The 142,541-nt window shown below is 36.2% G+C and overlaps 12 protein-coding genes across 19 annotated transcripts in view; 8 read left to right on the forward strand and 4 right to left on the reverse strand.

Moving 5' to 3' along the window:
* The first annotated feature begins 9,592 nt into the window (after nt 1-9,592).
* On the forward strand, nt 9,593-25,978 carry LOC135688490 (echinoderm microtubule-associated protein-like 2). 2 transcript variants are annotated; one of them, XM_089113950.1, is made up of 23 exons: nt 9,593-11,104; nt 11,584-11,701; nt 12,142-12,451; nt 12,632-12,859; nt 13,630-13,807; nt 14,134-14,272; nt 14,677-14,826; nt 15,386-15,461; nt 15,936-16,037; nt 16,469-16,567; nt 17,208-17,342; nt 17,695-17,794; nt 17,986-18,026; nt 18,704-18,826; nt 19,466-19,615; nt 19,883-20,014; nt 20,224-20,291; nt 20,495-20,583; nt 20,731-20,828; nt 23,657-23,744; nt 24,109-24,204; nt 24,421-24,548; nt 24,851-25,978. In XM_089113950.1, exons 2-23 carry the CDS (start codon nt 11,607-11,609, stop codon nt 25,382-25,384), a joined length of 3,159 nt encoding a protein of 1,052 aa, XP_088970076.1. In that variant the 5' UTR covers nt 9,593-11,104; nt 11,584-11,606; the 3' UTR covers nt 25,385-25,978. The 2 variants fall into 2 exon arrangements, with proteins under 2 accessions (XP_088970076.1, XP_088970075.1); XM_089113949.1 differs by having other exon boundaries at nt 9,593-11,701.
* A 519-nt stretch (nt 25,979-26,497) lies between these two features.
* On the reverse strand, nt 26,498-29,416 carry LOC135688495 (uncharacterized). Its single transcript, XM_065205362.2, has 3 exons — nt 29,282-29,416; nt 27,422-27,588; nt 26,498-27,045 (listed from the first exon to the last, which is right to left on the reverse strand). The coding sequence occupies exons 1-3, from the start codon at nt 29,385-29,387 to the stop codon at nt 26,665-26,667; spliced, it is 654 nt and encodes a 217-aa protein (XP_065061434.2). The 5' UTR covers nt 29,388-29,416; the 3' UTR covers nt 26,498-26,664.
* A 1-nt stretch (nt 29,417) lies between these two features.
* Nucleotides 29,418-47,678, forward strand: LOC135688488 (ubiquitin carboxyl-terminal hydrolase 5). 3 transcript variants are annotated; one of them, XM_065205354.2, is made up of 28 exons: nt 29,418-29,585; nt 32,329-32,458; nt 33,359-33,412; nt 34,672-34,706; nt 35,030-35,125; nt 36,025-36,119; nt 36,494-36,544; nt 36,710-36,801; nt 36,907-36,999; nt 37,355-37,449; nt 38,481-38,552; nt 38,858-38,925; nt 39,833-39,889; nt 39,987-40,058; nt 40,332-40,410; nt 41,037-41,159; nt 41,537-41,584; nt 41,762-41,867; nt 42,482-42,539; nt 42,848-42,970; nt 44,236-44,324; nt 44,883-44,990; nt 45,468-45,563; nt 45,852-45,899; nt 46,020-46,147; nt 46,492-46,615; nt 46,970-47,054; nt 47,319-47,678. In XM_065205354.2, exons 1-28 carry the CDS (start codon nt 29,487-29,489, stop codon nt 47,413-47,415), a joined length of 2,421 nt encoding a protein of 806 aa, XP_065061426.2. In that variant the 5' UTR covers nt 29,418-29,486; the 3' UTR covers nt 47,416-47,678. The 3 variants fall into 3 exon arrangements, with proteins under 3 accessions (XP_065061426.2, XP_088970077.1, XP_088970078.1); XM_089113951.1 differs by having other exon boundaries at nt 32,329-32,454; nt 33,355-33,412; XM_089113952.1 differs by lacking the exon at nt 29,418-29,585 and having other exon boundaries at nt 32,325-32,454.
* Nucleotides 47,679-47,820: 142 nt separating this feature from the next.
* Nucleotides 47,821-49,748, forward strand: LOC135688492 (uncharacterized). The gene has a single exon (XM_065205359.2). It carries the CDS (start codon nt 48,351-48,353, stop codon nt 49,674-49,676), a length of 1,326 nt encoding a protein of 441 aa, XP_065061431.2. The 5' UTR covers nt 47,821-48,350; the 3' UTR covers nt 49,677-49,748.
* A 346-nt stretch (nt 49,749-50,094) lies between these two features.
* On the reverse strand, nt 50,095-51,489 carry LOC148957901 (uncharacterized). Its single transcript, XM_089113957.1, has one exon. The coding sequence runs from the start codon at nt 51,479-51,481 to the stop codon at nt 50,918-50,920; it is 564 nt and encodes a 187-aa protein (XP_088970083.1). The 5' UTR covers nt 51,482-51,489; the 3' UTR covers nt 50,095-50,917.
* Nucleotides 51,490-61,986: 10,497 nt separating this feature from the next.
* LOC135688489 (high affinity cationic amino acid transporter 1) lies at nt 61,987-76,061 on the forward strand. Of its 2 annotated transcripts, XR_016144905.1 has the most exons (7): nt 61,987-62,166; nt 65,545-66,473; nt 67,268-67,570; nt 67,950-68,285; nt 69,027-69,389; nt 70,238-71,434; nt 71,670-76,061. XR_016144905.1 is itself a non-coding variant. In XM_065205355.2 (6 exons), the coding sequence occupies exons 2-6, from the start codon at nt 65,663-65,665 to the stop codon at nt 70,318-70,320; spliced, it is 1,896 nt and encodes a 631-aa protein (XP_065061427.2). In that variant the 5' UTR covers nt 61,987-62,166; nt 65,545-65,662; the 3' UTR covers nt 70,321-76,061. The 2 variants fall into 2 exon arrangements, 1 of the variants encoding a protein (XP_065061427.2); XM_065205355.2 differs by having other exon boundaries at nt 70,238-76,061.
* A 5,059-nt stretch (nt 76,062-81,120) lies between these two features.
* LOC148957902 (uncharacterized) lies at nt 81,121-83,383 on the reverse strand. Its single transcript, XM_089113953.1, has one exon. The coding sequence runs from the start codon at nt 83,297-83,299 to the stop codon at nt 81,821-81,823; it is 1,479 nt and encodes a 492-aa protein (XP_088970079.1). The 5' UTR covers nt 83,300-83,383; the 3' UTR covers nt 81,121-81,820.
* Nucleotides 83,384-88,443: 5,060 nt separating this feature from the next.
* Nucleotides 88,444-99,957, forward strand: LOC135688164 (ATP-dependent RNA helicase DDX19A). The gene is made up of 9 exons (XM_065204892.2): nt 88,444-88,611; nt 93,421-93,523; nt 94,010-94,154; nt 95,609-95,701; nt 96,263-96,365; nt 97,232-97,352; nt 97,515-97,692; nt 98,110-98,347; nt 99,174-99,957. Exons 1-9 carry the CDS (start codon nt 88,513-88,515, stop codon nt 99,594-99,596), a joined length of 1,503 nt encoding a protein of 500 aa, XP_065060964.2. The 5' UTR covers nt 88,444-88,512; the 3' UTR covers nt 99,597-99,957.
* Nucleotides 99,958-104,536: 4,579 nt separating this feature from the next.
* Nucleotides 104,537-109,230, forward strand: LOC135688448 (uncharacterized). Of its 3 annotated transcripts, XM_065205300.2 has the most exons (4): nt 104,570-104,632; nt 106,153-106,246; nt 107,253-107,371; nt 107,941-109,230. In XM_065205300.2, exons 3-4 carry the CDS (start codon nt 107,298-107,300, stop codon nt 108,785-108,787), a joined length of 921 nt encoding a protein of 306 aa, XP_065061372.2. In that variant the 5' UTR covers nt 104,570-104,632; nt 106,153-106,246; nt 107,253-107,297; the 3' UTR covers nt 108,788-109,230. The 3 variants fall into 3 exon arrangements, with proteins under 3 accessions (XP_065061371.2, XP_065061372.2, XP_088970082.1); XM_065205299.2 differs by lacking the exon at nt 106,153-106,246 and having other exon boundaries at nt 104,537-104,632; XM_089113956.1 differs by lacking the exons at nt 104,570-104,632; nt 106,153-106,246 and adding an exon at nt 106,253-106,492.
* A 3,059-nt stretch (nt 109,231-112,289) lies between these two features.
* Nucleotides 112,290-124,784, forward strand: LOC135688445 (calsyntenin-1). The gene is made up of 11 exons (XM_065205297.2): nt 112,290-112,468; nt 114,145-114,555; nt 116,735-117,021; nt 117,656-117,935; nt 118,407-118,688; nt 119,393-119,730; nt 119,995-120,174; nt 120,918-121,257; nt 121,883-122,154; nt 122,804-123,066; nt 123,380-124,784. Exons 1-11 carry the CDS (start codon nt 112,402-112,404, stop codon nt 123,750-123,752), a joined length of 3,093 nt encoding a protein of 1,030 aa, XP_065061369.2. The 5' UTR covers nt 112,290-112,401; the 3' UTR covers nt 123,753-124,784.
* A 6,083-nt stretch (nt 124,785-130,867) lies between these two features.
* Nucleotides 130,868-141,221, forward strand: LOC135688449 (eukaryotic translation initiation factor 5A-1). Of its 2 annotated transcripts, none has more exons than XM_065205303.2 (4): nt 130,868-131,017; nt 132,244-132,425; nt 133,751-133,855; nt 140,895-141,221. In XM_065205303.2, exons 2-4 carry the CDS (start codon nt 132,252-132,254, stop codon nt 141,090-141,092), a joined length of 477 nt encoding a protein of 158 aa, XP_065061375.2. In that variant the 5' UTR covers nt 130,868-131,017; nt 132,244-132,251; the 3' UTR covers nt 141,093-141,221. The 2 variants fall into 2 exon arrangements, with proteins under 2 accessions (XP_065061375.2, XP_065061376.2); XM_065205304.2 differs by having other exon boundaries at nt 130,872-131,017; nt 132,247-132,425.
* Nucleotides 140,927-142,541, reverse strand: part of LOC135688439 (NAD kinase) — a 9,712-nt gene continuing 8,097 nt past the window's right edge. The window contains exon 11 of the mRNA XM_089113954.1: nt 140,927-142,541. This exon is cut by the window's right edge and continues 1,683 nt beyond it. The gene's annotated coding sequence lies outside the window, so the exon portion shown is untranslated.

The following is a 142,541-nucleotide window of genomic DNA, read 5'->3' on the forward strand; positions in this document are numbered from 1 at the left end:
AAGGGAACGAGGGTTCGGATCCCTTCAAGCTCCCCCTGCCTTACATTGAAGAAGTCAAAAAGCACCACAAAAATTCTACAAAAGTTCCCAGTAATAACCATTGTTTAAGCAGGCGTCCTTTTCATCGGGAACTCTGAATTGTATGATAGTTCCTGTTAAGGCAGGATGACGAACTGCTGAAATTAAATTTAAGCAAGCCCTTTTTTCTGTCATGCGCACTCCATCTCCCCTCTATCTCGACTATCATGGTACAAAGAAACGAAGATTCTCTCTCGGCGGAGGCCGCAAACTTTTTCTATTGTTTATAATTAGGCTTTTGAATACGACTCCTTTGTTCTCCGCAGTCTGAGAGAAAACTATGCCTGTCAGCTTTCTCGCCATGCCTGTGATATTCCTGACTTGAACAGTAAATAGGAGCAACAGAATGACTCTAAACAATTTGATTTCCATAAATACCACTCGTCTTGAAACGATCGATTCTTTTATAAATCAAGTGACGACAGTGTAGGCCTTCCCTGCCTGAAGCAGCAAAAACTTCTTTACCAGCAGAATCATGTCTTTGTTACAGTTAGTTTGATCCACGATCCAAAAATAGTTATTTTTCCTAAGAAAAGCCTCAGTGAATATTCTTTGTGACCACGCACGGCGCGGAAAATCAACAAATTATACCGAAACATAGGGCTCGAAAAGTCTAGGTCCTGCCTTCATGGATGAGCAGGACCCGACGTCCTGCCATTTCTGAAGGGCAGGAGTGCCATTGTTTTCTTCTATTGTGAGGCAGGACCAAAAACAGGGCTACGAGGCGTTTGCCCATTGTTGGACAGGACCAAACATAGGGTCTAGTCCTGCCTACGAGTATTGGGTAGGACTGGCCACAGGGTTAAATTTTCGGCGATATCACTTACGAACAGGATACTCGAAATTCCATTCCAGTCACCCTGTGTCTCAAAATTGAAAAAGGGCACAGCCACGAAGCATAACTGTAGAACAAGACAAGAAATACCCTTGAATCAGGCATATAATTATTTCATAAAATGAATCAATTTTTCTTATTTCAAGAATTTTTATCTTTGGAAATTTGTGTTCCTGCCCAGCAGGACAAGAAGGACCTTTTTATATTGTTTGCTACAGCAACATCTTCCTGTACAGCAACTTACAACAAACTGAAACTCAAATGCCAATTCAAAATTGGCTTTTTGCTAGCTGAAAGAGTTGCCACATATGTGTAAGCTTTGAATATCTCAGAGAAAACTGTTGAATATGTATCAAAGTCTTAAGGAAGTTTTAAGTACCATGCGCAGTATTGTCGGCATCTTTTGTGAGGCATCTAAGCATCGGGTTCATCTTCATCCTCTGAGTTTGCATAAGCCAAATCGTGCACTCCATCACTTATCTATATTTGGAATTGTGAATTACTCTTCTTTCTTCGGGAGGCTTTGGAGAGTGTATCGTTCTTTCTTCATTTCAAGATAAGGGAACTGCCAGGCACCGCGCACCATTCTAAAAGTCTTGAGATTTTCTAGGCCACACCCTTCATAACGCCGGTAAAAGCCTCTTTTAGAAAATACTTACTTTTTCCACTTATTTCTTATAAACAGTCCGTTTCAGAGAAGATATAAATTGCTATAAAAATAGATTTGACAAGTTAAGACACCAAGAAAATGGGTTCTAGCGTTAGAAAACACTTTCTAAAAATTGTCTAACCTATTATCGCAAAAAGGTGGGGGGGGGGAGGGCTATAGCTCCTGCTAGCCCAATGGATGCGCAGTGCCTGGGAACTGCAATTCAAATTCCAGATCTTAGTACACAAAAGAAGCTGAAACGAAAGTAGTTCTACGAGCAAATCATGTAACAAGAAATAAGAAGGAATAGCTAGAATTTGCTCGTATTCCCGGGACTTTGATCTAGTGATGTTTGCATTATCCCAAATTGTCTGTTAACCTGATATCTTTTTTCTCAATTCAAAAACAGGCAGAAATAGAAAAGCATTTGAAATGAGTGACAGTGACTTAATATTAGAACAAAGAAGGTCACTAATTTAGCTTCATCCATTTACTTGCCCTGACTACAACTCAGCATTTTTCATATAGGAAGGGAAGGTTCCTGAAAAATTACTGAGAAGAAACCTTTATTTGCCACAACTGTTGTGTTGTGTTGTGTTGTGTTGTGTTGTGTTGTGTTGTGTTGTGTTGTATTGTATTGTATTGTATTGTATTGTATTGTATTGTATTGTTTGTATTGTATTGTTTGTATTGTTTCTAAAAACTTTCTACAACATGGGCAATGAGAAAATCTTCAAATCTAGAGAAAGATTTGAGCATCAGAGCAAGAGAAGCAGATCACACATCTTTTGGATATTATATCAATAAATCAAGACAGAACGTGATATTGTTAATGAAAATTTGGAAAGAAAAGAAGATTTAAACAATCTTTTGGTGGTACAAAACTTGAAAATGGCTTTGAAAAAAGCAAACATTTAGCACACTAAAGTATTTCGTCTGACACTCTTCAGAGTTTAAAACGTCAGAACATAGACCAAAAACTCTACGCTAGGAAATATATATACCCAGTTGTGGATCGAAATAGGCCAATCAGAAACACGAGAACATGACTGTTGAGGTTGACCAATCAGTGCCGCTTGCCTATTGAGAATGTTACCAATGGAGTCCTAAGGTGAAAACGAACTCCTTTTGTCTACACAGTAGCGGTTTTTTCGTGCTTATGTAGATAGATTCCAAAACTGCAAGGTGGAACGACGATCGGGCTTCACCAATAATCCGAAACATGTCGCCATTATAGTTTTTTGCACGATCTGGCTTTCCAGTAAATGCTGCCCGATAGCAGAATCGCAGGTTTTAGTTTTACTTTTAGATTTGCAAGACCGAGGTGGCTATTCTCTTTGGGACAAGTTTTGTTTCTAATTCTAGGCGGAACATGTTGTTTTATTCTATCCTCCAATCTTTGGGTCCAGAATCACATTGGCACGTAAATTCATATACAACGGAACTTTATTTGTGTGGCAGGAACGCAGTCCTTTTGAATGGACGGAAGGGCCCTTTTCGTACTATAAACAACACGTGGGTTGACTGCAAAGAAACAATTTGTAATGGCCTGTTTTATTTGACTTTCAAAACTTAGGGAACTGTCACCGATCCAGGGTAGTTTTAGATAAAAATGTAGCAAATATGAAACACCGCAATACGCCGAGAATAAACAACAATAAAAACACGTAAATCAGTAAAGGCTAATATTTCGCCCGGGCATACGGGGCTTCATCAGAGCAAAAGTTAACGTGCTAAAAAAAGATAGACCGGGCACTTTTGAGGACTAAATTTTACGTCAGCCGAGAAATTTCCTCTGCATATTTCAAGCAGAGGTACACAAAAGAGGAGATTGAGGATCTCAACGCATTGGTTAAGCTCAGAGGTAAGCTGAGGTCGGCTAGGTTCTCTTTATCCTTTCTCAGTTTATGTTTGACTAATCGGGTTGCACCTAAATTTATCACCGCTCGTCTTTCTGAGTCTGGTGTTAGACACAGCCCAACCATTGAGCGTGCTTTTCTACACGATGAAATTCAGAAAACTAAAACTAATATTCTGAATCTAAAAAGTTTATAAACACTTTAGTTTTTAGATTCAAAATTCAAATTAAATTCAAAACGTTTTCAGATCAGTGGGCCCATTTGAAAAAAATTCGAAGATCATAGGTACTCATTTTGCGAACTTTTTGTAGCAAAAGCTAGATTTTTCTGTAGGTTACAGTTTTTCTCGCGACAATTTAGCCTTTTCATATTCCTTATCGATCACGAATTCACATTTACGACCAAAAGTAACGGCAACTCCCTTCATTTTTCCACGAAAAAGGCAATACAATCAAAAGAAATGACAATAACCAGGGAAAACCTTGTTGCTTGGCATTTACTTTGGCAATAGTTTCGTTTTGTAGCAAAAGCTAGATTTTTCTGTAGGTTACAGTTTTTCTCGCGACAATTTCTTTAAAATCATTTCTTATCGATTACAAAGTTACTTGGCTAATCTAAATTTTTAGACTGAGACCCCGTTTACACTATCCCGTGCAAGTTTGGAACCGTGACAAAACTGTCGCGGTTCGCCCTTCCGTTTACACTAGCACTGTGGAACCGTGACGATTTTGCTCTGCTATCCGGAACAGTTTGGACCCTGCTTTGAAAGCGAACGAATTTTGTACCGTCACGGTTCCGTTTTTGAACGGGACAGTGTAAACACCTATCCGAGACGATTTTGTCACGGATTCACAAAGAGGTCTTTTGTATGGCTGTTTCAGGTAATCGAGGCTTTGATTGTGGCGTAACTACGTTGTCAAATTCTGAAGAAAAGGAAATTCTGAAGAAAAGACGACCACATAAAAGGCTTGTAGTGTTTCCCAGTCCAAGCCTTGATTAGACTTTGCAGTTTTGTAGTCTAAAATAACACTGAAAATTAAAGCCACCTTGTCGTTCGTCCAAGTAAAGTTTTTATCGGCCTTCCATTCCATTTTAACTCTCAATAAAAATTCGATTGTTGACTTCGGCGGCAAAATAAAAGCCTTGGTTGACTAAATACAGCTTCTTCTAAACAATGTTCTGCCTTTAAATTTTGAAGCCATTACACTGTACCGGTACAGTGTAAACGGAACGGCTAAACGAAACAATTTGGAACCGCGACAGTGTAAACACTTGCGAACCGTAACGGTACAAAATTGTCCCGGGACAGTGTAAACGGGGTCTGATTTAATGGTTTGCATCTAAAACTGTGGGCTTTTATTTCTCAATCACTAATTTTTAACTTTATATTAGCATTGCATTGAGTGGCTTCCTCTTTTGGGAAAGTCAATTTAAAGCCAAGTGTAAAATTTTGAAGATTTTTTTCAGTGGTTGTTGGAATGGTTTCTGAAGACATGTTGTGTAGTGCACGTGTTTAGCACAAGTCGCATTTTTATTTATCTTCGGTCAAGGGAGATGTCTTTTTCGGAACCTCTTCTCTGACAATTTTTGTTCAAGGATTGTACCACTCTAGTGCTTGACAATTTTCAAGTGATTTTCATTGCCTAACAAAACAGCTTTTGGATGTATCATTTCCTATCATTAATGGGGAAAACGTGTAAATTTTCCTGGATTCTTCAAACTCTGGTTGCAAAATGTCCTCAACTTTCTAAAGGTTGGTGTCTTTTCGCCCTTTTCTGCTTGTTGCATCTAAATTATGTATTTTATTTTATTCTTCTGTGGTGTGTGAAAATATGTACTTGTATGCAAATGCATTTCCAGATTGAAATTTGCATCAGTTTTAATGGAAATTTTAATCGAGACATACTTAATGCCTATTTTTTAAAGTGTCATCTATGTTATGGCAATAGAACTAGTTACATTTGTTGCTAGAACAACCATGCAACTTTTGTGCTGTCTTTGTTTTGAATATGTCGATCTATCGACGAATCTTTAATCATTCAAAACAATGTGGTGTATTCGTCCTGAAATGTTGCGGGAGCAGTGTTGACATTTGCTGTAACCCCTGTGATTCATCGCGCGCATGGCAAGTACATTTTTCCCCTATGCTGAAGATCATAGGTACTCATTTTGCGAACGAGGCAGGTTGATCTGGAGACACGAGTTTAGGCCACTTCTAGTTGCTCCTTACAGCTTAAAATGTTACTCGCGATGTTTAGAGCTTCATTGTGATGATATTTTTAAAAAAAGGGAAATGCTCTGTGGATTGTAGATTAGTAAATGTGAAATATTTGTGATCAGCCTGCCCGTATTGTTTTCTGACCATCACTCAATTCCAATGCAATCGGCATCCACAACAAACCATGTGCGGTGGAATTGTCGCTATGATGCGAGAAGGCAACCTCTGCTAAAATTGATTGAGAATGCGCAACTAACAGGCCTTTATGACTTTGATTCTTTCCATGCGTGGCTGTACAGAAATATGAGTTATGTTGGTTCTTTCGGAGACAGCATGGATACCCGAAATGGGGCCATTTTCAACCTGGAGTTTTCATTGGACGGAAAAGTTGTTGTGGCTGCTTGTGAAAGATGTAGTTTTATGATTTATGATCCAGCAACAGAAAAACTAATTAAAGAAAAAAGTGGAGCGCATGATGATTGCATAAATTGTATTCATTTTTTAGACTCAAAAACTTTTGTGACTGGATCAGATGACAAGACTATAAAGCTTTGGGATTTAAGAAAATTGAGTCAATCATTTGCTGTGCTAAGGGGACACAGTGGCTGGGTTAAGAATATTGGTTCTGACAAAGATACAGGGTGTCTTATATCATCATCTTTTGATCAGACTGTAAAAGTGTGGAAACTTGATAATTTTGGAAGTGATAGTGAAATAACTTCAAGTAGAACTATAGTGAATGCAAAAAACCTATTAAGAAGCAAGTTGTCTAATTCTTGTTCCAAATTGTTCCTTGCAATGACAAATGGAGCAGGTGTAGTTGCTGTGCATGATTTGGATCTATCAAGAATCAATGATGATTTTGATGGCATAGATATTTGTCACCATGTAACTACTAGCGACTTGAAGAGAGGCACAAACAGAATTGAGAGTATAACACAATTCCCAAACAAGGCATGGTGTGTATATTCTATTGATGTTCACCCATTTGATTGGTGCATTGTATCAAGATATCTCAGTGAAGATGATATGACCGAGTACCTTGCTGTTCATGATATTCAAGATTTCCACCTTGGAGGTAATTTTATTTTCAGAGCAAATCTTTTTTTACTGCACATGCTGCTTTTCAGTTGAAATGCAGTAAATCATGTAGGCTGGCTGGGACAAAGTAGTGTGGCAGGTTTGACAACAATGTAACACTTATGGTGATAATTATGGGCAACCACCAAAGAGATGCACTCTTTTTTCATAAGAAATTTGCTATAATAAATGAGTACTGGGCAACCAGAAAAATTGAGAATATTCAGTGCTCGGAGCAAAGAAAACTTGAAAATAAATGAAATTTAAAAAATTTCTAGAAGACAGAAATTTTGTAAAAGTCAATGATTGGCTAGTTGGCATAAAAATTTAGACATAGAAAATTGATATACACTTCCCAGGTGTGGATCCAGAGAAATTTCTGGCTGGGTTATATTTGAATGCATTTTTTTAGGAACCATATTTTGCCCCTGGGATAGTCTAATACATCCTTAGGTCTCTTAGCCCCCGAAAATACCTACCCTCTTCTCTTCGCCTGATAAGAATGTGCATTGTGACCGTCATATATCAATCAGCAAATTATGTATAGCAGATTTTGAAAGCAAATTTTGCATTGCCAACAAAGGGATTTCAGGGGTGTATTGAAGGGCTCTGAGGGCTCAGCTCCCTTTGTTTAAGTTCAGAGTAAGCTATATCTATTCACAAAGTTTGTCAGTTTTTCAGAAAATACGAAAGTTTGTCAGCAGATATTTTGCATGGTTTAGGTAACTGGTAACTTTTCAAAAATTTATTTAATGAAAAAAATTTATTGATAAAAAATTAACCCCTCCAAAATAGAAAGCCTGGGTATTCCGAGATGGTATATCCTTCATGCTTTGATTTATGATGCTTCTAAAACTGTCAGTGTTCCATAGGCTCCGTGGCAGGATAGACAGTTGGAGGGGGGGGGGGCTTGTCAAAGGAAAATTTAGAAATCACAACAAAAGATTTTGCAAAAAGTAGGGGGGAGGGGTATGCACAGTGTTCATTTCCTTCTCGCATCAAACACACTTTACTTTCCATCTATACTTTCGCTGTCGATCAATACTTCAGACTTCATCTCAAGGCAAAGATAAACATGTGTGCATCAAGCTCAAGATGAAAGCGCTGATCGGTGGATGGAAGACAGAAATGTATACATGTTGCTGTTTCTGTTTTGCTTTCCCAACTGGGAGGAGATTGAAAAAAAAGATGGGGGAGAAAACCATGAATTAAAAAACCAAGCTAGGGCAAAAAGTAGCAATAAAAATGTGACCTAAAGAAAATTTCCAGATTTGCCTGACAGATGCAATGGCAGCCATAAATTTGCCCGACAAAAGCTGTTTTTTTTAAGATTGGGGGGGGGGTGCAGCGCCCCCCTATACCCCCCAGCAGCTTTACCCCTGGCACCACAGCCGCAATAATTGAAAAATGCAAATTTCATGTCAGAGCGATGAAATATCGTTGATATAGAGCAATGATAATGATTAATATTGATAAGGTTAAGAGAGGTGATAATAATTGATAAACATTCTTCTCCCTATATTTGCTAAAACATAAAATGAAGAATTTCTAGAAATCCGAAATTTGAAACCTGTCAACCCAGTCTAGATCCACGCCTGCTACCTCTCCTCTAAGTGCACTATTTTTCAGAAGCAAAGTAATATAAGAGCCATGCCTAAATATTGGCTAGAAGTTAAGAAGAAACTAAAAACAAACATTAGAAATTTCATAAGCATTTGTAAACAATAGAAACATTGATGAGTTTCACTGTTTTTGGTGATGAAAACACTGAATGCTTTTAACACCAAATTTGGAGGTTTTTTCAAAATGCTTTTAAAAGTAGGTATCTACAAAAATTGAGGATTATAAAAATTGATGGAGAGGAGGGCAATTAATCACCCTTCTCCAGCTATCTAAGCGGGTGCTGGTGCACACGTGGGTGATTGCCCGTATTGAACAGCCAGGACTGGTTTTTGAAACCCTAGGTACTAACAAACTAACAAAAATGGAAGTAATGTGAACAGTCAAAGCAAAAAAAACAGGTTTTTTACGTTTACTGTTTTCATTAAACATCAATTGGTTTCATTATGTTTTCACATTTTAAAATGAAACACTCTAAATGTGGAATGAAGCCAATTTGATTAGTCTCTGCTTGTTTAAAAGGTTGAATCTGATATAAAATGAAAATGCTGCTTTGCAGATCTGATAAAACAAACGGCAAACTTCCTGCAGTATAGAATTCTGGTGCAGTATAGGGTTCTTGTGTAAACAGGTCCCCAAATTCAAGATGAAATGACAACAGTATCATGTAAACAGGCAAAAAATTTGTCTCAGAGTCAGAAACTGAATCAAATATGAAATGAAAATATTAGTGTGTAAAGGGCCTAAGAATGTTCCTGTAAAGGTGGTGTAACTTATTGCCTTAATAAGGCCTGCAATTAACTGCACTGCTTGGGAAACTGAAGACATTTTCCTAATCAATGCTAATCAAAGGGACGATATAATGTTATACTCGCCATTCATTGGTAACTCATTAATGATTTCAAATTCATTTTCCATAGGCTGCAAAAATGATTGTACTCATTCTTCTTCATCCATGACACATCATATCAAAGAATCCAAGTCAGCAAAAGGTTACATCAAGGAGGTTTGCTTCAGCTCAGATGGACGACTCATTTGCTCACCTTTTAAAAATGGAGTTAGACTTCTTTCCTTTGATCCAAATTGTAATGAACTTTGCTACTGTGCACCAAAAATGTCAGCAGTACCTCTTAGTGTTGTAAATACAATAATAAGTCATAAAAGGAGTGTCTTGACCTCTGCATTCTCGCCAATATTACCCCTTTTGGTAACTGGGTGCCGTGGTGGAGATGTTCATTTCCATTTTCCTAGATTTTAAGTATTTCTTTTGTATTTATGCCCCCTACAGCCTTTTAACGCCTCTTTTCACGACCCTTTTAACGCCCCATTTTCACTGTAATTGTACACACCTGCCTTCTGCTTTATCCATAAAACTGCTTTGATTGGCTTCACCCTCTAAGTGCAGTTCGCCATGTTTTTAGGAGTCAGAAGGCCCCATACATTATGGTAGTTTTGGTTTATAAGCTGCAATCTTAATTCGACAATGTGCTCATACAAAAAACCATTGAAATGAAGATCTATCTTAAATTTGAATGAGACAGAAGAAAACCAAAATTCTTTGACAGGCATTGCCTAGGCGTAATGATGTTGAATACATACAAACTGAGACCTAAAGCGTTTGCAACATCAAGCAAACATTTCAGATAGACTATTTATTGTTCAACTTGAAAAGGAGGTACAATGAAAACGTTAGACTTTGTTTTGCCCTGCTTTCTGCAATATTCAGAGGTCTATTTTTTGCAGTTATTAGGCTCAAAGCCTTGTCACTAGCGATTTTTTCCGTCATTGACCTTTAGAAAATCTATATATTTAAGCCTTTTCAAATGCTACCTGTCACATTTTATACTTCAGAGCAACACAAACTGTTCCCAAAATCTTCAATTATGATTCTTGTTTTTATTTCTGCAGTCTTGAGCTTATCGTCTAAAAATGAATTGCTATTATAAAAAAATATTTTTCTTCTGGCTTTACTAAAGGTTTTGTTTTCTTTTTTCGGAGACATTTTCGAAAGCAGCGGTGTAGTCATGTTTCTACGCTTTTTCTGAGCACATTTTTGGAATTGTTCTCAGATTTTTCAATCGCGTGCTAAACAAATTTCAGTGCAAGACTAGAGACTTATTAAGGATTTTGTGTGAATATTATTTAAAGAAACGTACTTTAAATTTTCTACTGAATGAAAGAAAATTCTACATTCCTATTCCTCATTAAATATTTATTTGTTTTGGATTTCAATTCCGCATTCGTCGATTTGTTATTAATGGCATTCAGTGCCTGAATTGCAAACTATTGTCTGGCAGGGAAAGGCACAAGCATTTTACATAATTAATGAACAGCCTTTTCAATCCGGGAGGGTAAAAATTCAAATGTTAACCAATAGGAAGCGCCGATTCTTCATTTTTTATTCCCATTATTTCTCCATTTTGCTACAGAGATATAAAATATCTTTGTAAAATGTTGTGCTTGAAAGATTTTACGAATGTGAATTTAAATGATCATGTTTTGCGTTGACTTCTTCGTTATTCCATGTTTCGGTGTTTTTGGCATCAAGCGTCGATTTTGAAAACAATATCCCTCGTTGTGTTAAGCATGGTTCAACTGAGGTAGCCCCCGTTTCGTAGTTTGTTACCAAGTGAGGGTTGTCTAAGCAAAGTCTCGACCACTTGCTCAAAGTGGCCATAGTAACTGGAAATTTAAACATGTAAACTGATAGAATTTTATCTTCAAACATTTGAGACAATCGCTTGTGAAGGCTGAAATCTAGAAAGGTGAGTGTTATCTTTCATTTTCTGAAACGACTTAACGATGATTGAGAAATATTTGCATAATATGAAGCTTGTGAATCAATCCTCAAACAAAGTGAAACGTTTTCCTGCCGAGTCAACAATTACAGTATGACAAACTGTTAACCAGCCCATTTTTCCTTGTGGACTTTAAGTCGATTCGGTAGAAGAGCTTTGGAAAAAGTGTGTTAAGCTTCTGCCATATGCAACCATCTAGTATGTGCACTGCTTAAACTCTTGACTGCCAAATTATATTTCGGGAGCCAAATGTTTTATTCCTAGGTTGAGATATTAAAAGTAGAAGTCTTCATTTTTAAAACGTTTCCTTATGATGACTGTCTTGTAGCATTGATATATCGACAGAATGAGGCATTTTGTCTGCATTCCATTATATTGTTTATTATTTTCTATATTCTTAGAAGCCATTTTGTTGTTGGTAATAATTTTGCGCGCCTGCCTTGCAGCTCTTATAAAGTGGCACAGCACTATGCTTGACAAAAACCCGGCTACGACGGCCTATGCCTACTCTGTTGCCATGAGAACGAACGATAAAGCCAGCAACGAAGCTAGGTCGCAAGACAGGTAAGCAATTTCTGATTGCTTGACACAAACTCATCCATCTGCCTTCCAAAGCACCATTTGATTACAAAATTGACGGTTAAACGCCTTTCTGTTTGTATTTTGTTGACAAAGAGCGTTTATCTAAAGGGTAATATTGCACCCAGACTGGGAATGTGCCCCACCAGGGACAATCATCGTCCTATCTCAATTGTTACAATTGAATAACTGATCTAGTCGAAACATGAATTGTGCCAGGGAAGTTTTGCTTGTCAAAAACAGTGGCCCAATCGTTTCACTCTGCCGAATTGGTACTCCATTTACTCAACATATTTTCCTTGTATTGAGATTCTTTTGTCATTCTGTGTTGTTCCTTCCAACATTTCTTATCTTATTGACTCATTTTCTGAATATTGATCCACCGCATGCCAATGATAAGCTACGTCTAAACGATCGTTTCCTAGCTCAAAGCTACTGGCAAATCGACGAGCAGATAGCCAAAAAGTTGTGACATTCTACAAAGAATCAGACAGTGACCAGCCTGCACTTCGAATCATTATCGATTCCAGAAAATATCTCAACTTGGAGACATTGATTGATGAACTCAGCCGAATCCTCAATTTAAAAGATCGCGAGAAGAGAATTTACAACCAGAATGGGCGACTGCTGCGCTCAGTCGATGACTTCGAAGATGGGGCATCTTATTTCTTCGCTTTCTCAACTGGCGATAAAAGATTTATGCAAGCTCTTTCAGTCGCGGCCGAAAAATCAGAAGTTTGTGAATTTTTAAACCTCTTTTATTTGTAAAATGGGCAGGCATTACTGATGAAGACCCTTGATGATCTATCAATTTGTTTTTTAAAATATCTGTTTATTTAATCAACCTGACATTCATTTGTTTTATTTATGAAACATAATGCTTGCCCTTTTGTTACAAATTCACTTTTTTTGTAGACTTCAAAAAATCCTAGAGAAATTGCTAAAGACAGATGGAAGAAAGTTTTGAAAGAGAAAGCGAGATTGATAAACGTAATAACGAACGAGAACAGTTCAATGCCATGGAAAGTCCTAATCGATGAAACGAAGCTACAAAGTTTCTCTCAGTTGCTACAAGAATTGAATTACATAATTCAGCCCAAAGAAGGAAGAGTGTTTCGGCTGTGCACCAACAAGGGAAGAAGGGTGAGTGGCTCAAAAGATGAGTTTTTACTTTTGCTACATACCCAGAAGTTAGACATGCAAGTTGTTTTGGATGTAATTTGGGCTGGATAATTTAAAGGGAGTTCATTGGGCTATTCATCTGCTTTACAAGCCCGTGTTTTCATCTGCTTTACAAGCCTGTGTTTTCATCTGCTTTACAAGCCCGTGTTTTCATCTGTTTTACAAGCCCGTGTTTTCATCTGTCTTACAAGCCCGTGTTTTCATCTGTCTTACAAGCCTGTGTTTTCATCTGCTTTACAAGCCTGTGTTTTCATCTGCTTTACAAGCCTGTGTTTTCATCTGCTTTACAAGCCTGTGTTTTCATCTGCTTTACAAGCCCGTGTTTTCATCTGCTTTACAAGCCTGTGTTTTCATCTGCTTTACAAGCCTGTGTTTTCATCTGCTTTACAAGCCTGTGTTTTCATCTGCTTTACAAGCCTGTGTTTTCATCTGCTTTACAAGCCTGTGTTTTCATCTGCTTTACAAGCCCGTGTTTTCATCTGTTTTACAAGTCTCCTTACAAAGGATACTTAGAGAAATTGTGAGCGATTGACACGACCATGGCATGACATGAACACTCGATCAGCGACTGAAAGTCTACTCTGTTGCTTATAATTTTTTTAACGTGGATTTCAGCGATGTTATCCTTTTTGATCTTGTTACCTTCACTTCTTTAAGCCCTGCAGATATTGCTGACGTTTTCTACTGCTTTGTTTGAGCTGGTTCAAAACCTCTAGCATATTTGTTTGCAGGTTCGTGGTTTGTCAGAGCTTTTTCATGGTACAGACACGTTTGTGGCGATTGTCAGTTCAACTGGCATGTACAATGAGAGCCAAAGTGAAGCCTCTGGTGATAGCGAGAGCACCAATGGCAACCCAGGCAAAGTTCAGCTACATAAGCCATCTAAGTATGACGTCATCACCGGCAAAGGTTTGCATCTTGTTTGATGTTTTTCTTTACAGATTGGTTGAATCTTATTTCAACAAGAAGTGTGCCTATTACTTGGACATGTTTTATTCATTTACAAATTTATTTCTGGTTATTCATTTTCATGCTCTGCCTTTAATAATCCATTCACAGTTATGTTTGATATAAAGCAAACCCTGTTTTTCTCATTTTTATTTATCAGTTTCTGAGTAGTTTCAAGTGCTCATTTTAATTCCACCCATATCAGGACCGTCGGATATCTCTTTCTAGCCAAGTAGCATACAACCATAGGGATGGATACCACTTAACTTTCTTGCTTCAATTCACAGGGAGTCAGCTTGAGAGAAAGACCATATCGATCAAAGGAAAGTGCTATGTTTTTGATCCACCATCAAATAAGGACGATGAGAATTTAAAAAGAAAGAATTATCTTAAGCCACCAGAGCAGAAATTGCAGCTCAGCTGGATGTATCATTTCATAATACCCTGTCATCTTTTATCAAGTGGATAAAATATTTGTTTCTTCACTATGTATTCACACAAAAACTAAGGTTCAGAAATAGGGCCAGTTATCGATGCGTACATTTGAATCTCTAGATAAAGAGGAAATTTTATGTAGAAATATACAGCTGAATCCCGTTTAAACTGGCCTTGAAGGGGAAGGAGAGGGTAAGGAAATGATCCCCCTTACCCGGGGTTTCGACTTTTGGCTTGAGGTAGAATATCCAACGGGAATTGAAAATCGGTCAGACTTAGTGAAAGTCTGAGTTATCCAGGGTTTGCCTTGACGGGGGTCAACTGTATAATGGAATAGACAGGCAGAAAACAGAGGAGACATAACTATAATTGTCTATCTTAACATTCATATATAGATACGGGTATAATGGTCAAGATTCAAGGGACAACATTTTCATCTTGAAATCAGAAGAAATTATGTATTACGTTGCTTCTGTTGTCATTATTTATGACATTTACCGACAAAAACAACGATACTATGCAGAACACACAATGAAGATCACGTGGTACGAAGTTTTTTTATAGAAGATACGCAGAATAGGCCTATCATTATACCAAGGCCACTTGCAGGGAGAATATTTATTTTCACACTGTCATGTCATCGAGTGATGTCAAATGATAAGTTCTACGTATGTATGCTGACCAGTTTTCCTGCGATACTGGCCACCCGACTTTGCCTCGTACTGGATACGAAAACAAGATCAACGAATAAGGAAATTCCCATTTTGACAGGATTTTTCGACCACCCGTTGCCAAAGACATTTGCCTAAATTATGCTCAATTTTTTACCAAAGTAGCTTTTGGTACTACAAAATTTATAGATAGCACAGAAAGATGGAAAAAAAGTCTTTTGGCGTTTCCTTGCTTTCGTAAAATTTCATTTTTTGCTTATTTTAGCCAAAAAGCATAATATTTTGGCAAGTATGCCGCACCATCAATGTAACATTATAACTCCTTATGCAAAGGTGGCTTATGCTTAGAATTTCTTGATTAGAATTATGTGGCCTATTGCAAATATAATTTGTCTTCATTAATTTATCTCTATGGATTAATGTCCTTTTGCAGCATGGCTTTGCATCCAAATAATTGGTATGTTGCCACTGGGCAGGCAGCTCCTGAAAATTACAATGTCGAAGTTATTGTGAGTTATCAGTTTTGACTTTTTCAGTTGTTCTCACTTCTGTATGATGTATACTATATCACGTAATATGTATTTCTGTATTACGCTATTTGGTGTTTAGAAAAGGACGTTCTAATCCAAGTTGCTACTCCGGGTTCACGCTTAATGCAATCCTCAAGCAACAGTCTGTATACTGTATTAAGTATATTATCAAATGTATACTGTGTTTTTTCATGGCGATATCTCAGCTAACTTCACGATGTTTCGAGTTTTTATTAATTCAAAGATTGGTATTTTACCTACAGGTTTACTTCTTTATCACTCAATAATCATTCTGGTAAATTTTTACTTAAGGCTGGAATAAAAAAAGCCTAGAGAAGGCAACGGACCAAATACTGAGAACTATGAGAAATGGAATATAAAAGGAGAAATGTTGCTAATTGACAATATGTAGATAAGAAACTGCCAGGTTTGACATTTTTAATATTTTTCAAGGATCATATACGAATTTGGAATGCAGAGATGCTGAATACTCTCGCTGTTCTCAGCCTGGATGAGCAGACTCTCTCTGTCACGCGGTTGGCTTTTTCAATCGAGGTCTTTCACATTTTAGTTCGTTATTTAGTTAATTTTAAAATTCATATAGAGCAAATAGGTTTTGTTTCAACAAATGTGACATTCAATTTGATGAATTATGCGAGTTGTTTTTTTTATTTCTAGGTTGATTTGAGCTTTGATAATGAATACGAATTTATGTAAATAAATCAGTCAATCAGTTTATTAAGTAATGGGGAAATAAATAAATAATAATAAATGATAATGAATAAGTATTTATGTAAATAAATAAATTAATCAGTTTATTAATTAATGGGGAAATAAATAAATGAAGTTTTGTGCTAGACCAGACTATCATTCATGCAATATTTTTATGTTACTTTTCACTATCGTCTTTTTTTAGCGTCTGCACGTTTTTTTTCTTCGGAGCCTCCTTTCAAATTTTAGAAATGCGAAAAATTTTGGTTTCCTAGGATTTTGGACGGAAGATTGCATGCATAGATAGCGATGGGCACAATCAAAGAATGATGGTTTGGCAGTGGAATTCGAAGGAAATTCTAGCTAAAAGTCAGGTAAGTTGGGCTACAAAGCACAATGTCTTTTCTATTTTGGAAAATTTCGATAAAACCACACATGCTAAGCATTCTTAGACATTTGGCAATCAAAGAAAGGGCTGATTAGAGGCTTGACCGTGCTTTTCTGATAAAAAGTTTTCTTGAGTCTTTGGATTTGTGGTACCTTATTTTCCTTAATCCACAAATTCATCATCGTGTCCTTACAGAGGCCATTGGTGCACCCATTCTTTAACATCCGTCTTCATGTCTCTCTGTCTTCAGTTCTTCTAATTACCCCAGTCACACTCAGGCCTGTCCAATGTTTAATATCATAATTCCACGTTCTCTTGGATCTTCCGCTTTACTTGTTTCCTTCCACTTGTCCATACAAAATAGTCTTACAGATAGCTTCATATTTTCTGGTTACATGGCCGGACCATTTAAGTTGCCATGTTTTCAGAATATTCAAAAGGCTTTCAATTTTGCCGTACTGTCGTTTGATTTCTTCCCTAACAAACTCATTTGACTTGCGATCTCTCTATGATATTCCAAGAAAACATATATATCAAATGCATCAATTCATTTTTCTGCTTCTTGAAAATAGTCCACGTCTAAAATGTCTTTACCCAAGGTGCATTAATTAGTATAATTTCCTCAGAGCTACGAAGAAGAAGAGCTCTCAATAAAGTTTCACCCTCATTCAAATCGGAGTTTGCTGACTACAGGAAAGAATCATATATTCTACTGGAATTGGAGAGGAAGCCACCTGGAAAAGTATAAGGGACACTTTTTCGTAAGTTTTTGTTTTTCGGTTTTGGACTTGCTCGCTTCGGATCGTAGCAGATCTTAGCAGGTTATAACAGATAATTGCAGATCATATCAGATCATAACAGATCATAGCGGATCGTAGCAGATCATAGCCGATCATAGCAAATCATAGCAGATCATTACCGATCTTTGCAGACCATGGCAGAACATCGCAGAACATTGGAGATAAGTTGCAATGAATAACAACGAATAAAAACCCTTTAGTTGAATATGTTTCCATAAACATGCCGTGTTTGTATTGTTCACACGCACAAATATGGATATATTTCCTTAAAGACTAAATGTTTCTGTTTCCATAATTTTTAGTTTTCTTTTAGACATGTGCAAATCCAGAATACATAAATTGCCTTTCTTACCTCTCAAATGGTGAAGCTGTTGCAGGAGACTCAAATGGAAATTTGCATTTTTGGCCGGAAGGTAGCTTAGCACCTTGTCACTGTTTTGTCTCTACCTCGAGTAACCTGTCATGTAGACACCTCCATTTATGATAATCAAGCATATGTTTTGTACCGCAAGTCCAGGATCTGTTGAGTCATTGATTTCCTCTGAATAAAAAAATGTTACCTTTGCATTTCGACATTTCTGAATGCTGTTTATTTTCATTTTAGGAAGCAGAAAGCACCGTGATGTCATTAAAAATGCACACATGGTACCTTATTTCTGTTTTCGCATAGAACTTCCTTTGAGAATGCGTTGGCTATTTGCCTTTTAAGCTGTCGTATTATGGATCATTTCTTATACCAAATCATCCAAACATTTCAATTATAAGAACTTTTTGCAATTTTTTTTGATAGACGTTGAAAATTACATGAAAAAAGTTTTTTAACAATTTATCCTAACAATATGCATCAAACTGCCATGAAACAATCATTAAATGACATCCACCAATAACGGATGTCTACCAATAACGGACATCTACCAATAACGGACATCTACCAATGATGGACATCTACCAATGATGGACATCTACCAATGATGGACATTTACCAATAACGAAGCATCCATACTAGCATCTCAAAACAAAGTGAGAAACATTTTCACTGAATTTTCTACGTGCAGTCACATGATCAACAGAAAACACACATAGCAGGACAGGTTATAATTCTTGCTTGAGTTAAAAATTCGTACAGCGACTTTCGAGTAATTCCCAGTTCAGTTCAATTTATCAGGTCGGTTATTGAAATGGTGTATTATTTCCTGTTATTTGGTTTTATAGTTTTCTTTTTCTAGCACATGCAGTTTGCGATGGTTTACAGACTGCTGATCATATGATCTACTGGTAGCTAGGTTTTTCATATTTCTGATTTAAAGTCTTCGGTTTTCTAGGGAAGCATCCAAGCGTTGTGCGTCCTCTCACACGATTTGTTGCTTACATATGGAGTCGATGACAAACTCCTGACATTATGGGAAACAAGGGACGGATCTAAGCAGCCAGCGGCAAAAATTAAGGTGTGTTGCACAAAAAATACATGAATGAACTAGGGCAATTTAGACAATCATGTCTGCTTAAGAAAGTTGCTATAGATCTTATATAAACCTTTACATGGCTCTTTATATCTATTTTTTATGGCTGTGTAATATGCTCATAAATTTTGTTGAAAATAGGAATGGCGCAATTGTGACTTATTTTTAAAATGACTCCTCGCTGAAGCAGTCATTTCAAGCCTCATCATTAAGCCATGTAGTACGAGTTACAATTATTTTCGCCAAAATAGTATAGACCCTTGTATGTGGGAGTTCCCTTCCACCTAAACTCACTACCAGCACATGATTTTTGGCTGTAAACGACTTTTTGAAAGTTTTGGAAGCATTGTGTGCCAATATTGTAAACAATGTGATGAGATCAGCAGTCATCACTGCGAACAATTTTTGGAAAGATGACTCCATTTTATTATAAGTTTCGTCCTTTGTCATTACAAGATTTTGACCATTAGCGCCGTTTTTTGATACACAAACAACCATTAGAATTTATAACTCAGGTTTAGGTGGGTTGATTTTTTTACAGAAGGCTTTTTCATCGCCATGCCTATTGAAGCTGTTAACAGCTTTAGAGATTTGTGTTTAAAAGTTTAAATTATAATCTTGCAGATCACAGGGGACCATGGTGACGTTACATCAATAGCTGTTTCACCTAATCATCATGATCACAGTGTTGGCAATACCGATATCTTTGTTGGGACGACCAAGAATCGAATTTTGCAGGGCACACTTAAAACACAGTTCAGGCCAATTATGAAGGTATTTTGCACGTGATTTTTCAATTTCAATAGCGCCTGTTGGTAAAATAGGCAAAAGGACCAGTTTCCAAGAAGTGATTCCCAAATGTCTTTGCTCGGGAAAAACAATTGGAAGAGCATATTTTTTCCGTGTTGATAAACTCTTGTCATATGATGAAAGTAAGGTAAAATAATAGGTTAAGATTTCTTTTGCCTTTAAAAACATCGTTCACTGTCCCTCTTTAACTGATTGCTAAAGTTAGGTAAATGCTTTTGATACCTTTTAAAGGGACATAACAAAGAAACGACGTCACTGGCTGCAAACCCGTGTGACAATTGCATTGTGACAGTTGGATTGGATATGTCTGTTACGTACAGATCCGTTGAAGATAACTCCATAATCTGGGATAGAGAAATTGAGGTATGACAAGTTTTTTTAGAGATGGGTTCCTTCTGAGTTCAAGCTGAAATTTTTGAATAATTATTTTTGAAGAGCTTTTCACTCTCTTTATTATATGCAAATAATGCTTAATGTGTTTTGCAATGGTTTATGTGATAATGCTTAATGTGTTTTCTTGTGATAATTATCTTCATCGTGCATCTTCAAATTTTGATTTTGTACCCTTCTAGTTTCCCGCAACATCTGTTGCCTTCTACCCTTACGGAAATGTTGTTGCTGTTGGCATGGATTCGGGAAGGTAATCATTTGATCAACATCTTTAATTTTGAAAACTTGCTTTTTATATTTTTTATCGATTCGTGTTTGCTTTTGGCCGTATTGACTGTCAGGACAGGTGCATTGAACTATCTTCGGCAAAAACCACATCTTTGGTTTTTCTTTCTTTCTATTGATTGAATCCACTACATAATTCTTAAGGTGGTGTGCCTTTTTCGTCTTAAGGTGGTGTGTTTTGAAATCTGAAGATGGACAACATGTTGCCTCATTTCAATGCGGAAAAAATGCGTTATCTTGCATGTCATATTCTGGAGGTACGAAACTTTAGCAAGCCTGTTTTTGGAAGTTAATATCAGAGTTCTAATCAATCCACTCGGTTTTTACGTCATTTCAAATATTAGTTTACGTTTATCCTTTACTGTACCACTGTGATGTATACTAACATTGTGATATTGCCACAGAGGGAGGCGATATTGCCATTGGAACATCAACTGGAGACATTTATCTTTTTGCTGTGTACGACGAGGGCCACAGTTACAGACTGGTTGCCAGCGTTAAGGTAACTTCTAAGGTCCTACTTGAATTTGGTTAACTATATGTGAACATAAAAAGCATTGAAAAAAGTAAACATTGTGTGTCATACTGAAACTCTTCGTCTGACACTCTTCAGAGTATAAAACGTCAGAAAAAAGATCGAAAAGTTATTCAGAAAATAGAAGTGCCCAGTTTATTTGAAACTGCCATGGATTGGTAACACTTGCGATTCGAGAGTCAGATTAGACAAGCCATAACAAAATGTTTCTTTGCTGTCAATCCTCGTATTGTTTACAGCAATAGGAAAGCCCTTCCATCCATTCAAAAGGATTGCGTTCATACCAACCAAAAAAGTTCCGTTATTTATGAGTTTACGTGCCAGTGTGATTCTGGCTACGTAGGACGCCCAACCCAAAGATTGAGGGATAGGATAAAACAGCATGTGCCTTCCAACATAAGAAACAAAACTGCCCCTCAAAGAGAACAGCCTCCTCGATCTTGTGGGTTTAAAAACACTGTTAAAACAAGTAATTCTGCCATCGGTCAACATCTTTTAGACAACCCAGATTGTGCAAAACTCTATAATGTCAACATGTTTCGAATAATTGGCAGAAATCGATCTACATACAAACGAAAAAGCCGCCATTGTGTAGACAGAAGGAGTTCGTTTTCTCTCTTGGACTCCAGTGGTAATTTTTTTTTAGGCTCGCGGCACTGATTGGTCAACTATACCGGTCTTGTGCTTGCGTTTTTCTGATTGGCCTATTTCGATCCACAACTGGGTATATATTTTCCATCGTGTTCTTTCGTCCTTGGAGACATTAAAAGGAAGTGGGTGATCTGAAAGGTTTTGAATATGTTTTTCTTTATCGCTCAACATGCATAGGTGTAACCATATTCCAAATCTAAATTCAAAAGGTTGTCTTTTTATAAAAAAGTTTTAGAATCTGTCTACATTGTGTAGATACAAAGAGGCTGCTGTCTAAATGTGAAACTACAGATACAGACAGTGGCGAAGCCAAAGGTCCTGCTGGTCCTGCTGAGCAGGATCAAGAATTTCCAAAGATAAGATTTACTGTAAACAATAAACAATTTCTTCTTTGCAAAAAGGAAGTTTCAAATTCTTTTTGATAAACAGTCCCCAGTTCCGCCAGCTGATACAGGCATCCCGTGCTAATCTCAAGGTCCTGTTCTCTTCTACGGCAGCCCTGTATTTCGGTCCTGCTCATAACTATGATACCCTATGTTTGGTCCTGCTTCACAATGGGCTTTTGTGAATTTAGTCCTGCTTCACAATAGTCTAGAACAAAGAGCAATCCTGCTCAATCTCGGGAGCAGGACCTCGTCGAAATGACCATCATAACATTTCGTAAGCAGTTGTGATTTGATTGGTCGAGGGTTCACCTACGTAGGTCAAAGAGCATTGTTTTGAAAACCTTTGGTCCTGCTATTTCTGAGAGCAGGACTGCAAGAATTGCCCTGTGCATTCTCGTTTTGCTATGAGATACTAGCAAGGAGGCCAGTTCAAGTATTATGGCGAGGCGATGTGAATGCAGATTTTCTGCTTGCTTTGGCAATACCAATGATATTATTATTGACAGCAAAACTTGCCTCAGTTGAGCTGCATAAATTTTATTTGTAACAAGACAGAGTCCAAAGTTCGCAAGAAAGAAATGTAAACAACGAGAATTGGCTGTATGAGGCACTCTGATTTCGGCCTTTGTACGATCGTTTGAGGCACGGTATATCGTGGTGGCCTAAATAAAATTTTCTTAGACTTGGACAAGGACGATGAAAGCATAATTGAATTTACTGTTGTGTGATTGAAAGTTTTGAGTTGGAGAATAAACCAATTTCAGCGGAATTTGCATTTTTCTACCTGAATTGTTTTCTCGTCTAATGGTTTATCTAATAAAGTTGTTTTCATTGATAATGCGACACATTATTCGATTGTACCTCTCTTTATCAGCTGCAGAATAATTGTTCTGCAGAATATGTGAACTTGCCCCTACAGACTTTAAACTCTGTTGTTTATTAAAATTATTTTAATAGAGTATCTAGATTGGTCAGGTTTATAAGACCAAAATCTGGAATACCACAAATATATGATATGCAACTTCAAATGCCACCCCTACCCCCTTTTATCGTCAAATTTAGTTATCACCAATTTGAATTTTTACTTCAGCTGTAGAGGCTTACTACAATTTAACATAGATTTGTTTGAAAAGTAAGCACCCTAAAGCACGTCTTTAAGTATGGATTTATTTTTCAAAAGATAGACATCGATTTAAAATTTGCTTTTTACTGAATTTAAGAAAAAATTCATCTGCAAAATAGAATTTTTGTCCATAGGCTTTTCCAATTGAATAAGGGCGTGGCCCAGTCCATATAGCAGGACCAACAATTTTTGGCTAGCTTCGCCACTGGATACAGAAGGAGGTTAGCAGTCAAAAACATGGAACAGACTCTCTGTTCAGCTTCTCGCGCCCATGTGGCCCGCATCTAGATTTAAATTTCGGTTCACCATTTGGTCATTGCCTTATGTTTTTACTCCGCAGGGTGTCAGACTAAAAGTATGCTCACCAAAAAACCTTGTGTTTCTTTTTTGAGCTAATTTGAAAACTCATAATACAGAAAACTTGTTTTGATTTTTTTCTTTGCAATACCTAGATAAAATACTTTTTTATACTTAATTAAACCTCTTGTTGTATTTAAGATCACTGCTATTTTGATACCTTACTTTGTTAAATTTTTCTCTATCTGCATTGCAAAGTTCGCAGAGATGTTTGTTGGATAAATATAAGTTTGAAGAGATATATGTTACATAACTATATAGTTTAATTACTGTTACAGTGCCAGGCCAACAAGATCGTTGCCATTGACTGGGAGAGGAATGGAAGTCATCTTAGAATTTTGAGTGAAGATTGGGACCAGGTGATCTGTAAGTTGTTCAATTCTCTATTCAGTTCATTTTTATTTGAAATGCCAGATCAAAGAAATCTTTAAATGGCAAGGGAAAACAACAGGACTAAGTCATCCTTGACAAAAAAATTTTCACAGAGCAGCTTTTGGGAAAAAACATGGGCAGTTTGTGTTCCATTTCCATCTATGACAAATTAAAAATAAGAGCCATTGAAAGCAATATTCTTGATCAAAGGAAAGGTTACATATGATTGATTTTTTATTCAATATAAGCAGCTTTGATTTTATTCTAATTTTGTATTTAGATTTGATTCTAAACTATTGGGTTCATTAATTTTATTCTAAAGCACACAGTAATTATGTTACTTGTCTTTTTCTTTAAGTGAACACAGAAAAACTGACAGAGACTCAAGATTTACAAATGATTGCTGACATGGATTGGCAAAGCCAGAGTTCAACGCTGAGTTACTCTACAGCCGGTTGGTTTCCTTCATAATTAATGTCGTGCATAATCGTAGATACAGCAGCGTTGGGTGTTAATCGCCTTTTCGTAAAATATAATTATTAAAATATCATACGCCACTGATGTGACCCAATGTCTCATTACTCTCAAATTAGTTCTTCATTGTTCATACTTAGTGTCTAATTGGCCTCGAGCATTTCAATTCTGAAATTTCAAATTTTGTTTTTTTAAGGGATTTGGAAGCCTGGATCTGATCTGAAGTTTCTGTCAGCAGCAACGTCTGTTTCTGGTGAAATTCTGTGTGCTGGAACGGAGTACGGACAGCTTCGAATCTTCAACTTTCCATGTTCTGACACCAAGGTAAACTGTCAACTTTCAAGACTGACTTAAGAAGAAAAACGCTAGGGACTAAGGTCAACTGAAAGCAAACTAATGAATGCGTAATTCATGATTACGCAATCATGAATTACAATCATAATAAATCACAATTGACAAATCATGATAATGACTAGTTATTTCAATTTTTCATAACACATACCATTTCATTTTGATTACTGTACAACTATTTCACTTGTGGTTGTTACAAGAATTTGTTCAAGAATTCTATGGTAAATTAAATAGCATAGATTTTCAGAAGCATGATATCTATATTCTCTTTCCAGATGAAGTACAGAGAGTATTTGACTCATGTTGGCAGTATAACCAAGGTGTGTTTTCTTCCATCCAAATTACATCTTGTTAGTGTAGGAAGGTATGACAATGCTGTAATGCAATGGCGCATAACATTGAGAAACACAGATGACATTGGAATAAAGAGCAGCTACTACAGGGAACGCACAATGGAGGATCAAATCGAAGGCAAATCTTCTAGAGAAAAGTCCTCTAGTTTTGGTCATCGCAGAATCAGAGGCTCCGAGTCTAGACTCAGTGGTCCATTTTCAAGAACAGGATTGCACAGGGCGAAGGGATCTTCTGTTGAAAACATTCCAAATGATTACAACAATGTGCTAAAGAGGATGGACACTGATCAGATGCAAGACTTTCTGCATAGAAGTGGAGTGGGTCTGTCTGAAACAGAATTAGCAGTGAACAAGTCTATGGATTATCTTGAAGATTATGCTGTTATAAGTCCAATCACTAAGGAGCAGAAACAGAAGCGACAAAGGAAGGGATCGTTGCCTCATATAACTAAATAACAAGGTATGGTACATGAACGATGAGATTGTGATCTGTGCATTGAGTCAATATTGAAACAATCAAGACAATGAAAAACCAGACCTTCAGACCTTCAAGCTTTTTTTGATTGATAGAGAAATTCTGCCATACTGCAGAAAAGCAGAGCTGTGACATTGTTCAAAACAATGATATATATTTGATAATAAGATGTTCCAGTGATCTCCCACCATATAATACAAAGAAATAAGAACTTTAGAAGAATTTGCACAATGCACATGAGAATATATGATAATTTAAGAACTACAAAAGTTACAATTTGATGCACAGTGGCAATAGCATTGCCTGCATATTTTCTGTTGAGAGATTTATAAGTTTCATGGGATGGAGAAATGGTATTTAAGAATATTTCAGTTTAGAAAGTATTTAAATGGCACTGAAAGTGGTATATAAACGTGTGAAGAAATTTGGAAAATGATGTATGAAACAGTGCAACAGAGTCGATTGAAATAGGTTTGTTCTATCTGCACTTTGTAATGGTAATCATGAGATGTATATAGTTAGCTGCAAGCAAGTTTCAAAGATATCTTACAGTATGCATAATGATTTTGCTTTGATGACTGATTTATATATGAAATCAAACCTTTTCAAAAATTGATTATTCTCTACATCAGAATAATTCACAAAATGAAATAATTTGATCAACATGTTTCTCTTTCTTGGACTGTTGAAAAAAAACATAAAGAGACAAATTACGGGCATAAACATACACATTTGGATAATCAAAGGGATATGGTTAGGCATCTTGCTCTCAAAGAGGCCTGTTGTGAGTTGTGTAACATGTCTTTTCATGTGAATAAAAAATTCAAATTCTTGAAATTCTCTTCACTAAATGCTCTCTTTGCAAGTGACACTGCTATGAGATAGGGATAGTCTTGTCATGAGCAATGGCAGGCCTTTTGGCACCTCGGGTCCTCTAATGGCACTGGGCAACAGAACAACTGCCTCAGTGCTCTGCCTCAATGCTGCTCTTTGCCCCTTCAGTAGCCTTCCAAAGAGATAAAAAGCAGTATAAAATTATGCTGAGATGAAATTATAGGAAATGTAAGACAATTAGCAATTTAGACAACAGAATGTGAGCCTTTCAATTAATTGTGTCACCAGGATCATCGCTACACCACTTTACTTTACTCACACTTAATAACTACCATATATAGTTTATAACATCCTTCATTATCTAGCTAAAATTTAAACTACAACAATTTAAACTTCATTAACTTTTAACTACAAGGAATACAAAGTTTTATTTCTTGAGCTCCCTTAGGAACCCATCATGCTTTTCGTGGACTTTTTGCCAATGTGGACTTTGCTTTAAACTTCTTAGCCAACAAGATGTATTTGGCCATAGGGCAAAATCAAATTCTATCCACTCAAGCTGTGTGAGAATGGTGCCAACATATAGATCTGCAATGTTGATATCATTGCCACCAAGAAAGTTGGATGCTGGAAGAACATGGTTTTCAATTGTCTCTAAAATTTTTGTTAATTCTTCTGTGCCTTTGTCAATTAATGCATCATTAGCTTCATTGGCAAGATGATACTTTTCAAAGAATTGTGGGTAAACAATTCTGTATCCTACAATTCTGTGCACTTCTGATGATGCCCAAGTAATGAAGGACAAAGCCTGCCAAAAGAAGTAAGATGGGCTTAGAAAATGTAAAGTTTGCATTTCTAATATTTACATTATATTTCTAAATCATGGTTGGAAAGGTTTTTCATACAAATTTCTCATACAACACATTCAAGAGACTGCCAGCCTAAAACCTAATATATTCTGTCAAAAATCAAAAGTCTGTTCTAAGCTAAAGAGCTAAAGAGACCATAAAAACTGTTTCTTATTTTCACTAGATGATAAGAAATGAAATTAAGAAGAAAAAATGGTAGAAAAATGAAATTTAATTAATAAGATGATTTTTCATATAATACATTGACTTTTATGTATTTTTAATTTTCAGAAAAATCCTTCACGCTTTTTCAAAATCAAACTGTAAAAAGTCTACCTTCATTCTATCGGGCATTGAGTTTCCAAAGTCTTTATGGTTGGTATATTTGTAAGCCAAGTATCGCAAAATTGCACAAGCCTCAAAAACAGAGGTTTCACCGTCAACTAATACAGGAACTTCCCCATGAGGGTTTAGTTGAAGAAATTCATCTGTTTTGTGTTCACCTAAAATAAGATGTTCACTAATTTATTTTAACTTATGACCACAAAAGCCAGATTTTTTATTGAGAATCATATTTGTACAAAGCCTTTCAATTTGAATCTGGCCCCTCCATCTTGCTGTTTCTGCTGAGATCTTGTATGTGCATTGCAGTCATTTCATGCAAACCAGTTTACCTGCCATATGCCATGCAAACAAAATCATTAAAATAATACTGATAATGGTGTGCAATTTCAGGCCCCATTGACAGGAGATTGGTTTCCAAAAAGATTCACTTCCATATATGTTCATATCCTTCTCTCTACACAAGACTATTTCCAAACATTTCACTTGCACATTTTGTTCACACGAGACATGAACTCAGCACCAACTGAAGAGGCCTTATCTTGCTTTAGCCTTTTTTCAGGAGAATTTGCCTTCACTATGATAGTTTTCTCAGAAAGATCTAGTTTCCAAAGTTTGCACAAGACCAAAGGAAACTGGTTGCAAACGAGAAAGCTTTTGTGGTGAACTCAAATGCGGATGGTTAGGCAGGTCTTGTGCAGACAGAATGCTTTGGTCAACTCACATGGATACAAATCTTTTTCGAACCATTCTCGTTTCAACAGGGCCTTGAATTTTGGCATGCAACACTACACTGACATTGTGCATGTGTCTCTCATAATCTGCAGACTTGGATAGAAGCTATACTGAAGAGCTTGACAGATGCACAAGAGTAAAATCTCTTAAAAATTTTGCAAGCATACCCTGGCTGAGGCAAAAGGAAAAACAGGATCATAGCAGCGGTTTTCCCCTAAATGATTACAGAGGTAAACTTGGCTTAAAGCAAAGTCATGACTTGGTCCATTTTTGCTGCAATTAATACAATTACAATGTACAAGATTGGAATCTTTGGAAGATGGGCAAGTGAGCTGTATCAAGTTCATGAAAATTGCACATTTGCCAACAGCACAATGTCCGAAAAAAATTTATGCGACAGAGAGCAATTACCAAAAAAATACAATGTAACATTTGGGTATAATACATAATTTGAGATAGACAGAGAAAAACATAATTTGAGATAATAAGTCTACATATAAGATAACCTTTACTGTTAAAGAAGAATCCTGCACACCTGGGTGAGTAATTTTACTATGTAAAAATAGCGTGGCTGTAACTGCAATTGATATTACTTCTGTATAAGGCAAAAATTTCATTATATCAAGATGTAAAAACACACTATACTGCAAAGTTTAGGTATGTGTGGGGAACTCGTCAAATTTTTGCCTCAAATCCTCTCTGCGCACTTTTGCAGATTTAGATCAATCAACGAATTGGCACACAGACTTTTCATGCAAATCCCGTGCACAGCCTTACTATGAGGCTTATAAATGCTATCTAAAAAATTAAATCGCAGCTTTCAGCCTGCTATTTTGCAACATGATTTGTTCCCGCGCAATCGTAGACGGCATAAAATTCTTCCCCGCGCACAAAAGATCATACGTTGATTTCACAGTGATGGAAAAATAGGTACCAGCGTTCTCGATTAAGCTATATACACAAGGGATCGTATCTTTGCAGGTAAATGTCACACTCTTCAAACTGGGTTTACTGGAGATTATTAGATGAATTACAGTCTATGTAAACATTATGGATGGCAAGATGCATTGCTACGTTACGGGCATCGATAATTTTCAGAGAATAGATTTTGAAAGTTACCTGCAAAAAGATCAACTTCGATTATTTCAACTTGAAGCTTATTGCGAAGGCAGTAAAGCCACACTGCACGGCAAGCTGGGGAAACCTTTACAATGTAGAGCTTCATCTTTGCACTTCCAAGAATGTCGATTCCAAGTTACCTTGGCAATCAACGGGAATCGACACCGAGACGAAACTGTAAAAGAGGCTCGATTGATGTCTGAAAATGGCGTCGAGTGAATTTCTGAAGAGTTTGAAGTATTTTATACCAAGAGGTGGTGATAAAGTTTATAAAGATGAATGTTTATTGTGTTATGATTCACCGGTAAAGTATACATTTTTGTGCTGTTTTTTTTGGTAAAATGTCAAGGAATTACCTTAAAGAATTCTGTTGAACGAGGCCATCATTCGATAAAACGCCGTTTGCAAATCGGATAATCTTTTGTTAGGTTTTTTAATTCATGTGCACCAGGTCCAAAAACAGGCAGGATATATGCAGACAGGATTCCAAGGTTTCTCGATCCCAATTAAAATGTTTTTGTGATCGAAGATGCCAATGTTTTATCACTTTAGTCTCAATCAATTTAATGTTTTAAATTCTTAGCCAAAAATTGATCATGAGATTGAAATCTTCATGTTGAAATCAGTCTTTGCTGAACTTTAACTTGCTGTTTAGATGTCAACTGCAAATTATATAGTTTTTAAAATTTTGCTTCGTGTGCATTACATCTCGCTGGAATTTGCTGCCCTAGACTGCAAACTTTGTCACCACATGTGGCAATACATTGCTTATGCACACAAATTTTCAAATTGTGAGCTTTTTTTACATATTGGCCATGCAAAATTCAAAGTTAAAAACATGACCACAAGAACAAAGTGATGACTGTTGTTTTGCTGTTGCAGCGAAAATATTTCATAACTAGCCCCCCTACGAGGCCCGCTACACTGGCACCAATTGCTCTAAGGTAGAATATTAAAGATAAGCCTTGGAAAGACAAGTGTGCCATTCTCATGTGACCTCTCCTCATTTAGGAATCGAGGTTAATTGATGACAAAACAGTAAATAATTGAACAGCACTTTTTTGCAAAACAATAGAGCTTTTTTCAAAATCTTTTGTTATGAGTGGTTATTTTGGGCTTGGCCCCCACTTTTCAACATGTGTCAGAGCCCTTGAAGGAAGATAACAAGCTCTTGTTTTGTGTTGTACTTGATCCATGCCCTCCGCATTCCTTGCAAAATTTGAGGTATGTTAAATTTTTCTACTCTGAAAGTGGTGAATTGCGAATTTTCGGGTGCATTCATAGGCAGCACAACCAGGCATGATTCCCAAACTTACAAAGATTTCTTTACTTTGAATGAATTAATTACTTTTGAAAAAACAGTCAACCTTTTTTGATAAAAAAGTTCTGGAATAAAAGATTTCCTAGAACCCCATCACCAGGAAGCCAACTGTGAGATGCCACAAAATATTGCCTCAAAAAAACAAATTTGGGAATACATATTCTTGTCATCCCATAGAAATACATTGCATATAAATGTACTTCTTTAGACATTGATATCTCATATTTTCCTTGCAAAATCAGATTATAGTAGTGAAGCTTAAAATTTCTCTCTTCCAGCAACTGGTCCAAGTGCAATGCCTCTAAAGCAATGGTTGTCAATTTCTCATGATGCAATGTCACAGCATCACATGATATGTTTCCCGTCAAAATTTAAATAGTTTTTTTGGGGGTCTTACATTTTACAGAAATGTTCAGATAGCTATTACTCACAAGTCCTTTCTAGAAGTTTAAAGCTAATTCATGAAAAAAATCTTTACTTACATGCATGACTTTGCAGCCGACTGGGGGAAAATTTATTGACTCAATATGATATGACAATAACAATGCAGACAATAAAGGCCGTTCAAAACAGAAGAAATATTTTTAGGTTCAAGCAATCATATTTAATTGATGCAAATCAAACAGTTGTTTCAATTGGCAATTCTGTTCATGGCAGGGGCAAGATCACCTCGCCTGCTTCCAACAAAACAACACGCCAAAGTTTTGAGAAATTATATACGTGATTGTTGCTCAAAATATATACGCTAAAATTTTCTATGTGCAACTTTTTGTGGCAGTAGCAAGGGGGGAAAGCGAACCATCAGCAACCACTTCGCAAGTCCTTTTTTTGTTGCAATTTCTAAATAGGGGTTTGAAAGACAGGAAGACATTTTTTATAAAAAGGTTGATCAACACTCTCAAATGCAACCACTCCCAACGACAATCAAAAACAAAAAAACCCAATTGACTAGCAGTTCGCTTGCTTTTGTGCTTCATCAAAGTTATGTATTGACAAAAACAGGAAAATTGGGCTTTTCGATTGGGTTGTGGAATCACATGCCCTTTGTTCCATTGTAACGATCAGTAAATCAAACTGTAGGAATCATTGTAAAGCAGAAAGCTTTCCTGACTGGTTTCTTTTTCAGAAAAGGCTAAATATCTTGAGAAGCAAGGCACCAAATAACGTTCTACCCTATATGTACCAGATCAATGATTCAAAGAGAGAGACACAAAATCCATATATAAATATAAATATAAAAGATGGACCTTGTTTGTTGCTTAAGCATTGACATGTGAAATTTTGAGATTAATTGTGGTAAACATCTATTAAGAATTTTTTCTTTTCCCTCAGAAGCATGGAAATTTTGTTTCACTCTAATGTAAGAATATTGAGCATTCCACATCAAAACATTTCCCCATTTGGTTAAAATAGGTTTCTGTTTACAAATAGCTAATTTTTCTGTAAACAGATCCCATCGTTGGAAAATATTTCCTGTTTCTGTGAAGATTTCAGTCATAGTAGGAGATTGTCCTATGTTTTGATGCATGATTTTGGAAATGAAGATCCATACATCCCAATGATTTTGAACTGAAATGAAACAAAGCTAGAAATAAAAGATTCTTAGTAAACTCATTTTTCCAATTATTTTGAAATGCAACATCAAAAATAAAGCCTACTCCTACTGCAAATTCTTTTAATCCATTAACAATCATTTGAGTGTGCCTGTGGTATTTTTTTCTTCTAGTACTCTGATGGTGGGCTCTTTGTATCCTTGACAACACTTCAGGGATTCTGTCAAGATCATGTGAAGTTATTTGGCATAAAGCATGGGAAAGAAGCTTTCTTGCATTTGAAGAAAGTTAGGAAATCAGTAGGTTTTTAACAGTCATATCAATTTATACTGTCAAAACTACATGCATTGACAAAGTACGCTCTATGACACAACTAGACTATCTAAGTAAGACTGTGTACTATTTTAAATGAAACCATTCCAGGTCTGAAGCCAAGCTGAAGAAATTTCAAAACTCTAAATTTTCAATAATAATCATAGGCACTTTCCTTGTGATGCATTCACAGATTTATTCGGAAATAATTATGTTTATAATGTAAGTTGTTGTTTTCAAGCTGCATTATGCATTGTTTTGTTTTGTTTCTGTGCTTTTTTAGTTTAATTTCAACAAATCATTTACCCATAATTAGTGACATAGATAGGAAATTTGACAGGTGGGCGATAAATTTGAATTTTTTGACAATTACCTATAATAGGTATTTTTATTTTTTCCTATATTTGAACATATAACAACATCAGAATTGAAATAAAGCAAGATATTAAGTCTTATCATTTATTCAAAGTTAAGTGTCATAAATTATACGAATTGAACATTTTTCTGGGCTTCTCTAAAAGAGGCATTTTTAAGTATCATACCTTGTTGAAAGAGTTTGCCAAACTGAATCAGAAGGACGAAAAAAAAATGAAAAAAATTCCTTTTGTTCAGCTTCATAATCTTGCCTCTCAAAATGTAATACATACCGTATTTTCTCAAATAGAAGCCAGCCCTCGAATAAAAGCAGCAGTTTTTGATGAAAAAAAAATTAAAAGCCGCCCTTGAAAAGAAGCTGCAAATTAAGAAATTCTTCAACCATCTATTGAAAAACCAGCCAGATATAGTTAAATGTTTGACCTAATAACCCAAATAAGGATGTTATCATTTTAGCAAAGCTCTATATGTCTCTTTTTTCATTTTTTTCAATTGCTTTTTATTTTTTCAAGGAAGAGATGAGCACTGCTGGAGAACCAGAAGCAAAGAAACCAACAAGGCTAGCTATAGGTAAATTAACCTTGTTTACCCAGTCAGAACTTTTTATGGCTAATTCAAGCCTAATCTTTTCTTAGCTTTGAATAATTGATATTTCAACAAATATTTAATGTGTGTGATTTAGACTTTTTCCTATCTGAAAGTTGCTAGTTCAATAGAGATTTTACGAAAATAAAATGCAACTGTCTTTCTGGAGATCAGTGTCAAACGACTTTTTTGTTTCTCACGCGCATTTTCCCCAGATTTAAAGCTTAGTGCACATCAAAGCCAATGCTGCTATTTGGTCGCTTTGACAGCCAAATTCCTTCCTTCTGGCCTTATTTCAAGGCCCTTGACTTCCGGAAATTGATTCGGCAAAAAATGAGAAGTTGGTTGAAATTTTAGCGCAAGTGACCTCCAAAGCAAAAAAAAGCAAAAATGCAATGCAAAAACTATTTTTCCACAAATAATGCATAACATATTGTCAAAAGAATCTCGAAATCTCCGTTGGCAAAACATGAAACAAAGAAAAAAATAAAAACAAATGTATAACAGACATCGGAAAAAATAAAATGTATGTTACTTTGATTTTCAAACCAATTTTGTCAAGCTACTATTCCACAATGAAATGTGAAACTGTGAAATATTTGCTCGTCAACCATTTCAAGCATATGGCAACCGTGATTAGAATAAGAACATAGTATAAATGTCATAAATGAGCCTTCATACCTATTTTTGCGCCGATTTAAAGCTGGTACGTCAATGAAGATAATTTGGGTTGCAGCTCGTTTTTGTTATCTTTACCTGTTACTGTTTCTATGGAACACAAGGGAAACGAATGAAAGTGAAAAGAGCGAGATGGAAATGAACTAACACTGTCTGTTGGTCTAGGCAAAAGGGAATTTTTCAGTCTTGCAGCAGGACTGCCTTTTCTACCAGCGGAATCTCAACGAAGCAAACTGATTTGCCTTTTCAAAAAGCAATTTAGGCAACTCTGTCAAACGGTTATAACTAGCACATAGAAACACAAAATATGCCAATTTTGCCCTGCTTCTAGAAACAGAACTTTCTATATTTCGTTGAAGAAATGCAGTCCTAGAAAGGTAAAAAACAATGAACAAATACCCGACTTGTGCAATCAATCGCTCGCACTATTCGCTCCATGCGTGTGCCAAAGCATGCCCTTGCGATCGCACGCATAAAATGACGAATAATGCATATTTAAAGATTCTTTGTGACCTTGTTAAAAGTCTGTTATATGAAATTTAAACTTTATTTATTTTTCCTTAAAGGAATTGAAGGTGGATTTGACCCTGAGAAGGATAAGGTATTTGTTTTACATGTTCTCACCTATTTGGTTTTTTCATTATTCAGCTTTATTAATTGGCTAAATGTGTTTTGTTGCCTAAATGAAAACAATTGTCACCAAAAGTCTTTTCACAATGCAGCCGGACAGCACATGGCTCATGGCAATCTATATTAGACTTTAAGCATGGAAAATTTGTAGGAACATCCTTGAGGAGATCCATGCTCCATGTATTCTTTAGTTATACACTTTTTCTCTTTTGAAGGAAACTTTATCTCTTGTAGATTTTCCTGTTCATCAGTAGTTGTCTTTCAACTTGCGTCATGCTAAAATTTATCTTCCAGGCTCAATACGACGATGTCAATTCAGTGCATATCTTGGAAGCTGATGGTACAAGGATTGAAGAGGTTTCCCTTCCGAGTACTGATTTACCCGAAATGGTATGTACATGCTTCCATTAAAGTATTTATGCTCTTAAAGAGAAAAAAGGCATGGTAAGGTTAAGGTAATGAATGTAATGACCGTAAGGTAAGTTGAGTTCAAATAAGGTAAATTAAGAGAGGTAAGGTACGGTAAGGTAAGGAAAGGAAAAGTAAGGTAGGGTAAAGGGAAGTAGGGTAGAGAAGGTAATGATAGGAAGGTAAGTTAAGTCAAAGTAAGATAAGGTAAGGTAAGATAATGCAATGTAAGGTTCAGTAAGTAAAGTCATGACAGTAAGGTAAGGCAAGATAAAGTAAGGAAAAGTAGGTGTTACAGAGCTAATCTCTGTGTGCACTGGTAGCAGAAATAAACAAGAAGAACAACGTCTTACACTTCGAACTCCCATCTAAAAACTAAAACTACATCGTATTCTCTATTCAAAAATACACGCATACAGTTTTATTTTAATTGGTTATAAAGCAGCGGATAATATGAAATTATTTAATTAAGCGGAGGGCTGAACCTGCGTAATCTTGTCTACGATGACTACTAATTAAATTTCCCCAACAGTAAGCTTAGGTAAGGTAAGGTAAGGTAAGGTAAGGTAAGGTAAGGTAAGGTAAGGTAAGGTAAGGTAAGGTAAGGTAAGGTAAGGTAAGGTAATGTAAGGTAAGGTAAGGTAAGGTAAGGTAAGGTAAGGTAAGGTAAGGTAAGGTAAGGTAAGGTAAGGTAAGGTAAGGTAAGGTAAGGTAAGGTATACAGGATAATGGCAATAAGTTAATTTATTGTAAGGTAAGGTAATGACAGTGAAGTGAGGTAAGCTAAGGTAAGGAAGGAAAGGTATGTAAGGTAAGATAGATGAAAAGGTAGCTTTTCAGTTTGTTCAGTCTTAAAGAGACCATGTCAAATTCTTTTGCAGACATTGATGGCAGTCAGTGCAATATTGTCCCATCAAGGTGCTTCAATGCTAGACAACATTGCTGCTTGGGAGGGTGACAAACGAATGGTTTCCAAGTATGTCGAATCTCTCATTTTGCCCTTATAGGATTTATTGATCAAGCCTGGATCCTATATTGATTGTAGGAGTCAATTTTTGCTGTTTTGCTGAAAATTCTTGTGCAATTACTAAAAATTGACTTGAATCAGATAAAAACTGTCCCCCCTGAATTTTTAAGCTGATATTTTGCCAAAAGAAAAATGTGTTTAGCTTTCAAAGAGTACGATAGAGACTTCAAAAAGGAGGATGCTTGCCACTTTTACCTTCTCGGCATTCTCTTTCGCCATATATGATATGCCATCAATTTACATGCCATCAATCATTCTTGTGTAGTCTTTTTGATTATATTGATCAGTCAGTTCTTGTTCATCCATCTTTTTCTTTTCTTCAGACATGCCAATGATCTTCTTCAGTTGGACAATGGAGTCAAGGTTCCACCAAGGTTTTTGTAACTTTTAATAATTTAACTGATTTTGTTGCTGTTTTATTCTTTCCAGAAAAGAAGGATTGATAAAATGAAAGAAAAGTCAAATCTTTCCTTTGCTACTCACAAAGCCTAAGAAATATCCTTCTTATTATGAACAGTAGAATGTTTTTATATTTCTAGTGGCTGGAAATGTTCAAAATGTGATCTAGTAGACAACCTGTGGATGAACTTAACTGATGGAACAATACTTTGTGGTAGAAGGTATTTCGATGGTGTGTATCATTTATCTGTCGTATTTTGTATTGTAGCACAGAAACTCACTTCAATCTAATTCTATAAATGTCGAATATGTGAATGAATAAGTTGTGTTTTCTTAGGTTCTGGTGGCAACAATCATGCGATTGAATATTATGCAGAGACAAAGTACCCATTGGCTGTGAAACTGGGAACCATAACTTCTGATGGAGCTGGTAACCATTGTTTTCTTTCTATTTTCACGGTGGTAAAGTGCAAATTTATAAAGTTGCAAACAAACTCAAATCACAAGCAAGTCACAACTTGAGTTATGTAGCAGTTCTACTGTTGACCCCTTTGATTAGCCTTCACTTCAAGTTTGTTCCATTCGATATAATAACAAGATGTTTCTTGAAATGTAATGTGCGTTTCCTGCGGCTCTTGTTTTGACATGATTTTGATATTCAAAACTCTTTGACGAAAGGTGACAGAATCTATTTCATGAATTTAGTTTTTCGGAAAAGGACAGGCAAGGTTTTTCTGGCCAAAAATGACAGCCTAAACATGTAGTTTGTCCGTATCTTTCCTCAGATGTATTCTCATATGAAGAGGACAACATGGTAGAAGACCCCAAACTCGAGCAACATTTGGCCCATTTTGGAATTAACATATTCAAAATGGAGAAGGTATGTTACACATTCCTTTAGGAAAATATGATATGCAGGCGTTTGTTGACATGGTTATAAACAAATGACCGCGGCCAGGGTATGTAGAAAGAATGGCGCCTCTAATTGGCAGCAAAGCAAACTGCGTTACATACGAGTCTTAGGGATGTGGCTAAATTCACGCACAGTAACCTGTTTGAAAAGAAAGCTCAAGTTGTTAAGCTTAATACGATCAGCCTCAAATTTCTTATTTAGCCTAAACGGTTTGACTTTCAACGATCTAAGACTCCCTGGTTGTTTATTTTCAGTCCCAAGGTTTACTATTCCCTAGTTGTTTGTTTGCATTTACCGATGAATACGAGAGATAACTGCATCAACAGGGCAGCAAAGTCTTTACAATATATTTAGAAAGCAAAATAAGTTTTACTTAATTTTGGTTTGTGCAGACCTGCAGGGAATATGTCTGTTTAATTTCAACTGGTAGGGCGTCCCATGCCTATTTCTACATTGTCATCACTTGCGACGATACGTGTCATCATATAATTTTTTCGTTTTTCAAATAAGTTAAGGATTTAAAATAAACACCTCTTAAAGAAAAGCATTTTTGCCCACTTTTTGATGTTTTGTTAGGCAGTTATAATCTGTATTGGTATTGCGAAGAACCCACAGATGGCTTTCGGAATTCCTTCTAGATACGTCTCATTAATATTCTGACGCTAGTTCATTAAGGGTCTTGTAAAGCATAGTGTTGATTTCAGTATTGATCAAATCCTGAAATGGTTGAAATCCAAGAGTATTTAACAGTGATCTAGTATCAGCATCAACGCGCTATTTGTGATTCTTCTTACTGCTTGATTTTGAAGTCTTTGCAAATGGTTCTTTTCTGTGGAGGTCTTATCATTCCTCTTATAGCTAGAGTCATACCTTTCAAGCAAATGTATATCCCTTGTGCTCGCTAAACGTTTTAGCCTTGGGTTTATCTAGCATGAAATTTATAACATTTATGTATACCTATAAATATACATCCGAAATATTAAACGCTTTTCTTTTAGACTGACAAAACAATGACAGAGCTCGAAATCGAGGCAAACATGAAATTGAAAGCTGAATGGGATAATATTCAGGTAAGATTTTGCTTTATGTGAAACTATTTATTGATGTGCTTTATTGATGCTTCTCAATACCACATGACTCTTCCATGATATAATTGCACGCTTCAAAGTCTATAGCAGATTGGAATTTCGCTCCTGTAGAATTTATGTTAGAGTGAATAATTTGGCACGCTCGTGTCTCATTATTTGACATTTATTGCTTTTGAAAAGGACTATCTGAAATGATTCTTTATTCTTATTATTTTTGATGATCATGAAACAATGATCAAGAACCGTCCAAAAATTATTGACACCGTTTATTGAAATTTTTAATGCAGGAGTCTGGTAGAGATTTGAAGCCGATGCATGGTCCATCGTACACTGGGATGATTAACCTTGGCAACAGGTTTTTTGATTCAACTGCATTTTATTATAACTTACCAAAGTGCTTTTCGGCTCATTCCAGAAGCATTTCAGTTTGCCAGGCTCGTTGAATGTTTATTGTGATTTCCTGGCTCTAACGGAACTTGTTTCTAGTTTTATAGTAAGAGAGCATCTAGTATTAGCAAGGGTTTATACAAGTATTAGGACAAGTACTAGCACATATCAACAGTATATTGAACTGAACAAACCACGTCTCTGTCACAAGACCCAAAAACAACGCAAAGAGGATGTTGCATGATGTTCAAGGTGCTATTCGATGTAAACAAAGTCCAAACTAGGTGACCTGAGATGAACGCAAGTTTCTCTCATGCAAGATCTAAGCACCTCAAATAATCAAAGCACCAATTTTTAATATGATATTTTGTTATTAGAAACCATCTTGTTACTTTTCAATGCTATGTTTCATTTTAAGTTCGCCTAAATTCTTTTTGAAAAGGCATCGTGTTAAGCTAAAAAAATTTCCTTTATGTACTTATAGTATTTCTCATGTGCATCAACTTGTATCTTCCAAAAGTAAATTATTATTAATCATTTTGCCATGGGGAGCAATTGTGTCGTGAGAGTTACGGGAGGCAACTGTCTTTTTTCGCTTAATTGATCAAATAACGTTTTCTGAAAATTTAACAGTATTTCGTTGGAATTTATTAACGTTTTCAAATTTCTTTTCTTAAAAGAGATAAAAGCAAATATTAAGAGTGCTAAAAATAAATCTGAATGTTTAACTATTTTGTCAGTATTTACTGAACTGACTGCACTCTACTGGTCTTAAGCAGTTGCAAACTGATAACCTTAACTTCATGTGTGTTTAATTGTCGGTCTTGCTTTTAATTTTGTCACATTAATATCAAAAATTTTTGTTCCAATTTTAGTTGCTACATGAACTCTGTGATGCAAGTTTTGTTTACTACTCCTGAATTCCAAGCAAGGTGATTTCTGTTCTTTTTCGTTTTCCTTTGTTATCTGTTTTTTTATTATGACTTGATCATTTATTGAACGGTATTTCAATGAATTTTTTTCTTGTAGATATTTTTGCGATGTCGGTGAATGTTTTCTACAGTCAAATCGTCATCCAATTGAAGACATTGAAATCCAAATGTATGTATGCTCTGTTAACATTTTATCGTGAAAACTTTCTTTTTGAAATAATAAATACTGCTTAGAGCAATATAAGTCGTATCATGAGTTGCCTGATGACCACATTAAGCATGAAACTCGGAGTAGCAACTTAGAGCCGTCCTGTTCTATAGAGCAAAAGGGGGGTACATCTCAGCATATACGGCATCGAACACTTTATGACAGACCAATAAGCAGTAATTTTATTTAACTCAAATCGTGTATCGAAAGGTTTTATGATCTTGTGAATTTTAGAAGGAAGTTGGCAAACGGTTTACTGTCTGGCAAGTATTCAGCCCCGGGAGACGATGGAGAGACGGAGAGACCGGGTCAGGTGGGTTGGACTTGTGAGATCATTTGCTTTTCACTTTGCGCAATTTGAGTAGAGTTGACTAAAAAGCTTGTGTAAATTATCTTCCTTGCCCTTATGTCTACAACTATATTGACTGTAAATTGTAAATAACAGCGACATTGCAAGTAAAAGTTACTTTGCTTTATGATCCTCAAACTAGAATACTAAAAATTGAAATTTTTCTCGACTCATATCACGGCTCAATCAGATAAACATATATTTTCGTGGATGTAAATTCTGGCGGTTGTAGACTGCCGCGAAGATACCAAACTTTCCTCTTTATTTATGAAAACCATGTCATATCCTGGCTATAAATCTCTGAAAAATTCACACATTCATGACCCTACGCTGGAGATTACGCAACTTGCTATCGGTGTTATGACTAAATATTGTTTCTGTAATATCAGTCAAATATCACTGCTAAATATCACTCTAATATAATTAAGGCTTTCATCACTGTATCTTTATTATTTTGGTATATGATAAATTTTGTTGAGCATTGTTTCATGAGTAACCTCGAGGCCTTCGCAGTTCTAAAGGAAATAAATGATTGAAAGTGATTCTTTTTTAGCTTGTCGCAAAGTTGTGACTGTTTTTGCTTCTTGCAGGGCATAAGGCCATCAACTTTTAAATCAATTGTGGCCGAAGATCACATTGAATTCAGAACTAATAGACAACAAGATGCTTTTGAATACCTTCTACATTTGCTGACATTGATAAGTAGAAAAGAGGTGCGTTGTTAAAATCTATTTTCCTTTCGCGCGAAGTCTCTTGTTGTAATGATTCTTTTCTTGGTGTGCAAATTCAGAATGAGCTCACTGTCCTTTTACTTTTACTTTATTTTTCATTTTTTTTGTCAATTAACTCAAACAGATGTCTTATAACTGATTTTCTTTATATAACATTACGATTAGGTTCCAAATGTTTCTTCCACTATATTTTTTCGCTCAAAGAAAAAATATTTTCTCGAAGGTGGATGGACCCTGATCAAATTCTGGATTTGTGTTGATTTTTTTAGCAAACACCCAGCTCCAGTTTTGACAATTTAATTGTTTATGGAATTTGATCAAAGCGGTACTTCTAACTGTTAGATCCGTGTCTTTTTTAGCACTCCAGATCATCGAAAACTGACTTAAGAAGTTTGTTTGCCCTAGAGGTATGCCTATTTCTGAATTTGACTTTTTTGCTATTTATATACAGAGTTAATTTTCTTAATTTCCGTCGTCGTCATACATTGGTACAACTTGGGTCACCATCAAATGCCTAAATGTGCAATCTTTTATCATCGCTTCCTCTCCGCTTCATACAAACGCTATTGCCTTTTTCCTTGTAGTTTGAGGATCGGCTGCAATGTTTAGCAAGCAAAAAAGTTTCTTATTCAAAAAGAGAGGATGTGTCACTAATGCTGCGCATTCCGATTGAAAAGGCAACCAATGTTGGTAAGCCTACATTCATATTCGGGAGGGGGTTTCCGCCAAAGAGAATGGGACAGACCCAGATTTAATTAACATTTACTATTGAAATTTGATAACCAAGTGCCCCTTCCACCTCGAAGTTTAAGGTGTGGCCCCCTGACGCTTAAGCATTTTGTGTCTCGATTGTTTCGCCTCTGTATCTGTAATCTGAAACAAATCTTAATTAAAGATTTGAAATAATTAGCTCTGTCTTGCATATGAATTTTGCACTTAAAACGAAGGGTGAGAATTGACGAACCGCTGGAACTGGCACACTAAAAATGCTTTCAATCAGCAAAATGCTGTTATGCTTATACTTACGTAACACGCTTATGCTAGAAATATTGACCTTATTCCGCTACGAATTTAATAACTGTGATTCGCAACCATAATTGTAGCTATTACTGAAGTATCTGCTAAGACCACTGTAAAAAATGCAATTGATTTTCGCATGTAAATGATTTTCAAAATTTTCTAACAGTTTGTGGTTTACGTGAAAAGTTCTGCAACTTTACGTTGTATTTTACGAGTAGAATCCAATAATGTGATATTTCCTTCAAGCTGTTTATTTTGTACTTTGAGTCATTTTTGCTTTTTAGCTGAATACAAAGCTTTTGAAGAAATGCGGAAAGAAAAAGAAGCAAATAAGGAAAAAATGTAAGATTGAGTGTTTTCTTTTTCTTTCTATGAATATCGATGTATTGACCGTTTGACAAGTCCGCCTATACGGCATCGAGAACGTTAAGGCAGTCCGGTAAACCAGTATGTCATTGCATTTGTGTATAAAGGGATATAATTGTATATATACATATGTGTATATATAAGCGGATTATTTGTTTCTACTAGCCAATCTGCGTTCAGATTTTCAGCCATCCAGTAAAACGAGATTCCGTATGTTTGCCTGTGTAGGCCTGAGGGATTTACTGCCTTCAAAATCCTCACTTTCTTCGTTTGTTTTTCTTTAGAGATTCATCTCAAATTGTCCGTTTAAATGTTTCAATGACAGACTGTATAGAATCATTTGCGCAGGCAGAGATACTTGACAGCTTTTGTAGCAGTGCTGTTAAAGAACTCACCCAAGCCTCAAGGTGAGTGACATTCTTTTTTCATTTCATTCTTATTTTTCTCGAAGAGGTTTTGGACTGTTAGCTTTTTACTAGATTGTTGAAATCGTTATTTCACATCAGAGCTTTCGATCCTCATCTGTATGCATTCTCCCATCCTTCAGAAGCACTCAATAAACTGACCTACCTGTGCACCAACACGCCAGAAAACGTTCGTGATTCATGAAATTCCTCTTTTTTATTCGCCGCATTTTTTATTTGAACAAAAACTGACGAAACCCGTACTTCGGACCTTGAAATAATTGCGGTAACGAAAAGATACGCAGGAAATAATTACACCATTCAATTCAGCACTGCTAACTCTATAATAAAATGTAATAAATGGATTTTATGAAGTTTTTTCATTTTTCATGTCAGTGGCACTTAAATATCAGCGCTTAGTGCACTATGCTTTATGTGTACACTACGAATAGGTAAGCGTCCTACAACAATTGCAGTTAGTGTAACTATTCATCCTTTGTAATTCTGTAAAATATTCAGTTAGCAAACACTTTGGTGAATATTTAGTTACTAGCAATATTTGTTCAGTTAGCAAACACTTCGGTGAATATTTAGTTACTAGCAATATTTGTTCAGTTAGCAAACACTTCGGTGAATATTTAGTTACCAGCAATATTTGTTCAGTTAGCAAACACTTCGGTGAATATTTAGTTACTAGCAATATTTGTTCAGTTAGCAAACACTTCGGTGAATATTTAGTTACTAGCAATATTTGTTCAGTTAGCAAACACTTCGGTGAATATTTAGTTACTAGCAATATTTGTTCAGTTAGCAAACACTTTGGTGAATATTTAGTTACTAGCAATATTTGTTCAGTTAGCAAACACTTTGGTGAATATTTAGTTACCAGCAATATTTGTTCAGTTAGCAAACACTTTGGTGAATATTTAGTTACCAGCAATATTTGTTCAGTTAGTAAACACTTTGGTGAATATTTAGTTACCAGCAATATTTGTTCGGGGTATTGGAAGAAAAGCAAACTTCAAAGACTTTGGATTCAAGAGATGGATTTCAAGCTAGGTTCTTCAAGAGCTCAAAAGAGATCTAAGTACAATTTACTGAGTTAAGCTGAAAGCAGGGCGGAACAGCATTCTGATATCATGCGGTTTTTGCTAAACGATTCCATTAGAAGTTCTTAAACTCTGTTTTGGACGGGCAAACTCTTCCATTTGTCAAATAGGCCTCAAATATTCAATTTATTGTCTGATTTTCCGATTGGTTTCCCTTAGAACAACAAGATTTGCCTCTTTCCCTGATTATCTGATAGTGCAGATGCGAAAGTTCACTGTTGACGACAATTGGATTCCGAGAAAATTAGGTTCGTACCCAAGTTCTAATAATTTGAATTGTTCTTTCTTTTAAATTAAATTGTAATCTTCTATGGACTTACAATCACTGCCAAAATTACTTGGAACATCCAACACCTTGCGTTGTGATTTTTATTTTTCATTTGTTTTCCCGAGTACTTCCATCCCCCTTTCCCCCCAAAACAATGTTGAAAGTATAGAAAAATATCATACAACCCACAAGAAAAAGCGTACTCCACAATCCCTTTTTTTCTATAGTAAATCAACGTTTTTCCTAGGGGGAGAGAGGGGGTGGCTGAATTTGCCTTTGAAAACTTTCGTTAGTGTTCCAAGACTTTTGGCAGTGATTGTACGTTTGAAAGCAAAATTTGAAAAACCGCAATCTTGCTCAAAAACAAATTTAATCCTGAAGTTGAATTGAGTTTCCATGTGCAGATTTTCTAGATTATTCAACATTGTGCTCTGCTCTTTACGCTTTTTCCTTTACAGGTCGTTTTTTATTCATAGGAAGTATATATATTATTATTTATGTGCAATCTGCATCTTCTTTCACAGTTTATCCCTTGTAGATGTTTCAGTCGATGTCCCTGATGAACTGGACCTTTCACACCTTAGAGGAACTGGATTGCAACCGGGAGAAGAAGAACTCCCAAAGGCAAGCACGCTGGAACCTGAAGGTGCCTTTCTTATTATTATATTATATTATATTATATTATATTATGTTATATTATATTATATTATATTATATTATATTATATTATATTATATTATATTATATTATATTATATTATATTATATTATATTATATTATATTATATTATATTATATTATATTATATTATATTATATTATATTATATTATATTATATTATATTATATTATATTATATTAATTATATTATATTATATTATATTTTATTATATTATATTATATTATATCGTATTATATTATATCGTATTATATTATATCGTATTATATTTTATCATATTATATTATATTCTATTATATTAATTATTTTATACTATATTATTTTACATTAAACTATTTTATATTATATTATATAATTTTATATTGCTTTTTGAAAATATTGCCATTTATGAAAATATTTGAAAAACATGTCATAGCTTATCCTTATGGAAGTCGCTTATTGTATAGAGCCAAATATTGATGAAAATATGGTTCAGGAGCTTGCTGCAATGGGATTCGTTCTGGAAGGTTGCCGGAAAGCAGTTTATAACACGAAAAATTCAGGTATCCTTTAAATACTTTCAAACCTATGGTATGTTTTAAACTCATTTTTGTTAACAAAGGTCTTCTAAACTTAGCTCGCGTTTGGATTGAAATTTGACCGTTTGGAAAAATATCTTTGAATTAAAATTAATCATAAAGTCAGTCATTCCATTTTGAGTCTAGTTTTTCATCGTTTGAGTGTTGTAAATTTGACACCAACGTACAAAAGTAAATTTATTTGAGAAATTCCCATTGAATTTCCATACTTTTCTCGGCAATTCCTAATGGAATACACACATGCTGTTTCAGGTATAGAGAGCGCGATGGAATGGATCCTTCAGCATATGGATGACGCTGGTAAACTTGCCACTAATTGCATCTTTGTCTTTTATTCAAGTTTCATTGCCTTCTTTATCAGTTGATATTTTGATATGCACTTCGTAGTCTTTGTAATTGACGCATTTTATCTCGTTAAAGATTTCGCCGATAGACTGGAGTTGCCATCAGCCAAAAAGTCGAGTTTCCAGCCAAACGAAGAAGCACTCGGCATGATTCAAAGCATGGGTTTCACGAAGGAACAGGCCACCAAGGCGTTAAAATCTACGGTGAGTCTGTTTTCATACTGAGATTTTCCAGATTTAGTTACTTTGTAGCTCAAACAAGTTCCATTCTTCATCAACAAAATTCAGATTTTCATTCTAAAAGTATTTTGCTTTATCCTAAAGAAGTTTTACGACCAAAACAATAGAAGAACATTCCCTATCCACCATGAATTTTCTTAATTGTATTTGTATGTATCAGTTTGTGAGTTTCAGCAACGCAGCCATTTCCAAAAAAATGCCAAAGAATTGCCTATGCTTCAGTGTAGATTGGCACTTAATACAGAATTGCTCCTGACGAATAGGCGATTTTCTGCAGCCTAGCCATCACTGTTGCTATTTTTATGCAGGACAATAATGTAGAACGAGCCGTGGATTGGATATTTAGTCATCCGGATGAGCTGAACGCTGAAGAAATGGAAGTTGACGATGACAGTAGGTCAGCAGGGCCTAAATTCTCAGATGGACCTGGAAGTAAGTTACTTCCTTCGGGATTTTCTCTCCCTATTAAATTCGATGCTTTCAGTTCTTGTCGATCCCTTCTCTTTAAATTTTGTCGTCATTCTCTAACTCAGTGCCCTACAAGTGAGAAACTGGTAAAAGCAATTGGACGCTCTATCACCGATAATTGACATCAATTTTTGATGAACGGACATAGTCGTTGAAAGCGCCCAAAATTATGAAACAGAAGGTCATTCTAAGAGAGCATTTTTGAAATATGAAAAATTCAAAATAACGAAAAACATCAATGCTTATTTTCCCCTAAGCCTCGGATTCTTTCAAGTTCCTTCTTGCCTCCATTACATGTCCTCTCTTCTCCTATTTTAGAATATCGCCTATTTGCATTCATAAGCCACATGGGAACTTCAACCTCCTGCGGCCATTATGTCTGCCATATTTACAAGGAAGGAAGGTAAAGTTATTTTTCTCTTTTTTATTTCATATCAATGTCATGACGCTTGTTTTGCCGACAGTTTATAATCGAAGTCATTTTCCCATTTTTTACACCTATTCGCTCTCCTAACAATTTGTCTGTTTTGCGAAAGATTCATTAGATTAAGATCTTTTTTGACTTAAAGCTAACATATTCTTTGCTTGATATTCGGCTATATCCTGCCATTGCAGATTCAATACACTCAGTCATTTTACCATCCATTTCTTTCACCTTTATTCCTAGATGGATTATCTATAATGATCGTAAGGTTGCAGTCTCCGAGAAGCCACCCAGAGACCTAGCTTATATTTACTTCTACAAGAGAGCTGAGACATCATGACGTCACAAACACCCTAGCAGCAACATGAGATAAATTGGCCTTGTGCTCACATTGCCAGATACAGCATTCTCCAGAGCGACTGTTTTGCTGCAAAACTTTTTGGAAATTTTCCTTAAGTTTTAAGATTTCAGCTCAATGACGATATCAGTATTTTCCACTTCACGTCTAGAGTTTTTCTAATTTTGTTTTAAAACGTAATATCCTTTCTTAATATCCCTTCATAAATTATGAAAAATTGAAAAAACGTTACTTGAAGAAGAGAACCATTTTGAGTTTTTGCTCGATTTTTGTTTTTTGCCGCAACACATTGGTAAGATATGTGAACTTCCTCATCCGTGATCATCGCGATCACAAGCTCAAGCTGATTAAAGTGATTTTGAATCAAGTGCAGCTAAAAATATATGTTATTTCTTCAACTGAAGATATTGGCCTGGCTTTATCAGTTTCGTGAAATAAAAATTAAGCCAGGTCAAGTTTAGTCCACATGCTACAAAGAAACTGAGGAATGTAGGACATATTTTAAACAATTATAATCTTTATATAAATATCTGCTGGTAAAGCACGGGTTGGTTGCGACAACCAAGATAGATCAAAATTGCTTCACTTAGAGTTTAAAACATCGGGAGTGTCCTAAGCATGAACGGACAGGCGCGGATCGAAACTGACGTGAGAGGAATAGTGTATTAAAACTGGATGCCTAAGTGGAGGCTTTTCTCCGAAAGCTGAGGTCCAATCGTGATGCCAGGGTGTTCCAGTGAGGTGTACAGATGTATTGTAATCATTTTTGTTTTCCGATGTTTCTCAACCCGAGGTTATATCAATCGTGAACGAGGTCATCGCGTGCATCTTACGAACTTCATGGCCTATGGCCGGAGACGAAACAGGAATCGAAGATCTTTGTATTTTGTTGTGGAAAAAGTTTCGTGAACAGAAGCATGAGTCTGTGGAATAGATCAAAACCTTTTATTTGCTCTAATTTGACTTTCAATCGATCTTTGGCCTACGCAAATTTTCGCAAAGAATTAGTGAATGTCACTGGACCTAAGTTTTTCTCCAAATATGGCAATTGTCTCGTGGTTTCCAGAAACGATGCCAACCCAGCGTCTAGTGTGGAACTGCCAATCAAGCGATACTCGCGGGATGTTTTCTGTCGTCGCATGTACCATACGAATCAATTTGAACGATATTTAAATCAATCACCAGATAGCTCCCGAGTCGTGATTGGAGATGAATTTTATAAAGATCAAGTTGATAATCGCTTTATTGTGTTGGGTAAAAGTGTTTTACGGGGTGTCTTGACAGAACACTTTCTAAAGACCTACCCATATGTTAGTGCATTGAATATCGTTAACTTAGTTACACACGTGACGATGGAGATTTTGCCACTTAAATTGTCTACAAATGCTGCTTCAAATGAGAGCATTTATAGAAAAAGGGCCAATATGTATCTAGAAATTGGTCGCTATTTTGAAGAAGAAGGGAAGGACTTTATTTTTGAGAAATTAATTTCCCTTCTATCTGAAGAATTTACAAAATTAGAGATTAAAACATATAGCAAACTGGCACACCCAGGAGTTTTGTTGAAGGAAATAGCTGCGAAACTTGACTTACAGCTTGAAGTGAGGCAAGCAGGTATAAAAAAAGTGGCTGTTTATGTCAACGAATCATTAGCTGCAGAATCAACAGCATCTAGTTTAGAAAAAGCCGAATACGCTGCTTGTTTGGAAGTTATCAAGAAGCACTACATGAATGAGATTGCCAATGTTGATCCAGGAGATGCTGATAATTTGCTTGCAAAAGATTTCAAAGGAAAATTGGATGGACAAAGAGTTGTTGAATTGACCAAAGAAACTGATGAAACCTTTGGGTTGTTTCTCAAAGGTGGTGAGAAAGCAAAAATTCAAACAAAGAAATTTTGGGAATACCACTTCATTGAACCAGTGTTTATAAACAAGATTGTTGAGGGCAGTCCAGCTTCCATGAGTGGTCGTTTGCAAGAAGGTGATGTCATATTGGCTGTTGGGGATTTCACTCTAAAAGGTGTCCATTTGAAAAATGCTGTATCCATGATCAACGAAGAGGACACTGTCACCCTAACAGTTAAATTTGATCCTCAGATCAAAATAAGAAACAAAATAAAAACAGAGTTTATTGAAAGGGAAAAGAAAGCCTTCAAAGAGACATTAAAATCTGATGAGTGGAGAAAATGGCACGAAGCTAATGCTGAAAAGAACCCACAAAAGTATCTTAAAGTGACTTGAAAATGTTTGTTCTAAACCACAGTTTTGTTGCATCCTTCTTCACTGTGACCTATAAGATATTTCTTAATTATGCTCATGTCTTCTTTGCTAATGATTTATTCTCATCCTTTCGTAATATACAAAAGTACTTTATAGGTTTGATATGACATGAGTGTTTTGGTAATTTTGGTAAGGTAAAATATTTTGCAGTATTGCAACCATTTTGGCTTCAAGCTGTTAAACACTGTTGCTCACCAAGTATATTTGACATTTTTGGCAACCATTGTTTCTATCTTTGTGCCTATCAGTTTCTATCTCTGAACAGCATCCAGTTGTCAATATGATAGACCCCATCTCAAAATGCTGAGAGGGCCTGGGTTTTCACTGTGGAATTTAGAAAGATTTTGATTATGTTCTGAAATTTTTTTACCTCTTTTCAACATAAGATCTATATGATCTTTTGCATATCAATAACTCACCATTGTCATTGTAGTGGATCTGGTTGCTCTTCATTCCCCAGACTTCATCTTTTTTTGGATATATTAAAAGTAAAGTGTATAATTTGCCACATTATTTTTTGCACTTCCATTCCCCTTATGGTATCATTGTGTGTATTATGATTATTGTAAATTCTTGTGAGCAAAGCAATAAAGTGATTTGAAGTAGTCATTATGCAGTTGAACTGTATGGATGATCATTTGCACCCTTGGACTCCATTTGCTTTTTTTTGCATAGATCAGCAGCACTGATTGGGCTATTTTGATCCACAGCTGGGAGTATGTATTTCTTAGCTTTGGGGCTTTTGATCTATGTTCTCAGGTTTTAGACTCCTAAGAGTGTCAGACAAAAATATTTAGAATGTTTGGAAACATTTGCTTTTTGCAGCCATTTTTAACAAAAAAATAGTTAAATGAATTCAGCAAAATTTGAAGATGGCACAAAATAGCTGTTGAAATTGCAATTTTGGTACAATAAAAACACATCCATAAGGCTTCTCCTCTGTCAACAAAGTGCAATCTGATTTACCAAATCCCTTATGTACATCCCTGCAAATTTTTCGTTTATTTAAAGTACTATTATCAGGACCCTAATGATAACAGTATATATTGTACTGATAAGTTATCCTGTTAAAACATTCGATTATTATTATTATTATGGCTAATTAAGTGATTCACAGACACCTAGATGTTAATTGGTCCGGATAATATAGGAGGGAGCAGTCAGCAACAAGCTGACAAAGGTCCCATTCTGTCATCTCAAGTTTACATAGACAATGTCTGTCTCAAAATCCTGGCTGTCCCTAGCAGTGCTGTCTTTTGTATCACCTGTAACTTTACATCAATTCCGATCTTTTCCATGTGCTCTTCAAAACAATATGATATACACCCTAATGCCCCAATCACAACAGGGATGACTGTCACCTTCTTCATATTCCACAGATTTCCGATTTGCTCCTTTAATGGTTGATATTTCTCAATTTTTTCTTGTTCTTTACCTTTTACCCTATTATCACCAGGAATGGCAATATCGATTATCTTCACATCCTTTTTTTCCTTGTCAACGACAACAATGTCTGGCCTTCTAGCTTCAACAACCCTATCACATTGAATCATAAAATCCCACAGTAGCTTAAACTTGTGATTCTCTAAAACTCCTTCAGGTTTCTGTTCATACCATTTTGTGGCTCTTTCAAATCCGCACTTTTCCGCTAACAACCAATGAATATACCTTGCCACATTGTCATGTCGTCTTTTATATTCTGTCTGTGCCAGTTTAGCACATTCGCTCACCAGATGGCTAACTGTTTCTCCCTTGTCACCGCACATTCTACATAAAGGCGTATCATTATTATTATTATTATTATTATTATTATTATTATTATTATTATTATTATTATTATTATTTTCAAATCTTCGCCCAACGAAAACATCAAATCCCTATGGATGAACACCAATTATGGACCTAATATACAGTTCGACGCATACAAGAACACTAAGGCGGTACTGAAATGTGTAAGGGATGAACACACTGAAAAGCTCAAAACTCAGTTAACATCTCAAGGCTTCATCATTTCATTCCTGCTTGAGCATTCATATACAAAGTTAACCTCACTCTGGTCTGCAGCTCAAAGTAAACTTCCAAAAAACATCTTCAACTTTACGATAAGGTATCTCAACAACACACTTGCCACAAGGAACAACCTCTGCTTATGGAAAATTAGCTCTTCTCCAGATTGCTCATTCTGCCTTCAGCCTGAATCACTTCTTCATGTCGTAGCTGGATGTAACAAATACCTTGAGCAAGGGCGTTTTACTTGGAGGCACGACTCTGCCCTGCACTTCATTGCATCGTCATTTCAATGTATCCGAGATGTATTCATTTATGCTGACATTCCCGCTTATTTATCACCATGTATCATAACTGGCGATTCGTTCCGTCCCGACATGCTAATCAAAACTGCTTCTAACTGTCTGTATGTCATCGAATTAACTGTTGGGTTCGAGACTAACCTGGACAATAACGCTTCGCGTAAAGCTGAGAAGTACCGTTCCCTTCTAAAGGAACTACGCCCTAAGTTCAAAAAAGTAAACTTTGTTAATCTATCTATCAGCTGTCTCGGTATCTTTGGTAACTCCTGTGATTCTTTCATCGATATGTGTGATGAACTAAAACTTGACTACCAACACCGTAATTTTATAATTAAAAAACTGTCAGCAATAATTATACGCACATCCTATTATATATTCTGTATGCGCAATAAGACTTGGACAAACCCTGAACTGCTCTCCTTCTAAAGATTCTTTGCACTCATATGATTTATTTAAATGTTATAACTTTTGTAAAATTAGTAAACTTGTCACCAGGCTAGCCGATAGTAACTACCTGTAAAGTGAGGTTACTGTTGTAAGTAGAAGAATATAAAATAAAAAATGTTTTCATTATTACCCCAGAGCACTGGTTTCAGTTTGCAGACGATGCTGCAGTCATTACAAATGGGGAGAAAGAAAACCAGCTACTCTTAAACTGCTTTACAAGATGGTGTCAATGGTCTAACATGATTATAAGAGTAGACAAATGCACAACCTTTGGTATTAAAAAATTCTCAACACGCTCCCTACAATATCAGCCAAAGCTCTTCATCAATAATGAAATGGTCCCTCCTGTCATAACTGGAGAGTCTTTTAAGTATCTTGGGCGTCACTTCGACTTTAATATGAGCAACCAAGAACATATGTCTAAGCTCAGCTCCATCTTCACAGAACTCCTAACGCAAATTGATTCTTTACCTCTCCATCCAAAGAATAAGCTGCTTCTTTATAACAGCTATCTTCTCTCACAAGTTTCGTGGCACCTCACAGTAGCCGATCTATCAAAAACCTGGATCGTCGAAAACCTTGATAATCAAGTTTCTGCATTTATCCGCCGTTGGCTCGATTTACCCATAAGTGCTACTTTAAGTGGCATTATTCTGTCAAAAAACCAGTTCGGTCTTAACTTGATTCTTCCTTCTGTTAAATTCATGCAGTGTCAAACTGTTTGTCGTAATGCACTGAAATCCTCTCCCAACAAAAACATCCAATCTTTGTGGAAAAATACCAGCCAGAGCATGAACATCCAATATGATGTTTACAGGAATACTAGAGAAGTATTGAAGGCTGTTAGATCAGAACATAAAGAGCGCCTTCAAAACCATCTTGTATCTCAAGGTACCGTTCTTTCCTTCATCTTTGACCACTCTCTTCCTATAGCCTCTAAAATATGGACCACGGTTCAAAGCAACATGCCCAAGAACATTTACAGTTTTACTATCAAATATCTTAGCAACTCCCTTGCCACGCGAAAAAACCTATCTAAATGGAACATTACTCAGTCGTCCGATTGCTCTTTTTGCCATATGCCAGAAACGTTACTTCACATTGTTGCAGGCTGCAAAACATACCTCGAAGACGGCCGTTACACATGGCGCCATAACTCTGCATTGAACTTCCTAGCACAATCTTTAAAAGCTATACCTAATTGCTCTCTTTACGCTGATCTTTCAGGTTATCTCTCACCCTCTATCATAACAGGAGACTCTTTCCGTCCTGATCTACTTCTAGTCACTTCTGACCTTCGACTATTCATACTCGAGCTTACAGTAGGATACGAAACTAACTTGGATGTTAATGCTAACCGCAAAAGAGAGAAATACTCGAATCTCATTCACAGCCTAAGCTCAGCCTATTCCTCTATCATGTTTGTTAATCTTTCTATCAGTTCCCTAGGTATCTTTGGTCTCTCTTGCTCCTCTTTCATCGACATGTGCAACGCTCTAGATATCAGCGAGAATCATCTCCGCTTCATGATCTCCAAACTATCCAACTTAACTATCCGTACCACCTATTACATTTTCTGCCGCAGAAATAAATCTTGGAATAATCCTGAACTTCTTCAATTCTAACGATCTCGGCTACTGACGACTTCTAAAACAAACAATGACGAACATACTTTTTCCTTTTTTTTTTGTTAATTTCTTTTGTTTGTGCTTGTAATAGTCTTTTTCTTTGTAAACCCAGGCTAGCCAATTGCAAATTACCTTTGTAATAGTGAAATTTGTAATTGTAGTTTTAATTGAATTGAAAATGAAAAGTTTCCATTTATTTTATGATAATTTATCTGCAAGGGAGATTTTAGCAAATGGAAAAAGTCCTTAAAGTCATCACTGGAATAATCGTGAAAAGCGGGAAATTTCAACAACAAAGCTTCAATGGCAAGTCATGGAACTTAAATCTTTGCAAATATTGTTTACATATTTTAAAAACGCTACCAAAGGAACCGTCTCTTGGTGGTAACAGAGATGACCCCAATGGTGTTTCCACTTGGGTCACCCCATATTGTTCCAGTTAGAAAAGCAGTTGTCTTATGTCAATAAAACAATACAACCATTCTTTTCACTCATACAAGGTGTGTTCACGGATGATACGGTTTCCAGGAGTAAATTGACAGATCTTTGGCTGCACAAAAGAAAGACAAGTTATAAAGAACGATTGTATATGGCCAAACAAAACGTTGAAAATGTTGTGAAAATATTACCCAATGGAAAATCAGCAAGGCTGGATGGGATTGTGTATGAGAACATAAAGAGAGAATTTAGTTCAATTAAAACTGACATTGTGGGCATATTTAATACAAGTTTAAAAAATAGAAAAGTACTCTCCGAATGGAAACATGATATAGTGCAAAGATTTCCGAAAAAGAATTATAGCCGCGAAGACTTGACGACACTTCGTGATATATCTTTATCATGTTATTTACAAATTATTTTCGCGTTGCATCATAAACAGAATTCTGCCCTTCATTGAGCCACAAATTAAATTTTGGCAAAGGGCTTTTCTTAAAGGAAGAAATAGGCAAGATTTAATTTTTTGCCTGAAGACAGCGTTGGATGACTTTAGACAAATAAGCACAAAACTCCATATTCTATTTATTGACTTTGCAGATGCGTTTGGCAGTATCAAGCATAAAGAAATTACAACAACATTGCGTGAATAGATTATTGAGCACATATATCATCGTTCCAGTTTTCAAGTTATTTGCGGTAACAATCTGACTCAGAAAATTTACATCACAAGGGGCACAAAAACAGGTGACCCATTGAGCGTTATGATTTTTCTAGTGATAGTGGATAAAGTACTAAAACCAGCATTCAATCATGCCCTGATTGGTATGAATATAGAAAATGAAAGAAACATTAGGCCAATTCCAATGCAAGCATATGCAGACGACATTGCAATGGTAACATATGATTTAAAACTACTTGAAGAGATGGTAATAAAATGTGAACCACTCTTTGATCAAGCTGGTTTGAAAGTAAAGGCATCTAAGTGTGCGTTATTTTATGAGCGAAGGTCAGGTAACAATTGGTAAAAGGGAAAAGGTGACAAAAAGCCAGCCATTAAAGTTCAAGGAGAAACAATAGCAACGTACAAGAGGTCCGAATCGTATAAATATCTTGGCAAATCATTTACCATAGCAGGCGAAGACGAAAAACAAGTTTAGGATTTCATCAAAGAATTCAAAGATATAATTGGTAAAATCAAGGAATGTACGCTCTCTATTCCTTCAAAACTCAGTGCTTTCAATAACATGGCTTTAGCAAAGATTTCACACCACTTTGAAAACACAAAGGTGGAAAAAACAGTTTGAAGAACTGGATGCAAAAATTACGAAAACCGTTAAAGAAATGTTTGATTTATATCCCAAGAGCAGTGACAAGATATTTTTCATAAACCGACTACTTGGGGGGCTGGGGATAAAGAGACCATCAAACGTATATAGGGCAACACGTTTATCTAATTTGATGAAAATGCTGAATCACGTTGAGGAGAACATATGGTATCTGGCAAGAAAATCTTTGGAATTAGACATGAAATTACGTGGTGTTAGACAGACAGATAGCGAAACTAATTTTTTGGGTTATGCATTAGATGCCAACCGAAGACTAGCAAAGACAAAAACACATGGAGGGAACTCTGATTGGCCAGATCTACTTTTTCATGCTAACAAGTTTGATGGATCAGTTATCTTCAAGGATGGTTTTGCTGTGGTTGTCGTTAATGGCAAGGAGTTGAATGGGAAAGATTTGAAAAGAGAAATTGAGGGGGAATTGGAGAAACAGGATATCATTAAAAGCTGTGAGCTCCGCATTCAAGGAAGTTTTATAGGAATTGAGAATATAGACAGAAAAATTTCGCATCAAATTTATTATGGATAGAAACTCTCTGATAGTTTAGTCAAGTTTATTCTACGTGCACGTATGAATCAAATTCCTTGTAATCAGCTAATTCATATGTGGAATAAGGATCGCGATAAAAGATGTTCAATGTGTAATGAAAGGACTGAATCAATGGCACACTTAATGAATTCCTGCAGAAAGTATAAAGATTTATACTCGCGAAGGCACGATCGGGTCGTAGAATTCTTATGCCAAAAAATCCAAAAAAAGAATTCAACATCAACGTTATTTGTCAACAAAATGGTAGAAACAGCTTTTCCACATATTAAAAATGCATTTCGACAGCTAAACCAAAGGAAGCCTGATATACTAGAGATAAAAATTAACAAGAGAGAATGTGAAATTGTTGAAGTCACTGTCTGCTTTGATTTGTATTTGGATACATCCTACCGAAAAAAAGAAAATAAGTATCAACCACTGATAAACTTAATGAATAAAAATGGAATTGCAACAAGAATCAGTGCCATGTGTTTTGGATCACTTGGGACCGTACATAAGGATGTGAGGGGAAACTTGAAAAGGCTAGGTCTATCAGGGGAAGAGGCAAAAGAAACAATGAAGTGGTGCAGTGTATCAAACATGATTTGTGGTAGCATTGTATGGCGAAATAGGTGTAAAAAAGTTCATGGACAGTAGGACTGCTACTTTCTGGTGATGTGCAAGGAACATATTTGGCTATAAGACATCTACAGTTTGTTCTTAACTTGTCAAATCATATCCGATATTATTATTATTATTATTATTATAATTATTATTATGTTAGGTTTCTCCCCACATGATCAGAACGACCGTATGTTTCAACCAGTCCATTGGTTTCAATTCGCAGACGATGCTGCCGTTATCACCAGCAATGAGAAAGAAAACCAACTTCTACTGAATTGTTTCACTCGCTGGTGCCAATGGGCTAACATGATCATACGTGTCGATAAATGCATCACTTTTGGAATAAAGAAATTTTCCACACGTTCTCTTCAGTATCAACCTAAGCTTTTCATAAACAATGAATCTATCCCACCTGTCTCGAATGGAAATTCTTTTAAGTACCTCGGTCGTCATTTTGACTTTGAAATGACAAACCAAGAACATAAATCTGATCTTTTATCATCACTGTCCAACATGCTCAAACAAATTGATTCCCAGCCTCTACATGCAAAAAATAAGTTGCTTCTTTATCACAACTTTGTTCTTTCTAAAATCTCTTGGAACCTTACTGTAGCAGATCTTTCAAAGACGTGGGTTGTCGAGAATCTTGACAACCTTGTATCCAAATACATCCGCCAGTGGCTCGACCTCCCAATAAGTGCTACCTTGAGTAGCATTATTCTTTCTAAAAACCAGTTTGGACTCAGCCTAACTTTACCATCCGCCAAATTCCTACAGTGTCAAACTATTTTACGCAACGCATTGAAATCTTCACCAAACGATAACATTCGCTCTTTATGGAAAAATACCAGCAGTAGCACAAATATACAATATGATATATATAGGAACACGAAAGAAGCATTAAAGGCTGTCCAGCAAGAACATAAAGATCGTCTGCAAAACATTCTAACTTCCCAAGGATCTTTATTGTCACATCTTTTTAACCAGGATCTTCCACAAATAAACAAACTTTGGTCCAAGGTGCAAAGTAGCATGCCTCAGAATATTTTCAATTTCACCATAAGGTACCTGAACAATACCCTTGCTACACAGAAAAACTTGAAAAAGTGGAACTTGAGCCAGACTTCTGATTGTTCTTTCTGTTTTCTGCCAGAAACCCTCCTTCACGTTGTTGCTGGCTGCAAAACATACTTGGAACAAGGCCGATACACCTGGCGTCATAACTCTATCTTAAACTTTCTAGCTACGTCTCTTAAAGCTGTTAATGAATCTACCATCTACGCTGATATACCTGGCTATCTTTCACCATCAATCATAACTGGAGAAAACCTTCGCCCAGATCTTCTCTTGAAGACTAACAACAATTACCTATACATCTTAGAGCTTACTGTTGGTTTTGAATCCAATCTTGACACAAATGCAACAAGAAAACACAGCAAGTATGCTCCTCTCCTATCTGACTTACAGCGAAAGTTCAAATGTGTCTCTTTTGTGAATCTTTCTATGAGCTCTCTTGGCATCTTTGGCAATTCCTGCATCTCTTTCTTCAAAATGTGTGACTCTCTCTCCATCGATCAACAACAAAAACGGTATCTCATCTCTAAACTTTCCAACATTGCCATTCGTACTACGTACTACATATTTTGTTGCAAAAATAAACCATGGACAAATCCGGAATTACATCCGTTTTAATTTTGGTTGTTTTATTTTTCTCAGTTTTTCCTTTTACCTTACGATTGTTATAGTTTTTTCTTGTAAAACCAGGCTAGCCAATTGCAAATTACCTTGTAATAGTGAGATTTGTAATTGTAGTTTAAGTTGAATTGAAAATGAAATGTTTCCATTATTATTATTAAAGCAACGAAGCCACTAGCAGCATTGGGTTTCTAGATGACGTCAATTTGGATGAATTTTTCGAAATTAAACCCGGTGTTCGTCTCCCAAATTCGAAAAACGAATGGTCCATTGCAAACGAATATTTCAAATCTACTTTATCAAATCTCCCATTGGAACCGTGCACCATCAACGAAGCAATAACCTCAATGAATAACTCAATTTATAACTATTTTAAAGAAACTTGTGGTACCATCGACATTATTTCCAACGATCTGGTCGCGAAATATCAAGATCGAAAAGCCAAGGAACTTAAAAAGGACTTAAAATTGCTGAAGATGAACAATGCTACTCTTTTAGAAATTAAATACGTCTCTCATCTTTTGCGTCACAAGATCAACGGCCGTTCTATGATTTCTAACACTACTCATATTGCTGATCATGATAAGTTCATCTCAAAAAATTTCTGGGGTTACGTTAAACGCATCCTCAAGACCAGTTCATCCATTCTCCCAACATTTCCTAATGATATATGCACTCAGTACTTTCTAAAAGCTCTTTCCTCTCTTTCACCTACGCAATGTTTTTCAATACCATCTTGGATACCCACTTTTCAAGAGCCTGATCACCCTTTTCCGTCGGAGCCTCCTTCATATCAGCAAATTACAACAATAATTCGCCGAATGAAGTCTTCTGCTTCTCCTTGCCCCTTAGATAAGATCTCTATCATTGTCTTCAAACATTGTCCTTATCTACGTAGTAAACTTACTGAAATTTTCCGTGTTATATGGCTTTCCGGAGATATTCCAAATGAATGGAAAAAGGCATGCACTATCTTAATCCACAAAAAGGATAGCGTGGAAGATCCATCTAATTTCAGGCCCATAACACTTGAGTCAGTACCACTAAAAATATTTACTTCTTGCTTGCGTGACTTCATGTTTGATTTTCTTAAAATAAATGGCTATATTGAACATCAAATTCAAAAAGGCTTCACGTCTAACATCTCTGGCACTCTTGAACATACTTCAATGATGGCTCACATTATCGACAAAGCACGTACAAAACAGCGCTCGCTGGTTGTCACTCTTCTTGATCTCAAAAATGCCTTTGGCGAAGTACATCATAATTTGATACCCACTATACTGTCTTATCATCATATCCCTGACAACATACAGCTTCTTATCTCTAGCCTTTACACCGATTTTAAAACCTCTATCATCACAAGCCACTATAATACTCCTGCTATTCCAGTCCGTCGTGGTGTGCTTCAAGGCGACTGCCTCAGTCCCCTACTATTTAATCTATGCTTCAACACATTCATACAGTACATAAAAGCTGAGAAATACAAACAGTTAGGGTTTTCCCTACCTGATCAGAACGACCGTATGTTTCAACCAGTCCATTGGTTTCAATTCGCAGACGATGCTGCCGTTATCACCAGCAATGAGAAAGAAAACCAACTTCTACTGAATTGTTTCACTCGCTGGTGCCAATGGGCTAACATGATCATACGTGTCGATAAATGCATCACTTTTGGAATAAAGAAATTTTCCACACGTTCTCTTCAGTATCAACCTAAGCTTTTCATAAACAACAAACCTATCCCATCTGTCTCGAATGGAAACTCTTTCAAGTACCTCGGTCGTCATTTTGACTTTGAAATGACAAACCAAGAACATAAATCTGACCTTTTATCATCACTGTCAAACATGCTTAAACAAATCGATTCCCAGCCTCTTCATGCAAAAAATAAGCTACGTCTTTATCACAACTTCGTTCTTTCTAAAATTTCCTGGAACCTTACTGTAGCAGATCTTTCAAAGACGTGGGTTGTCGAGAATCTTGACAACCTTGTATCCAAATACATCCGCCAGTGGCTCGACCTCCCAATAAGTGCTACCTTGAGTAACATTATTCTTTCTAAAAACCAGTTTGGACTCAGCCTAACTTTACCATCCACCAAATTCCTACAGTGTCAAACAGTTTTACGAAACGCATTGAAATCTTCACCAAACGATAACATTCGCTCTTTATGGAAAAATACCAGCAGTGGCACAAATATACAATATGATATATATAGGAACACCAAAGAAGCATTAAAGGCTGTCCAGCATGAGCATAAAGATCGTCTGCAAAACATCCTAACCTCCCAAGGATCTTTATTATCACATCTCTTTAACCAGAATCTTCCACAAATAAACAAACTTTGGTCCAAGGTGCAAAGTAGCATGCCTCAGAATATTTTCAATTTCACCATAAGGTACCTGAACAATACCCTTGCCACACAGAAAAACCTGAAAAAATGGAACTTGAGCCAGACCTCTGACTGTTCTTTCTGTTTTCTGCCAGAAACACTCCTTCATGTTGTTGCTGGCTGCAAAACATATCTGGAACAAGGCCGATACACCTGGCGACATAACTCTATCCTAAACTTTCTAGCTACGTCACTAAAAGCTGTCAATGAATCTACCATCTACGCTGATATACCTGGCTTTCTTTCACCATCAATCATAACTGGAGAAAACCTTCGCCCTGATCTTCTCTTGAGGACTAACAACAATTACCTCTACATTTTAGAGCTAACTGTTGGCTTCGAATCCAATCTTGAGACAAATGCTACAAGAAAACAAAGCAAGTATGCTCCTCTCTAATCTGGTTTACAGCGGCAGTTCAAATGTGTCTCCTTTGTTAATCTTTCTATGAGCTCTCTTGGCATCTTCGGCAATTCCTGCAATTCATTCTTCAAAATGTGTGACTCTCTCTCCATCGATCAGCAACAAAAACGGTATCTCATTTCTAAACTTTCCAACATTGCCATCCGTACTACGTACTACATATTTTGTTGCAAAAAGAAGCCATGGACAAATCCGGAATTACATCCTTTTTAACTTTAGTTGTTTTATTTTATTTTTCTCAGTTTTTCCTTTTACCTTACGATTGTTATAGTTTTTTCTTGTAAAACCAGGCTAGCCAATTACAAATTACCTTGTAATAGTGAGATTTGTAATTGTAGTTTTAATTGAATTGAAAATGAAAAGTTTCCATTATTATTATTATTAAAAAAAATGAGCCTTTGGAAAGATGAGAGTGGCATTGCCCATATGTTAGGGACGCAAGGTCGTAGCCGCGATATAGTGAATCTGTGGCTTTTGGCTGTTCGTCTCTGTTCATGTCATGAATGTGGTTAATAGACCTTGAAGCCAAGCATTTGCTTGTTCGCAAAGTCTTGATCAACCCTGATAAAGAGTTACAATTAGCAATGGCCGTTGGTGCAAGACGTGGCTTCCGGTAATACAGGTAATTGTAATATATTATGCTTTCAACTTATGTGAATACGTGAATTGCTTAAAGTGTCTTCAAAATAAAGCGACGCTACATTTACCGGCGTACGAAAGTTTAAATTTATACTATAAACTGTAGTGAAAAGCGGCGAAGGTCGAGTGTTGCAGTTCTTCCTATTTTGTCAATTGCCTTAGATTATTTAACCTGTTTGGGTGACAAAATATACGTATGCAATTATTAATGGAGCTTTTGGGATGTTTCTAGCTACAGTAAACATTGAAACCGACTGTTGCCTGCCTGTTCTTGTGTACGAAGAATCAAATGAACACAATAGGATAAGCAGTGTCTTAGCTTTATCATAAAGGAAAGAACAAGGCTTTCCGTCCGCACGCACAATATGGCCAGTGTTATTACTGTAAAAGTTTATTATTTCTAGAACAGTGTAAATTTATAATTAGGTTACAACGCAACAAAACATTTTACCTTGGTGATTCCAAGCTGAGGTAAATACAGTTCATGGTTTGAATCTCAAAACTTGGTTGTTATGGCAACTGCACGTTGCTTTGCTAGTTAGGGAAAACTTCCCAGAACAACTATCTAAACGATAAAAGAGGGCAATTTTTCCTTTATTTTAATATTTGGATAACATGCTAATCTGAAATGAATTATTATATAGCTTTTGTTTCTTCAATATGTTTTTATCAATACATTATATTTATTGTCTACACAATCTCTTATTATTAGCATTATATCGTGATATGATATCCTCTGATTCATTCTGTATAGGTAGCATGATCATTTTTCACATGGTAATAAATCTTATTTGTCACAATCGTAATACCTTGTCATTCTAATTCGATATATAACCGTGTTTCCATTTGGCCTTACGTCGTGAAAAGTGCTAAGAGAGCATAGAGATGCAGACCTAACAAAGCAAGAAACGATCGCACGTTAAGAAAGTTCTGAAGCAAATTAAACAACTTTACAAGACAATCAATCTCACCACCTTTTCCCCTTGTTTACACTCATTTCCTTAGATAACCGCTTATAAAGAATGTTTAGCAGCATTTTTCTGACCATGGATGTGAAGAAGTAGGCCATCTAAAACTCAAGAAAATGCTGTCCTTTTGTTTCTTCGAGATTTTGGTGTTTTATTCAAAAGAAACTAAATTCGAAAGGACCTTAAATTCGAGAGAAGATTTATTTGAAATACCCGTCGCAATTCCTTTACCCGTTCTTCATCCTTTGACTCTCCGAGGCTCTGGCACCCAGGGTATATTTGAAATAATCTTAATTCGAAGAACCTTTATTTGAAAAAATCTTAATTCGAAAGTTGATGAATACGAAAGGACGGGTATTCCGATTTCAATTTTTTATTTTTTTTAGAAAAACAATAAGGGAGTTTTTTCTCTCCATTCAAGATTGAAATTTAAATTAGCGCTAGAGACTCCCTTAATCGAAATGTTGCCAAACTATTTTGCAAGAGACGAATGCACTTAATCAAGCTTGCTTTGCCATGGTTTTTTTTAGTTTCAGATTGTGAAATATGTTTTTAAAATTTTAATTATAGTGCTATGATTGAACAGAGCAAGCCCTCGTTCGGATTGCCAGGCGGCCTTATCAGTGCTAATGACTCATTTTCATCTTGTAAACAGCCGTCTCTTTTACAGTACTCTTATTGATAGCAGTATTTTACTGGTACTGAAGAAGAGGTATCCTTATAAACATGCGCTACTATCATATTCTTTATGTTGCTTTCTTGGCATTGAATATTCTAAAACATTCAACGGTTGATCGTCTAGGTTCCAATATCCCGACAACTTTTTTCAGTGTCTTTCGTTTCAAAACAAGGCAGATTTTTGAACCAATTGTATCTTGGTAGACACTCCAATCTCCTTATTACCCTTTTTATTATCACTATCATTGTCAATATTATTGTTTATGGAATGTTTTCAGTCAGTTGATATTTGTTGCTCTTCTTAATTAGCCATTTGACTAACGAACACATTTTGCCAATAAAACAATGATTTTTAAATTCAGTGATGTTTATTTTGTCAGTGTCATTATATTTTGGTGCTTTATTGTTAAAAAAATCTATGAGATCCAACAGACTGCACAAACCACTCTTTCCTAAGTCAATTATATTTCTTGAATGGTTACATTCTGATAGCAATGGTTACCGTTCCTTGGAAATCATAAAGTTTTATGAAATAGAAATTGATATTTTTAACTTTCTTCAACAAGACTTCGCACACTGGGATGTTGCTACTAATGTGACGTCGTATGTTTAGAAAAATGAGGACAGAAGGCACTAAGGGAGAACTGGAAGATCTGCTTGCATGTTGATTTATTCTTGTCTGTAAATGGTCGGTTGAATAGAATAATACACTCCCTTGTTTTATCTTATCTCATTTTGGCGACAAATCTATGATTCCTTTCAAGGCCTATTTTAGTGTATTTTTCCTACATTTTGTGGTCTTGGAAATCCAAAATTGTGGAATGGAGTTTTTCATGTTAGCTATGATGAGTATATGGTAATTCGAGCAGCTCTCGCAAGGACCGTAGCAGCTTAGCCACATTCTGCAGATGTTGAATGTTTGATGAGCACATACAACAAAATAAAAACAAATGACAGTGACTCCCTGTCTCCACAAACGATGTTCAGTTATCTGTATGTGTCTCAAAACATGCCAAGCATATCAGAATTTGACCCTACTTCAGCTGCTTTATTTTGGATAAACAAAAAGCAACGATGGGAACATTCGGTATCGAAAGCAAAGGAGCAAGAATGGTTCCTTAAAGTATTTCCTGAGGCAGATGATGCCTACAAAGAGAGAAGGATTAGAAAAAATAAAAAAGGCAAACCTGATGTCGATTTCTGAAACCTGAAATGATTTAAACTGATCAGCTTACTCTAAGGCCCCCCATGAATGGACTCCCCCATCATTCATTTTTCAAAAATCTAATAGCCCCCTGCTCTTATTAGAACCCCCCGCTTTTCAAAGTTTTTGGCTTAGCGTGTCCTTCAATACTGAGATAAGTATGAATTTTAGAGCTTCTAGCAATGTTAACCTTTAACTACTGTTACTGTCGGACTCCATAAAGAATAAGCTATAATAGAAACATATTTGTAATCGTCTTATATTGAATATTTTTGTTTTAAACGAATTAAGAAAAACCCTTTCTACAGCAATGGTCGATATTTTGAAATTCCATGCTTCATATACAGCCTTCTTTTCTTAAACTGTGGTCTTGGAAAATTTCCATAAAGTAGGCCCTGATTCGTATGCAATGCCACTTGGAAAACGTCAATCAATTGATAAAATACAACATGATGAAATGCCAAAAACAATAAAAAAATTTTATTGTTTTAATATGAATTTTGATTTTTAGGAGATTTTGATACTCATTACAACAAGAAGAAATGTTCTGGAATTTTTGAGCAGGATCTGAAGTTGACATTCTTTGTCTACGTTAACGCTCAAAGAAAGACTTTGCTTACACTTTAAAGATGGCTACAGTTAGTGGAGTTATTCGGCGTTTTTGGCTAGCAGTCAGTAGGAAGAGAGGCCTGTCCATAAATGCTTTGCAAGCATCGTCCTTAGAAAGAAAGCTGAATATAATGCATTTGATTATCATTGGTGTTGCTGCCACCCTCAGTGTGTCGATTTATATTTTGCTAGGACAGGCTGCTCGAAACATGGCTGGCCCAGCAGTCATATTATCTTTGACAATAGACGCTTTAGCCGCTTTAATGTCCGGCCTTTGCTACGCAGAATTAGCCGCGCGGATTCCAATCGCTGGTTCCGCTTATACTTACACGAATGCTACGATGGGAGAAGCACTGGGATTTCTCGTTGGATGGAATTTACTGTTCGAATATGCGATTGGAACTGCGCTATTTGCGCGAGGGTTTACGGGATATTTAAACTCAATACTTCACGGGCAGCTTAATGAGCTTCTCAAATCGATTAATATTGAGGTGAGATTTGTAGATTTTGAGACGCATCTTGATGTTACGGCTGCGCTGCTTTGTATCCTGTTAACAATAATCATGGTGTTTGGATGGGAACCAACGAATGTTGTTATTACTGTCACCGTCATCGGAAGCACGTCAATTATACTCATGATTGTAGTTCTGGGCCTAGTTTATGGCAGTATGTCCAACTGGGTTCCATTTCTGCCGTACGGTGTAATTGGAGTTATCAAAGGTGCCTCAGCCTGCTTCTATGCCTTTGTTGGTTATGACGTCATTGCTATGTCAGCGGAGGAAACTGCCAATCCTCGTGTCACCATTCCTTTGGCCATAATGATAACTATTGGCAAGTGTTTTTGATAACATTTTTATCTCGCTCTTACTCAGTTTCAAGCTGTCTTAATATTTTGGTTATATGTTCATTTTAATCTTCTTGCAGATCTATTTAGATTTCGATTCACTGCCATTGATTGAAAACAAATTTCCACCTTTATCTGGCTGTTCCTGGAGTGCCATCTTCAATTAGCTACCCAGGAGCGCAGTAGCCGGTGCAGGGGGCTTTTGTCTCTCCCAACAGCACCAAATATGTCAGAAGATTTCGAACACTTTCCTAGCTTTAATAGAAACAAGCATAGATACTATCTATAGACATAAGGCGCTTCTACTTGCTTCTTTCGCTTCTACTTGCGTCTTTCGCTTCTACTTGCTTCTTTATGAAAGATATATCTTTATAATGTAATCCATTTGCTGATGATATTTCAAATCCAGTCTTACAACATTTTCAATATTTCAACATCTTTGGTCATTAAGAGGCATTGCAATCGCAATTACAAAAAGGAGGCAGGTAATATCGAATGCACTTAAAAATAATGCTTGTAGTCTACGTATTGTAATTTCAAAGAATTCTGAAGCTTAGTCATGTTAAATACGTTTTTGAACAAATGCGTAATCCTTTGCAAGAAAAGAAGTTGAAACTTAAAATTTTTAAACCGAAAACCTAAAAAATTCTGAAGAGCTTTTCCAGTTAGGTTTTAAATTTCTTAAGGTAGCGGTACCAAACTGACATCATTCTAAACAAGACCAAATGTCTTTCTCTTCTTAAAAAATCGGTTTTAGTAACTTGATTCAGTTCCATTGCAGGCATTTGCTTTTTCTTCTTCGTTGCGGTGGCAGTTGCCTTGACATTGCTTGTACCGTACAATTTACTGACTGTTGATGCAACAATAGTCACAGCTTTCCAAAGGCATGGACTCTACTTCTTTGGTTACGTTATTTTCATCAGCATGAGCCTTGGGGCTGTCGGAGGCATCACAGCAACGCTCATTCCGCTGCCTAGACTAGTTTATGCCATGTCTAAGGATGGCCTGCTGTTTGGTATACTAGGCGATGTAAGCAGTAGAAATATGCCAGTAAATGCAAGTATTGTTACTGGCATCTTAACAGGTAACCGCCGACTCTTTTTTACTATACAAACCGCAGTTTTGCTTTTTTAAAAAGCTGTTTAAAACACCAACCGCTTTAATATATATATATGCTTGCAAATGAAATTATTTTAAGATGTTGTTTGAGGGTAATGGGTAATGTGATTCTTTCAAAATCCCAAAGTAGCGGTACCAGATCATACACATTTTCTGTCTTCCATAGAAAATAATAAAAGTTCCGCCATGGAGAAAGTTGCTGCACGTCAAGGTTGGCAAGTGCCTACTTCCAGGGGAGATCTTCTTGAAATAGATTTTCCTTATTCCAAATTTGTTGTATTTTTTATATAGAATTCACTGGTGTTCTCAAAGTATTTCAAATTCAGTAAACTACTTTCTTCCAGCGGCAGTTGCTCTTTGTTTTGATACGGGAAACCTGGTAAAAATGACGTCAATGGGTACCCTTGTTGCCTACAGCTCTGTGTCTCTGTGTGTTATTTTGCTGAGATATCGCGTGAGCCACGTGAATGTTATATTGCCGGACGAAAAAGGTGATTCACTTAGAAGTGATCAAGTGGAAACGGAAAATCTAGAAAAAGATCCCAAAGGAAGTAACGATGGAAGCGAAAACAGTTTTCATATAGAGAAAGGCGAAAAGGAAAAAGAATCTGAAGCTGACCAAATGAAAGGTGACAATATGAAAGACATAGAGCCAACGACAAACAAAATCACTGCTTCCGGTAACTTCTTAAATATAATATTTTATTATTATTGTGCATAATGCCTTAATATTTCTTCACAACAAAAGAGTCTATGATGATGAAATGCATTTCAATATTATATTATATTATATTATATTATATTATATTATATTATATTATATTATATTATATTATATTATATTATATTATATTATATTATATTATATTATATTATATTATATTATATTATATTATATTATATTATATTATATTATATTATATTATATTATATTATATTATATTATATTATATTATATTATATTATATTATATTATATTATATTATATTATATTATATTATATTATATTATATTATATTATATTATATTATATTATATTATATTATATTATATTATATTATATTATATTATATTATATTATATTATATTATATTATATTATATTATATTATATTATATTATATTATATTATATTATATTATATTATATTATATTATATTATATTATATTATATTATATTATATTATATTATATTATATTATATTATATTATATTATATTATATTATATTATATTATATTATATTATATTATATTATATTATATTATATTATATTATATTATATTATATTATATTATATTATATTATATTATATTATATTATATTATATTATATTATATTATATTATATTATATTATATTATATTATATTATATTATATTATATTATATTATATTATATTATATTGATTTTATTTGTTTCAGAAAGCAACCCACAGGACCTGTTTACGATAGAACGACATCCAACTGATAAGAGCGAGCTAATTGTGAACCTTGGTTGCTTTTGTTTGGTTGTTCAGCTCACAGCAATATGTAGCATCATTGTTTATGCCTTTAACAAGATTTTCCTTTATGACATACCGGTTATCATTGGCCTTTGCATATTGGCTGCATCAACTATTTTCAATTTGTTGCTGATTTCAGTGCAACCAGAGAATAAAGCGGCGCTCTTCTTCAGAGTTCCAGTTGTGCCTTGGCTTCCTGCATTGTCGCTGTTCATTAATATTTATCTTATAATGCTGCTAGATAGGGGTTCGTGGATCAGATTTGGAATCTGGCTCTTTCTGGGTATGTATCAATGGTCTGGCTCAATGTTGACCACGACAGTTAACATTGTTATGATCCTTATTTGTTATGCTCTGCATCAGCAACGAAAGTTTATAATAGTAAAGAAAGATTATATGGTTAGAAAGTTTTTAATAGTAAAGAAAGATTATATGGTAAGAAAGTTTATAATAGTAAAGAAAGATTTCAATAACTCCGCATTCTTTACCATCAGCTCAAGCCATCCTTACTAAACAAAAGAACATGCAATATCTCTAAGCTTATAGTACGTTACTAAAATACTTGAAAATGAAGCAATTGACGAGTTTGTTATTACTTGACGAGTAAAAGAAGATTTCAAAGATATTGTTTATATAACTCTTTTCATTAGCTGACTTTAGATTTCGAAACTAATGAGCGATCGTAAAGCCTGAAAATATCATCCATTAATTTTCAAGCTGAAAGGACAACTTTTCGCTATTCAATTTTTCAACGCATCAATGAGTGTACTTAGAGTCATGGGAAATTCACTTAACTCTTTAGTAGCTACCCTTGAAGATTTTTGCTTCGATTTATTTGTGCAAAAAATGATAAAAAGCAATCAAAATCGCCATCAGATGCACTTATTATCGCATCTGTGTAGCGAACAAGCGATTGACAAATCAAGATTGATGAATTTTAGACTTGACATTATTGTGTAACGTAGAATTTAACAAACTAGCCAGTTGTACGCTACCTAACAAAAGGTAGGTGTAGAGCTGTAAAGGTAGTTTGTATTATGAATCAAAATGAAGTTTTGAAATTTTGTTTGTATAGTTACCATAATAACTTACTTTTGTCAATTAATAGAATGATTCTTTCCTCTTCCGCAGGATTTATTGTGTACTTTGGGTATGGAATTCGCCATAGTAAAGCTGAAAGCCATATGCAATGTGAATATTCAAGACTTAACTGAAGAAAAGTGACATATCTGATGTTGACTTGCGTCTAATCATTTTGAAAACCCAACGCAGTGGTTTGTACATTCTTTTTTTGATGAAATGTGAAATAGAAAAGTCTTAGTAATAACAATTCGTAATAAACGTATATGATAGAGCATAACAAGGAAGAAAATGGCTTCTAAATAATCACTAGAAGCGTAAATGTTTTTTAATATACAAGACATTTTCATGTCAAAGAATTTTCGACCCTTAATGTATAGCCCCTGGTACAAGCAACCTGAATTTATAACTGCAATACCGGCCATGCACCCGATTCTGATAGCGTGGTACAGTAGGTAGCGTCAAACTCTGTATTAGTGTGTCATGCTTTTTATTGCGGTGTGATAGTTACAACTAACATGTGCTGGAAAGTGGGCCTTGTGTGCCAGGGAAATGCTAACATGTGCGAGAGAAATGCTTACATTCAACAAAGTCTTCAGTCTTTCATGTGATCTGAGTACAATGGTCAACTATGAATACAGTAAGGAAGCTACTAGAATTTTCCGGTCTGAAATGTTTCGGAGATTTTCTGTTTACAAACATTTGAACTCCAAAAATATAACGCACACAGGATTTTCAAATTTGAGACACTCTCAAATTTTTTGTTCTTGTTAGTGTCCTTGACCCTTCTGAAGAACTTCTTATTTTTCAGAACAAGTGTCGACCATTTCATAAGTAGTGGCACAATTTGTAAACAAATTGTTTCTTTTAATTGAGAAGTTTTGGTTTATCTTTATTACATTGGACGATATGGTTTGTGTGACAGAAAACGCAGTTGCAAACACAAGGATTCTTTATGGTTACAATTTTGCTATAATTTTGCTGGTTCCGTGCTGTCAAGGAGGGGGGGGGGACTTAGACAGCTGAATAACATCAAGCAGAAAATATTTCAATTTGCTGTAAGGAAAATTCCACAAGAAAACACTTCTTGCAAGTGGAACATGTTCGGAATGAATGCTTACTGCAACTTTTGGCATCAGTTTGCTTTTCAAGTATTGATCTTACATTTTTCTATGATCATAGAAAAACAAATTTGCGTTTTTCGATAGTATTGCCAGTGCACTGACGAAAACCTTAGGGATCTGACGCGTAAAGGAGACAAACTAAGGAAGTTTTTAGTCAAAAGTAAATCACCAATTCTTATAGATATAAAAAGTTGTGCAATAAAGTCAACGCCATTAACATTCAGTCAAAGGAGCATCATCACTGAAATAAATGAGTATGACAATAAATAAACTTCAAAAAAGAGATCAAAGTTAAGAAACATTGCTTTTCTCAAAGTAACATTCTTTTGTTACAAAACTTAGAAATGTCTTTGAAAAAGGCAAATATTTTTAGTCATACTTAAGCTTTTCGTCTGCACTCTTCAAAGTATAAAACGTCAGAGCATAGATCGAAAACTCTACGCTAGGAAAAATATTTAGTTCCTAGGTATATATATTTCCTGGTCTATATTGTTTAACACAATGGAAAGGCACTTTGACTGGGAAGAGCAATTGCCCTCCCCCCGAGTTATTATGTTGAATAGGCCCCCCAGGCTGTCTCTACTAACGTCTTCAAGGTAATCTGACTGTTTTTCAGAGATATCAAAACTTACAAATGCATCACAACGTGACGCCAGAATAGCTAGAATATCAAATCAGGAAGAGCTGCTTTGATACACCATACAGATAACTTCTTGAAATTGTAAGTGTACTTATCCCTATAAATCTTATATGGGTGTGAAAAATGGACTGATATGAACAAAAAGATCTTAAAAACCCTTGAAAATATACAAAAAGATGCGATAACCCTAACCACTTCAATACCAAAATCAACATCCTATCAAGGCTCACTATATGAATGTGGACTTAAGCCAATGGTTTATCGAATAAAACTAAGAAGACTTTTGTACCTACATAAACTGATAAACATGAAAGAAACACGTTTAACAAAACAAGTATACCAAGAACAAAAGCAGCTTAACCTAAGAAATGGTTGGTATTATGAAATAATGAATGACTTGATCGAACTAAATTTACGATACTCAGAAAAACAAATTTCAGATCTATCAAGGAAAGATTGGAAAAAAATAGTAAAAAGCAAAATCATAAAGAAAATAGAGCTGCAAGTTAAGAATAGCGATAAAACAAAGATGAGGTTCATTAAGAAAGGCAATTTTGGAATAAAAGAATATATAAAACATAAAAAGGGACCAACGTTACTAAAATTGAAACTAAACATGACCGATTTAAAAGCTAATTACAAAGAAAAGTATGATAATATAGGTTGCAGAAGGTGTGGATTACATGAAGAAAACTTAGAACATTTATGGCAATGCGAAAAATTCAAAAGACACCTTCCAGGAATGGAACAAATTCTAAAAAGCAAAGCAAAAGGCCTGATAGAAATCGAGAGATTGGTTGAACTTTTTCAAACTTAAGTGAAAATTAGCCTGTGGTACTATACTGCACATGACGTCTTTCCTGGCAATTCTGTGTTTGTGGTATAGTAACTGCTCCGAAACGTAGATTTGGCGAGATATATTATTTTTTTTATTATTAAAAAGGAGGTTTGGAACTTTGAAGACTGTGGAAGTATTCATTTGCAATGAATATAAGATTACGGTCTTAATGATTTTACTCCACAATCTTATTTACGAGAAACTCAGAATGCTCTCCGCGTAGCATACGAAATACTGACACTCGTGTCCGTTAGCTGACTTTTCTTTAAAAGAAGCAAAACTATGGAATAACCTTCTTGCTTTAATCTAAGATGGCATCCTCTCTGAATAATTTAAAAAACTGTCCTTTTTATTTTCGTTTCCAGGGATGGTGCCAAGAAATTGAAAGTGGGTGGCTGGGTGGTCGAGTTGACAGAATTTGACTAAAAAGTCAACTTCTGAAAAGCGCAACAATATGAACATGGGTGTATAGTATGCTGCACAGTGGCGGCCTGGCAGGGGGTGCCGGGGGGACCAGGGCCCCCCCAGCTGACTTTTTCATAGGGGCACCAAAGTTTGTATAGGGTGCCGTAAAAAGTTTGATACGGCCGACTTGTTTGGTTATTAGGTCTCTAGGAGGTCAGCAGAGACAAAGAAGTCGCCTTAAAATTCAAAACTTTGTTGGGGTGCACGCCCTCATAACCCCCTAGAACAGTCTTACTTCAGGGCAGGTCTTTGGGCCCCGTAAGTACTGTATTACCCAGACAAAAAATTTGTACTGTTCGCATGGGTGCAAAAGTTAATCAATATTTTTAAAGGAGTGTCAGGAAGCTTATTGTTAAATTTGTTTGTGTGAAGGGCAGATCATTCATGGGGCACACAGAAATACTCTGAAGACAGTCTGTGTTTAGGGTATTTCAATTTGCGTTTACGTAACAAAAAGTTAGTCATGGGCGTTCCCTACAAGTAAAATTGACGTTCTTTGTTGGTAAAAGGGCCTTCTCTAGTTGCAAAAGGACGTGGTCTAAAATTATTTGATGAAGGATTTGCCATTGATGAAGGCTGAAACTCCAGAAAATTTTCCTCCTTAGGTGGCTGCTCCAACTGCAATGTCTCCTTTTCATGTGGGAGACTTATCTTTATGGCTTCTACAGAGAGGCATGCCCCATTTTAGATGCTGTAATACAAGTTTAAGACCAAGAAATATTGGTTTGTTAAAACCCAGAAAACTTGATAGGTTGATAGGTAAAACAGCGTTGGAATCTCTTCATTGCCGTTGCAAATAACAAGAAGATGGTTTATGATTAATCTGGAACCGTGGAGGCTATGGGGGGTTTAGCCTCCCACCACATCCCAATAATTTCAAAAATGTACTTAAAACCATATAAAAATCACCCTGCTCTTGGGTTTTAACATTTTTAGGCCCCCGAAAACGTTTTAGTCCCCTCAATCTGTTATATGGTCTATGGTACTTTTGATTAATCCATCAAGAGACCAAACTTTCTGCCAGTATCATCTCTCCTGATCCTTCAATCCTTTCTCTAACAACCATGGTCAAAGTTCCCTAAAGAAATGCTTGCTTTTCAAATAAAAGCCAAATAATACGATTGCTGAAAGGATGAAAAAAATCATGAAAATGTGAAATATCCTTTAAAGGACACATCCTTGTAACAACATTCTCAAAACAACAGAAAATTATCTGAGGTTGTAACTCTAGTCTCACAGGTGACAACTAGAGGGTTTTGCTTTAAAACACAAAACCCACAATGCAAAAACATGCAATCAATTATATCATGAAATATTATCAAACAATATAGAATAACAGTTCTCAAAATATTGGTGGGATCTAGAAATGTCTTTTCATATTATGCCTGGATATAAATGTTTGTGTAAGAGCTAGTGAAAAATTGTGTAAACTTGAAAAACTAATTTAAAAGATCTGACTAGGGAGGGTCTTTGAACTACAAGAATTAATAAGTAATTTGCAACTAAAAGAAGGATTTACTCCTGACACAGTACTGCAGCTCAATAATTGTTTCATATTAAAATCACATCATACAGTTTGCAATATTTTACTCCTTGCGATCTATTTCCTTCTGAAGTCTTTTTCAGCAAAAAATAGCAGATAAAAGCCACAGGTGACAAATGCCTTTATCCTATAGGTCTTTGAGTTTTTTCTTCTGTGAGATTGAATGTTTCAAACTTTGCCTTCTTGGTGATGCTTTCTTACCTTCAACTAATTTTGATCGCCTTGAACCTGGGTTTCTCCATTTTTTGCCTTTATCTTCATCATAACCAGCATTAGTCCTTGATTCAAGTGCACCTAATTTATCTTCGAATTTGGCAATCATTATTTCATTCTCTAAATTGCAGTCTATCACCCCTTCCACAGAGTTTTCTTTCACTTGATTTTCTAGTTTTTTGTAGAAGTTTAGTTCACTTTGAAAGCTTGAGTTAAATTCTTGAAATTCTTTGTCGAAGTGTTTTGAGCTATCCTTGATATAAAAATAGTTATCAATCTTTGGGTCAAAATCCTTCATGGTCAAAATCTTTTCTTCTTTCAACTTATGTGATTTGAAATTAGCCTGGCTTTCCCAAACATTAACAACCAAATCAAAGCAATTTTTTGTGAAGGTTGATGCTGAGCTTGAAGTGTAGCCTTTGCTATCCATACTGGCTGCTAAAAGTTTATCTTTAGCAATATATAGATTTTTAACATAGCAATTCAGTTGTCTTAAGGAAGTGTTTTGCAGAAGACTGTCAATCTTTGGCAAAATAAATTGGTTGATTGACGATAAAATAATGTTCAGCTGGTCATCGATATATATTGATTTAAATTGCAAAACCTTGTAGAACTCTGTCTCAACTGCAACATAAAAACCAGGATCGAGAGGTTGAAAAAGTGAGGACCTCTTTAAAACAGTCTTGTCCTGCTTTAAAATTTTAACCATGTCATGTAAGCTAAAACTTAAATCTTTGTTCTTGCATTCATCAAGCCTTGTTGACAATGAATTGTGAATTGTTGTTACAAAACCTGACATTATTGCAAATTGAAAACCAAATGCTAGTGATGAAAATGCCACTTCGAATTCATGTTCTAGCTGGTTCATGTCTGATTCTGTTAAGTTTGACAGTGAATGAAATGCTTCCAAACTCTCATTTTTCATACCTCCAATACCCTTTTCAATTTTTCTTTGGGTTAGTTCGTAAGCAAACTTTGCAACATCTGAAACAGTTAATATCTCATCTTTTATTTTGCACAATATCTCAATTTTCAGTTGATCTTGTGCTTTTTTGAAATCCTTGAGCTTTGTTGATAGTTCTTTCCCCAATTCTAAAATATTTTCTTCATCCATTACCTCATTGTTTTGTAATGATTCAAATAGTTGTTCTTCACATTTTTTCAAGAGCTGAGTAACCTTTTTCTCATTTAACTTCTGAAAATCTGCAAAAATATCCAAACTTTCTGTCTGAAGAATAATTTTATAATTAGTAAAAGTTTTCAAATCATTTATGATTGAATCAATTTGTGAAACAACAAACTTGGAAACTGCTTTCCTATTTGAATGGTCCATTTTTCTTATTTCCTCTGATCTCTGTCCCAATCTCAGCATTTCTAGCTCTATAAAAGCTTGTTTTGATTGACTTTCTATGTCCTTTCTAACTTTGTCTACCAATGTAAAAAGGTCTTTTTCATAATCCTGACAAAAACTTTCAAGACTATGATACACATTTTCCACATATTTGTCTAAAATTTGCTTGCTAATATCAGAGTGTTTGTTATTTTTTTCAAGCACAGTCTCCGCTGCCTCGTGTATGACATTTATTCTGTAACGGGTAACTTCTAAATGAAACCATTTGTCCATAATTGCATTTGCTAATCCATACTCTCTAACAGTGAACATTTCTTTGACTATTTCCTTACAGTCGTGATCCAACAACTCTCTCTGGACAACCATCATGTACTTACTGAGTTTTTTCCCATTGAAAATTGTAGCTTGTGACTCTTCCTCTTGTGAAATCATTGAATTAATTTCTTTTTCCAGCTTTGCAAGGACAAAATGTAGTTTATTGGTATAACCAACAAGGTCACTAGTCTTTACAGGCTCATCAAGTAACTGTTCATACCTTGCAACCATTTGTAATTTCTCCATTTCATTTATTCTCTTCTCTTCAAACAAGATGCCCAACATTAAATGAAGTAACACTGAAAATGCCTCTCTGTGAAAAGATAAAATTTGTTCAAAACATGTTTGCATGAAATCAAAACAGTGATTTATAACAGTTGGGGGTAAAGAATTTTGTGAGCTTGTGAAAAGAGTTGCTAATGTATCCAACAGATCGCCCCCTGCAAGTTTCAAGTCTGAATGATGCACATCTTCTATCATTAAAGTAATGCGAGAATGACTTCTCTCTTCTGTCAAATCAACCTTGTCAGTAATTACTTCCTTGGCTGAGGATAAATAATTGGTATGCAAGGGTTGAGTTTCAAACGAGTTGTTGTCTACATCTGACAATTGCACCGTGCTTCTTGCAGATTGCATTCTCAAAACTTTCTTTCGAGTTGTATTTCGCTCACGTTCACGCTCAACAGACAATTGCTTCATTACGTACTTCACAAAGATGATCACCAAAATGGCTGATACAATAAAACAGAGAATGAACCCCAAAACCACATAATCATTAGCAACAGCGATTGTGTGTTGATCTTCTGCAATGACGACATCGAAACAAGTGTCTGCAGACATGTTTATGAAAAGGGATCCTTCAAAACTTTGATAAGATACAATCCACAAGTGTCAATAATTTATCTTTCCAGATGAATCAGCCATTAATGTTTTGCTGTCATTATGTCCATATTAGCATTAAAAGTTTTTAACTGTAAATATCCCAATTGAAAATCAAGGTTCGTGCAGCATTCCAAGTCCAGCTTACAACCCGTCAGTCGCTAATAAATACGTCGAGAAGAGAACTCGGCTCTGTCGGTATCAAAGGCAACAACATAAATAATAACAGCTCACACCACAGGGGAACAAGAATATAATTGTGTAAGAGGTAAGAAGGTTCGTGCCGCAAGATAGGCTGTCCGCTCGTGCCGTGCCGCAGGATAGGCGGCCAGGTCGAAAACGCGGAACACGCGGAACACGCGGAACACGCGGAAAAGTGAAATTTTGCTTTAAGCTTCTGGAATGAAAATACATAAACAAAGCAACAGAGCTCTTTCAAGAATTGAAATATAAGATCTTATTTTCAATTGAAAGAGAATTCCGCGTTTTCCGCGTTTTCGATTTCGAATGAGGGTGAAAATCGAAAACGCGGAAAATGCGGAAAACGCGGAAAACGCGGAAAACGCGGAAAACGCGGAAACCTTTAATAACCAATTATATTTGCTAATTTGATGACAAGAGAGGTATATAATGAGTTTTTAAGCCTTTTGTAGGAAAACCCCTTGGAAAATCGGCTGGAACCGATTTCCGCGTTTTCCGCGTTTTCGCTTTTCACCCTCGTTCGAAATCGAAAACGCGGAAAACGCGGAAATCGGTTCCAGCTGATTTTCCAAGGGGTTTTCCTACACAATCTTGTCTGTGCTTGATAAGAAAACAAATCGGGGACATTTCATCATTATCTTACTGGTCGAACCGGTGAAAATGGTGGAAGATTGAGATTGTGCCAACGTAAGAGATGTTTAAGACAAGCTGCGTTGTTGCTCTTGCAGCCACAAAATCTGTGTTAAACTTAATCAAAGGCTTAATAACTCATTATAAACCTGTCTTGCCATCAAATTAGCAAATATAATTGACTATTAAAGATTTCCGCGTTTTCCGCGTTTTCGATCGTTCGAAATCGAAAACGCGGAAAACGCGGTATTCTCATTCCTTTAAAACAAGGTCCTATATCTCAATTCTTGAAAGAGATTTGTTGCTTTGTTTATGTCTTTCCATTCTAGAAGCTTCAAGCAAATTTTCACTTTTCCGCGTGTTCCGCGTGTTCCGCGTGTTCCGCGCTTTCCGCGTTTTCTATGCAATCAAACGCTTTTGAGAGATCCATTAGCAAGGCACCAACCACCCCTTTTTTATCTAGGGAATTCTTGCAGATATCCATTAATCTCAACAGCGCATGCTGTGTGTTGAAACCTTTCCGAAAACCACATAAGTAGGGAACTAGGAACGTATCCGCGAAGTCGACCATCTGAGCATATAGAAGCCGTTCAAAGACCTTTGATAATGCGGATAGAACGGTGATAGGTCGATAGTTTCGTTTTTCTGTAGTTTTGTCACTTTTGAATAGTGGAGTTATGTCTCCTAATTTAAGATCTTCAGGAAACGTTTTCTGGAGCAATGAATTATTGAAAATTGTCGTCAGTAATGGTGCAAAAATGTCTTCGTTTTCTTTCAGTATCCGCGGAGGAATACTTTCAATTGTAGACGCTTTTTTTGTATTTAGTCTCAATAATTCATCATTGACTGCCTGCATTGTAATTGGTTTGAATTCGAAGAATGTGCCATGGTTTACCTTATCCTTAATCTTGCGGATGCTGGGATGATGTTTATATTTTTCAACAGCAATTTCAACAGGATCCAGCAAATGGTCTGTCGAATTGAGAATGCATTCACCAGGGGCAATGTCAATTGTCTTCGTGATATTTGTAAAAAATTCATTAAGGATCTCAGCTATTTCACTGTCATTCGTAATAAACTTTTCATTTTCGATAAGCGTAATACTTGAAGAGGTTTGTACCTTGTCAGTAAAAAGTGGTTTTACAGTTTTCCAGAACTTTTTATTGTCAGTGACAGAATTTATATCAAGGTTACCATAATATGACGTTTTTGCTTGTCGCAGAATTTTCACACACCTATTTCTTTGCTTTTTAAAAGCGTTCCAGTTTTCAGAAGTATTATGCCTGTTTAATCTGTTACGTAACTGTGAACGGAGCATAATTGCCTTTCTTAAAGTTTTCGTCATGAAGGGTGCATCATTTGCGCGTAAATATTTCTGTTTTAGAGGTACATGGTTATTCAGAACTTCTTCGACTACAGAATTAAAATTTTCATATTCAGAGTATGCTTCGCTGCTCTTAGCTAGATTGCTTCTAAGGTCACTGCGAAACTTTATAGGATCAAATTTACTGTAGTCTCGGTATGTCACAATCCTAGGACCTTTTTTTACAAAACCACTCTTTAACACTGTTAGTATCATTAGATGAAAATTAGACAATCCCACTTCTATTGTCGTAGTGTTTTGAAAACCAGAGGTTTTATTCGTTAGAAACATATCAATGGAAGAGGGATTGTCAGCAGATTTATAACAAGTGGGACTTTTTATTAGATTTTTTAATCCATAGATATCCATGAAATTGCTAATTTCATAATTTTTCTCTTCCGAATTTAAATCTCCAATAATGACGAAGTTTTCGTATCGAGGTGTAAGTTGGTCAAGCACTTTGTACATCTCTGCGAAGAAAAATTTTTCACATTGAGAAGGGGGGCGGTAGGTACTGATCAATGCCCATGTTTTCTTGCCCACATTAATTTCAGTTAATACACATTCAATTGAATTGGCGATGTTCACCAGTTTAATTTCATTTGCTGGAACTTTTTCTCTGATATAAACCAGAATCCCACCACCGTTTGTATTTCTATCATAACGGAAGGGTTTTTTGAAACCATCAATTAAAAACTGATTAGTAGGAAAGGATTCGTCTAATTTGGTTTCAGAAACTGCGAGGATGTCAACATTTTTTGCAATCAGGGTTTTGAGATCCTCTATTTTGTTTCGGATTGAGTTTATATTTAGATGTGCCACAATTAGGCCTCTCTTGTTTTTGTTCCTAATAGTTGATAGATTGGCAAGGGGGTTAATATCTTCGGTATCAGAACTAGCAATTTCATTGGTATTTTGATTTTCTAAATTAGGACAAATGTACTTAGCTGTATGAGTCCCATCATCACGTCACTGAGCTTTGAGATATTTAATAAGGTTATTGGCAAGAAGGACTGTGCCCATTCTATTGAGGTGCAAAGCACTTCCATTTAGGTGCTTAGTTGTATCGATGTTTTGATGCTCGATGAGATCTAAACTATTTTCTCCGCACAGGGTTTTCAATTTTTCGTTTACAGTTTTTGCTTTTGTATTTAACGTTGAATCGTCACCTCGAGATATAATAGCTGATACAACAACTTCATTTGCTCCGTTTCTTAAATCAGCTGCCAGATCACAGATTTCAGATGCAATTTCATCAGCTGGCTTGTTTGTTCCCAGCGAGTTGGTCCCAACATGAAGAACGACAATGTCTGGGTTTTTTTTCATTGGTGGTTTTGAGTAATCTGCCATGTAATCTGGTATTGAAAACCAGAGGTTTTATTCGTTAGAAACATATCAATGGAAGAGGGATTGTCAGCAGATTTATAACAAGTGGGACTTTTTATTAGATTTTTTAATCCATAGATATCCATGAAATTGCTAATTTCATAATTTTTCTCTTCCGAATTTAAATCTCCAATAATGACGAAGTTTTCGTATCGAGGTGTAAGTTGGTCAAGCACTTTGTACATCTCTGCGAAGAAAAATTTTTCACATTGAGAAGGGGGGCGGTAGGTACTGATCAATGCCCATGTTTTCTTGCCCACATTAATTTCAGTTAATACACATTCAATTGAATTGGCGATGTTCACCAGTTTAATTTCATTTGCTGGAACTTTTTCTCTGATATAAACCAGAATCCCACCACCGTTTGTATTTCTATCATAACGGAAGGGTTTTTTGAAACCATCAATTAAAAACTGATTAGTAGGAAAGGATTCGTCTAATTTGGTTTCAGAAACTGCGAGGATGTCAACATTTTTTGCAATCAGGGTTTTGAGATCCTCTATTTTGTTTCGGATTGAGTTTATATTTAGATGTGCCACAATTAGGCCTCTCTTGTTTTTGTTCCTAATAGTTGATAGATTGGCAAGGGGGTTAATATCTTCGGTATCAGAACTAGCAATTTCATTGGTATTTTGATTTTCTAAATTAGGACAAATGTACTTAGCTGTATGAGTCCCATCATCACGTCACTGAGCTTTGAGATATTTAATAAGGTTATTGGCAAGAAGGACTGTGCCCATTCTATTGAGGTGCAAAGCACTTCCATTTAGGTGCTTAGTTGTATCGATGTTTTGATGCTCGATGAGATCTAAACTATTTTCTCCGCACAGGGTTTTCAATTTTTCGTTTACAGTTTTTGCTTTTGTATTTAACGTTGAATCGTCACCTCGAGATATAATAGCTGATACAACAACTTCATTTGCTCCGTTTCTTAAATCAGCTGCCAGATCACAGATTTCAGATGCAATTTCATCAGCTGGCTTGTTTGTTCCCAGCGAGTTGGTCCCAACATGAAGAACGACAATGTCTGGGTTTTTTTTCATTGGTGGTTTTGAGTAATCTGCCATGTCTTCAACATTTGCTCCGCTGAAAGATTTGACATAGACATTCTGCCCATTTCGCAGAGATCCTTTCAATTTTCTCCCATCCAAGTGCTTAAGTATGGAGTCGCCAATAATAAGGATATTCTTCTTGTTCCTTTTGTTCTCCGCTCTGCTTTGGATTTTCTTTGTTGTCCTTCTCTCTTTTGCTGTTTGCACTTCGCTGGCTTCCGTACTGCGAGTTTGAGTATGGTTTTTGGATGTTTCCAAATCGCTTGACTCATCATCGCTTGACAGAAGGGCAAAGCGATTTTGCCACGCTAAGGGATTTCTGTTTGCAGATTTTGCAACGTCCTTTGATACTTGGGAATATGCAACTTTTGGTGTTTTAACTTTGTACCTGGGCCTTTGGGATATCTTGTCATGCCCATAAATATCTTTGGCTTGTTTTCTTTCAGTTTCTGCCTTCTTTGTCAGGCTCCTTGTTATTATTGGACTCACATGTGCTTCACTTTTTCCTGCCAATTTCTGTATTCCGCTGGGAGAAGGTCTCATTTCGTTGTCAAGACAGCTTTTGCTTCCATCAAGTGTTTTGACTTCAAATCTAGGCCCTTCCAACAGACCTTCAATAATTTTCTGTTTGTCAAACAGCTGCTGCTCCAAAGAGATAATGCGGTCTTGAAGACATTTTAGCAACGCTTCCCTATCACTTTCAGAAGGGTCTATACTTGGTCTATTAGCAGTTTGGGCCTTTAATAGTAGAATTTCTCCATGTGAGAATCTTTTGAATTCCTCGAGTTCTGCTTGGATCCTCTTAAAGTCGCCGACGTTTACATAACCCTTCGACTTTGGCCATTCAGAATCTCTTTCGGAGGTTGGGTTAAAATCTTCATTCTCAGTGTCTATATTTTCCTGGTCTTTGATACGATAGGAAACTTTGTTGTGGGACATGGTAGTGTATAATTTCCCCTCGTTTACCGCTTGATCCAAGATGGCGACTGTCTTTGTTTTGTCCCAACCATGTTTCGACAAGCAGAAGCTAGCGATTGAATCCATATGTCTTCCTTTGCTTGTACTCCTTAGAATTTCTGTAGCTTCCATAACAGTTTCAATGTCTGTTGCCATTTGAAATATGAGTGAATTTGCAGTGAAAAGAGTATTTCTTAGAGCGCATAAAAGCCACGTCCTACCAGCTTCGTCCTCCGAACCTCAGAATTGTTTATAAAGACAGTCATGCTGACTACGAAGCATTGCTGACTTTGGATAATGCAGTATCAATTCACCAACGCAATCTACAGTACTTGATGATAGAAATATACAAAACCAAACATAACCTGAACCCTAGTTTCATGAGTGAGATTTTTGAAACAAGAAATGTACATTATGATTTGCGAACTAAAAATAATCTTTGCATTCCAAAAGCCAGGACAACTTCTTATGGTATAGAAACTGTGAGATATTTAGGTCAAAAACTGTGGCAAACATTACCTCACAGTATAAGAGAGTCCCAATCATTGGCAACATTTAAAAAAGAATTAAGAGCACACCCTATAGAATGCGACTGTAGATTGTGTAAAAAATTTATTGCTGGGTTAGGTTTTATTTAGAACATTATACCTTAAACCTTTTTAATATTGTATCATATATTTTTATTTCATACTAACTCTTATTAGATAGTTGGCCTTAATTAGCTTCTTTATAGCTATCAACCGTTCATTTAGTACGCCAACTTTAAACAAATTATTTATTATTATTATATATTATTATTATTATATATTTTCGACCTGGCCCTGTTCGCCGGATTCTATGAATCTTGCAGTGAGTATAAATACGAAGATAAAACTCAGAAAAAAGCAAAACGGCGACGAAAATCCAATGTAATCCAAATGAATACTTATTAAGAATTTAAATGCTCCCTTCCCTCTTTGGCTGCAAAAAAAAGACTTTCCTCTTTCCTGCAGAAGAACCTACCAAAGATACTGGAACAGTCAGGGCCTAAAATAAGCGTGGATCCACTGTGGATCTGACTCACTTTGTGGAGTTATAAATTAAAATTGTGGAACTGTTATTGTAAAAAGTGTGGATTTGAAAATAGTGCATGTTCTTAACAGTGGAGCATAAAATACAAATCAAAACGCCTAAGATAGAATTAGGAACATTTTCTCAATTCGAAGTGAATGCCCAATCCCAGCCTTATGTCTTGCACTTATTTTTTAAAAGAAAATTGCGATAAGAAATAAGCAATGGACAGTAAAGAAGAATTAAGAAACTTCAGAACTCGAAAGCTTCAGTACATGCGGAGAAAATTCAATTGCGCTTTAGGATATTGTTGTGTGCTATTTTGAAGTAAGATGGACTCTGTATACAGCTTTAACTTCAAGACATCATCTCAATTTAGTTTGCTTTTATGACTTGCTTCAAAAAAGACACTAAGCCTAAGTACCAAGACCGAGATTATGATTTCCTGCCCGTCATGTATTTTAGGGTTTATGTGATACCTTTCAGTAGATGTGAGAGAAAGTTATAAAGCAATTCAACTAGGGTGTTTTAAATTGAAAAAGCATTGGCAAGACTTTTCTCAAGGCTATAGCAGCTGAACGATAATAAGCCTCTCGACGTTAGCTGGGATGGGAAGAACATTTAGTTGGGGATGTTACATAATAGTCCTCCCTAACTGTTTTCCAATAATAGGTTAGAAAATGTTTTGAAGGTTTACGCTAACGAACCCATTAGTAGCAGTTCTGCTGGGAACCCGTTCTTGTTCTTTTTCGTGGTGCTTTATCTTGTGCGGTCAGAGATAAATTTGCATTTTATCTAACTCGGTTTGTATTTTTACATTAATTGAAATCTTTTCTGAATCGTTATGTTCATAAATAAGGACTGGAAGAAGCAAGTAATTTCTGAAAGGGGTGTTGTGTGTCCTGATCTAGCATAACATTATGGTTTTAGCATAACATTGGCCAAAAATCGTCATTTAGCATAAGGACTAGCATAATTTGGATATTTTTCAAAAAAATCATTTTTAAATTGATCCGTTGTCTATCGTTGTCAAATTGGAGTAAATTGGGAGTAAATTGGGACTTTTCACTTTCAGGATTTTGCCAGATGTTTGGAATAGTTGGCGGCCAAATTCAGTCTGCTAAACGCAGTATACAAAAAGCTAATTTTTTTCTAATTGTGGGGAGTGATAGCGTAATCACAATTTTCTTTGTAGGTTGCAAAAGTTTGCACTTGCTTTTATCTTAAATTGTCTGTTATCTTTTGCTTTGTTTCATCATTCATCATTTGCAATTTTGAAATTCTTTTAAAAGTTTGGAATAATATTTGTGGAAAATTGTTTGTTTCCTTTGCATTTCGTTGTTTTTTTGCAACATGCGGCCAGAATTCAGCCAAATTTTGCTTCTTCGGCCAAATCAATTTGTGACGGTCAAAGGAATTTGAAAAACTGCCAAAATGCAGAAATTTGGCCATCAAAACCATTGATCTAAATTGCTAATTTGCTCATTTTTGTTTATGAAGAATGAGTACACTGGGTTTGAGTAGATGAGTCACTGATCAGTGAAATGAGTGATCAAAAAGGCCAAATAGCAACTTTCGCCAATTTGATATTCTGAGTACGTGTTGGCTTCTTTCTCGAGCAGGGTTGACTTGATTTGAAATTTAGCATAATTTTTTGCAAATCTAGTACAATCTTGTGAAAAATTTGGCATAATTCCAAAATTGAGATCTGGTAACACTGGCTGGTGCGTTGTGTTTGCATTACAAACAAGATCATGTTTTCAAACTGCGCGAAAAGAGAATAAAAAGAGACAAGCACAATTTTTACATCAGTGAGAGAATAGATTATTTGCCATCTGTAACAAGGTTCTCGTTCATATATCAAAACTTTTTGAAGAACAGATTTGATGACAGAGACAGAATTTGATGGGTTGAATGCAATTAAGAGCTTTTCATAAGCAAAAGAGATTTAAGCAAGCTTCACCCAGCTTTTGTCCCGGACAAAATATTTCATTCAATCATGCATTGAAATTTGAGAAATAAATGATCAAGATCACAGAGATCTGAGACTTGTTCTCAGAGGAATTCTACCAGACGAGACTATGGCTCGGATTCGCGCAGCAAACCCTAATTCTGCTGATGTAGAGAGGCTGATTCCCACCTACAAAAAGATAGAAGCAGATGGGGAAAGCAGAATTGCTCCAGAAAAACTTAACAAATATATAGATAAAGCAAATGATCTTGCAAGTTCTGAGTTCCATGAACAGCTGCAAAGATACGAGAAAGGAAAGAAAAAACAACTTTGACGGAGATCCGAACAAACCATGTAAATGGGTTTTCTTTCGATAACTTTTTTGCTTACAAGTTAAGACATCATTATACGTTGCTAATTTTCTTATTAACCCAATCCATATATTGTAAAGAATCAGCTTTTGCTTCTTATACTTCATTCATTTAAAAATTTGCTCAATTATGACATGCTATTTGCACTATGGTGGCAGTTTCTATATTTGCCATGCCCATGATGCCAATCCCGGCAAATCACCACGCCTTATTCTTATAAAAAAATGTGCGTCTATAAAAATTTGCTATTCTAGGCCTTTGTTAATGCTGTTAAGTAGTCAGTTTCTATTTTTGCTATTGTTTTCTGCAACATTTTGTGCAGGAACCTACCCTGGGTACAAGATTCACTCTACAGAAAGCAAGAGAGATATTTTCATAGAGTGAGTCTGGTACCCAGTGTAGCAAGAACCCCACTTGTTATTTTGATAACACTTCCCCCCTGGACAGAAACTTTACTGATAATATTCAATTGAAATTCTAAAATGTAGAAAAAAGGGGCAGAAAATCAATGTTCAGCAATATTTGAAAGCTCATTTGAAAGCTCAATAGTGAGCCTAGTTTTTCGTTTACTCTAAGTTTACCTCGCCAAGTCTTTCTTTCACTATTCTTTTAAGGTGTTCTATGTTTTTTTGCATTCAAATGAGAAATCTGAGTGAATCACATTACTTATTACTTGAACTCACTGAAGTATGAATGTAAGGTTCTGGCATCAAATAAAATGGTGGAAAAACTACCACAATGTTTGCCAATTTGTTTAAAGCCTCCCAGCCCGAAATTTGCTCCGGCGTCCTTCCAGTTTTCTCACTTGATTCATTCGTTCTCTTGATGTTCTTAAAGCGTCCTAGGAATAGAATCATCTTGTGGCAAGCCCATTCTTGCCTCTACAATTTCCAGATAATTGTTTTAAATTTTTATCAATATGATATTAGTGAAATATAAGCCTATACATTCATTGTCCATCCTTCTAGAGAAATCTTACCCATTCTTGCATTAACTTTATCCTTTCAGCCGCATTAAAAATACTACTCGAGCATTTAGATGGATGTGCCCAAATTAAAAATTTCGTTGATAAGCTTGGTCTTCACACTGTCTGTGTATGCTGCACGTGTTTATTCACCTTTTCTTTGGTCCTGTTTAATGTAACTAATGAAAATGTTTCTTCTAAGAAAATTGAGGGTGGGTCCTCATTTGTTTGTAGGTTATGGCCCCCACTTTTTGCAAAACAATAGAGCTTTATTCAAAATATTTTGTCATGGCTGTTAAATTTGCTCTTGGCCCTCTCCTTGAAACTTACGTCAGAGCCCATGCGATTGGTCTACTAAAAATCCATGAAATTATTATGGCCTGCCAAGATTCAATCTATCTTTTTCCTTACCAGTCTCGGAGGGGGCGGGGGGGGGGGGACTAAGCCTGATTTTGGACAGGACGTGCCAATTGGTTAAAACACTTGGACCTATAATTCCGCACATGTCTGAAAAAATAAGACACATAATTCCGCAAATTTGATGAAAACTATACCATATTTTCACAAAGCAAATAATGTTTTCAAGCACAACAAAATCACCTAACAAATTTTGCATGTTCTTTGCTCCAAAATCTCAATACTACACATAATTCATAATTCTATTTCTAATTGGACATTCATTTTGTTAATGCTAAATCCGCACATATTTCCAAAACTGATACCGATTATTCCGCAGTTTTCAGAAAAAGGTAGCCCTTAAATAAAGGCACTCCCCGTACCTTCATGCATGATAAGATACCGCCCCCGAGCTTACCAGTATCCAGTATTAGAAATTTCTTGAATTTTTGAAAAATGCGTGTACTGCGATAAATTGGCTGCTGTTAGGGGAGGGGGTCTTACTGAAATTTTGAGGCGCTAAAAGGTCCCCGATCTCCTGCGCCGTTATATGGTTGTTCTCCAGAAGGAGGCAGAATTTCAGTGCTTAGATTCTAAGCACATGTAAACCAGATTGAACTACTTCGAAGCAACCAAAATGGAGGGCGATTGGTTGGCGATGGTAAAAGAGCAAGAACAACATGCATTAAAGAAGAAACCACAAAATGCGGAAAGTGCCACTGGTTTGGAAGCCAAGGTAACTTGTTTTATGGAGTACCTATTAGAGAGCTCCTCCTTAGACAATTATACCTAAATACATATGAGCATGGTTTTCAGATGCAGTTTTATTGACTGCTCCTGAAACCCATGCTCATTCTTTGTTCTGTACAGTATTGTGCCTTTTTTCACTTTCTTCTGTGTCGGGCGTAGATTTATTTTGTAGTTGTCTGATTTAGTTGATTGTCATGTATTTTGATTGTTTTAGTTAATTAAGGTTATTCGATTGCATATATTTGTATTATGTATTTAGTTATAATTGTCAATGGAAACTGAACTGAACTGAACCTGTTGAGAGAGTGAGCAAAATATATGTTTTTAAATGATTAACAGAATTGTTACTTAGTTATCCAGGTTACAAAATGTTCAAAACAAAGAATGCAGTCTGGTTTGACTAGTTGCAGTCTTTATGTTTTGAAATTCCATGACATATTCATCGAAATTGTTTTCATTGTAAAAATAGTTTTGAAAATTTGTGATCTAAGAATTATTTCTTATGTTGTTTTTGATCACTTTATGTTCTAGGCCAACCTTGATTACAATTTGCATCACATGTAAAATAGCAAATTGAAATCCCCATTTTCAATGACATTATTTTTCTTTGATAGAGTTACTTTATCTTTCATAATTCAAGATTTTGCCCTGTATCCATATTGGTGTGGCTCAAGAATCAATATGTATTCTTCTCAAAGTTTGAATTACTTTCAAAATAACATATATAAATTTTCGGAAAAAGCTTTGCCATTTGAAAATGAAGCAGATGTATCAGACCCAATTATCAATAAAACAGTAAAAATTACATCAAGTTTCAACCAGAAAATTTTTATTTCTGATTTTAGTTGTATCAAATATTTCAAAGACCCGTATTATAGAAAAATGTGCAGACCCGAAAGAGATTTGCAGACACTCATTTCAACAACTTTCCAATAAGATATACTGGCAATGAAGTAAATCTATCATATTCTTGCCTGATGTTAACATTAACCAAGGGTCTGGAGATGACCTTGCACCAACTGATGCTATAATTCTTGTCTAGAGAATAGCTACCATAGTGAAAAATCTTTGGAGGATCCTGTATAGGATCTTCGCAGGATCCTGTTTAAGTATCCTACAGGATTCTGTTTAAGTTTCCAGATTTTCCACTTGTATATACATATAAATTAATTTTTGACTCTGTTTCTTTCTTTTTTGTTTCATAATAATAGTAGTAATAAAAACACAAATATTTAGACACAATGACCTGTCAGCATGATAACAATTTTGTTATCTTAAGAGTCCTGGTATGAAAGAAAAGTAAATGGCTGTCAAGCCTGGCCGTTTGAGAAGAGCCATAAAGAAGGCTGTATATGAAGCATGGAATTTCAAAATATCGACCGTTGCTGTAAAACAAAAATATTCAACATAACACAATTACAAATATGTTTCTATTATAGCTTATTCTTTATGGAGTCCGACAGTAACAGTAGTTAAAGGTTAACATTGCTAGAAGCTCTAAAATTCATACTTATCTCAATATTGAAGGACACGCTAAGCCAAAAAATTTGAAAAGCGGGGGAGCTCCAATAAGAGCAGGGGGCTATTAGATTTTTGAAAAATGAATGATGGGGGAGTCCATTCATGGGGGGCCTTAGAGTAAGCTGATCAGTTTAAATCATTTCAGGTTTCAGAAAGCGACATCAGGTTTGCCTTTTTTATTTTTTCTAATCCTTCTCTCTTTGTAGGCATCATCTGCCTCAGGAAATACTTTAAGGAACCATTCTTGCTCCTTTGCTTTCGATACCGAATGTTCCCATCGTTGCTTTTTGTTTATCCAAAATAAAGCAGCTGAAGTAGGGTCAAATTCTGATATGCTTGGCATGTTTTGAGACACATACAGATAACTGAACATCGTTTGTGGAGACAGGGAGTCACTGTCATTTGTTTTTATTTTGTTGTATGTGCTCATCAAACATTCAACATCTGCAGAATGTGGCTAAGCTGCTACGGTCCTTGCAAGGGGTGTTGGAATTACCATGTATACATCATCATTGAAAGAGGACCACATAATCTGCAGAATCTGAGCTGGCCCACGATTCTGTAGCTTCTCAAAGGATGCTATTTCCTTATATTCGTAAAAGAAATCTCGCATGTGGCAGATCAGGGCAAATATGTTCATGGCCATTTCTCAAGCTGTCATCACTGATATCACTTGTAAATAAACGCAGTGGGTGGAGTGCAGTTGAACAATCACATTCTTCTTGAAATCTCTCATTCAGATAATTAATAATGGACTGAATAAGTTCGCAACGTATTGCTTCCATGGCTCGCTTGTCAAAGATGTATCTGTTGTGCCTTGCTGTGCCTCTTTTTTGATAATAAGGTCATCCCCATAGAATATGGTACCATCTTCAGTGGTGCTCACATTGGACTGAAACTCTTCTTCCCAGCCACCAATCAGATATTTTTCTAAGAGCTCACTAAATCTTTGCACAGCATTTTCTTTTTTGACTCTGATATCCATGATTGTTATTGAGTCATCTTCAAAACACTTTTGGAATCTTCTGTAGATGTACAGGACGTCAGCAGTAACACAAGTCAGATGTTGTCAAGCCATTTTGATCTGATTCCTCTTGCCTCAGTGTCATTGCTATATTCTTTAAGAAGAAGTATAAAGGCACGCCAATTTTCAAGATAACTTCAAACATGCTACTTGTGAACTCTGTCCATCCCACTTCAAAGTATTTTGAAGATCGAACAGTTTTAAACTGGTTTTTTCAGCTAGGGTTTCAAGTTCCTTTGTGCAAAACGCTGATAGATGGAAATATGTACAAAGTCTGGCAACATTTTTAGCAAGCTAACTTTTTACCACATTTCACCTCAATTACATCTCGGCAGACTGCTTTCCATGCCAGATTCATTCTGTGAGCTGCACACCAAATCTTTATTAAAGGTAACTTTGAGGCAGATGCATCTCTTTGGTCTTGGCTCAGTTTCCAAAAACCTCTATGCTGGCCAGTATTCATGTTTTCTCCATGAACTGAGCCATCTGTACGTTATGACACAGCCAAAACACTATCAAATCGATCTTTTATTATGAGGCTATCAGATTCAACAATGCAATCTAGAAGGTCTGCATGGTGAGTTAGATTAAGATATCTGAAACTACCTGCTGCTGACTCAAATTTGCCTGTTTACCCGTTTGCACTGTATTTGATTGCTTTTTGATGTGCAATCTCCCTCAAAAGCCAAGACGAAGATCCCCTTTTTCAATCATTAAAGACAGTTGCCATCATTGAACCAATCTTCTTTACTAACACGGAACTTTGTCTTGAGGTGGATCCCTCTAAGGTGTTGGGATCTTGCAAAAGTTCTCCTTTCTCTAACCTGGTTTTTTTTCTGCTTTGACTGCTTCAAGGTGCAGCGTAGATTGCAGGTGATTATCAATATATTTCTGCCTAATTTCTGAACCATCCTCACTACAGATTGGAGGTAAGTGATTAGATTCTTTGTGAATCTGAATGATATTATGGTGTTTGAAACAAACTTGACATCTAATTTCTTTTCTTCCCATAGTACCTTCCCATAGTTGAGTCTTCTTTGTCTTATTTCTTGATGAGGTGATATCTAAGGCACCTTGTTTGACATATGTTGATTCTTCGAGACCTTGTTGTTGTTGAACTTCGGGACTTCTTTGCTTTCAGGCACATTACTGCTGCAGCTTTCCTCATCTTTTTTATTGTTTATCCTCTTGCTGTTAGTGCTTTTGGTGAAATAGTTCTCAATTCTTGGTTTCTTTTTAACAGAATAAAATTGTTCACTCAAGATTAGAAAAAGCAGCGATTCAAAGCAAAACTTCAATTTAAAAAGACTCTGATATTATTTTCTTGCTGAATGAGAAATTAACCAAAGAAAGAAAGCCCTGTAAAGTCAAAACAAAGCTGAAACCAATTAAATTTTGATTTCAGATGTGACATTTTACAAACCGTTCAAAAATTTGTGCAATTTTATTTTTTACAGCTTTGCTTAACTTTACAGGGGTTTCATTCTTGCTATAGATGATATAGAGAATTGATAAAAAAAATAATGACAATAGCCCCTGTGCAATTATTGAACAGAGTAAAAGTCTCCCCAATTTAGGCTACTTTTATGCAGTCATATCTCCAGTTTAGGAGCATAATTCTAAACTGCGCATGATGAAAATCTAGAATGACCCTTAGATATTGAAAAAATCATAGACTTATTTTGCCTTGAGATTTTTTCGCTTGCAGCAGTTCAAAGCTTTTAGTGCACTTTCATGCAGCTTGGTGGCTGTTTGGCTGCCATTGTTGTTATTTTTGCTAGATTCAGGGGTCTTTTACAAGCTCTGATTGTCTTTTACACCATTTGAGAGCAAAAAGCTGATTGGCTATAACATTTTTCACTCTTGCTGGACCAGATTTTTCTGGACCAAGGAACTTGCGCTACGATCCATGGAAGTTTTGTACTGTTCTGTTATGTTATAAAGTTTTAAAAACTCTATCAACAGAAAAACATATTTATAACAAAAATATACCTAAAATGGAAAAACCCATTTCACAATTTTGAATTTCCAAGACCACATTCTGGATTTCCAAGGCCACAAAATGTGGGAAAAACCACACTAAAATAGTCCCTGGACCAGGGCTTGGCATATCCACATTTTTAGGGGTAGAACTTTCTTTAGGATCTGGCCTGCTGGATCTTATTTCTCAGGTTGCTCTATAAATTTTTCAGTTTCTGTAATATTTTTTCTTCAATTTTTGGTTACATTCTGAATGCATTTTGTTGTTAGGTCAACAGTTTAAATGTAGCAGATGAGAAGAAATCAGCTACTGGTCAACAAGATTCCAAAGAGGAAGCCAGTCAAGCTAAAAAAAATGGAGCAGATAGTGAAGGTATGGCTTGTTAATTAAAATAAAAGCCAGTTTATCTCTAGCAGCATTGTTTGTTTGCCGCAGATATGAAATGACATAAAATCTAATCAGCGAAGGGCCTGGATGTTGACTGGTTTTAGCAATGTAATTGAATATTTTAGCAATGAGTTGATATATGACTTTTTTAGGTATTTGATTTTGATTTTGCCAATGCCAGGACTTTTGTTATTTTTAATGCTGTGGGAGGCATTTGATACTTCCCGGCAGTAAAAGGTGTTTTCATCTTTTCTGGTAGTATCCTTGGAAATGGTTTCGCATCTTGCATTTCCGCAAAAAAACACCTCGCAAAAATTCATCCAATGGACTATGTACCAACAAAAAAGAAAAGATACTAAAATCTATGACACAAAAACTAATGGAAATTTTAAAACCAGATCACAAACCAGTAGATTTATGTCTAGCTACAGATAATATTTTGATACATAATGATGGTATCATTGTTTTTAGAAAAGGAAGTGTCTGTGGCAGAGGCGTCTTTGATGACAAAAGTATTGCGAACTCATTTGACAAATGTTAAGAGTGAGGTGGAAGTGTTGCAGAGAGACCCAAATTCACCACTATATTCTGCAAAAACTTTTGAGGAGCTGGATTTGTAAGTTACTTATTTTTTCATGTTGAAATACTTAGCAACACAAGCTGCAAACCTAAATCCTTGCCCAAACACTTTTGGAAATCAGCCAAACAATGTCATTTTTCACGCCTGTTTTCACCCAACAGATGAAAAAGGGGATGGTGGTAAGCTTCCCATTTCTTTCTTTTTGTCATGGGTAGGCCAAGCAAAGAAAGTAGCTACTGCCTGTGTAATTCTGGCACTAGGAAAGTTTTTCAAGAATGAGCCTTGAAACAATGTAGTGAAAGTAAGTCCTGAAACTGAGTCCAAAAGAGGCTAGAATAAAAGAAGCCAAGTATGCAGTGACGGCAGAAAAGTAAAAATATATGCAAAGGAATGGGGAATTCAGAGGCACAGAATAAGAATAACCTGTTCATCTGTGAATAGATTATATTGGAGAGGTCTGTGATGGTTTGAGTCACTGTGACTTGTTTAATTTGAACCAGATGTCATAACATAACATGGAGACATTTGAGAAAAAAGGTTTTAGGGCCTTGCCAAGAAAGCAAAAGAAAAACGTATCCTTTAAGGCTGAAATATTTGAACAGGTCCAACTTGCATTGGTGCAAGGGAAACTATAACTGATGGCCCAATTTACAAAATCAGTAGTTTGTTATCCTTTAGGTGAAATGGACATAAAAAGGGTCGTGTATTTCACCTTTAAGGCTGGCTCTTTAGAAGATTGTTGTTGATTTTAATAGTTGTACTGCAATCCAATGCAAATATGAATTTGCTAATTAGCAATTTAAAGGGTGTGTAGCAGGAGTAGAGCTGCCTGGAATTGTAAGAGATACACTATGTGATTTTTTTAAAACTGTTCTAGCAAGAATTTTAGCAAATACCCAAATATTACGATATCATTCAGAAAGTGAGACATATGGCACATCTGATAATTCTCCATTCATCTGATAAAAATTTAAATTAGAATTTAAGAAAAAAGTACCACAGGGGATATATATTGCCCCTGCATTCTGCAGTAACTTTCTGTGCTTGAGTCCTGTTGAGCCTTGTATAAGACAATCCTTTCTCTCAAAAGTATAATGATCTAACTGTGAAGGACCTGATGATAACACAGATGACCATTTGTCAATCTGGGTTCTGCTGCTAGTATCAATATTGTATCAGTATCAATATTTGCCCAGAAATATCTTTTTTCCTGAACATCCATCCTCATTGTTATACACCCACTCAATAAGTCACAGTCGCAGTTTTGACACCATAATCAATGTAGTTCAGCATGCTGTACAGCCAATCAATAATAAATTCAACTTTCATATAGAAAGTATTATTTTAATTATTTTTTGTATTCTAAATCAGTGCTGCATGGAGACCTGCAATCAGACATCTTGTTTATTTTTTATTGAAGACAAATTTGAATGGCATAATGCATTACATTGATGTTTCATCTTTCTCATGACAATTTATATTTATTTTAGAAATGATGATTTGTTGAAAGGTGTATATGATATGGGGTTCAACAAACCATCAAAGATCCAGGAGACTGCCCTTCCCATGCTTCTTGCATATCCGTGAGTCTTCACTTTTGTCCTTCCTTATCTGATAATTGTAAAGAAGATTTTTTATATGCTTAAAATTACAATGTTATTGTGCTTGCATCAGTATTTTGGTATTGCAAAATTGGAGCACGAGGAAGGCTTTAACTTTCGTTCATCTGAGCAACTCCAGTTGCAAGTCCATTATTTTTATTTTTGTCTCTGGGTTGTCAATTGTACCATTTAACACCCGGCTCAACTTCTTATAATCTCTGTTGCTAGACATCTTGCAGATATTAATGTTTGCATTTGTAAGACACAGAGGCAAGAAAATTATTCATCCTTTTCCAGCTAGACAGCCTAAACCTTTCTAAAATAAAGCAATGAAAAGATGGCCAGAACAAGGTGTGAGAACTGTTATTCTTTTGATTTCAACATTCCTCAACATTATTGTCCATGCGATCTCCACTTGTCTTGATTCTGGTACGTCAACCAACCTTCCCCGTAACCCCAGCTTCAATGTCTTTCTTGAAATACCTTTCTGTTAGTTTCAAAGATTTGCATTATTTCATAACCTGCTCTACTTTGGAACTGCAGGCCAAGTAATATGATTGCCCAGTCCCAAAGTGGCACAGGAAAGACAGCAGCATTTGTTTTGTCAATGCTTTCAAGAGTTGATGTCAGTAAACCGTATCCTCAGGTAACAGTTGTGTTGCTTATTTCAAAGTATTTTGCATGAATCCATCATCCTGCAGGAAAGACCTTTATGGCCTTGGTCCTTTATGACTGGTATCTTTTAATTAGAAGAAGCCTTCTATGACAGACGCCCGCAACGGCCTTGTGTGAGGTCACTGATCAGTTTGAAGGCTGTTAGTAGTTTTATGTAGTTATATATTAGTAGTCAAAGGCAATGCGATTCTCGCAGTAAAAGAACAACTACCCGCAAGGCATGCTGATTGCTCAAGAGCCTTTCAAATCATTATTCCATTTAATTTTGGCAAAGCCGTAGCAAGTTTTGATAGGGCAGCTACAGACTTCAACATCAGCCACAGTGTGTCACCATCAAGTATTTCCATTAAGAATTCTTACGTCTGCGATGTTGTATGATCTAGAAAATTTGAACCAGTTTAACCCTTATTATATTACTGTAGTCAATTGCAATATAAGGGAGATGAGTGTTTCCATTAAAAATCATTCGATTGGTGGTATCTGTTGCAGACAACCTTACGGCTCTTTCGGCAAGCTGTGGCTGCTTTGAAACATGTTTGTAATCACATTAAAAACTAACCGGGAAATTCCCTTTTTGATAAAGAATTGGTAAATTTATTAAAGAGGTTTATAAGTTAGTTTATTGAAGAGGTTTCTCAAGTAAGTAGATAGTAAAATATTTTTGTATGGAAATCATATGGTGTCATTGTTTTAAATTTAACTGGAGGAAATAATGAAGATGTGTAATCTGGTACAGCTTGTTTTCCCACCGCCGCCCAATGTGACAAGGGCGATGCAGTTTAGAGTTTCTTTCCAATGTTGCAGCTATAACATACTGACGTGAAATGTCTTTTTTAGGCTCTTCTGCTATCGCCAACCTTTGAATTAGCACGACAAACTGGATCTGTCTTGTCAAGGATGGGCAAGTACTTAATGGAAAAAGGATTGAAAGTGGATTATGCTTTAAAAGGCCAACGAGGTGTGAATATTCAAAAACATTTAAGGTATTATTACCTGCCTAAAATAACTCGTATAATAAGTTAGGATAATACTGGTCTAAAGTGTTTTTTATGCTTAAAGTATATACATTCTCGCTTGACCATTTAGCTTTTCGTAACACATTTGTACCTTTCTAATGCAGTGCCAAGAGGGGAAAAGTCGCAGTGCCAAGTGGTAATTGGAACACCCGGCACAGTACTTGATTGGCTGCTCAAGTATCGTCGCTTTGACGCCAAGAAAATATCAATATTTGTACTCGATGAAGCGGATGTCATGATATCAACACAGGGACATCAGGATCAATCGATTCGAATTAGGAGGTGAGGTACAGGACCAATTCTAAATGTTTAAATGTCAAGCAGGTAACATGTCGCGAACTGATAGAACTAGCCCTAATTGATGTGCAAGAGTTTTCAAAATTGCAACATTCTCGAGCTAAATAGCATTTAAAACTTTTAAAACTATGAAATGGGAAGTTTATCTTCAATTTGTTTAGAAATGTTCGCGTGGATTGATTCATCTCAAGGTTCTAACGCTTGGCGTCCAGACATTTTTCATTTCTTTGGTATTTCTTGTTCATATTTCAATGTTTTGTTTACTAATGTCGCTAGATATTTTCTGGATATTTTCAACCTTGGCTTGAATATACTAGCAAGAGCCATCTGCCTAATCCCTAGAATTGGTTTGGTCATAGAATTCCTTTGCTGTTGCAGGTAACATTACACTTTGTGTTTCAGAAACTTGGGTAAAGACTGCCAGTTGCTACTGTTTTCTGCAACTTACGATCAAGAAGTGATGAATTTCGCCAGCTCGATCGTCCAGAATCCTGTGGTAATACGACTCCGCAGAGAAGAGGAAAGTCTCGACAACATCAAGCAGTTTTATGTCAATTGTGAAAGCGAGGAGAAGAAATACGAGGCTTTGGCCAATTTATATGGGGTTTTGACGATTGGACAATCCATGGTGTTTTGCCACGTAAGTCTTTTGTGTCCTTTCCAACTATGGGCAATATCACCAAATCGAGTTCACTCGACGCTCAATTTATAGGCTATGCCGTCACTTTCTTCTGAGAAAATCCCCAATGGAGTTTTTTGTATGATCGTTTTCCTCTGTTTTTATTGTCAGATAAAGATTCTCTAGTTATTACCAATAACGTACGCGTTTCCTTGGAAGATGACTTTGCATTACATGGCATAGCATAATACTTGTCTGTGATTATTTTTTTGTGAATAAAACAGTGCCATAAAGAAACACTCGCATTCAACCCATTGATCTACTGCTGTCGTTTTTCCATTGGTACTTTGCTTAGTTACAAGCATTGTCTAGTGTAAAGTGGGGTCTTTTTAAAGATTGCCTAAAGACTGTATCTTAACCAGCAGAGTTGTAAGCTATAATTCCAGGATTTCATGGTATAAAATGGCAAGATGTTTTTTCGCATTGCGAAATCTATCTTGCATGTTTACTGTGTAGAAAGTTGAAGCTTAAAACTATCGGCTTCCCTGACCATGCATGCCAACATGTTTCTTTTTGTATATTAAGAGATACCGAGTAAGGTTACCATCCCCCATGGCTGAGGCGTTCAGCTGATTTAAAATTTCCATTGTGATATATTTTTAAATAGAGGAAAATTTTTGAAAATACAAATTTGTGTTTTTAGAAGGTGTTGGAGCTAAAAAAGAAGATGACACGTGTTCCACAGTTGGTCCTGCATCGATCGACTAGTTGGTAATGCCACTTATTGCTGTAGATATCTTTCGAATTTTATGTGTAAATCGCAATCATTGTACCAACTTTTTCCTAGACGAAACGATCGGCTTCGTGGTTGGCTGGAAAAATGACAAAAGACGGCCATGCTGTTGGTTTGCTTACAGGAGAACTTGAGATTGAGCAGCGACTGGCGACCCTTAACCGTTTTCGTGATGGAAAAGAAAAGTTGCTAATAACGACCAACGTTTGTGCTAGAGGGATCGATGTAGAGCAAGTGACAATTGTTGTCAATTATGACATACCAGTGAACCAATCAAACAGGCCTGATTTTGAGACATACTTGCATAGAATTGGAAGGACAGGTCGCTTTGGGAAGAAGGGACTTGCAATTAATTTTGTTGATGGAACGAGGTCGATGAATATGGTGAAGCAGATTTCTGAACACTTTAAAAAACCCATCAACAGACTTGTAACAGATGATTTAGATGAGCTAGAGAAACTAGAATCGTTTGCCTAATAACCTTGAACGGTGTCATGCATGACACTACTACACACTGGTAACTAGCAAATGATGATTTCTTGCAACACTCTTGTCTTTAAGATCATTAGTGTAGTACTTTCTAAGATTAGTAGCTTGTCAAAATATTGAAGATATTACGAGCTCTCTTTGTCAATATGGGAATCGCACAGTTTCCACTATTATAGCGTATCTTATTGGGGCATTTTATGTTATATATATTATGTTTAAATTTGATTGTTTTTCAGCATCTTGCTTTTGGGTGTTTTTCATGCTGTAGTGAATATTCGTTAATTTTAAGCATTTTCCTTTCTCAGTTTTCAATTCAGAAGCCATTTTTGGAAAATAGAAACTAGAACTAGCCCTTGTGTTTTTTATGGAAGTGATCGAAAACTTTTGAGGTTTTAAAGTACTGAGTTAAATTTTTTTATGAAACTGTCATTGTGGCAATTTTATCAAAAATAGAATCAGTGATACCTGTACGAACCACAGTACACATCTCTTTTGGGAAATTTCGATAGATAAGATAAGTTATAACTCACTGTATTTCGGTTTTCTCATTATTTATCAAGAAAATAACAGCCACTGTAAAGCTAGGATGGAGCAAGTGGCGGACTGGCTCAAAATTTTTAATCGGCCATGAAAAACTTAGGGGGGCCCAGGTGGGTGTGGTCTGAAAATTGGGGCGTGGTCAATTCAAAAAATGTTTAATAAAAATCGATCAATTTCTAAGCAACAAAACATATGTAGCAGGAATAGCAAAGTTGAGCTGTTGATGACAAATGGGTGCAGAGTACTCTAATTGAAATTTAACATTGAATAAAGAAAATTCGTGCTGATTTGGATTTCAGTAATTTTTGCGCAAGATACCTTCTCGTAGAAAGCAAAATTTAAAATGATAAGACAACTAACCTCCAAGGATGATAAGTTTAAAATGAAAGAATATCTGAGGTGTGAGGAAGCCTCATCCCTGCTGAAGCTTAAACTAAAGATGTCAGACCTTATAGCAAACTACAAAGGAAAGTACACTTATTCGCTTTGCAGAGGGTGTGGCTCCCATGAGGAATACATTGAACGCCTTTTGAATTGTCCAAATTTCTATCGAATACCGAAAATGGAGAAGACTTGTTTAGCGACAAATAAAGCCAAAGTTCTCAAAAGAAACAAGAAAACACTACAAATATTTCTGAAACCAAGGGATCTACTCAAATTTCAGACTTAATACGTGCTTAAAATTTTATACAGATATTTTTTTACAAAACTTTAAGGTTTATCATTTCGAAAGCCATTTCGATCAAATGCTATCAGAAGTTACTTTTTTTTAATTTGCATTCCAAGAATCCAGTGATCAGTCCTGTCCCTCTTTTGCAACAACATTGGCTTCTTTTCTGAGAACCATTTGCTACTCAAAGTTTATTCGTCCATTATGTGCAATTTGGCATATTCTTGTCATTTTCTTGACATCTTTTTTATGTCAATTTTTATTTCAATGAGGCAATAGCTTTTCCCGTTAATGTTTAACACTAAGCAGTCAAGCGCAAGCAAAAACTAGATTATTCGGCCTTGAAGTCCCTCTTGGAGTATCATTCGCATTGCATTATCTTAATGCCCTGGCTTGAGAAAATAAATAATTAACGTTGAGTTTGTTTTAAAGTCAACTACTGAATCACAACTGCTTTCTTTGTTGTCACTGTCAAAAATTAAGGAGAACTCTACAACTAATTATGTGCATCTACGCTAAACCTGGATCCATGAAAAATCAAAATTCCAGAAAATTCCATCACATTAAATGTTCCAATTCCCTATTTACCTCCCATAACTTACACAAATCATACTTTTTTTGGGGCCCTTTTTGCCAAATTTTAGAGGGGGCCCACGGGCCGGTGGGCCAGTCCGCCACTGGTTGGAGCTAAGACTCTTATAATGAACACAGAAAATAGTTTTACAACAAAGAAACATTTTGTAATGGCCTCTTTAATATAACTTTCAAATCGAATGGTAAGGAAATGACGGTAGTAGATCAAGATGGTTTTAAATAAACTTGTCACTTTTATGGACCAAACTATAATGTCTGCATGTTTCGGAAAATCTGCAGAGCCTGGTCGTCGCTCCATGTAGCAGTTTTAAATTCGAAGTACAGTTTTAGATACTTCAGTATAATTTGAATAATTTTGTATTCTCAAAGTCATTTTGTCGGAAAAAGTAAACAAATTTCTTTCAAGAAAAAGGGTCTGTGATTTTTTCTAGACAATTCACATCAAATAATTTGGTAGCCCATAGATGTATACTTCCTTTGCTTTCTTAATAAACATTTACAGTATATGAAGATTTAATTCGTGCAAGACCATCCATTGATATGTTTTATTAGGTCAACAAAAGCCATAACATTTCATTTTTATCTAAAAATATTAGAATTTTCATAGATATGACCCTAATTACGTTGAACCAAAATCCACAGGTAAAACTGCATAAGCAAAAGTTTTGCCACAAAGACTTTTAAGGGATACGATGATAAATTTGTCCTTTGTTCTCCCTAGTTTAGAGTTGGTTTGTACACTCCCCTCACGAAAGTACCAGAACAGTTCGAAGATCGATGGCGCTTTCAGACAAAAACAAAATTAGGCTGGCGAAAACGACTTTTTAAATTAGTGATTATAATTTTTTGAGAAACCCTTCCAAAATAAACCAGAACACCAAAATGCTGCAAAACTTCTGCGCTTGTTATCTGTTATCATTTTTTGTTAAAATGAGAAGCCTTTGCGCTACAAAAAATCTACCGGCTATTCATGCAGTTATTGGCTGCGAGACAACACCGGTAATGTTTGGTGTAAGGAAAGCTAACATTTTAAAAAGCTTTAGGGAGTTCTGGAAAGGAAAAATTGCTCGAGGGAGTTACGATGAGACAGGTAATCTGCAAAGACATTCTCGCGAAATCGATCGAATTTGTTCAAAAATAATCATACAAAGGGGAATGTGACGAAACACTTGTGCAGATAAGAATAAGAATTCGCAAGGCAATGAAAAACAGGTAATCAGAAGCTCTACAACCAGATCCATACTGGTCGACACAAGCATTTACAAAACGGTAACATTACCAAAAGTAAGAGAAATTGCCTTTAAGCTTTGGTTAGACATACGATGAAAAGAATGATCTGGCCTACAGATGGTATTAGCGTGGTGTAAAAGAACAAAATTTCTTTATATATTCTAATTTTGAACATACATTTGATAAATAAATAAGAAATGGCACTAAGAGGATATACAGAGAAAAACGTTCTTAACGGCTTGATGAGAAAATATCCGATCGTCAACGTTAAAAAATCTGTGAATATCTGCAGAAAATACTGGAGTCAGCCAACTAATTCCCAAAATCTTTTTCACACAAATTATTTTCGTCTTTTACAGGGCCCCGCACACCCTCCGCTAAAAAACTGCAAGATCTGCAGCGCTCTAGTGATGAAATCGAAGAAAATTCCGTAACCAATGAAGACCAGGGCGTGGGAAATAACGGTGATCAGCTTGAAGCAGACGACGATGAGTGGAACTACAATTTCTTTGGAAGTTCCAGCAAAGGAGACAGTGATGAAGGATGAATGGATTCCATATCATTTTCTATACAACGAAATTTTAATTTTGAATGACTTTTTTAACTAGCTAAAGATTTTTAGGCATACTTTCACGTGTTATTCAATTACCTTTAAAGGAAGATGAAGTCATAAAATGATGATGACGTCACGAAAGAACGTTTAAAAGTAAGTATAATAGTAATTCAATACATATTTCAAAAGCACTGAACGTGTGCTATTCGAATATCGAACATATTTGACAATGATAGTTGCGAGAAAACAATTAAAAAGGTTCAATATGAATTTTCTCCAAGTTGATGACGTCATCAAAAAATTTGACTTCCGCTCAAGATATTTTTCATTTCATCTCAGATTTGAAATTTGCTTAGTTAATTTAGTGCCAAAATGCAAGAAAAGTTGAGGTCAAGTCCTTGGCTGATTTTTAAAGAATTTTTATTATTTTTTTGATGACGTCATCAAAAACAGTAACTTTCGGTGATAATTTTTTTTGGCCCATCTTGGATTTGGAATCTCCATGGTCGATTTAGTAAGAATGTGAAATAAAATTTGAGATTAGGCAGTTTGCTAGTTTTTTCTACAAAATTCCCTTTCTATTTTTAGACTTCTTGTTTTTCAATTTTTTTGCATATCTCGAAAGCAGCAGTCTTTGAGCATCCAATGATGCTAGCAATTTAATGATTGTTTTTTCCCATCATTGTGATAAAACATTATTTCTAGACACTGCTCAGAGATTAATTCTTTTGTTTCGGTCGCTATCATCTTGAAGAAAGGAAAAACCCTCACATAGTTACATATCGATAAGATTATTTTTTCAACGAATAAAAAACTTCAAGAAAAAGATCGAGTAAATTGATAAAAGTGTTTTCATGAAAGCTGACTTTGAAATTTGTAACCAAACAGCAGATTCACAACTGAATTCGAAACTGTCCGGATGCTTTCGTGAAGGGAGTGCATAAGTTATCTCAGCGACGAATTTGATGTTTTTGAATCGTTTTCAAAAAATTATTTACACGTCAGTTATTTGCAACAGTCATATGTAATTACAAATTTATTAAGACGAATAATTTATCGAAATTTCTCTCTTCACGATAGTTTGCCTATTCAAAGGTTCCTGTTTGATAGAGGCTCTTTTAAATTGTACCACCTGAAATATGCCAAACCTATCTTATAGGTAGGGCTATTGAGTAATTATATTTTATGTTACTTCCCGCTGTAAACATTTTGATAGACATTTTTGTATGTTGAGATGAGACAAAAATACAATACGAGTATGTATAAAACTTCTTTCATATGCGCCTTGCGCCCACAAACACACCAATTCATCAAAAGGGAACCTCGACTGCACATACCAGAACGAAGCCTGTTGTCATAGAAACAGCAGACATCTTTGATTTCGTTTAAGGCCTGTGTTTTGAAAAAATTGGGAAGTGCATGGCTTTATCTGAATAGGTATGTTATCCAAAAGCGGTTTCCTTCTAAATGTAGTGTTATTCTGTAGTTATTTTGTGTCTTTCTGAGCATCGTCGAACTGTCTTTTCTGAGCGGTGTAGTGATTTGTTAAATTTTATTATGGGAGATACATTTTTAGCCATTCTAGAGGGCTTGATTTCAAAAATTTTCTTCCGCGTCGGACCCAACCATGGTGGGTCCTCCTTTGTCACTAAACTTGATCCTTAGCCCAACCCCAGATTCAATATTGTGGCCGCCACCTCTGTCAGATTCAATGGTGCGATTCAATGCTCGAAACTTTCAAGTTGTTGAAACAACTACTATTTAATAACTACTAAAGAATAACAAACTTTAACCATGTTTGTATATCATACATCATATATGCGATTACACGCTTATAAGCCAATTCAAAATAGCTTGATATTTTACCGAACCACGATCGAGAAGGTCAAATGTTAGGATAACATAACTTTTCCATACATATTCGCATTTTAGTCAAACTTTATTTATGAAATTTTGCATTCAAGTTGCAAAAATCGATTTCCCTTCTAGAAACACATGCTTTATATAACCACGGTATTCTGTGACGATATATAGATAGGGCGCAAAAATCGACTTGGCCACCCCAGGGAAAACATAGCCACCCCGCCACTGTTCCCATCCATTCCATCCATCCACTGCTGCTTAATTCCACTAATCCAGTGGTGGTGCCAGAAATCTTCCGACAGAGGGGTTGGAGCTTCCGACAGGGGGGCTAAAATGACTAAAATAAGCAGTTTTCGTACGTTTTTTTGTCAAATTTGCTCCGACAATAACCTAAAATTTCCTCCGTTGGGGGGCTAGATGCTTCCAATGGAGGGGCTGTAGCCCCCCCTAGCCCTCCCCTGGCGCCACCACTGCACTAATCTATAGCGAAATGGGGACATTTAGACCCCGTTTACACTATGTCGGTACCATGCCGGTATGGTTTGACGCCGGCATGAAACCATATGCCGGTATGGGTAAATCCAGAAATCCTTCGTTTTCTTGCGCCCTGTTTACACTATACCGGTATGATATCATATCGCTTGAGAAAAAACAATAGCCGATATGTTAATCATTGCCCCATTGTGACCTTGTCCAATTGTGTGCTTGCACATGACTGCCAAAAAGTCGTGTAAACAAAGAAATGAAACTCAATGTGAAATTAAATGTGAATCATAACAAAAAAGGAAGAAGGATACGAGAAAATAAAACAGACACTATGGCATTCTCCAAAATTTCTTCCATTATCTTCAGAATCGCTTAGGTTTTCGATTTTAATTAGCTTTCTGTCTTTTTTTCTGAGAATTGTTGAGTAATCAATTCACTTGAACACCTTTCATAGTGAGCAATTGTTTACAAGATGAGTGGTAAGTTATTTCGTTCAAGAGGAGCAATAATTTTGATTTGACCACAAGAGATCACCAACTTGTTTGCTGTTTTCTATCAATTGACGCGCTTTTCTAAATGAAAAATAAACTAATTTTTGATATTTTTAGCCCCATGTTGAAAGTGGCATGAAATGATATTGGTACCATGCTGGTATGACCCGTTTACATGATGTCGCTACTACACTGGCATGAAGCCATACCGGTATGGCTATGTACATGGTTTTAATTCAGATTAACACCTTTTCATATTGGTATGGTACCAGTATCATGTAAACAGATGTCCTAAAAACAAAGGATATCATGCCGTTGTCATTTCATGCGGCTGTGGTACCGACATTGTGTAAGCTTTGAATTTCTGCACAAAGCCGTCAACACGGTTGTGTTATTGCCAAAAAGAAGTGGCAGCTAAAGAATTGTTGTGAAGGGTTCCAAAGAAATCTCAAAAGGTGTTGGTATTATTGCTAAACTCAGGCATTATGTTCCTAGAAATATACTCATCAATATTTCATATTTCATTTATACATCTGCATAATAATTATGCTCTCATAAATTGGGGAGGTATCTTTAAAAGTACCCATAGCAAGCCTTTGTTTCGACAGTTTGATCTCCACAATTTCGAAGAATGTTACAAAATTGGATTAGCAAAATTCATATTTGATGTCACCCAGAAAAAGTGGATTCAAAATTGACTCTTGTTTGAAAATTAGTTCTCAAAAGTGGATTCAGGAAAGAATTGGTGATTTCTAAATTAATGAGCATCTGAGTTCTTTTGAATTGTAAGTAAGTTAGTAATCATGTAACCTGTAATCAAAAGCTTGAATAATGTATTAAATCGATTTTAATTAAATTGAATTGAACAGATTTATTAACCTTTTTATATCATTGGAAATAATACACTAGCATCTTTTAAGAGAAATCCACTTTAGATACCTAGGTTTATTATTAGCTGTTATTTGTATGTGTTTATTGCTGTTTGTTCTCGGTAAGTTGCTGTGTTCCTTATTTTCTACATTGATGGAAATAGCCCATTGCATTTAGCCAGGTGTTCTAACATAAACCAGCTCCAAAATTGTATACTGCCAGGTGATTCTTCACTACATGCTTTTTAAAAAGTTGCAGCTTTTCATTGCAATTGGTACAAAAAAGGATATTTGCACCAAAAGTCTATGTGCAAACAGAAACAGACTATGCATGCTATATTTTTTCAGGCAACAGAGAAGATGCAGAATTTTATCTGGCTGCATTAATTTTCAATGGCCAAGCAAGATTCAAAGCAGAAATTTACCCCTACTCCACCAACATCAGCAAGACCACTTTCTAGTAGAAGGTAGCTAATATAGTATTGATTTTCAAGGCGTTGGTTTAAGTACAAGTCTATCTTACCAGAAACGTTTGAATTTAAAATTATGTGCTCCATTATTCAGAAAAAGCACAAAATATTTCCTCTTTTCCCCTGGAAGCCTCTAATAGGAAGGTGATGCAAGTGTAGTTTCAATTCTATTTTATAATTTTCTATTTAACACAATATTATGCCACATAAACATTTACAATTGATGTTTACTTTGCCATTTTTAAGGGAATATTTATATTTTGCTGTTCAAGGATTTCAAACATTTTCATCAGACCTGTTTAAGTTTCTTTATTAAAGTTTTGCCTCTTTAGCTTTCATTTCCATCAGTATTTAGATTTGATCTCTAGAACCCATTTCTATTTCTTATAAATTCTTTCCCTTTTCCTTCCTTCCCTTTTCTAAACTCAGCACCACTTTATCAAATCATAGTGTACAGAATTTAATGTTTCTATGTGTCAAAGAGGTTTAATACTATAATGTTATCAAATAACATAATCTTTTCAATATTGTATTGCTAATGTCTTTTTGCTATTTGTGTACTTCAGGGTCGTCAGGAGGTCTTTAAGGTCATCTTCTTTGAATAATGATCAGAAGGGGACTGGACTGAGCAGCACAGAAATTGACAGAGACACATCAATCGTATCTTCCTCAGGGAGAAAGTCTTCATTTTCAAATTATGGTGTTCTTCCTCCTATTGACAGCTCGATCGACAGTGATCATAAGTCTTGTAAAAAACTCAATGAAGGAAGAAAAAACACAAACTCAAAGATGACTGGCAGCCATGACTGTCATTGTGATTCACGAAACCAGAAAATTGCTAATCATGGACCTGATACCTTTGGAATAAGACCAAATTTTGGTGCTGATGAAACTAAAAAACAAAAGCAAGACCACCAATTGTCTGAACAGATAATAATAAAAAGCACTAAGGACATCAACAATTTTCATTCCTCCACCAGGAAATCCATTGACACGACAAACAAAGTCAATAAAGACAGGAGGCTTTACCGCAAGGGCGATATTTTTAAAAGTTCGTCAAGTATTGAATTTTCTTCCAGTTCTGGTAAAAGAAGAGAGATTCCGGGCAATCCCTTGTTTACTGCCTCTGCCGAAGCAGACAAGACAAAAAATGATAGATTATTATTGGCATTTAGAACCCCTTCTGGAGAGAGACTGGAGAGGTATTTCAGTCCAACAGATCGCATTGGCGATGTCCTTGCTTTTTTAGGAAACACGATCGAAACCCAAAGTAATGACGAAAATGTACAGAATCTAGAACTGTTTACTAACGATGTCCCGAAAAGGAAGTTAGATGATTTAGAAGTAACTCTTAGTGAATGCAGGCTTTCAAATCGGACTGTTCTCAATGTATTGATATTGGAAGATTCGTAATAAAGATAAAATATTGAATCGGTCTGTCTCAGTGAGATGACTAATATTCTATTCACCTCATAAGTCTATCTATGTATAGCTATAAGGACAAGGGTCGTGCACTCAAGGTTGTAATTGGGCCAAAATGTTTTATTCAATTAAGAATTGCACCACTTGGGTAACAAAGAAGCCAATTTTGGGAACACTGTCGACGTTTTATTGGAGACTGAGGAAAGCTTGTTTTTCAGCTTGTTCACTGAAGGTCTGCAATTTCGAGGGAGTGGTTTGGAAATAAACACAACTGGCTTTGTAATGCTTTGTTACTGCCGCGAGTATTGGCACAGATCTGTGGTATTTGATCTCCACTGCATAAAAGCAATAATGTTTAACAAGGGCCATGAACTTAAGATAGTATTAAAACTAATATGAACAAGTAAAATAAATAGTAACAATAGATCTAAAAATAAACACAATACAATACCTAATCTCTTCCAAACTTACTTTACCCTCCCCACGCAATTTTCAATACCCTTTGACCTACAAACAAGCTGATAAGCTGTAGGGAAAGGTCTAAATAAAGAGCGTCATTTAAGCTGCAGTTTCCCTTAATCATTCCACTCGATGTACACTAATGCTGTTTCAAAAAATGTCTTTGTGGAACATTGTTCCATTTGTTAATGTTTTCCTTTGATGTCGTTTGTTTAAGGCATATTCAAAAGGATTATAGAATAGGATAAAATTAGCATGAAACTATTGAATTTTTATACGAATAATTCTTTGAAATAGCTTTAACCTATCTATGTTACTTTTTTGTAGAGCTATTTGTATGACCTTATCTTAGGGTTTTATTGTTGTTTTTTTAAACAAAGGCAGTAATGTAAATTTGCAATAAACCAAAAAGCTCATAATCTTGAGAATGTGTGTTGTTACCATTTACATTTCTGCTTTCCTGGTGAAATAATCTTCCCATAATCATTGTAATTTCTCCATAAAAAGAATTAAAAGAATTGTCCCTGTAAATTTCAAATCTGCTCACTGTGTCGGTGACTGCACAATCCTTTGACCATAGCTTCTTTTTTTCTAATTCTTATTTCTGGAAAATCATTGAGGATGGGCTTCATTTCGTTGTTTTTTGCTGTCATAGATCTTTTCCAAACCCAGGCATTCAGTTCTATCTGCCATTCTCTTTATAGTCAGACCGAGCTCCTCCAAGTAATTTTCATTTTCATGTTGTAAGCCATCCTCTTTTCCAGTGGCCTTTTGCATCCAAACTTCTCTTGAATATTATTATTGTAATTTCCTGGCGGTTTTTCATCGATTGTAATGAAAGCTCTTGCCACACATTATTCAAGCGGCTGGTTCTCATGGATCATAAATGAAAACGATTATAGAGAAGTAAACATAGAGAAGTAAGACGAAAACGATGCAGCGAGATAGAATACGAAGAGTTTCACCAGCCTTTAGCATAATGTCGTGTGGCAGACAATAAATCACTTTGTGCATAGTAAGCTCAATGCTGAAGTTTATTAAGCTCTTGTCGTGACGTAACATCGCTTTCTACCAATGCAACCAGCATCGTTACTATAAGAGTAATTGCAGGCATAGGCTTACCGGAGAGGATGCTTCTCAATGGTATAATACCTCACTTGGTTGGAATAGAACCCCCTGTCTACGGCGTCTAAAGCGAATATCATTCAACATGAATTCTCATTCAGAACAGGGCCTCGTTAGCCTAAATCGCTCATTCGGAGAAGGAATAGCAAAGGACCCAACATTGGTCATTGGGAAACATCTGTTTACACAATACACATAACCTTCCAAAATATCTGTTTCAATCGATTATCACAAAAGATTAGGGTAAAATTCAACACGACCAAGACACCAATAGCTTTAGGAAAGTCGATGTGCGGTCGACGTAAAGACCTCCTTGCACGCTGTCACAATCATTCTCACCCTTGCCTTCTAAACAATTAAAAAATTTGAAGAAGTTTTGAAGATAGGCAGGTTTGTAGACAGAGTCCGATGGAATCTACACCCATTTATTTTCTAAATTATTAGAGGGCTGGACACAAAACATCACTGGGGGCTTACACTAGGTGGTATGAAATATTATAGCTTAGCCTCATGAATAATGAAAGGGTTGGGCAAATAACGAGGAGTGTGGTTTGTAGGCAGTCGTTTCTGTGTTTGGAAATCCCTTTGACGTCTTTCAATCATAAAAGGTTTACGTTTCGAAGCCTTTTTCTGGCCAAGGTGATACTAAGTGAATTATAAAGCAAGCTGACCTGCCTCTTTCGTTTTACAATGTTTGGCGTTAATAATTGATAACTGACAATGAGAGTTTGTCAACAAATAATGACAAGTGTTTCATGGAGTCGAGGTCACAAAGAAGTGGTAAGGCCATTTTCATGATACGATACGGTGAAACAGGGGGTAAGTGCGTCATTTGCCATGCAAGACCCGTCCGTAGATCCTGTACGTGTTTCGTTTCGATTGCTTTTCTCGCATTTTCTGAAAACGTTCCTAAGGCCTCCGACGAAAGAGGGTCGAGAGGGCCTTGGCCCCCCACTTTTTTGCAAAACAATATAGCTTTTTTCAAAATCTTTCGTTATTGGTGTTGAATTTTGCTTTGCCACCCCCCCCCCCCACTTTCCAACCTGTATCGGAGCCCATGTTTCCAAGTCCATCAAGGGAAGTTTTTAAAAAGAAATAACCGGGAAAATGTTTATGATCCAAAGTTGAAGATCGTGCATGGCATTTTACTGCTGATGCATTCGCTCCGTATCTTATCAGTGTGTTAGCTTCAGTCTTACCTGCTTATCCCCGTCGCGACGGGAGTTTTCCCGGCACAATCTCATCTAATCGTAAGTTGCGGTTGAATGGAAATAAGTTGTCAATGTTTGATAGCCAGACTCACCCTTTTGTTGGGTGAGGTGATGTGAGTGTGAGCGTGAGTGTGAGGTGAACATCTAACCTAAGCTTTGGAATAAGAGGTATCTTGAAAGGGGGAACATCAGATAGAGTTATTCGGTCTTGGAGAATCTTGTCAAAAATGAAGGAAGAGGGAAGGGGGGGGGGGCTGACTAAAAGTGAGGCGAGGAAGACTTTTTAGATCTGATATGAGAATAAATCCAATAATGAAAGAATCCGCAACCATATTTATCCCACTGAAACTTTTCTATTTGATTTGCAAAATCTTGCAAGTTTCTTATCCTCTAACTTTTTTTCTAACTTTTTACTTTGTATTCTAGAGACAATAATTTTTAAGATATGTACCCTATCATGAAAGGGATAAACGGGTCTCTTAAGCCCCCAGCTCTTCCTCCTTCCCAATGAAGAATTTCTTTATCTGCCTAAAGAACTATTGAGCAATTTAAAACCTTTATCTCCTTCGCTGCTCTTGTTTGGAAAGATCAGAAGTAGAGAGGCGCCTGTAATAATAAAAATATGAATATTTTCTGAAAACTTTTTCTGAAAACGTTTTGTGATGACCCCCGTCTCCATCCGTCCATTGATTTGCATACAGATAATATTCTTAAAATCCACAGGATGATGTAAAAGGCCGAAGGAAACCTCAGAAGACCTCGAAATCTAGCCGTAGCCAGCTTTAATTTTCTGTGAAATACGCGTAGGCAATGATGGATACACAGAGTTCAATGTTTCTGGGCATTTTACTGTTCAATGTAGCGTTTGTAATGGCCGGTAAGTAGACAGAAAGTGAGCGTATTTGAGTTGTGTTCGGCAACAAAACTTTTTCTTTTGGCCAGTAAGGGTCATATGGAAGATTAACCCTTTTCATGAGCGTAGCCATTCGCTGTTATTCCTTAATACATTTCCGGTAAACTATGCTTTTTGTTTGTCAAGGTTTGTAATTTATCTCGCCAGTAGGCAATTCGAGACAATTTGAGATCATGCTTTCAAAGATTGTTACAAAAACAAGTTATGTGTAATACTGCGGCGGACATGAACAATCCGGAGAGCTACCATGTTTTGCTTGATGTCATGTTTCTAGGAGAGCGTTCCCTGACCCTAGGCGACCTGTGATTCGTTGATGTAGTCGAAAAAACTCCTTGACGTGTATGACACTAGGTTAATCGGATTATCCGAACCGGATCCTTCACCTTCGCCTAATACTGCGTCGCCAGTTATGGAGAATCGTTTACTTGAAATAAACTCAAAACCTTAAACATAAGCCGTGTTAATCCAATATGGATAAATGATTCTCGTTGTGTAGACTTTGTGCCTTGAATGTTTGTGTAAAATTTCACGACGAAGATCAAGGTCAGTCTGGAATGCGCTTGTTTATTTTTGTGATCAGAGGACCTCACCTCCATATTTACAGGATAGAAGTTTGACTAAAACGAGTAGAGAAGAACTGGAAATATAGGGCGGCGCTGCCCGATATTTAAAGCTCAATTTAATGATTAATGGAAAGCATCTTGTTTAACTGTTGAAACGCCATGTTGGCTTTTGCTGAGAGTCATGCATGTTTGAAATTTTTCCTGGCATTGTTTGGCCTCTCTGCTTGCGAACAATTGAATGTTTACCAGTAGGCCAAAAGATCAACTATTTATCATCAACATACAGTTCTTCAAACACCGAGACCATTTTTTCAAAACTTTCGAAGCCATTGTTTGCTATATTATGATTTTTTTATTTATCCTTGGTGTGGCTTTTTCATCTCAAGTAAGTGTTTTGACTTATTTAACTCAAACACCAATGTAATATAATGTATATTGGCTGAAACGATATTTATAAAGTAAGTGACAAAAGTCTTTTTTCCAAAATAAAGCAACATGTTAACAGCACATTTTTACATGCTTCAATGTGCGAGTTGTGAATTACAGGCCATTAAGCCAAGACTGTATTGGAATTCAATTTACATTAAAAGGGTGTACCTTAAAACACAACACTTTAAGATACCATCTTTGCCTTAAAAATGATCTTTTGAAAATGCATATGCCCATTTTTTAGCCCTATAGCTTCATACTCATAACATCTTTATAAAGCTGTGAGAATTTGATTAAATTAAATTAAATTTGGTAAGAGTCGACACCAGTGAATGACATTGTCCCTAGTGCAGATTGTTCTGTTACTAGCCCCTTTTGTCCAGATTCGTTTTCAGATTTCATGCATAGATTTATAACAATTTCACACAATGATTGAGCATGCTAAAGAAAGTTTTCCAACAAGTCAATATTGTGTAAAAATTGTTTCCTAAAGAGGTTGTTTAAAGCTTTTCATTAACTTGCCATTACAATTGTAGCACCATTTAGCAGTTTTACCACTGAAGTCTCAATTTTAAGCACTTTTGTAGCAATTTTAAGCAGTCTTTTATTGTGAAGCTTTGACCTTATGTTTTTTGAATTTTTTTCTAGATTTTGAATTTTCATTTGGGGAAGAGATCTACGCACATGTAATCAAGTCAACTTCAAAGCCGAACACCCCTCTCTTTCACATTAAAGCCCCACACTGTAAATATGGGCAACTACAATACAAAATACTTGAAAAAGGCCATCCATTCAAAGTATCTCCACATAACGGGAGCATTTACTTGCCCCATGCACTCAACCCAAACAGTCCAACAACATTTATTTTCAATGTGCAAGCTGAAGATGCAAATGCATTGTGTTCAGCAACTGCCCAACTGCAAGTTTTTGTTGTCCATGTTAATGAACACAAGCCAATTATGTCAGCTGCAAAGTATTATTGTTATGTTAATGAAAATGAAAGAAGTGTCGAGGTCAGGCCTAGAATTAGAGCAATTGATAGGGATGAAGGCCAAGCAGGTTAGTCACTTCTGTTTCTACTCTTATTAAAGGGCTGAAAGCTCTTTCGCATTTAGTAAGCTGGTTCATACCCGCAACATATTGAAGTTTCAACTTGTGATATGGAAAGGGTATTTCAGCTTTTGTTGTGTGGATCACCAAAAGCCAAATATTAACTATACAAAAGTCTTATCCTTTTTCACCTTTTTTGCAATCCCTTCAAGCTAAGCTGATTTTCCATTTGATTGCATTTTATGTTGCCATTCTTGGCATACCATTGATTTTTCAGCTATGAAGTGAAAAGCTCTCCACAATTGCAATGCTTGAAATGAAAACATATCAAGTATTGGATCTGTCTAGGTCAGCTTTCTTAAACCACAGTACCTGCTTTTTCCATTGACAAACAGCTAGAAAAAACATTTAAGCAGATCTTAGAAATTTGTTTTATAAGACAGTCTGAGAATAGTAAGGAATTCAGGATATTGTTGTATTTTCTGGTTCTATTTGCTTCTACCTAGCATCCGTATGTAGTTTTTAGGACACTGAGAGGCTTATGCTTATCAAGCAGTGTTCTGATCCTTCCTTTCGATGAGACCACACCTTGTGATTCCCCATGCCTGGAATAACAGGGAACCTAACCACTGAGCTGGCAACTCTCTTCACTCTGGGTAAAAGTTTGGTCATGCCAGGAACAACGAACCTAACCACTGAACCATCCTCACACATCCTTGCAGGACTGGAGAGGGCAGTCAAACGATCATTTCCAATTTTTATAGAGATCAAAACCATGTCGTCTCCTAACTGATGAGTTTCATTAAAATATTATACTAGTCTCCATTTACCTTGACAACAGATGGAGAAAATAAACTTTCAGAGACACTGCATTTACCAGTCTCAATTCAGTGCCACATTCCAAAATGTGATGAGAATAGTTCTCAGTTTTTGTCTGAGTTCAGGGACCAGGGCATGCAGTGGACTTCAGCAAAAGCTTTTGCTAAATATTTGATAATTACAATGCTCAGCTCCTTATTTCTAAAAAATATCTCCAAGTTCTGTATTCTTCTCTTTATAAATAAATCTGAATAAGTTTTGGCAAAAACTTAAATGTTTGGTTTCCTTTGCTTTAAGCCATAGGTTTGCCAATATGATGAGTTCTTTTTTGTGCAGGAATCACCATTTGCACCACTCTAGTCATCTTATTTTACAGGGGTGGCAGAAAATATTTTGAAGTGGGATGGGGGAGTGTAAAGTCTTTATAGACATTAACAGGTGTCGAAAAAAGTGATGGTTCGTAGCTCTTAACCCTGCTGTCCCTGTTTTGCAAATTTGATTGCAAATCTGCAGCTCAAGTATTTATTCTGAAAATTAGGAATAATCAAAAGGAGATGGTAAGAAAATTGGGAACAAAAAAGATGGTAATCATTAAGTTTGCCAAAACTGAAGCTATTTATGAAGGAATTCATGTATGCCATATCTAGACACAGTTCTTTTGTCTTGCCCTCTTTCCAACCCAACTGCAAGGCTAAGGTTTTTACTCATGTTACCCCAATGATTTTAACCTTTCCACCTCTCTCAGTTTCCCTACCTTACAGCTGTTTGAAGAGCAGCCTTTCAGCCAGTACCTTTTCTCCATTTCTGGATGCTTCTGGTTATTAATGTCTACATTTGTCTATCAGACTTCCCAAACTTGATATTCTATTTGGAGATGTAATAGGAGGACCTTCCATTTTGTGGTCTGATACTTAAAAATTCTGATATTTAGAGTTGTTATGAAATAAAGTACATTTTGATACATTTGAGTTTTCACCAGTTATTAATGTAAGAAGGATGCATGAAAAAAAGGCAAATGTTTTCTTCATACTTTAATAAGAGCCATTCAAATTTTTGTTCTGACATGACAATTTATATCTGATATTTTGATTATTTGTCTGAAATTTTGTTGGCAAAAATGCTACAGTGCCCTATTTTGTGACATTATGTTAGAGAAAAAGACTGATTTCTATGTCTGTATAATCAAAGGCTTATGTTGTTGCACTAACAATGGCCAACAAGAAAATAATGGCCACCCAAGTTCTTCAACATTTGAGTAACCTTTGAGCTGCGAAACACATTCTGTTTGATTTTTAATGGATATGTCAGTCTGTTTCTTATTCACTGTCAGTCTTATTTGCAAATACATATACATCCTTATCATTTTCAGGGAAGATAAGAGATTTAAGAATCCGCGAAAAGGGTATCCCATTTAAAGTTGTACTAGAAGAAAACGGATATGCTAAGTTAGTTGCCACTGAAGACTTGGATGCAGAAAGTGTCTCAGAATATCGCTTTAGTATTTATGCAGTAGATAATGGAACACGAGCAAGGAAATCTGAAAGATCAAGAGTCTACTGTGAAGTTGTTGATGTAAATGAATTTGCACCCATATTTAAGCACCCATTTTATGACATTGAAGTTGAAAAGGGGACAATTTATAAAAATCTAATCCAGGTAAATTTTACTAATTTTCGACAAGTTTTTAAATTTATTCTTGAATTCAGTTATTTTAGTTATAATTTGACATTGTGAGCCATGTTTTGATGTTGGCATACCTATTGAGTCAAGTATCCCCAGCACTATAGATTGCTGTAGTAATGAACAATTTTTGAAACATAAATACCAAACGTAGGCATTTTTTGCACAAGTATTTCTTAAAAATAAACTGCATCTCTATACTCACAATATTAAGTATCCAATATTATCTTTAGTTTTCCATTTATCTATCATTATCATTTATTGCTAGTCGGTTTTATATATGTCAGAAACTTGCATTTTCAAGTGGGCCCCGAATGCATTATTTCTACAGCCCATCAGTATTGTGTCTTAAAGGTACTATGTCCGGTTAGTTAACCGTTCAGTGTATGCTCTGCGGGCATTTATGATTGAGAAAACTTTGACAATTCCCCTCGATTCTTTGTCGATCGAATGCGTAAAAACGGGCCTATTGAATTGGTTCAACCAATGGGAAATTTGAATGACCATCAAAATGCGTTGGGACATTGTGCCTTTAATTTGATTGAATTGTCTTTGATTTTCTCACCATGTCAATGAATTACTAGTCTCATTGCATCATCTTTCATTTTAGCTGGAGGCTGTTGACCAAGATATCAGCAGCAAAAATGGAAAAGTTTGTAATTATGTAATTGTAGAACGTGATGTACCGTTTAGCATTGGCAGCAATGGTGTTTTGTCGTTGCAAGAGGAACTGGCATCAAGTTTCCCAAGCAATTTTCTCTTTCACGTACGGGCCACAGACTGCGCAAGTAAAATCTCTGATGATGATGCTGTTGTGAGAGTGAAAGTAAAGAATCAAACAAGAACTGTAACACAGAGCTTGTCAGGTCACAAGGGAGACTGCAAAATTGGTATGGACACAACTTATTTGATTTCCATGATCGCATAGTCCTACTCAAGCGAAATTACAAGAGTGCATTATATTGATGACACCTTTGGCACGTTGAAGTTATCTTCAGTCACCCCTGTTTCTTCTTCTTAAGCTTATTCTTAACCGATTCCATTCACCCTCCAGGACTCAGCAGTAACAACGTTAGAGTGTTACTGTAATGGAAAAGCACTTAATCGTGTTGCATCTTGCTTGAAATTGTAAAATCTTTCATTATCATTGCCAGTAATCAGTTGTTCAGGAAACAAATAACAATGAAGGATAAGGTTTCATTTAATATCAATATGGGCTTGCATTACATATCATTTTATATAAATAGGTATCTGCATTATTCTCTAGTAAATGAGATTTGCGTTCCCTTTGGGTGCATATCTCTTCATACTTCTTCTTAGTGCGCCTTTGAATTCAATTTACTTTATTAATCTTATTGAAGGCGTGGCGATGAAAGAAATTGCAACACTGCAGTACCCTTCATGTACAAACGAACTTCCCCTTGTTTCTAACGTCCACATAACTGAATGTGGCGATCTAAAAGAACATAAGATCTCTGTGAGTGCTGTTCTCGACACGTCATCTGTGCAGAAAGGCTGTGAAAGGTCACACGACCCGGTCACGAGTATTTACTCACAATGCGGCTTCAATGAAGTCATCGAGCTGCTGCCTAACACAGGTCCGAGTTGGATGGAAGACACTGCCACTGAAGAAACTATTCAAGGTTTTCATTCAGTTCGCCTTTATGTCTTGTCTTTGTTAATTCTTATTACGCCAAATGGTCCTGCCTAATTAAGAATACCTAATTTTTTGCCGAACCTCAATATTCTAAATTTTTTTAATTTTGAGCGTAAGATTATTCTTAAAATATTCTTAAACGACACAAGGTGCAATTGAGTCTCATTATAGTGTTAATAGCTACAAGGCCTGATATGTCTATTCTAAAACATATAGCGTGAAACTCGCATTTGATTTGCTTTCTCAAATACAACTCAGATAAACAAAAACTTTAATTGTTGATTAAGCTTTAGCCTTGCATTATTCTTAAATTATTCGTAACTTTCAGCAATTTTGAGCCTTAATATTCCTATAAACTATATTCTTATATAAAAAACAAAACTAGTCTACTGTTTTAAGTCAAGGTATGTATATGTGAGACATAATACCGCTTCTGCTGTTTGCGCAAGAAAGTAGATTTGCGCCGTCAGAGTGTATTTTATATCTATTTGTATGTATGATATTTGGCAGCCTCGTATTATTAGAAAACTAAACTCCTCTTGACTTTCCCATCCCAAAGCCACATCAGCATGGCGATTTTGGCCATTAGCAGCCTCGTAGAATGCAGTTTGTTTGTATCCAAGTCCTTCTCCTGGGTAGCAACTCACACTGAATTTGAATATTGAGTATATTCTCCACTGCGCTTTTCAGGTCAAACCAATCATGTGTTTGATGGCACTTCGGCAACCCGTTTGCCAAAAGGCTTGCTGGGGGAAAACTGGCATGATAGTTTCACAATAGCAGCTTGGATTCTGGTAAAAACTTCAGCAAAACCCCAGTTTGTTTTGTCTTTATCTGACGGAATGCAGCTTGGCTATAACTACATTGGACTGTACGTCGTTAACAAGCATAATGACGATCGCTCTCGTGTTGGTTTTGTGTTGAGCAAAAGCAATGGAAAATGCCGCCTTCACGAAGAGTGGGTCGTTGATGTTAGCAATTTGAAATGGAGGCATGTTGCTGTTGTTGTTGATCATTGCAATCTTCAGGTAAAGAGCTTTTAGCACTTGTCTTGTTCCTCTGGTTTGCAACCCCTATACCCTACCAACTCATAAATTTTAACTGTTGTCCACGTTTAGCACTTTTATTAATCTCGAAATTTGTCCGCTAGGGGCTTATTTATAAGGGATGTTTTAGGCGGGCTAATTCGACTTTGTTTTTTCTATCCATTAAATTGAAAGGATTGCATAGCCAAACTACATTTATTTGATTATCCTTATTTTATTTTTATCCCTTCTCAAAACTATTCACAGCTTCAAGTTGATGGTAGGCCTGTCGAGCCAGTTGGAGAGGCTGAAACCCTGCAAGTCCAGCAAGCGCATATCCAACCCAAGTACGTTATTGGAGGACGATGGGTGGGGACGAAAGAGAAGTACACCGACTTTTTTAGAGGAAAAATTAGTCACATGGTTTTTACCAAGAAGCTTGTCAAGGTATTAACTCCATCGTAAATCTCTGTTAATGATTAAAAATGGTCCTTAATGATTTCAAGCCTTGTGAAAATGTTTGGGAAGGGCATTCAAGGCGAAATTCCCATGTAGCTAGAGTGCTTGACAGTCTTAAAGGTTGCGGTGTTAAATTCAGGTACGAGCTATTGTGAACCCAAAAACTTATGGATACCCAGTGGCAACACAGAAAAGGCTAAATCTAGCGTTGATAAGAGCCGACCCACCCACCCCATCATGCCTTTGGCCCAGGCAAGCTTTTCGCCATAACAGGCAGCAGTTTGAATTTAAATTGATAGGATCGTGGCTTGAAAAAATAGCCTTGTTTATTTAAATTGATCAATGTCTTTGAATTATTCAGCAAAGAAAATAGTTATTATACGACCTTTGTAATGAAAAAGGAAAACACAAGGGAAGTGTCTGCCAAAAACCGAAGGAGTGTTCTGCTTGGCGGTCTGTCCTCCATTTTTTCAGTTGCAACCAACAATGTTCAGCCTGACCCAATACAATGCCGTCTGACTACTGAAAACCTCACAACTAACGAAAACTAACGCTGACGTTGGGAAAAGTAGAAAATAGCGGGAAATTGAAATGCCAGGAGAATCAGTAACGCCATTAGTCAACCATTCAATCATTTGTTTTGGTTTAGGAAGTCTCTTCGATCAATTTTCTGTTGCACTTTCTATTTCTATCGCCTGTTTTACCAAGTTTTCTTCTACAATCCTTTGCAGAATTTCAACTGCATTTTGAAGTGCAAAGAGAATATCGACCTGCGATTGCAGTTGCCAAGTGGGTTTCAACTTGAGCGGGTGTCAGACAAAATGTCGCTGAGCATCTCGGGAAGGGGTACTCTCACGTCTCTACGCAAGATTCTTAAGAGTGTTGTTTATGTTAACAAGGTGCCCTACCCCAATCCCGCAACGCGTCACATTCACATTGAAGCAACTGTTGATGACGTCATGCTGCCACGTGTCACCGTGGACGTCGAAGTTCCAAAGCATGTTGGGCCTTCCATCAAATTAGCAGGCAAATGTGACAACAGTGTCAAAACATATGGATCGATTGAATCAGGTAGTGATACGAGTTTGGGCTTGAAGCGTCGTATTTTCTATCTGTAGACGAAATTATGTTCAGCTGCTTAAATATGAAAACTTTCTATTGTTAAAAATGTTATGTTGTATCAGAGATCCAATGTTTTTTCTTTAAGTATAGACTTCCAATTTAAGAATTTTAGGCAGAGAAAGGAGCGGATAAAGGTATACATTCCCTTTTTACAAGAACCAGTAAATTTAAGCCCTAGCTGACTGTTCTTAATTTTTTCGAAAATCTGAGGCGGGATTGTTCTTAATTTGTTCTTAAATCACTCGGGTGTAAGCAGTGCAATTGCTAGCTTTTTCACTCCAGGGAGGTGTTCAGGCCTCATTTGCCAACAAAATGAGTGAGACCACCTTCATTTGCCGACAAGTTTGAATATTCACCGAAAAGGCACTCACACATGGCTAAACATCTTCGTTTTTTAGATGAAGCGTTGTTTAAAGTTGCATTTATAGTAGCTCAGCCTCGGCTTGTTCTTAATTTGTTTTTAAGTTTTGACCATTTTTGAGGCTCGTATACTTATAAAAGTGTTCTTATAGAAAGAAAAAAGTGTATGTTATAACTAGCTTACTGATCAACTTAATTGTGTTGCTTTTTTTAGGATTGCGTGTTTGTCCAGATATTGATATCAATATGGATGGCTGTCTAAGATTTCTAGACGAGGGCCTCGTGGTAATCAACTCGGATATCATTGGCACTGGAAATCTTTCCGTCCCACAACCAGTTCTAAAGAGATTTGGCCTTACGGCATCCTTCTCTGTCAACGTCCTCAGAATTTCAGGTGTTGCCCGCTACACAGATTATGTTGAAGTTCTGAGGAATGTGTTCTTTGTCCCATCTTTGGTATCGACACAAAAGTCAATGGAAGTAAAGGTAAAGACATTTTATTCAAGCACAGAGTAAACCATTGTTCGTTGTAGAACTCGGTCCATTGTAGGAGTCTGTCCGTTGTAGAACTCTGCGCGTTGTAAAACTCTGTTGGTTGTGAGCCTCTGTTCGTTTCAGAGCTCCGTTTGTTGTAGAACTCACTTCGCTTGAATTAAGGTTTGGAGAAAGGATCACAGTTTATCAATTATAGGACTAACCTAGGAGAATTAACAACCCTCAATAGATTGTTCTATTTATCGTTTTATATATCGTATATATCGCTTTTGTTGATACACTGATGTATATATGCAAGGGCTGAGTTGTAAAAATTTTCTTCGAGCTGCCCTAAGATTGTTTTAAACCTTTGATCCGATAATGAAACGAAACAACAATTGCTAAGAGCCAGAAGGAAGATGTGTTAGATGTGCTGTCCGCCGGATTCGGCGATCTTGCAATGAGTAAAAATACGAAGAATAATAAGGAACAAAGCAACACGACGACGAGAATCCAATTCGATGAAATAGAATTGTTAGAATAGAAAGATAAATTAAATTTGATAAATACAAATATTTCGCCCGGCATACAGGGCTTCAAATGCAATATTAGCTTGATAGTCATCCGGTGCGTGATTATAAACAGCATCCATTTTATTTAGATGGAAGTCTCAGCAGAGAATGGCCGCTTTTCTTCCAATGAATTGGTTGTCGGCATAGAAATCAAGCAGGAGAACAGCCAAAGTGCAACTGACAGCCCCTTTGTATTCTACTTGCATTCGAAGGCTGACGAGTCTGCTGGCAGTCTGGTGATGGACAAGATCAAAAGCTCCAGCAATGGCGGAGGCATCGTTGTCATCACTGTCATCCTTAGTTTGACGGTTGTTGTGGCCGTAGCTGGATTTGTCATTGTCAAAGTTCATAGGTATGTTCCGCTTTTTTGTTTTGTTTTCTTCTGCGCCTGTTTTCAGTCCTCAAGAAATGTCTGCAGTGCGTTGTCTTCTTTCTGTTTTCTTTTCAATGTCCTTCCTTGTTTCATTTTTTTTGTAGATTGTTACTGGCAATAATTTTCGTATAAATAATGATGGGAATAAGTTAACCTAGTGTTATATACCACGCCAACCTTAAAGAAGTTTGTTTTACTATCATACTATTTACTATCTATCATTTTTTGCTAAACCTGAGGATCACGTGGGTTTAATAATCATTCATTTCGCTACAATTGTTTGGATTTTCAGAAAAAATCGCGATGAAGACATTGTCGAGAGTGACTTTCGAACAGCAGAGTTGCTTTGGGACAATGAGGGCCTGCCCGCCACAATGAACATCACATTGAATCCATTGTTGCGGCTGCGCAACGAATGTAGTCTCTCCGAAGGAGATTTCTCGGAAGACTCGCATAATTGTTATGAAGAAAGTTCTGAGGGAAGTCTTTACTGGAGCGAATCAGAGGAAGATAATGGAAGCGAATGTGGAGCAGAAAACACCTTGGAGTGGGACTCATCTTATCAGGAGGATTTCGGGGAGGTCTGCGATGATCACCGGGGGGAAAGCGCTACTGAAACTCAGTCCAAGGCCGTTGCTAGTTGTGACGGAGTGACGTCATTATGAAATTCGCACATAATTGTTTTATGAATTTACTGTTCTCTTATTGTTTTTGCAAATCAGATTTGTTTACTTTTTACGGTAAGTATTTACGACCACATTTTATCTGTATTTATTTCGACATGTTAGTCTTGCTTTGATATTTGTAAAATGTTGTAAACGTAGCATTGTCAATCAATTGTTAGTCTTAATCAGGTTCCATGGCAGAATCGAAGAATTAATCGATATCACTGAGACAGAAAGTCACGTTATCGCAAAATTTAGGCCACGAATTTTCTGTGGGCTCATACCTTCATCGCCTTTATTGCTATTAATAATTAAGAGTTTTGCGAACTCCTCTCCTTATATCGTAAACTGTGATGAAGCACTGAATCGAATAACAACATCCCCATTTTTGCTAGTTCCATCCAGAAAACTTACTACCAAACCATTAGAATGTTAGCTTTAAAATTGATAATTTTTGATACGGCTAGTATTGTCTGCCTCTTATATCCATTCACGAAACATCAGCTCGCTTAATTCAACGTACGTTTTCCTATCTTTATAACGTAAAGCCCCGTTATTAGGAGCCAAGTAAGTGGTAATGTTATGAAGAGTATGCATATCTTGAAGTATGAAATTCGCGTGGAATCTTTCTGTATTGTAAGATAGTTTTGTAATATAGTGTCGTGTATTGTCTTCGGACCTTTCAGACTAAGCATAAGATGGACTGAATTGTTCGAATCTTCGTTATTGATTTAGAAGATGTAAAACCACTAATCTATAATATATTGTATAGCCTTATCATATACTAAACAGGCAAACTGTATGCATAAAGTTTTAGAAATCTTAATAAGAATTTCGCCAGCTTTTTCGTGTGAATGCTAAATACATTTAACAAATTTTCAAATCACTTACGCTAAGAGAGACGTTATTTATTTTATTTATTTTCCGTTTTCCTTACATAAATGTTTGTTTATTTATATGTTTGCATTAACTAAGTTACAAACGTGTATAGCTGCATAGCTATTCTTTGTGTGAATTAAATCTATGCGCCTATTATATTACCTTTATTGCATTTCTCCTTATTTGTTCCATGGTCAGGATTTGGATGGGTAGCTCTGTTTAGTGGCGAGAGTGGTGTCTCGATCGTTGTGACTAAGGTAGCCATCGCAGGGGCCATCGCCCTCGATAATTTAATTGGTCCCTTGTTTGGCACACGAATTTTTCTCGATAAAGTGTTTGTTTCAAATAGAATATTGTTTTTTTGTAGGTATTATATAAATGCATTTCGGAATGACGTGTCTCTGCCTTGCCAAAAGTAGGGCACTGGTCCAAGTAGCCCACTAATTCATCCATTCGTACCATGCGGTCCATAGACTGTTTTTAGTAGTGACCATTCAGTATTTTTTTCTAGAAAGACATCTACACAATGATTGTCATTCTCAATTTATAACTGGAGAGGATGAAGTTAGATCCATGATTATGCATTGCATCTGGCCTTCAACAGTCTTAAAATTTCTTCAAAGTTGCTAGTACAGTTCAAAACTCGATAAAATTGGAAGGAGATTAAAGACAAGTAGATGCGTTAATTTTATAATTTAAAATTTCCAATGAGTGGCAATAAATGAGAGGAAAAGGATTGAATTGCCATCTCCCCTTTGCAGAAACTGAAGGAGGCCAGCAATCACGACCCATTCTACTCAGAGAATATTTAAAATGGAATGTAAACTAAAGACGAGTTAGTGATGAGCAATGGGGCAGCGTCATGTTTTAGATTTTCATCACTATGAAGCATGGCCTAAAAAGTTATCTACAAGATAGATCAGCTGATCGGCTACCAAAAACGAAAATTTCTGAAAGGAGCATCTAAAAGAACTCATTTTCTAAAATTTTACAAATGAATATGCTGCGTACTGAATTTTATGGTTTTCAATTTTTTACAGAAATTTGTCTATTTTACCATTGCAGATAGCAACAATTGGTAAAGAAGCGGCAACGACTGGCGAAGAGACTGCGAAGGAGGTGGTTCTATTACGAAAAGTTAAAACAAGATGCAGGTTACTATGTCACATCATATAGAGGCCCTTTTTGCCGCGAAGGAGGATTGCAACACAACATGCAAGTTGAACATGAAAGTCTTATAGGCAGGACATTCCTCTCAACCATCGACCGCATTGCCTAACCTTTGTTTTCTCGGCTGATTATGCAACTATATGGTATAACGAATAATTTAAGCCCTTACAACATTTTCAAAAATTCATCGAAGTCACGTTACCGATGACGTCAAAAAAGTTATGTTTCCTACATTGAAAATCATTGTAACTTCTTAAGTATACGTCTGACTTCAATATAATTGCTAGATTCGGGCTCGCCTGAAGGGAAGCTTTCCAATGATATATACACATCAGTATTTTAACGATGTCAGCAATTTTCAATGATGACGTCATCACTTTCAAAATGGCCGTCGACCAGCGAGCTGGCTCTGATTTTGCTTAGGCACAATTTGGCATTATCGCAATTTGACATCATGCATGATTTTGCTTGACACTTTCGTATAACGGAGAAGAAGCTGCTCCTTCGCCATTCACAGTTTTCATTATTATTCTTTTAATTTTATTAACTAAACCTAAAATAATTGTTTCAGAAGACCAGACCTGAAGCCGTCGGTACGAAACCGAGCTTTGCACAAAGGCCAAGGGCTTATATTATTGGCATTGCCAGGAGGCAGGAGGAAACAGTTATTATATGGTTTATTACCTTAAAGCCTTTGTTCAATACCCCTGACAGAGCTAGATAGCTTGCCAATCACTCATAAGGTGCCTGTCTATCCAGTATGCAAGGAATATACCTTGATTCTTTCTTAGACATGATCTTGACATATTTCATGTTTTTGTTCATGTGGATGAAATGGGGAAGGCAAAGATAAACCAAATTATGTGAACAAATGCTGACTTGTATAGTCAGATCAAGGTGCAGATGGGTTGCTTTCATCAACTCATGGGTTCGCCAACGTCTTTTCCAAAAAACACACACAGTCAATGCCCATAAGCAATGGCAGATTGATGCAAAAAACTGTTGATTCTTGAAAATCGTCAAAAAACTGAAAAATGTCTTGAAATCGCTTAGCTGGAGGATTTGTCTGCTTTGTTGAGCATGGTAGCAGCTGTGCAGAAAAGCAACGCTAAGTTACTTTTGCAAGCAGTGCGAAATATGATTCTGCTTACATTTGCACTGAATCACATCAACTATGCCCGCTACTGTACATACCAACATCTGCTTCTCCATTGCACTTCAATCATTACAGGGTGAGAGTGAACAAACTGCAGCATTCCAAGATTGAAACAAATAAGGATTTGGCGGAAATTTCAAAACAAATTCTCTGAGATTCATTGCTATTTACACACAGAGCTATTTAATCAAGAAGCTAAAGGGACTGAAGGTCCATACAGGCCTGGCTTCAGCAAACGTTAATGCGGTTAACACTTGAATTGCTACGTCCCACATTCATAGCAAGTTTAGAGAGGCTCTGAAGCAATACTTTTTCGTAAAGTCATCATGAATTCACTCCAGGTGGGAGTACTCAAGTACAGCATTCCAGGTGGGACAAAGCTCCTTCAGAAGCATAATGATAGCCTTATGGAACTCTTCGAAGCTATGGCACCAATCGTTTTTCTGTTGCACCTGCAAAATCGACTTTAACTGGTGAATAATTAGATCAATAAAGTTCTACTGACCTCCTTGCAGCGTCGATCATAGAATAAGAGAATATGCATCGCTTCACAAATGATCGCCTGATTAATTGCAGCGTTGAATTCTTCACGCCGATCAAGAAAACAATGCTGAAGACAGATCTGGAAAAAGTTAAGGGGACACCTGCAGCAATTACCGTGGTCAAGGAATACAAAAACAGGCCTTCAACTACTCATTTTGAAGGCAGAAAGTCTGCAAGAGGCATTTACTCATCCCATGACAACCGTTCCTTTTTCAATTGCTATCGCTACAGCTGGTTTAACTTTGTGTCAGTCAGACAAAATAACTTTGCAACGACTCTTGCTCGAAGAGTGGCAATGGATCAAAGACATGCCTCCGAAGTCTGCCGTTTGGATAGTAGACGGAGTGGCAGCAGTTCGCTCCATCAAGCCGATGCCAACTTACCGAGCGCGGATGCACAGCCTTATCAAATTTGTTGCTTCTAAAGCTGGGCATAAGTTGGTGAACCTGGGCCAAGAGGTCAGGATATAAATGCCACGAGCTCCTGTATCGAAATTAGAAGTAAATTGATTTTATATGACTGATTTCTGAAGGAAGACACATTGGGCTTTTGCTTTTCTCCATGTAAAACGCAAATGGTTCCCATTTCGGAAGAGATGTTTGCCTTAATCTACAGGCTTTACATGCTTTATCTGGGTGTAATTCTAAATCCTATTTCCGCAACGTAGGAAAGGTAAGGTTGCTGAAGACAGTCATCAGGAGCCCGCGATACCTTGAACTGCTTGACAGCCTTGGAGAAGAAAAAGTGGTTAATGATAGCGATATAGAAGATTTTCAGAAGTTTGTTCAAATGGTAATGTATTCTGGCAAGGCCAAGAGAAGCTATGTGGAAACAAGACTAAAAATGTATAACAATATGAAAATAACATTAAACTCCTTCCTGATTCAAATTCCTAGAAGATAGCTTAATGCTGGTTGCGTTGCGTAGAACCATCCGTCAAGACTTTCTTTCGAGAGTTATGGCTGGAAGGGTCTTCTGAAAAGTCTTCCTTGAAATCTTTGCTTCACGTACCCCTGCTGCCTCCTTCTTTGAAGTCAAGACGGAAAAATAAGAGCCGACATTTTAAGAAAGCGTTGGGGCAGATGTCGAAAATGGCAGTGAAAATCTCCCTGCTCCAAAGAAATGCTAGAGATGCATAGAGGTACCGAAATAGGCCCGTAGTGTCGACGAAATCGGTGCTTGTAACGAATACAAGGAAGCAACAGGCCAAGTAGACTCTGACCTAAGTAGCACTGAACTTTCTGATGAACTAGAGAGTGAACGGGAAGTTTATGACTTCAGTTCGTCAAAGGATTCTGGCGGTAAATGGATTTGAGGCGAATATATAGCGTAAATCCTCGAATTAGCCCCCTGGGGGCTTATTTATTTCTTATATTTTGGGATGGGGGCTTATTCGAAGGGGGGGGGGGGGCTTATACGAGGGGGTTATAAAATTATTGTAGACATTAAGAAGACATTAGTAAAAGACGTTGTTTATTTTAATAGGAATTTCTTTATAAGCATTTAATTAATTACTACCAAACGTATGAATTTGTTGTGGAAATTCAATAAAATGCCGTAGGCAACCTCAGATGGCAAAAATCATCAAATTGAGAGGTCCTATTCAAGAATTTTTGGTAGCAGTGGGGGCTTATTCGAGGGGGGGGGGGCTTATTGAGAATTGGTAGTTCTAGGATGTAGGCTTATTCGAGGAGGGAGGCTTTTTTGAGGGGGGCGGGTGGGGCAATTCGAGGATTTACGGTATGTAGCTTGAAACGTTAAATTGAGTGATGCAGAATAATTACCTGACAAAACATTGCCACAAAACGATCCAGAAATGCGTTTGATTAGATCAGAGCTTTTGTCTTAAAATGTACTGTTCGACGGCCATTTTGAAAGTGATGACGTCATCATTGAAAATGCTGACATCGTTAAAATACTGATGTGTATATATCATTGGAAAGCTTTCCTTCAGGCGAGCCTGAATCTAGCGGTTATATTGAAGTCAGACGTATACTTAAGAAGTTACAATGATTTTTAGTGTAGGAAACATAACCTTTTTGACGTCATCGGTAACGTGACTTCGATGAATTTTTGAAAATGTTGTAAGGGCTTAAATTATTCGTTATACCATATAGTTGCATGATCAGCCGAGAAAACAAAGGTTAGGCAATGCGGTCGATGGTTGAGAGGAATGCCCTGCCTATTAAGAAAACAGTGAATAACTCAAAGCACTTTCATCTTTCACTTGCTGTTATTGGGCCTTGCTCCTGATTTATGTAAACTCAGATGCTTAATTTTGTATATATGAAAATGCCATAAGAAAAAACACTTTCGATCTATTAATACGCAAATTGATGAGATCTTATAATACTCGAAAGTATTACAATTTTCATAAAAACGCCCGTAGTCAACAAAGATTGAGAACAATTGACTCCGAGACAAGACCTCCCTTTGACTGACTTTGGATAGGACAAGGGTTTTTGTACAATTTTATTCAAAATCATATCTTCATAAATGTAACAATAATTCATATTTTCCAATATATTGCTCTATGATCGCTTCTTTAGGGCTAGTATGCATTTTACAAGACATGGCGGCTTAATCGAGAAACAACCGAAAGATCCCTATTTTATAATGATTTTAGTTAACGAATAATAACACATTAAGGGGCAAATGAAAAGACTACAATAAAGACGAAGACAAGAGATTGACGAAGAGACTGCTTAAGACAATGAAAATATCAACATTTTGGAGTAAAATATCGCTCAAAGTGCTTTGATTTACCTGTACTTTGGCATGATATCCTAGACATCATGTCAAAATTGCAAATTAAAGGGCTTCATCAGAGTCATCATAATCGCCCCGGCAGCACAGTCTGATAAAGCCCTGTATGCCGGGGTGAAATGCAGTTATGCTTTGTTTATGAATAAAGTTGAATGGAAAAGTTAGTGCTTCTCTCCTAAAACACTGAATGTTCCAATCAACTAAATTTTCAATCAACTAGGTTCATATCTGGGAAACCAAGCGAGTCTGCGCCAGGGGCGGATCTAGAGCAAATTTGAAGGAGGGGCAGTTGGTAGTGGGGGCACTGAAAATTTTTCAAAAATTGGTGACGAGATTACGCTGTATACAACAATTTCAGACCCATTTTCAGAATAAACAACATAACTTTGAAGTAATCCTTGAAGCAAATTAAGCTTTCGGTCTCAGAAACTTTATCACCTGATTCTCATTCTTCAAAAGGGGCGCACAATTTCCAAAAAAGGGGCGCCAGACTTGCTTCAACTTGCCCCAATTCCCCCCCCCCCTAAATCCGCCACTGGTCTGCGCGCAGGCTAGGAGGCTCCGGCAAGCTCTCCCTCTTGTGCCATTTCGTAACGCCCTGAGTTCATTCCCATAATGCTATTGTCCACGCCTAGTGCCCATTCCTCGGCACATGCTGACCGATCATTCTTTTCCTTTCGTATCCACGTTTTCTACTGTCAGCCTTTAAAGGCAAAGAATATCCACTGATATTTCAAATTCAGTCGAAAAGGTAAGCGAATCAACTGCTATCTATAACATTTAGTTTTTATGTACGGAGACAAGATTCTTATGTTTCTAGAGCCTGACGGTCATTGATTTGATCATCGCTCGACGAATGCTAGGCCAGGCCATCCGCCAGTTCATCGCCCATAAAATAAACTATATTGAAGTACATGAAGGACCCATGATGTGACCTGAAGAATTATGATGAATAAAGCTAGGAATATTTAGAGTTGAATTGTTTGTTATCTATAACATTCTATTTCGATCTTTTAAAAATTATGGATTTTAACCGGTGAATATCATAAGATTTGTTGTCAAAAAGTCAGATGCAACATAGTTGAAGAGGCAAAGCTGGTATGTTGTTGTAACGTTGGGGTAAGTTCTTATCCCAAAGTTGAATTTGTTTATCACCCTTAACTGTGAATGTTTATTATAAGTCGTTAGTAAGAGTAGTCTTTCTTCCTTTATTTAACATTTTTTGTTATTGTAGCCTGAATGGAAAACAATGTGAATTTCTGTTTAAAATCAATATATATTGAATAGATCCTAACTATAAATTAAATCTATAAATAAATTAAATTTTCAAAATCTGGGAAGATAATTAGTGAAAATAACTTTATGGATGTTTTCCTGCAGGCTTCGTCATAATCAATATCTAAATATGTGATTAGATTCACTCCCATCCTTGGTGGCTTTTTATAGTGTTAATCATTATAAAATTTACATTAAAAAGATAATATCAGAAAGTTGTTTTTAGGCATTAGATGGAATCTGTTTGCATATTTTTTTTATTTTTCTTATTGATAACCATTTCTTTCATGTTGGCTACAATAATTAATGTCATAATCCAATTAATGTCAATTTGCTTTCTACCTGGCATCCGAAGGAATAGAGTAAAAGAGCATGCAATAAAGTATCATCGAGTATATATTAAAGTGAGCAATGTAATAAAGTAATGTTGAAAGTAAGATATCGAAGTATCATTATATTTTGTTAACAGAAGGTCATGGCTGACACTTGCTAATTTTTTTGAAAGATCCACGAAAACTGTTCCTGCAAGCCAATTTATCAATTAAATGTTTACAGCACTGTAAAATGTTCAGAATTAGATGCAGATTGTTATTTTCTTGTCTAAGTCCACCTGTGATTAATGAGACAGTTGATCGTGCATTAGTCTCATATGAAGATGGTCTCATGGTGTATTCTCTTCTGATAACTATCTGATCTTTTCAGCAGCAGTCATGGCTGATGTTCTTGAAGAAGGAGATTTTGAGTCAGCTGAGTCTGGGGCCTCATCAACCTTCCCACAGCAGTGCTCTGCTTTGAGAAAGAATGGATATGTTGTTATCAAGAACCGTCCTTGCAAAATTGTTGAGATGTCAACATCAAAGACAGGAAAACATGGTCATGCCAAAGTATGTACATATATATTACAGTCTTTGTTGTTTAATGTTCCTATAGCACATGCAGATGACCTTTGGAAATAATAAGTCTCTTAACTCCCTAACTGAAGCTGCCACTGACTGGAAATGAGGTAGTCATCCTGAACACTCAGAAATTCTGCTTTCTCCCTTTTTGCGCAGATCCATTGTCTTGTTTCACTATGGTTCATTTCACTTGCTTTCATCAAAATGGCCACAAGCAAAGGTAGCAACATGAAACTGCACACTTTTATATCATATGGAAAGTAGTAATTACAATGTTGTGCTTTCATAAACCCTCTATGAGTAACTTGAACAAGTGGCATCCAAATAATACCCCAGGTGCCACTTGTGGAAATGCCATTAAGTCTGACACTGACCAGATAGTCCCTGGCAGAAGGCTTCCATGCAATTTTAAGAGCTGTGTAAGGGGGAGAAGTTGTGATAGTTCTCGCCTAGTTTGTTGTCAGTTTTCACTACTGTATAAGCATTGATGGCTTTAAAAAGAAACAAAGAATGAATAACTCGACAAAGCAAATAAATAACCTTGCAGTACAGTCAGATAAACAAGCTGTTCTCTATATATTTCAGTCCTTAGACAATTAACTGTATATAACTGTATGCAACTAACTGTATGTATCCTTAAGATCAAATGAAACTATTGAATAACAAAAACACAAATTTGAAATCATTTGTGCTTCTTCTTAAAGCATCTGGCCACAGAACAGGAAATAGGCAGAAGGGTAACTCTCCTCGGTTCCTTTGTTGTTTTTGAAGTCTGAGTCAACAATATAATTCCTTAATTCCCCTTTAACCTTGATTTCATTAGACGAACTTAGCCATGACAAATTATCATTCATTAATCAGATATAAACGAATTATGATATATAATTGAATTTGTTCACTATCATGGGGCATTTCATCTCAAATAAAGTTGTCTACTTTCATTCTTTTTTAATTTCCCCGACAGATACATGCTAAGCCTCGTATAAGTTAACGCATGCGCAAGTTTTTTCAGACTTCACCTGATAGGCAGGAGTTCCCCTTCTGCCTAATTCCTATTCTGTGGTCTGGTTTCTGGCTGCTTTATTGTGTTTAGAAGACGATAAGAATGAAACAATACGGGACCTACTCTGATCTGATTTCCAAATTAATGATTTCCATCAGAAAGAAAACAACAGAATGAAAAGATTTCCCATTTCTAAGGAAACAACAAATTTATATGGATAATAAATTTAGAATGAATAATGCTTAGCACACTTCAAAGGTAAGGATTTCATAGAACCATGCTTACTTTGTTTTACTATGTTTTTTTCTAGGTGCATCTTGTTGGAATTGATATTTTCACTGGGAAAAAGTATGAAGATATCTGCCCATCAACTCATAACATGAATGTGCCTCATGTGAAACGTAAAGACTACCAGGTAAAAATTTTATTTTTATAAATTATATCATTCTAATATGCACTATTAAGATTGTATATATATATATATATATATATAACACATATTTGTGGTTTTCTATCACATAAAGACTTAACCTTTTCTCTTTCAGATGTGTCTGCACTGCCTTGCCTTGTTTTTCCAACTCACTTTCTTCCAGGTACTCAAAGTCTACCTCAAACTTTCACTTTCCTCTTCTAGCAGGCCTGAAGCCTTGGAGCCTTTTCTGTCTAGCAGGCCTGAAGCCTTGGAGCCAGTCTAGCTCTTTTCTGTATCACGCATAAACCACATGGCATTATCACAGTCCATGTTTGAAGACATTTGAAGTGTGACATGTATATTTTTTACAAGTGTGACAAACTACCTGTGTAAATGACCTCATGAGGTGATCACCCATCTAAAAATATTTGTTTGAGGAAAAGTACTCCAGGTTGGACAGTTGGTATTTGGGTATCAACTGCTCACAAGTGACTAGTCTTGGTTTTCTAAATGCCTGCTTTCCACCAATTTTTAAACATTTGAACAGGCCTGGCCGTTTGTATTTTTATAGGTGAGCTGTGAATCGCTCCCCTCATTTGCCGAGGCGAGCTAAATCAGTACAGGCTTTCGTGTGAAAAATATAGCAGGCGTGCTAACCACCGCACCCCTGAAAACATCCAGGCGTGTGATGGCGTGTGACATTTTTTCACAAAACTGTTTGGTAATTATGATAGTTCTATGGAGAAATTGCCAACAAGACAATGATGACAGCAATAATTTGATGAAATTCACTTCGCTGAATTCTTACCATGACTACTTACATTATAGCAACTGAGCAATTTTCTAAACAAGTATAAACTGAGCTTATTTAATATATCAACAAAAAACGGCACTACAAGTTCAGAAATATGTTTGCCATGTCGTAAGCAGGTTTCATCCGTGGGAACGAAATTCATATTGGGGGGCTTCCCATTGTTTCCCTTCTCATTCAGTACACTGTAATAAAGGAAACATACCACAGTTTGACAATTATTGGGGGGGGTCCAGCCCCCCGGTTCCGACAGGCCTATCGAGTCATTGATGCTGTGGCGTTCATCTGGTTCTAATGGCCGTTTTTGCGTGTAAACCCTTGCCCCGAGAGCCCTCTGTTATCAAGCATGACAGCTATTATATGAACCTCACTGGCCAGATGTGTAAAAAATAATGATGGCCCATTTTTCATTAAACCAAATGTCGCTAAAATCTAGATTTAAAGCATAGCGAAATCCGCAAATAATCTGCTATTTTTTATCGCATCATTGGCAAATCGGCCAATTTTTATAGCATAATCGGCTGCTTTCGCTAAAATTGCGATCGAAATGAAAATCTTGTTCAAAACATTAAATGTTCCTCTTAAAGTTCGGGGACAAAAATGTCTGTTACAGTCTTCTGTGTTTGAATTTTTTCAATGAAATGCCATTTAGCCTTGAAAAGGTGCAAACGTTCGCACATATCTCTTCTCCTTTTTGCATCATTAAAAGTGCATGTTTGCCAATGTATGTTTTGTCGCTGACAATGATGATTCCACCGAGAAATAGCGATAAATACACAGGGAATAAGTAGACCAAAATAACGGTGAAAAGTTGTGGAAAAGTTCGTCATATTGAGGAAAATTAAAATGAAGGGACTACAATTAGGCTCGTTAATATACGAAAATTCCTTACATACGGGATTAGTTATACCGAGAGAAGTTGTGCGGAGGCAGAAATCAAGGGGCCAGATATCTCTTGTCATGCCGGAAAATTAATTATACTTGTAGCCAGGTCAGGTTTCATAATATCGGGATTCCACTGTAGATTAGTCCTATGGTTATTTCAAAATTGTTTATTTAGTCTGCAATCCTGATAAGATGTTAAGCCTTTTTGAAGTGGCATGAAGCAATTGTACCAAGGAAGGATAAATATATTAACTCATCTCAAAAACCCACAAAACCAATAATTATGAATTTTGTTCCGATAATAAAAGAAGGCGTGCGATGTTTTGCACTCCTGGAAAGCGTTAGGCGTGCGCCAGGGCGTGCGCGTGCGACCGCACGCCTTTCCGACGAAAGCCTGCAGTAACACAAAGAATGTACTTCAAAGACAATCGACAGATGACTTAATAGGCCCCTTAAGTATCTGTCGGTTGCCTTATTGTAATAGCCTCAGTCAGGAGTGTGATGTTTTACTTCTTTCAATTTTTATTTGCTTTAACCGTGACTTAGGCACCCCCTTTACTTGAACATAGATGGAAAACTCTACGCTAAAATACCCAGTTTTGGATCGAAATAGGCCAATCAGAAAACGCGCACACATGACTGTTGAGGTTGTCCAATCAGTGCCGCTTTCGTATTGAAAATGTTACCAACGGAGTCCTAAGGTGAAAACAAACTCACTTATGTCTACACAGAAGCGGTCGGTCGGTCATGTTTATATAGTAGATAGATTCACAAACAGGTAGATGGAACGATGATCAGGCTTTGCCATTAATGCCAAACATGTCGCCGTTATAGTTTTTCATGCAATCTGGGTTTTTCAGTAAATGCTGCTGGATAGTGGAATTCCATGTTTTGGTTGTCGTTTTTGATCTGCAAGACAGAGTACCTTGTTCTCTTTGAGGGATAGTTTTGTTTCTATTGCTGGGAGGGACCTGCTGTCTTATTATATCCTCTATCTACAATTCCTACCAATTTCTTCGACTTTCCTTCCAAAAATATTCCTGTTTTCTTAAGATTGAAAGGTTCTAATCGCTACAAACGTACCTTGCGCTTAACTATCCTTTTCCGAATAGATCGAAGTTTATGCCTATCATAACAAGAAAGCCCAACAAGCAAAAAGTTAATTGCAAAAAATGTAATGACGGGAGAAATCGCTGTTACAAAAATAAACCAATTAACCCTTGTGCGTTTTCATAATTCTCTGAATAGGAAATTTTAGGGGAGCGATTCTCCTTTCATGTTCTGTTTAGGAGAGCAATTCATAGCTCGCCTCAGGTTGCGAGGAGAGCATGGAGGCAAGCGCGAGCTATGGCTCGCCTCAAACAGCCAGGCCTGATTTGAAGTAACATGTATAACAAAGCAATGATGCTTTGTTTTCACTAGCGACTTTACCTTTCACTCAGGAACACCCATATTTATAAAGGTACTATCTTTCTCCTAAATGCTCTTTTGAGTGAGATCTTTTCTGGATGGTTAATGGATAGCCCATGCCAGTAGTTTGCAAAAAGGTGCATTTTCAGAGAGTGAGACTTTGCTAAATGTTTAGTGTTGTTCTCCTTCTGGTGCTGTTTCTTACCAGAAAGCATGTCCAAGTCACGTTTAAAGTTTCGGAAAGGAATACGAATAACTGTCTGTAAGGGCAAATTGTTCAAATTGTTGAAAATTTTCTTGTTGATAGATTTGAGATACTGAGAAGATCATGTTAAAGTACTTCTAAGATAAAAAAATAACAACATGTTTTTTTGTTTGAAACCAATGTGAAATTTTTCGCTGATTTCGATGAATTAAATTATTTCCAAAGATAGAATGTGAATATGCTGTTAAAAGTCTCGGAAAGTGTCACAACACAGAAAAGAGCCAATAACAAAGTATGCCTCCAGTGACATCAGGAGGTGTTGATGATGTTGCTCAGGGAACATGAAAATACAATAGGCCTAATGAACTAGCACGATAAGGGCCCATCTGGCTAGAGTTGGAATGTAGCAAAAGAGAGTGTTGTATATTAGGCGAAAGCAAATTTCACGGCAAGGAATGTTTAGACCTAACACAACCAGGAAATAATAGTGTTTATTTCAACATGTTTTGAACCAGAGTTAGAAAGCTGTCGTCTCAACAAACTGTCTGCTGCGGTGATTTGATTTGGCCTAGCCACACAGAAACGATTATGATCATGCTTTAGAGCTCAAAGAGGTCAAAGAGTTAACTGGCTTTTATGAATTAACTTTCTCTATGCACATATATTTAATCTAGCTTCGTTATTTACTTGATATTCTTACCAAACAAGAAATTGTAGAAATTCGTTATTGTAGAAATTGTTGTCAACTCCACCTCTTCAGCTGTTTGTTTGGTTCAAACATGTGACTCTAGGCCCCCAATTACGTCACAGATTCTTTGCTTCCTTAACAGCTTAGGCCAAACTTTGAACAGCAATAGCAATATCATGAGATGCAATATAGCAATTCCAAAAAAGAATTGATTCCAGATTGGTATAATATATCTTTAAATTAAAGTTATTTTTTGACCTTAGAAGCACTTTAAAACCAGAAACCTTTGAATGATCAAACCTTCTGACAAAATAGAAAAGTACGATAAAATTCATTGGATAGTATTTTTATTTTTACTTATAAATGTTAATAATTTAATATGGCACAAAACCTATGATTCAAAAATATGATTCAGTCATGGATGCATATCATTGTTGGCTTTTGTCCACAGTTGTTTTCTTAGTTTTTCATTTCATAGCCTTTATCATTAATCATAAGTATCTGTCTTCTACATGGTTATTGCTTTCTATATCAATTTCTAAACCAGCAATTTGGCTTATATTGCTTATATATAAAAAGGGAAATGCTGTCATCAGTAGTCAAACTTTCTATAATAGTTTCCCAACTGTGGTTCCTATAAATAACATCCTTTTCCCCTGATGTATGATATGAAGGTTGTGGTGTATGATATATCAGGCCTGGCCGTTTGTACTTTTGCAGGTGAGCTGTCAATCGCTCGCCTCATTTGCTCAGGCGAGCTAAATCCAAAACATATATAATTTACTCAAAATGGTCTATAGGTCAAGCATAACGCTATAAATCAATGCAACCGTAAGTTTTATGGATCCAAGCAAAGTTTTGATATTGTCCACAATATTACATGCAACATACAAATTATGTCAAAAAATGTCAATAATTTGACTCCACATAAAAAAGTCACTGTCATTGGACTCTCTGTCTGTCTCAGATTGATCTGAATCTTCAAAGTTTTTACCTTCAAATTGCCTGCCTTTATCAAGGCATATCTTTTTGCTGGATGGCTCTCCTCTCCTTCAATTCCTGCTGCTGATAATTATGTTTTCCGTCTCTTCTCAAGATAAATGTCGACAGAACGTGCCAAGATGTCTTTTTCTTTTTCTGTCCACACTTTGTCATTCCCTTTAACTTTCATTAGATTCTCCATGGTTTCGTGAGTCATGCACAGCTGACGATCGTTAAGTTATAGGGTCAAAACACTAAATGCCCTTTCAGAGGCAGAGTTTGATCCTGCAATGGTTATCAACAACTTGATAACAAGGCACAAGTTGGGAAACTGAAACGTCTCAAAACTCAAAACTTGCCGCCAAAGAACTTTTGGCTCTGCAAAAAATTCCACCAGTTGTTGTCGGGCAAGAAGCTTGAATCTCTTCCATTCAGCAAAAACATGTTCTGTGCTGATTCCAACTTCCAAAAGCCGAATAGCGAATCTATCAAGAATGATTTTGACGCTCTTCACACCATAGTCTACATTGTCTTCCCAGTACTGTGGGTCATAGATTTGCATAGCATGGTAGAGTTTGTTGCCTCTAGTACATCTATGTAGCTAGCCATTTTGCAAAAGCACTCATATGACTGCAACGTTTCTAGTAAGCCTTTAATTTTTGCTCTGAAACCATTGAAAGGCATCTTTGCCACATGTGAAACCTTGAAATGATCCTTGGTAATGTGTGATGATGATGGCATGCCGTAACCCCTTTCCCCAATGTTGGGTTTTCTTTTGCTCCAATGTATAAAATATCGAAGATAAGATTTCATCATCAGAGGGAGGTTGTATCATTGCCAACAGTTACACCTTAGAAATGTTCGTTATTCGGTAAACCTGGGAGAATTAAACTAATTTGTTAGATTTATGCTTGCAGGAAGCAGCATGTGTATTAAGTATATTCAAAGCTTGGAAATGGGGAAATGAGATATGGGAAAATAATATCAAAACAAAATTATATTTACCATCAAAATGGCGCTGAATGTTTGACTTTTTCACCACATTTGTTCCTTTAATATACGATTCTACTACAGCTCTGGCACTTCCTTTGCACAAAGGATTTGAAAGGATTGACTCTTTGTGTTTTGCGCAAATCTTGCACCACACAAAAGTAACCATTTTTCTCTTACCAATTTCTTCGATTTTTTTACCAAGAACATGCCTGTTTTCGTACAAATGTTCTCAGCTCTACAAATGTACCTTTAGATTCACTATCCATTTCCAAAAAGACTGAAGTTATGACTCAAATACCAACGTTAAGTTTACTGCCAATTATCAGTTAACTTTATTGACGATTCCCGACTTCCTGCCAATGCAATAAAAGCGCCCCAACGGGACAATAAATTTTAACAAATTATGTGAAGACAGAAGAAATCGTTTTTAAAAAGATATACCAATTTGTAAATCTGAGGGGAGCTATTTTTTCTTCATGATCATTTCAGGTGAGCAATTAACAGCTCCTCTCGGACAGCAAGGGGAGCTATCGCTCACCTCAAACCGCCAGGTCTGATATATGTATAATGTATGATATTAAAGGCATTGAGTCATGGCAAATAGGCTTTCTTTTGAGAGGTGCATTTAGTTACATCATTGAGATGGTGGAGCAAAGAAAACACACTTCAAATTTTCACATTTAGATATATTACTGAATGAATGATACAAAGTTTAATAGAACTGCTGATTAATTGAACTACTGATTATTTATATTGTCTGTTACATGGTTGCATTAAGCCGAAAAAGCCCTATCTCGGAAATGATCTGTGGATCGGATCAGATTGTGTTGGTCTGGTCTGTTCTGTTCAATTAAGATTGGAATGCACATTGACATTTATCTCCAAGGGATCCTTGCCTTATAACAATTTCAATGAAATTGCTATAAAAATAACATCAAAATAACATCATCATATACTGCGCTTAGAAAAAATAACAGCATTAAAAACAACATTGTGAAGTTGTCATTTTTATTGTTCTTTTCATTGTCATTTTATTGTTGTTATCATTGTCATTTTTCTTATCTCAAAGTTGGTAAACATTGAAGATGATGGTTATTTGTCATTAATGGATGATAATGGGGACCAGAAAGAAGATGTCAGAGTACCAGAAAATGATTGTGGCAAGGAAATACAGTCAAAATTTGATTTGGGTGAATCAATTCTTGTTACCATTCTAACTTCAATGGGTGAAGAAGCAGCTGTTGGTACAAAACCAATGAATTCATGAACTTGGAAATATCTCAGAAAGATCCAGTCTAGTATTTGTTTCCCTTACAGACCCAGAAATATAAGCCAGAAAATTGTCATTTAGCACCTTTTTATTGACAAAGAAGTGATGAAATCTGATATAACTGAATTTTTTTGTTTTGGTGCTTGTCTTCTTTTATGCCATGTTTTGTCAGTCACATTTCTTATTGGATCAGCAGTAACTGTCTATTATATTTATCTATGTTGTAGTTAAACTATATTTAAGTTATATTTTACTGTTTTAACAAGAGGAACATTTACTCAAGCTTCAAATATATATCAACTGTTAATGAAAATTACTATGTATCTGTCTGTCATGAAGTGCACAATGTAGGCAGAGCTGTAAATTCTCTCAAAACCACTTAGAACTGTCCTGTTCTATACAAGTAGCTTTAACTAACTCTGATATAGAAATGTCTTGATGTCTTTGCTTTTAAGCTAATGGAATTTAATGTCTGGTAATGCTGAATTTTTATGGGATTTAGTGCTATGATTATGGACTATGTCAGCTTGGTGTTCAGCCTTTTATTCAAAGGAATTAACTAAAAATATGGATGGTTAACTTGCAGCACCGTAAATAACAAAGGCATTCGGTTATTTAACAACCTTTTGTCGTTTGCTTGTACACTGAAAATGGAATTTGCAAGAAGTATGTCAATTTTATTGTAATAGTATCTCATCTTATGCAGCATATAGAGGAAGGAAAAAACAGTTCCCTTCCAAATAGCATTGTTTTGTGAATTTTCTCCAGGGCGGGTGACAAATAATTTCTATTACATTATCATTTTATCAATAGTGGATCATGAAAAAACTTTTCACTCTATCTTTGAGAGAATTTATGTATAAATGTTGCTTACATTTGAAAATCTAAACAGTGGATTTATTTTGAAATTCAAATTCTCTAGACTTAATCTGTAATTTTTTTCAATAGGCCCTTTTTCTTGAAAGTTCCATGAGTTGAATACAAGAAGTCCTTAAACGTATTTGCTACTAAAAAAATAGGATTTTTGAGATTCCAGTTACAAGCGTCTGATGTATTCAACTTGAAGATCTTTATTTAATTTTTCTGCTGTCCAATGCTAACATGACCTGTCAAGTAATTCAAAGTAACTTCCAAAAAATGAATTACTTCAATCAGATGTTTTCCTATGTGTCAATTTTTCTCAATTTAGTCAATAGTTATTTTAAAATTCCACTTCATACAAATGCAATTAAAGTAGCCACAAGATCCAAATCACAACAACAACAAAAGGACAGTTTTGATGAAATAATGACTACTTTATAGGAAGGATTTTTATGCAGGGAATTTCTTTAAGAGCTCTCACAATATGTAAATTAATTGAGGAGGGAGCACCTATTTGGCAAAACCAAAACGTTTTAAAATTTAAAATAGGAAAGTTCTAAGTAACACAACTTGAGGATATGCTAA

Source organism: Rhopilema esculentum, chromosome 19 (assembly GCF_057945365.1).
Source record: "Rhopilema esculentum isolate cy_ngs chromosome 19, ASM5794536v1, whole genome shotgun sequence".
In the NCBI taxonomy this organism is placed as follows: Eukaryota; Metazoa; Cnidaria; class Scyphozoa; order Rhizostomeae; family Rhizostomatidae; genus Rhopilema; species Rhopilema esculentum.

Excerpts from the sequence above, each read along its gene's own strand:
- LOC135688492 (XM_065205359.2), top strand. The coding sequence starts at position 48,351 with ATGAGTCTGTGGAATAGATCAAAACCTTTTATTTGCTCTAATTTGACT.
- LOC148957901 (XM_089113957.1), bottom strand. The coding sequence starts at position 51,481 with ATGTGCGGTGACAAGGGAGAAACAGTTAGCCATCTGGTGAGCGAATGT.
- LOC135688448 (XM_065205299.2), top strand. The coding sequence starts at position 107,298 with ATGGCCAAGCAAGATTCAAAGCAGAAATTTACCCCTACTCCACCAACA. Across the intron at positions 107,372-107,940 it reads AGACCACTTTCTAGTAGAAG|GGTCGTCAGGAGGTCTTTAA; the intron begins GTAGCTAATATA and ends TGTGTACTTCAG.
- LOC135688164 (XM_065204892.2), top strand. The coding sequence starts at position 88,513 with ATGGAGGGCGATTGGTTGGCGATGGTAAAAGAGCAAGAACAACATGCA. Across the intron at positions 97,353-97,514 it reads TGCTTTAAAAGGCCAACGAG|TGCCAAGAGGGGAAAAGTCG; the intron begins GTGTGAATATTC and ends TTTCTAATGCAG. Across the intron at positions 97,693-98,109 it reads CAATCGATTCGAATTAGGAG|AAACTTGGGTAAAGACTGCC; the intron begins GTGAGGTACAGG and ends TTTGTGTTTCAG.
- LOC135688449 (XM_065205303.2), top strand. The coding sequence starts at position 132,252 with ATGGCTGATGTTCTTGAAGAAGGAGATTTTGAGTCAGCTGAGTCTGGG. Across the intron at positions 132,426-133,750 it reads GAAAACATGGTCATGCCAAA|GTGCATCTTGTTGGAATTGA; the intron begins GTATGTACATAT and ends GTTTTTTTCTAG. Across the intron at positions 133,856-140,894 it reads TGAAACGTAAAGACTACCAG|TTGGTAAACATTGAAGATGA; the intron begins GTAAAAATTTTA and ends CTTATCTCAAAG.
- LOC135688495 (XM_065205362.2), bottom strand. The coding sequence starts at position 29,387 with ATGAAGCTCTACATTGTAAAGGTTTCCCCAGCTTGCCGTGCAGTGTGG. Across the intron at positions 27,589-29,281 it reads CGAAGTTGATCTTTTTGCAG|GTGAACACAAAACAGATGAA; the intron begins GTAACTTTCAAA and ends ATCTTATTTTAG. Across the intron at positions 27,046-27,421 it reads CAATGCCCGATAGAATGAAG|GCTTTGTCCTTCATTACTTG; the intron begins GTAGACTTTTTA and ends TTCTTTTGGCAG.
- LOC135688489 (XM_065205355.2), top strand. The coding sequence starts at position 65,663 with ATGGCTACAGTTAGTGGAGTTATTCGGCGTTTTTGGCTAGCAGTCAGT. Across the intron at positions 66,474-67,267 it reads GGCCATAATGATAACTATTG|GCATTTGCTTTTTCTTCTTC; the intron begins GCAAGTGTTTTT and ends GTTCCATTGCAG. Across the intron at positions 69,390-70,237 it reads TGGAATCTGGCTCTTTCTGG|GATTTATTGTGTACTTTGGG; the intron begins GTATGTATCAAT and ends CCTCTTCCGCAG.
- LOC148957902 (XM_089113953.1), bottom strand. The coding sequence starts at position 83,299 with ATGGCAACAGACATTGAAACTGTTATGGAAGCTACAGAAATTCTAAGG.
- LOC135688490 (XM_089113949.1), top strand. The coding sequence starts at position 11,484 with ATGAGGCATTTTGTCTGCATTCCATTATATTGTTTATTATTTTCTATA. Across the intron at positions 12,860-13,629 it reads GCACCAACAAGGGAAGAAGG|GTTCGTGGTTTGTCAGAGCT; the intron begins GTGAGTGGCTCA and ends ATTTGTTTGCAG. Across the intron at positions 20,584-20,730 it reads TTGCATGTCATATTCTGGAG|AGGGAGGCGATATTGCCATT; the intron begins GTACGAAACTTT and ends ATATTGCCACAG.
- LOC135688445 (XM_065205297.2), top strand. The coding sequence starts at position 112,402 with ATGATGGATACACAGAGTTCAATGTTTCTGGGCATTTTACTGTTCAAT. Across the intron at positions 112,469-114,144 it reads TGTAGCGTTTGTAATGGCCG|ATTTTGAATTTTCATTTGGG; the intron begins GTAAGTAGACAG and ends ATTTTTTTCTAG. Across the intron at positions 117,022-117,655 it reads TTTATAAAAATCTAATCCAG|CTGGAGGCTGTTGACCAAGA; the intron begins GTAAATTTTACT and ends CTTTCATTTTAG.
- LOC135688488 (XM_065205354.2), top strand. The coding sequence starts at position 29,487 with ATGGCGTCGAGTGAATTTCTGAAGAGTTTGAAGTATTTTATACCAAGA. Across the intron at positions 40,411-41,036 it reads AGACGGAGAGACCGGGTCAG|GGCATAAGGCCATCAACTTT; the intron begins GTGGGTTGGACT and ends TGCTTCTTGCAG. Across the intron at positions 44,991-45,467 it reads AAGCACGCTGGAACCTGAAG|AGCCAAATATTGATGAAAAT; the intron begins GTGCCTTTCTTA and ends CTTATTGTATAG.